We start from the raw sequence: 121,842 nt of genomic DNA, 5'->3' as shown, positions 1-121,842 counted from the left end.
CTGGTTTCTATTCAACATGAGAAGCAGCAGAGTGTACACAAGGAACCATAGTATACACATGCCTTAGCTACTCAAATCACTGCAACTGTAGTAAGAGATAGAGCTGAAAAGATCAGCTTTTACGGTGAGTTTTGTTAATATATCAGTAAGTTCAGTCTCAGTAGTAGGTGTCTTTAACATGAAGTATAGGTAAATAAATGAAGTTGCTACATGGCAGATATCCAGGGTAGAAGATAAGCCCTGATGAGGCCGACAGAAGATTATGAACTTGTGTCATGCATATGTAAACTTTAGCCTATCCTTGCAGATGATAGAAAATGGAGAGTGGTTGATACATCAGATAGTTGTGCTGTCATTCAGAGGGACCTTAATAGATGGGAGAAACAGGAGGACAGGAGACTCATAAAGGTGAACAAAGGGAAATGCAGAGCCCATGCACCAGTACATGCTGGGTGCTGACTGGCTGGGAAGCAGCTTGGCAGGAAAGGACTTGCAGGTCATAGCGAACAGCAAGTTGCACTTGAGACACTAACATGCTCTTGTAGCAAAGACCAACGCTATCCAGGCTGATTAGCAAATGCATCACCAGTAGCTGGAGGGAGGTGATTCTTTTCTATTCAGCATGGGTCAGACATCCAGAGTGTTGTGTCCAACTTGGGGCTCCCCAATACAAAGAAGGACAGGGACTTACTGGAGCAAGAAGGCCACTATGAGTCTGAAGGGATTACATTGTCTGACATATGAGGAGAGGCTGAGAGAGCTGGGACTGTTCAGCCTCAGGATGAAAAGGTCTGGGTGGCTCTTATCATTGTGTATAAATACCTGATAGGAGGGAGCGACAGAGGGAACCAGACTCTCCTCAGCGGTATCCAGTGGAAGGGGAAGCAGTGGGAACACATCAATAAACAGTAAATTCCATCTGAAGGTAGGAAAAAACTTCCTGTGAGAGTTGTTAAATACTCGAACAGGTTACCCAAGGAGGTTGTGGAGTTCTTATCCTTGGAGGTATTAAAAAACTGATGAGGTACATTCCTGAGCAACCTGCTGTGGTTGACCCCGCTCTGAGCAGGGAGGTCCCTTCCAACTTCAACTGTTAGGAGCTGCTGACTCAGCTGGCCTGACAGAGAAGAGGCTGCTCAGTCCCATGTACTCAGGTACAGCCAGTAGCAAGCCCGAGCACGTATTCCCAATAGGCACTCATGCACACAAAATATACATGTATATAATATGTGCATGTATATATATGCACACACACTGTACATGACTGGCCTGAGACAGAAAACATAGCAGTCATGCAAGCACAGCACAAGCAGCGTGATCCTATTCCTTTCTCTGGCTGATCAGAATGAACCTGTTGGCAGGAAATATAGACATATATACTATGGATCCCTCTAGTGTCTTAAGACCAGCTAACACAGACACACACACAGACACTCCAGTGATTAGCCTTAGACATTGGCTCTACTCAGCAGCTGGCCTCAGGATCCCCTGATCTCCCAGTCACTCACACACAGACGCAAACAGTTCTCTGGTAGCTGGTCCAGGCTTACCAGTAGCTAACTTCCAGACCAGAGAGTAGCTGGCTTGGACCTCCTGGGAGCTCTAGCAGCTGACTCTCAGACTGGTCTCTCCAGCATCTGGCCAGACTCACAGCCATGCCAACTCATGGCTCTCAAGTCTCTTGCCCTATTCTTTCACCAGCTACTCCGACTTCACTGTTGCTACTGATTATGCAAAATAATGGGACATGCACACCCACACACTGTGCATGCACTCAGGTTATTTCCAGTTGCTGGCACTCAGACCTCCTCATGCACTGAAGAGAGTCCCTTCATACAGGAAAAAAACCCAAAACCCAACAACCCCCCCCCCCCACTCAAAAAACAACAAAAAAAAGTTTAGTAAGATGACAGGACAGACTGCACTGACGCCACACAGGGCACGGCCAAACAAGTGAACTGTGTATGTGCAGCCAGCCCCTTCTGTGCCATTTTCCCCCTAGTCTTCCCATGCTGCTTCCTCTCCTTGATCACTCCCTTTTCCTGCCTTTGATCCTGCCCCTACACATCCCATAACAAGTGTTGTACAGTCTGCAGATGCTGTTCCACTGCACCCCATGCCCCTTGGACTAACTTCCCCTTAATCTGCAAGGTGATCCAGAGAACCCTTCCCATTGACTCCGTTGGACTGACTTCATACCCAGACACCAGGCTATAGTCCTCTGATGGCTCTGGGAGGAGCTTGGTTGGAGTGCTTCTCTCCCATCATTGTTTCTCTCCTCCATGCTCCTTGGTGTTTGTGGGCATAAGCTTTTAATCACATAATCTAGAAACAACCACTCAAAACAATGCCTACAAAACAGTAAGAACTCAGGTAAGAAAGCAAATGTACAATTTGTTCATTCTTTGCTCATCCTATAGGAAATCTCATAGCGTTTACTGGATCAATTTGCAAGGAGTCATTAAAGATTTCCCCAAAACTGGCAAAAGAACAAGAGTAGGTTTAATGTCTTTGAAGTGTAGAAGCATTGATGCTTACCACAAAGAAGAGTTTCACCTGCAGTGACCAAGGCAGTACCATGTTTAAAACCATAAACATCAAACACAAACACTTTCCGAGTAGTAATAAAGGTGAAGCAAGCAAATTGACCACTTCATTCCAGTCTGATGCAAGTGCACTATAACAACTCACATCCCAGTGACACATCAAGCAGACTGCAGTCTTGCTGTACTGAAATGCAGTCTTCCACTGCTTTAAATGACAGCTACTCTTCAGGCACAGAAAGTAGGAAACTAAATGGTTTGAAAAGGAGACCAAGAGGTGGAGAGAGAAAGGCCATTGTCAGATTCCTCATCTCTGGAGGCTAGGTGGAATAGCAACTATACATTCTCTACTGCCTAAGACAGCAGTAGTTGAACAAATACAGCAGACACACGTTAATGGAAAAAAACCCACATTTTATTGAATGCGAACAGTGGTTGGACAGTGTAGTTATTCAAAAGGTTTGCTCAGTTTGAGAGTTTCTAGTCCAGGAAATGGGGCTCAGTGCAGTAACACTTGGAGCCAGACAGTACATTGCAATTACACTGCAGCTTTCACTGACAGGAGTGAAAGAATCCCTACTGAAACGGGGAGATATTCCTCAGCCTGCTGAATCCTCATCCACGCACTGAGACGCCTCCTCACCATCCGCTGCCTGTCCTTACAATGGTCTTTATTTGTAAACATGCATTCTTTGGACTGCTTTGCTACTCTGGTGCCCAGCCTGGCTGTCCAGAAACCACACTGGGAAATGATTCATTTTGGGGAGGGAAAAAGATTTTTAAAAAAAAGTTTCCAAACTCAGGAACAGAGTAGGATTCCAAACATTGCCAGTTAAATCTGGCTAAGGAAAAAAAAGATTGACAAGACAGTTAGCCAGTAAAATCCATTAGAGACAGAAAAGCTATAGTAGGTTAGCTTTTTTCCAGCAACAATAACACAAATTCCCAGTATGTTCTGCCTCCACACTCTAACCCAGGAGCGAGGGAGGAGGCAGGGGAAGACATCCTGATAATGAGGTGGCACACAAGAAAAAACAAACTCAAAGACAGAAGTGGTGCCAAGATGGAGGCTTCCACCTTCTAAGGTCAAATCATTGTTTCCTGGCTCGGTGGAACAGAAGAATGCTCAGCCCTTCCCAGCCACCAGGTCATTCTTGCTACTTCCACCAGGCAGTGGTTGAGGTCTGGTCTTTCTCCTCCAGAGTCTTGAGGGAACGGAGATTGTGCACTCACCTTCATCATAGCCCCCAGCCTGGAATACGCTGTGGCCAGGAAGTGGTGACAGGACAAGAAGTCCTCTCTTGGTGGCTTTGCAGAGTGAAGTCTAGGAGCGGTGAATCTTACACGAGTTAAGAACTGCGCTGGCGTAGTCTCCATTGGTAGCAATCTGCCTTGTCAGGCAGAGGGACAGGACAACGGCGGGGAGGGGAAGAGTATCGAGTGCAGGGGTATCAAAGGTATGCCCACTCCAAGCTCCTCAGTGTGCTGTTTTGGCACGAACAGTGTGACATTTGATACACAGCACATGCCCATCCAGTGGGAAGCACCCATTCTCATCTGCTTCAATGGACAAGGGCTTCCCACAGTCCTAAACAGGGAAAGAAAAGAGGGAGGGAGCTCAATGACAGCCCACAGCAGGGTAAATGCATTCAAGGATATAAGAAATGCCCCATCGGATCAGTATAATGGCTCAACAGCCCACTGCTCTGTCTCTGATGGTGCTGATGGGAGACACTCTTTTGAGGGATAGGCAAACCCCTACTGTGATCACAGCATGTTCCCCCGGTATAAACAACTGCTGTGTTAGGGATGTTAGAGACTACAGCCCTGCATAGTCCTTGTTCATGGACTTGTGGATGTCTAATCTTTTTCTGAATCTGCTTCAAAAAGCTCCAGATTCATTCAAAACCACCTTAGTGTTTGGTCAGGATACACAACAAAGGTGCCCAGTTGCTGGTGATGGGCATGGGAGAGATGGGAGGAGTGCGGCCACCAGGCTTACCTCACACTTGTAACATTTCATGTGGAAATTTTTCTCCAATGCCACCACACGCACTGTCTCATCCTTTCCAGGCTCTGGCATGATAGGCTCACTACAGACAGAGCAGCGTGGAGCATACTTCCTGCAACGCACAAAAATATAGCGGAGACCATGACCACTGTAGTGACATTCAAGTTTCTCACTGTCGTACAATAGTATTAGCAGCAGAGGAATAATAAATCACAAAGAAGTTTGAGGAAAGATCTTAGTTGCTGCAAGGTACATTGCTGACTCATTTTTAACTTCACTTACAATAGACCACATGGGCAACCCAACCCCATACTGCAGCAAAATTAAACAGGTGTGAGGGAATCTGCCTTCTTTCAGACACCACATGCATGTGCTCTCTCCATACCTGTGGTAGTCATCCACACAGTGAGGCTGGTTGGCCTGGTCCACAATAAAAGAGGCCCCCTCAAGAGGGGTATGGCACATCACGCAGGTGAAGCACTGGGGATGGTATGAGTTACCAGTGGCCTTCAGCATCCGGTCTGTGATGGTCTGTTTGCAGACACTGCACTTTTCCAAGGTCCCCTGAGCCCAAAGGAAACAAGTAAGACACATTAATCCAATCCCCCACCCCTGAGAGGCTACAGCACACACAGGCAAGATGGAAGGAGAAAGGGAAGGCAAAAGAGAGCAACCACAGCAAGCTCAGCTCTCTCCAGCAGCTTTCATCCCAGTGACTCACAGCATAGCAGTCCTCGCAGAAGGGCTTCTCATCCACATTGTAGAACTGCTGCCCCTGCAGCTGCTTCTCACATTTGAAGCAGGTGAAGCATTCCACATGGAAGAGGCAGTCCAGGGCCCTCACAGCTGGCTGGGTTCGTGATAGGGGCTTCCGGCAGAAGCCACAGAGCTCTGTCAATGGAAGAAGAAAGGGATTAGCAGAGATGAAAACCACCACAGTCTTAGTCCTACGGCTGCCCATTGAGGGAACGCACCAGAAGTAGCAGCCTCTGCTGCAGGCGGATGCTCCATATCCTTCATTAGTTTCTGGGTCAACATCTCCAACTCTTCTACCTCCTTCATGGTCAGAGAGGCATTTCCCCTCGGTGGATCTGCACTGGAGCCTGTGGGTCGATGCTGCAGGAACAGGAAACATTCAATCCCAAAGGACACATATAGACAGGCTCCTTCCCACCCTGTCCCTAATAAACCTACTTCTCTCACCTTTGTTCCCTAGAGAGAGACAGTGAGGAGAAATAATCTGCCATGCACTGTGCTTGCTTCTTTCCACCTTTACATGAAGACCTATCCCTCTCCACCACTGTCTCTCATTACATCTCTCTTTCAGATGGGTAACAGCTTCCCCTAGCCTGGGACAGACCCTGCCTCCTCATCCTCCAACTTTGCTCCCAGCGACACCTGTCCCAAGGCACTGGTCCCATGGCTCTATCCCTTACCGTGTCTTTTGCAGCAGCAGGTTGTTCTGTGGGATGTGGCTTCTCCTGCACTTGGGGTCTTTCCCTCTGCTGGGCATAGGTGAAATTGGGAGGCTGTGGCCGAGAGGAGGGACCTGAAGGTGAAGGGGCTGTGAACCGAGTCTGAAGGGAGGTAGGATATCTTGTAGAGTTTGAGGGAGCCATGGGAACATTGGCACCTGATTTGGGCCCAGACTTAGGAGAGCCAGCAACAGGGGGTGGGGTGAATTTAGGGGTAGGCTGAGCAGGAGAGTGAAAGGGGGGTGGAGGCACAGGTGCTAGGGGCTCCTTGCGTTGCTGTGGAGCTGCCCATGGGGTTGGGGTGGGTGTCAAATCCACCCCAGCGGGCTTGAAAGTTAAGCTTCCACTTGGCTTTGGAGTGAACTTGGAAGGAAAGGAATGAGGAGTATCTCTGGGTGCAGATGGTATTTCCACAGGGGCTTTGGGGGCCAATGGTTTCTCCAGAGAACCTGTGGATCCTGGAGATGTCTGTAAAGGGAAGCAGCAGAGAGAAACAGGCAGTTATCAGCAAGGTGGAAGAGAAAATATGATGTCTATAGCAGTAAGTCAACAGCTATCTCAGACCCACAATGCTAAGGGTTCCCACACTGTTACATATTTAGCAGTCCTGACATGTTGCAAGATCTATGCTTTCTGATCCTTCAGGTTCAGTTTCTCACTATGGTTTATCCAGACATTTTAATCTTCAGTAGCACCCTTCTCACCACCTCTGTTCAGCAAACCAGTCATCTTTCCTTCCACCTGTGACATCCTGGAGTGCTCACCCGGGATTTGAAGGGGTCATTCTTCTCCATGTCATCCAACATTACGGACAGTGAGTCAATCTCAAGATCAATGCTGCTCATCTTGCCATGTACCTATACCACCATCCATGAGGAAAGAGGGAGCAGAGCACGTTACAGGAACAGTCAGAGAACCAGGTGTATCCCCTTACAATAGCAGATTTTGACACTTTGGACTGTGGTACAGATCTGCTCCTTGCTTCGAGTGGATAGCAAGTTGGTAAGGATGAACAGGGCACAGTCTCCAATGTCTACAAACAGTGGGAAAATGCACAGCCCGAAGAAACCCACAGATAGATTTAGGTGCGAAAAGACATCTGGAGGTCTCTAGTCCAACACCCTGCTGACAGCAGGGCTAACTCCTAAGCCAGACCAGGTTGCTCAGGGCCTTGTCCAGGTGGTTTCTGAACATCCCCAAGGACGCAGATTCCCCAGCCTCTCTGGGCACCTGTGCCAGTGTTGAGCCACCCTTGGAGGGAAACAGGTTTTTCTTCTGTCCAGCAGGAATTTCCCTTGCCGCAACTTGTGTCCATTGTCTCTTGTTCTCTTGCTGTGCCCCAGTAAGAAGAATCTGTCTTCTCTCCAGCCCTCCTTTAGGTATTGCAGACTGCAGTTAGATCCCGGCCTTGGCCTCCTCTTCTGCAGGCTGAACAAACCCAGCTCTCACATCATGTGCTCCAACCCCCAATGATCGCTATGACCCTTTGCTGGATTGCAGCTAGTTCAGTATTCCTCTGGGCTTATTATAATCAGAAGCCCAACTGGAAACAGTCCTCCAAGATGCAGCATCACTAGCACCAAAGAGAGAAATAATCACTGTCCTCATCCTGCTGACTACACTCTCACCAACGCAGTCCAGAATATGGTTGGCCTTTATTGCCACAAGGGTGCATTGCTGGCTCACATTCAACTCACTGTCCACTAAGAACCCCAGGTCCTTCATCTGCAGAGCTGTAGCCCAACCAGTTGACCCTAATCTATGCTGGTCCATGGGGTGGCAGCATTTTCTGCCTTCCCAGATCTCAGGGCTTCCTGCTGCTGAGTTCAGAGTAGTAAAAAAGCTATCCCAACTCACAGAGCATCACAAGAAGCTATACTTCCCTTGACCTTACTCACCTGTGGGACAGGTACTTTGCTCACAGGCCCTTCATCAAACATCAGTGGAGGAGGAGGAGAAGGAAAAACTTCTTCCGGGGCTGGTGGAAAAGGCTCTTCAAAGGGTGGTGGGGGTGGGGGAAAAGCACAGTTTGAGGAGAAACTTGCCTCCTCTCCAGGTGGGGGAGGAGGTGGCAGTGGCAGCTCTATGGGAAAGAATGAGAATAAAATCAAGTTTGGATCATTTCTTACTCTTAGCTAGTACAAACCCCAGGAGGGCTCTTGAAGGTACCACAGCAAGTACCCCAGTACCAAGGGGAACCCAGCACCCATCCAGGACAACTGAACTCCACAGGCTGGCTTTCACTTGTCCAAAGCTATCTGCCATCATATAAACTTTCCTCAGTAGCTACCACAATTAGTCACTGGGAATAGTTATTGTATAATTGGGAAACATCTTACTATGCCCTTTCCCCCTCATTTTTTGGTGCCTAGCATATGCATTCAGATTGCTGAATACAGAGCAGCATTAGAAGGAATGCCAGTGGACAACCCAGGACCCTGAGGAGCCTGATTACGGGAAAATAAGCTGGCACCTCACAGCTGGCTAGTAAGCACTACAAGAAATAAATGGGGGAAAATAAAAGCAAGTCAAACCAACTACCATATGACCAATCTTTGAAATGGCTTTATTTTTCTGGGAGATGAAAACAGCTTTCCTTTTGGAGACTAAAATATTCCCATACCCAATACAGATTAGGACATGAGAAATCTTCCAGAACCCTTTTAAGTAGGCTGAAAAGAAACAGAGCGCCTCAACTTCCTAGAAGAAAACCCCATTGCTTTCATCTATTCATATTTGCCGAAGACATGGAACAAGCAAAAAGAAACATTTTCTACTACAACACAGTCACATAAATGTGAATCCTCTTCCCTTCACCACGTATTGGAAAAGCTGTCCTCTTATCATCCAAGCAGCAAAGAACATTGAAGACAAGGATGCATAACTTCCACACCCCTTATTCTGGACACCCACCTCTCTTCCTAGCTAGCCCCAACCAGCAGCAGGGTGAAAGACCACATCTCTCACTCCTGCTACTCCATGTGCAACTTTTTAACAGCAGTAATCAAATTGTCTCATCTTTATATCCAGCTGTTGTTGACAGACTTTATAAGGACTTCTGATCTGTAACCTAAGAGAGACAATACTGCCCTTTCAGAAAATTAAAGCCAAAATCTTTTTAGCCAGTGGAATGCATGAACTCCACTGTATGCAGCACCTCTTCCAAGCCTTTCTGTGCCAGAGACATTCTGCTTGGGGCAGAGGGAAGTAATACAGGGCTGGTATTTTTTCTTTGAAACTACAGTTTTGGGATCAAATTTGTATAAGCATGCCCTTTGATTTATTGAAATGATAAAGAATATCTAAGCCCTGATCTGTTGTCACATTGCTTCAGATGTGTTAAAAGCCTGTTTTATGAATTATTCAAACAAAAAAGTTCCCCACAAAATTACTATACCAGATTTATAGAATGATGAATACTAAATATAATGTTCCTACAGCAATACTAACTTAGCCATCCTGTCATTTAAGACAAAGAGACCAACTGCTATGGCTTATACTACTATTTGTTTGGGGAGTGTATAAGAAAGGGAGAGAAGGATTGAAGAGATGCATCAGAGAAGGATCAAATCAGATGCATTTCTCTGATGACTGAGTTTTGGTGGTTCAACTGTACTTCAGATGTCTTGCTGGCCACCCTCACCCAATGGTAACACAGCAGCTTAAGCCAAATAGTTCTTTTGCTAATCTTTCTGTCAAGTTAGTTTCTCCATAATAAGCTTTACAAGGAAGGGAGAACTGGAGTAAACAACATCCAATCCTCCACTCACACTGTACATTGAAAAAAAAAAATTTAACATTCATCTGTCTACTTTTGTACTTCAGGTAATATATTTGTGTCAGTTTGAGACCTTCCAGCAAACACATCCCTAATCCATACAACTACAGCAGAAAATCATAAAGCCTAAGATGGGACCTTGGATTACAGACACAAGAGTCTAGCCAGCAACACTTGAGAAAAAGGTCAGAGTTGGTTGGTACAATTCTAGTAGACAAAAGCACCAACATGCTGAGGCCCTCGTGACTCAAGAATTCACAGTAGGTCAGCTGCCCACTAACTTAGTATGCTAACCTAGAAAACATTGCTGTTGCATAGTCTATGCTAGACAGTGAAAGGAAAGAAATTTAAAACAGCAGCTAGCATTATCTGAATATGCATGTCCCAACAGAGGTGCACACTGATAGAGTCTAGGGGTAATATGCAGCATCGAGCATTAGCAAGAGGCCCCTAGGGAAATTTCTGGTGGCCTCACGCTCATCAATTCCAACTGTGGAGCCACACAACCAGGAACCTTCTGCTTCTTAGAGGACACAAAACCAACCAACCAACAAGAAAAAAAAAAACAGAACAAAAAACCACCCCACCACCACAGGAAATAAAAAAAAAAAAAAGAAAGAAAAAAAGAAAAAGAAAACCACAATACAGCAAGCAGTCATTCTACACAGGAAAACACACCCAGCCCAAAGCAGTAGGAAAAAGTATGAAATTCTACAAGCCATACAAACTCTAAGTCTCACTTCCTGTTTAGGATAGCTTCCACCACTTTTCTACGCAATTATTTCTTCCTCCGCATCTCCAGTAGCAAAGATGGCAACTGCAGAGTCCACGAGAAGGATCTCTACAGTCAGAAACAACCAACCTGAGCCAGGATGAATCAACAAGAAGGAGAATAGCATGATTCAACACCATCAGGGTCAACTTTCCTGCAACATATTTGCTCTCTGGCATGGTGGCCAGAAACCAGCTGCAGTTACACAATTATACACTCAGCGAATACTATGAAAAATCCATTGCATTCCTCCAACATCAGTGCAACGCACAATTGCCTTCCTGCCTCCTTTCCTAATGGAGATACTATCTACTTTGAAATCCCTTTACAATTGTTTTAGCTCATTCTGGAACCTGCCAGCCTCTACAACAAGAGTATCCGTCACTTACAGCAGTTTTGCCCCTGGTCTCATGTTTAGCCCAGTTACAGACCTTACCCCCTGAGAATTCAGAAATGCACACTCACATCTGCCACACAAGCCCTCACCTACCTTCTGCCAGAAGGGACATGGATGCTGATGGAATCTCCCCCACCTTCCCTATCTGAGCACGCTGGGCGCCAGCTCCAGAAGGCGGGGGCAGCGATGACTCTGATGCACCTCCAGCCTTGAACGGGTTCACCTTGGGTTTAGGGGCAACCACAGGTGCAAACTTCTTCTGTGGGTTGTAAAAGGAAGGAGTAGAAATGTTGATACTGACTGTGGACGTCATGCGGGTCCCTGGGGCACCTGGGGAGGCCATCTTCTCAGCACCTGGCAGGAGAGAAGAGGAAGGAAACCTATATGAAGCCAGCCTTGGGCTAGAGAGGAAATTAATAGAGAAGAACACGGGAAACAGAGGGATACAGAAATTTAAGTCTGGCCAGAGGCTGAGGTGCCTGAGCAGAGCACAGAGCACTTCCAGGATCATCACAGGAAAAAGGAGGAACAGAAACTGCAGGCTGCTCGAATGAGCCAGCACGCTTCACCATTTCAACTCAGTATGGCATTAACTGCAAAGGGGCTCTTGCCACGGAGAAAACCAAGCTCTTTGCTGCACGAGAGCCTTGCATGCATGCACGCACGCTGGGGAGGACAGCAGCGGGCCACCAGAACGAGTGTTACCCGCCATGCACATGGAGCCCCACACACCCTGAGGGGATGCCCCCAGACTCACTCTCCCAGAACTGGAATTTGCACTTCCTCTCCCCCACTTACCCAATAACACCACCCTGTTCCTCTGGACCTCAGCCTGTGACAGCCCCAGTAATGTCCCCCTTCGCCCCCCCCAACGCTGGCGCACCCCTGCATCTTCCATTCTTTACCTCCAGACCCCTGCATGCTGGAGGAGCGCAGGCAGCTGCGGCAGAACAAGAGGGCGGGTGAGGAGCTCCCCGGTGTCACATCCTCGGGCAGAGGCCCCTGCTCTCCTAGATCTCGCCTCCGCCTTCTCTCCTTCCCGCCTTCTCTCCTTCCTGCCCCCGGCGAGGGTGACAGCGGCTCCCGCCTCCCCTCACCGCTGCGCCGGCGCCCGCTCCGCCCCCGCCAGGAAGCGCTCCTCGGACGCCGCTCCACCGCCCCCCGTCCCTTCGGGCTGCGAGGGGCGCAGCCAGCACCCGTGCAGCCGCGGCTCCCGTCCTCCAGGCAGTGAGTGCAGCCGCGGTCCTACCTGCGCAAGGCCAGCCTGCGGCGCGGAAGGGGGGCAAGCACTGCGCTAGCAGCGTGCGGGCAAACGAACCCTCTCCCCTCCCTCCTTTCTTGAGCAGCTGGGGAAGAGCCCCACCAACTCGACTGTTTCAGGAGCCGCTGGTCTCATGAGAGCCACATTTCTAGCATTCTCTCAGTCCTGCAATCCAGGCCAGAAATCTCATCCATGCTAGAAAGCTCCATGAAGTCAGACGCTTTGTTGTAAAGCCTGGCATGCCGACAGTCCTCCTAACACCCCAGTACAATAGTGCTTCCGCGAGCACAGGGGCTCTGTGCCAGCATTTCAAGTTGGCATGTTCAAAACAGTACCCCTCCACGCTGCCAGCCTCTCTCCCACGGACAATAACAGCTGCTGAGACAGACAGCCCTGGTGCCACAAACATCCGCCCACCACTAATTCACCCATGGCTGCTGGTAAGACCTGCACGCCCAGTTCTCAGCACTCCCACGATTCAGTGCAGTATGGTAAGATACAGTAACCTGTAACAGCTTCTCCAGGTCACAGGCGTGTGACAACATAGACAAAAGTTCGTGTTGCTGCACTTTTTGTTCCCTTTGTGCAGGGCTGATTTGTTGCATGCACTTTGACAGACTCTTCTGGGCTTTTCAAAAGGAGGAAGAGGCTCCAACAGTGAGCAGCAGCCAAAGAGCTGTGCTGAGCATCTCCCACATGCTCCAGCATGGGAAAGGGCCAAGGCAGAAGAGTAATCAGCAAGGTCTGCCCTCAGTCCCTCAGACTTGCACATCAGAAGGGACTGACCAACTCCCTCCAGTCTGCAGCTTCCCACCGAGCTACAGAAGCTATTAAAAAGCCCTCCAGCCTTTCTTTAGACTTCTGCCATGTGCTCCACTGTTTCACGTAATGGCATAATGAACCACTTGGTAGTAGTTCTACCAGAATCGACAGCATTATAAGCAGAACACCACAGTGACAATGTCACTTCTCATCGTGATCCATCCCAGGGTTAGTCAGAGTCAGTCTTGAGACATCGGCTGCTTCACAAAAAAGTCCTGGCTTTGCTACCAGCAGCTGCCATCTCCCTTAAACCAAAGCAGCCCATTTCCCAGTATGCTATGTCACACTTAAGGCCCTTTCTGCTCAGAGCTGTCTCCATCCAGCAGCTGCCCCTGCTCATCCTCGCTTCTGTTTATCGGTCCACCCCCACACAGATCAAACCGGCTGAGAAAGGCTCACTTTGTGGAGCATCACCGCCCCCCCCCAGCCCTGCGGCATTGCCAATGCCATCTAAGCCTTACCAGAAACACACAGCTTATGTGAGTCCTGTGGCACTGTTTGTAAAAGCTATTGGAGAGGGAGTGTCACACCAGCAGACCTAATCTCAAATCCTTCTCGTCCTCACGCTTTCCCTGAGGGGAGAGATTTTTCTGCCTGCTGTAACAGCATTTAAGATGACTCAAGTGGAGCTATGAAGAAAGATGTCCTCAAACGACAGAGGCAGGATATTTAGTTGCCTCACACACTGTTTCTCTCTAACAGAGAGCAAGGAGAAGTATGAACACAGAATCAAGTGACACCTCCCTCAGCAGCAGAGTCACCTCCCAGAAGATCCCGTGGTGGGTCTCCCACCTCTTATGCATCCAGACAGCTTTCACTTCTTTGACAAGAGGCAATGGGCACAAACTGGAACACAGGAAGTTCCATCTGAATATGAGGAAAAACTCCTTTACTCTGAGGGTGACCGAGCACTGGAATAGGCTGCCCAGAGAGGCTGTGGAGTCTCCTTCTCTGGAGAAACTCAAAACTCACCTGGATGCGATCTTGTGCTCTAGGTGATCCTGCTTTAGCAGGGGGGTTGGACTAGATGATCTCCACAAGTCCCTTCCAACCCCTACCAATCTGTGATTCTGTGACCCCAAGATACTACTTTGAAAAGCTCAGCTCCTTTCCTGGGGTACCGAAAGGAGGAGGAACCTGAGGAGGCACAGAGCTGAGCATTCTTTTTCACCTCTGTTGGTAGAAAGCAGATTGACTCCAGCCACAGAAGGAGCCCCTGTAAAAGCCAGCCCAGCACTGTGGTGTGACACACCACATCTATACTTCTCCCTACTTGCCAACTTCCTCGCAACTGAGGGGGATCAGAAGGGAACTATGGCAAAAAATACAGAATATGAAATGAACAGATTAAAGAGATTTAGGAGTTATGCTTCTTTTCATCTTCTCATACAGACTAATTCCAGAAAGTTCTCCCAGCCTAGCCCAAAGTTACAATGCTTCAAAGAGAGCAAAGTCCTATCAGCTATGCAAGCTGCAAGGTAGAGCCTTAAGACAACCGAGCTGGGGGAGGGGGACATTCAGAACTAAGAGCTACAAACGTGTCCCATATATGCTCGGCTTGCCTCCTCCCTGTGCCAGGGGATAAAAAAAAAAAAAAAAAAAAAAAAAGAGGAAAAACTCCCCAAAGCTATGCAAACATATTTAAAATGTTAGGAAGCTCTACGACTTTGCAAGACTTGTATCTTCATTTTCTCAGGGCATTCCCAGAGAGACAGACTCATAAATTAAACAAATTTCATGCACAAAGAGCCCCAGATTCCTCTCTCTCAAGCACATCTGGAAAAAGGCTCCATAGGTGTCTCACTCATCCCTACGCACACAAAAGAGAGCTTGTCCCGACTACAACCAGGCAACACCCCCTCCCTCTTCCCCTCTGCTGGAGCATTTAGCTGCCTCCATTTCACCGGGAGGGAAGAAAACTCAACCAGATTCACACACATGCGAACCTCTCTTCTGCGAAAGGGAAAAAAAAAAAAACAAACCCAGGAGCCACCACAGTAAATCGATCCCAAAGAGACCGAGAAACTTCGCAGGAGGCCAGCAACCCTCCCGGCGGGAGCGGCAGGAAACCCGCACCCCCCGACACGGGCGCACACCCCTAACTCGGTCAACACCAGCCCCAGGGCTGCAGACAAAAACCTTTCTCGCTAAACCAAGAGAAGGGACTCACCTCTGGGGACAGGGCTAGGGGGGGAGAGGGAAATGCCGCCCCCGGGGCTGGAGATCGCGGGGCTAGGGATGGGCTCCTCTGCCCCCGCACGGCCGGCTGCCTCAGCCTGCCTGCTTGCCGGGAAAGGCAGCAGAAATGAAAAGTGGGGGAGCTGCGGAGCCCAGACGCTTCTTACCAACTCGCGAAAAAAGCCTCGCCCAGGCAAAGTTGTTTGACCATAAAAGGAGAGAGGCTGCGCGAACAGCTGAGCTCACTCGCTGGGGAATGTGGCAATGAGGTAAGGGGGGAAGGCGTGCGCCGCTGGGGGACGGGGCTTGCTGAGGCAGCGGCGGCGGCGGCGGCCCCGGGCTGCTACCTTCTGCGTGCCCCCTCCGGCTTTACGGGGAGGAGGGAGTTACTTCTCTGTCTCTCGTGAAGAAGAAATGTTTGCTGGGGTTTCCTCTAGGGCCTCGTAGTGCCGTCACTCGCCCAGCGCCCCTCCTGCCCCTCCCCCCCCCCCCCCCTCGGGCGTCTATCCCGGGCCGGGCTCGCAGCCTTCCATCCTCGCAGAATTCTGCTCCTCCTGTCCTCCCTAATTCCAGAGCTGCCCCCCTGCCCGTGATTTCACTCCAGTCGCTGAGCTGGACTTTAGGGAGAAATTCAGCAGCTCTGGTGAGTCAGGGTTCCTGCTGGCCTCTTCCTTGCATGAACCAGCTGTGAGAGCATTTGACTTATGCTCCCCCAGTCTTCCAGAAATTAAAGCAAACATCAGATGACTCCACTGTGCAGAAAAGCAACTCGTTCTCCTTGTACTGGCTGCAAGGCAAACACTAAACTGTTTCATATCAAACACTAGCCACTTTAATTGCTTTGTTGGATTGCCTGTGCTGTGCATCAGTTTCATTTTTATCCCAGTGCTGGCTGGGGGTTCAGCCCTGCTCTAGACAGGGACAGCCTGACCTAGCACAACAGAGTATGTGATTTTCAACCCCAGTCTTTTCTTCTCCTTGCTTTCGAACCTCTTGAGGAGGAGGGATACCAATAAAGACACAATTCCTGTGTTTTGCGCAATCATTGTACTTTGGAATTTGGTCTTAATATTGGGGTTAATACCCCTACTGTTGCAAATTCCCTGGAAAATTACTGTATTTGGTAATGCCCAGGATGTCTGGGGCTTGTCTGCTCCTAAGACTTACCTATCAACATAGGTATCTTTCAGTACTCACAGGTGGGTAAGCCACAAACCACACCAGTTAGATTCCCAGTGTGTGCTACTGGAAAAATGTTCATATTAGTCCTGAATAGGCATTTATCTATCTGGGTACAGAGATGGATCAGCAGGTATACTCAGTTTATTGTGCCAGACCTTGTCATTTCTGGAATTAGCAGCAATCCTCTGCATAAATCACTTTGGTTATCCCATGCCATGAAAAAAGTGATCTGGTATTTTGGAGTGTATTGTGGTGTGAATGCTCTGCACCATGGGTGAAATGACAGCCCACTACAAAGCAGATGTTGGAGGGATTTAGAATATGCAGTTCTAGAAGGGCGCTTCTTTGAGATGAGTGACCGGAAGCAAGTCCCAGTACTGGCCATCAAATCAAAGCTTAGAAATTCTTAAGAGTTCAAAGAACCCATCTCAGAGAGACTGAGTTTTCATGGAGACAGATATGAAGAATCTTCACTGGTAATTCAGCCGTGCAATGCAATGAGTAAATAAAGAATAATGCAATACAGAACTGATGTGGCAAATTCATATACTGCACTGAGATGAGGAGTATGCTAGCAGTGGTTAGATGCCTACAAAATGAAAATAAAAATAGATGTAAGAGAAGGAAAAATAAGCCCTTGAATGCAAAAGGAAGGATTATTTGCAAGAATGCTAACAGGGAAGTAAACTTGTCTGGCAGAAAAATCTTACCTGTATTCAGGAGGGTTCAGGTAGCTGCGGATGGGAATCTTTGTGTTAACAATAGGTTTAAGGTCAGAGGAGAGCAATCTGGATGCTGGACAGGATGCTTTAGTTGTGTTAATGTAAAACGTCTGCATCTGTATAATTTCTGTCCATATCAACAGATCAATTAATGCCATTTTCTCTCAGTGTGAGTTAGTTAATAATTAGTGATGCCACGTAGGAGTCCATGTTTTTTCTAACCAATGAAAAGTTCTGACTCATATCCGTGTTGCATCTCTGATACTTCTTTAGTCATGTAACGTCTGTTTAGTCTAACCACATTTTATTGATTAATGCTAAGCAGCTACTCATAAGCTTTCCCTGTGCTGTATTACATGCTATGTCTGGGTCTCCTGGAAGAGTTGGGAATACGTAATGGCTCTGCTTCGGTCCCCAGGCCAAGAGGTACAGACGAGGTTAGGCCCACACCATCCAGGGTAGGGCCACCTGCAGCACATTGTCTGCATCTGTATGGAGCAGCAGATGTAATGTGCCCTGGTAAGAGCTCTGCTAGGATCTGTTCTGCTCCCACAGCACAGCCCTCTCCTAGTGTGCTCCTCCTCCCCTCCTCACTTCCTCCCTCCCTGTGTTCTCCATATGAAAGGCTACATCTGGCATAGGTTGACACTTGCCACGGCTGCTGCTTCCACTCTTCGTGGAGACCATGATGTACGCAGAGCTGTCTGTCTCCTGACCAAAGAGCAGTTTCAAGTTGGAGTGCCTCAGTCCCACTGTGGGATACATGTCGACAGCTGGATGCCAAACACAGAGAGCTGCACCGGGGGCGGCAGAGCCTCCAGTCCTTACGAGCTTGGTCATCCTCCTGCATCTGTGAAACTGGTGTGCAGTCAGGAATGCTATTTGCAAAGGTCATGAATTCTCCTGGAGAAGTCCCTGAACAACCAGCTACCCAGGACACAGAGCTAGTGTCCCTCTGCTGCTTCCCTTCAAAACTGAGTCTGCTGTGCAAAGCACACTTGGAAAGTGTCTGTCCCTCAGAAGGGGAGCTGTTTTGCAGCTACAGAGAGCCTCCCTGATCCCTGCCAAGTGTCACTGCAGGTCTTCAAATCCCACTACGCAAGTATTGCATGGTACACACACACATATGTAGATATTTTTAAAAGGCCATTCTAGCCATACACATGCAATTGGATTAGCCTGACTAAATCACTAGAATAGGCCATAAGCTGTAAACAAAAAACTGCAAAGCCCTGCTGTGCCAGCAAACACTTTTTAGTGAGGCAAATCAGCCATATACACAAGTAAGACAGAGCAAAGTATCCCTGTGGTATGACCTTGGTCGTGCCAGCACATGATGGGCCATCAGAAGCGGCCAGGGGAGCAGTGGTCTGGGCTGGTGCCTGTCGAGGAAAGAAGCTCCATTTCCAGCAAGGCTGGTAGGTCTTTCTTAAACAGAGCCATGACGGGGGCTCCTGGGCAGAAGAAACAGCTCCCAAATGAGTTACCATGGCTGTTCCCTTGTTTCCTGCCACTAAGATTTCCTGCTGAGCTGCTGCCTCTGGCCGCTTCTTGGCAGGGCGGCAGGCGTGCAGCTCCATGGCTCCTAGGGCTTGCTCGCTGTCAGGCTTCCTCCTTCCCACACGTCCTGCTCACCGCTGCTGGGCTCTGCGCCCGAGGGATGAGGAAAGCAAGCAGGCTGTCCCGCAGGTAACTCTTCCCCCAGGTGGAGTATGAGCTGTTCTGCAACTCTAGAGAACCGTGAGCAGTCACCCAAGGCCTGGAGAAGGCAGTGGGATGCAGCTGAAGCACGGATGGGTGACTGGGGCATGCCTGTGTACGCAGCTGAGTATGGATGGCTGCCAGAGCCCATTCTGCTTGGAAAGCAGCCATTTCCACATTCTAAGGTACCCTTGCCATTTCCTCAACTGTGTGCCCCACCCCTTGCCACCAGCAAGACAAGCAGTGACGTATTTGGCTGTTCTGTGGCAAATACTGCTTGTTTGACTGTCAAAGAAACAGATCTGTCAGCCTGCTAATTAAAGAGTTCCTGTGTGTGGTGCAAGCTTCTTTCTGCCCCTGTGTGCCATACCCTAGTGGTAGATGTTTCCTTTCTTCACTTAGTTATGTAGAGTAGTCTTGTAAGCATGGCACAAACAAGCCATGCTCCTTCCTGCAAATAAGCGTAATCACATACATGTATGTACTCAGCAGAGCTGGGTGCACGCTTTGTTGCACCCTGGGGGATTTTGAGAAAAAGTTCCAGGAAAAATTTCAGTGTACGTATGTGTTGGGGGGGAGGGTACAGTGTCCTTGGAAAAGGGTTCTTCCCCCTCATACTCCCTTTGACAAAGCTGAGAGGCAAAAGCAAGGTTATCAATTCCCTTGGTCTCATACAGCGCTTCCTCCTATGCTGTATAATAGAAGTTCTGTGGTGGCTTCCCAGAGAAGCATCTGGTGCAGCTGCTCAGTACTGGAGGGACAGAGATGCCGAGCTACAGTCTCAGTGACGTTAACCTGGGACAGGATCCTAGTCACTCCAGTCCCCCCTTTCTATCCCAGTGCTATTATTTTCTTGCATAAGAAGTGAGATAGCCAAATAAGCAGGGATGAGCTTTAAAGACTGCTAATTCTCTATTTTGTAGTGTGCCTACAAAGATGTGCCATGCATATGCCAGGGCATGCTGTACTTGTGAGTACATTAGGAATATATAAGAAGATTGTTCTGGTCAGGAACAATAAAGCCTGGTGTAATCCACACCTGTGTTATCTATAGGGCGTGGATCCTGAAGCAAACTACCCTCTCTTTTGAGCCTCACAAAACCAAATAATTGGTTAACTCCAGATTGGAGTCCTGGCAAAACCTACTATATACACAGTGTAGATGATCAAGGAACCAAAGCCCTGGAGCAAAGCAACAAACCAACCAATTAGGCAATATAGTCCATACATATAGTCCAACAGTCTGCTTGCAAAAAATATTAGGCCAAATGTTATCTACAAACTACACAGTAAAATACAATTTGAGTACAGCTTTAAGAGGTGCAGCCCCTCAAGCCTTTGCTTTCCAAAAGCCAGAGGTGTGGAGCTATATGAAGTTTTCTGCAGTTCCCAGGTTTAGTACATGGGGCTAGTAGTATTTTTGCTAGTTAATTTACTGCCGGTATGAATAAGAGGATGACTACAGACCAGACAAAAATCTTTGACTGTTTCATGAGGTTGTCAGGATAATTAGCAGGGCCTTGCAGTGGACCCACTGTCCTTTCAGTGGCAGCTAGGAGTCTGTGACAAGTGACAACATAGGGGAGAGAGCTGATCTTCAAGCAGAGTGTGAGTTTCAGTAGGTTGAAAATATAAGGGTGTGACACACAGGCCTTACTGAAGATTTGTGCTAAGTTCATTCTGTATCTAGCAAAGTGATCAAGCACTGTATGAAAGCCACTGACTGTGGAGGATGGGGTAGTAGCAGTTACAGGCCCCCATGGCCAGCACTTTGTAGCTAGTCTAAGTTATATTGAGAGATCAGTAGCCACGGCTATTGTTTGAAATGTGGGAGAGGTCCTCAAAAAGCATTCCATTGTGTATTACATAGCCATTGACAATTTGCATATTGGGTTCTCCAGAGGTGTGCTGGGATGACAGAGGCATAGCCTAATTTCTGGATCTGTTGACTACCACCACTTTAAACCAATGCAGAGGGCTTTTCCTCTCTTAACTGTGAACCATCCCTGCCTGTCAGTAGTAGATGTTTGGGCAAGGGCATTAAAGACATAACATTAAAGAACTCAGCTGTGGATGTATGTTTCTGGAGATGCACTTCCTTCAGCCAAGGCATTCTCCAGTTGCCTTGATGAAGGTCAATATGATGACCATGTCCCCTAGGTACTTGGCAAATCTCCTACCCTTTGCTTCCAGGGCTCTTGAAAAAAAGTTATTTGGAACCTTTAACCTTATCCAAAACACTTCAGTTTTCATGTAAACAACTTAAGAGCAGCAGGTAGTGAAAGATGCCTGGAAACTAAGCCAGCAGAATCTCATCATGCTGCTAATGAAAATAGGGTGGGTCAGGTTATGAGGAAAACCCTATCAAACTATTTTCTGCAGAGTGACTGATGGTTTCAGAGAGTGTTAGACTTGCTGCTGCCAAAAGAAATAAATTACATATTTACAAAGCTATTTCTCCAGATCAGTGTTGCTTTTCCTGGGCCTCCTACCAACAGCTTTCTTCCCAACACCTTGGTACATAGTGCTCAACGTCAGGAAAAGAATTGCTGGGTCCTACCGGCAATAATCCTTTTCCTTCCTGTTTATTTTGCTTTTATGGCAGTGGTCTCCACAGCTGTGTCCTCCCAAGGTGGTCATCAAGCCTCTGTCTTAAGAATATAAAACAAAAATGAGATTTGATTTTAAAAAAAGGATATATTTGTATTGAAAACATGTTTTTGAAGTAAAACAGAAAATATTGTGGATTTGTGCAAGGGTGTGGTAAATTTGAAACAGTGCAAGAGCCATGTATTATATCCATACAATGCATAGGCAAGCAGTGCAAGATGACATAACCACAGCAACCTCAGATGTAACACCCTGAAAGGGAAGGAGCTGCCTTAGTTCCAGTTGTCTGCTTGCTTTGGGACACACCAGACAGCCTGCATTTCTTCAATGCAGTAAAATGGCTCCAATTTTTTCCTGATCCAAGAAAAAGGAAATCTGCGTAGAGGTACAAATTTGTACATACATAATGAGATACTGTCTGTATCCATTCCCTCCTAAGTTTCAAAAGGAGGCATTCCACAGGGGCTAGTCTACACACTGCAAATGAGTCTTCTTGTGGAATGGGACAGAGAAGGGTAGAGGTTATGGTTCAGTACTGAGACGAATGCTTTGAAGAATATGGATGAAGGTCTGGTCTGGTTGATACTGTTCATTGCCTCTAATTCCTCAGACTTGATATCACTGCAGACAGCTATCAGCCCTTCACTGCCAAAAGCCTAAATTCAACTTAATAACCTTAGCATGGAGTCAAGATTAGAGGGACACTAAATTTTAGACTCTTTCTGACTCTTCCATGTTCCATACTCTCAGGCACCTGGCTTGGTTTTGAGGCTGGAATGACTCCCTCATTAGACACAGAATTCATTTTGTCTTTCAGCCTACACTGATGAGAAGCCTACAGTAAGCTGCATCCTATCTGCTTTGCTCTCTCAGATTATACCAGAGTCCTAGAGTTTCCATTTGTGTTTGCTTTTGACTCGAAAATTGTTGGTCTCCAAATCCCTGCACCTCCAAGGAAGGAATGGAATTTCAAGTTACATAGATGGTGCCTGAAGAATTCTACTCTCCTAAACATAACAATTATTTACGTGATTTGAGGCACCATGAGACCAGAACTCTTCTCATCTACAATTGTTTCAACTCTTTTTCCCAGCTGACAGTAAACTGAGGAAGTAAATATGAAAGTATGATAAATGTTCTCTTACCTACTGCAGATTAAAACCAACTTTGGGGAGACAGAAAGGAAAAGCAGCCTTCTGTGAGAACAGAGGACAGCTAAGATCCCCCGAAATGCAGAAGACCTGCTCTTGCATTAACTGCACCGTATGGTTCAGGGCCTTAATGTGTAAGAATGGGCTTACTACACATGAGAGCATGAAAAGCGGGAAACCTCTTGAAGAATTGTGATGGCTAATTATAGTATCATACTGTAAAAAACCCCCCATATATTGAATCAATGTATGCCTTGATTCCATTGAAAATTGCTTTTCTGTCAAAACATGGCCTGAAAAGGGTTGGCTGAAGATTAAAGATGCTGGGTAAGAACAAGTCACTGCCCTTCAGGTCAGACAGGGCTTTGAGCAACCTGATCTAGTGAAAGGTGTCCCTGCCCTTGGCAGGGAGGTTGGACTGGGTGATCTTTAAAGGTCCCTTCCAACACACACAATTCTATGAAAGAGTACTTGCAGGCATTTAAACCACTAGTGATTCATGGCAGGGGTACCCAACTGCAGTTGCTGGCCAGTCACAAACTCAACTAGATTTACGGAGAAGCAGCACAACTGTGCGGCAGCACAAAAGCGCTGCAGTGTTAAAGGCCCTCCTCAGCGCTGGCCAGCAGGCATTCTCACCCTGCGGCTGCTTTGTCCCAAGGCAGGAGCATTCCTTCATAGGTGTGGGAAGTGACAGCGTTACCAGTTGCTGGACGTAACGCTGCCCAGACTGGGGGCTATTGTCTTTACCATACATGGACTTCAGGGCCTTTGCCTTAGCCCAGTACTGATATATACACCTCCATATACTGTGCAGTGCAACAATAAACTTTATTATTTGAGGAGTTTCCAGTGGCCACCTCTCAAGTTGCATCAGTGCCACGAAACCCAGGGGATTTCTTTCAAGGATTAGCTATGATCACAATGGGTTTGAGGACAGCATGCTCATCTTTCCTGGCCTGCTTCAGGTAGGGGATGCCTCCTAGCCAGAAGCACCTGAGGGTAGCATCAGGATGTCAAGGGTTGCAAGACAATAAGAAGAAAAGGTAGCAAGGCAGCCTCTTCTAAGATCCTGTTCCTCAAATTTCAGCAGAGAACACAGAAAGAAGCAAGGCCCAAATGTGCTTAATTAAAGCTGTTGTCAGCAGGTGAAAACATTTGAACTCAGAAGACTTGCAAACACAGATGGGAATGGAAAGGTGACCTCTAAATAAGCAGAGAGGTGAGCAGTCTGGATCCCACCATGTTCCTTATGCAGTGCAGCACTGCACAACAGAACAGGTAGATGTATTCACATCCTCCAGAAACAGCAGCAAGCCTGACTTGATTCCAAAAATAGTTTGAGTCAATGTTGATTTGCCAGAGCCTACTCGCAACAGCTGTGTGCTCTATGTTATATGGCAGAGGGTACTTTCTGGAGATTTTATATATGAGGGCCGTTCTGTCAGTGCATGAGTGAACAGTTTAAGTTGATATTTTGCTTCTTGATACATTATACTATCATTATTCCAGATAAAAGAATTTGGCATTGAGGACAGAATCACTAGCTTTTTGAATAAGAAGTACTTTTTTTATTCAGACTTGATTTTAAGGTTTTGGGTATTTTTATATGTTTTTATTAAGATTTGTATAACTCCAAAACCACATTGCAGGAAAAAAAACAACCTTATTTTTAAAAGAGTTGGTATCTACAGTTTCTGTGAGCTTCTAGTCCCCCATCTCCAATATATCAAAGGAAGAGAGTGAGGAGATGACAACTGATATTTTGTAAGGCTAAAAATATTGTGCCTTTTTACATAACACTGGGAATTTAAAAAGCACATAAACTGCTTGCAGATTATTTTTAAAAATGCAGTTTGAGCAATACCACTAGTATAGATTCAACTGACATTTAGGAGAAGTAGCTGCTGTATGTTTCACTGTTTGGAACAGAGACATTCAGTAGAGAATGAAGTAAACATTTTTTAAAAGGCAAAATAAGACTCAGCCTGCATCAAAGATGTGTGCACCCTAATATACACCTCACATTTATGTCATCGGTGGTGGCTGTTTTTCTAGTGCATACCACATACCCTTTCTGACCCTGCAAAGCAACCTCCTCAGACCTCCCCTGATGGTGAGGAACCTCAGTGTTACTGCCAGAGATTCACCAAGTTCCCTTTCTCTTCCCAGGATTTCTTTTCTTTTCTCCTCCTCAATTGTTAGCATCTGCTGAGCCCTTCCTGGCAGGGAGGGAGTGGGAAAGAGTCCCTTATCTGTGAACTCACTCATCTTCCCATTCATGCGCCACTGGAAAAGCCCCAGGCCATGGCGGGTGAAACTGGAATTTCAGAGCATGGCCCAGCCTACCTCCAGTCTTACTCTGCGTGAGAAGGCATTTAGCTGGCTCAGGCACAAGGTAAGGACATACGAGGATGCAGACTAGATTTATGAAAGATACTCGCCAGAATGGTGTTGCTGCGTGGGTGAAGTTTGTGACAGATGAAGCAGGCTAGACACACTAATTCTTTGATACTGAGCTGCCCTTCCAAAGTGCGACGGTTCTTCATGCTCAAATGGAAGGTGATGTGTGACCACATGCAGTAGGTCAGTGTCCTACAAAGGCATTGGTGAAATGCTAACAGAACAGACCACACCACCACAATTCCAGATGGTAAATTTCTTTCCTACATCTTCTGTAAAGTCTAGAAACAGGAACTGTATGAAAGATAAGATCTTAATGTATGTAGAACAGAACATGACACTTCTGCATGACTATTGATAAAGATCAAACATGGATGAAGATGCTCAGAATATTACACTTGCTAAAAATCTGCAAAACAGCAATGTTGTTCTAAGAAACATGAAGCTACAAATCCTTAAGAAAAACTAAGATAAGGTGAGAAAAGAATGGCCAACACTGAGCATTGAACATTTATGTAAGCATGTATCAATACGCCAAAACTATATGTTATAAAGAAAAGTGATTGTATTTTAATAGAATACCACCAAATGAGCGAGGTCACACAACAGGGATCTTGCAGCACAGCAGGTATGTGAGTACTGTCTGTTGTTAGATTACAGCTTTGTATGCTTTTTCTGTGTTGGGATGACATACCTCTCCACTGAAAAAATTCTTAAAAGTTGTTTCAGAAATATGTTTTTTAAAAAACTCAACCTGTGTTGAAATGCATGTGTTTTTAAGGCATCTGGCTAACATTGAAGTACTTAATGCCTCTCAGTAAGACTGTCCTTAATTTGGGACACTCCATCAATGTTCATCTTCCAATAGATGATGCCAGGATATCCAAAGCATGTGTCTTTACTTCGGCAGCATAGGCCAATTTGAGAACTCACCATGCAGGGGAAGAGGAAAAATAATGTTTTGGTGCTCACCATTACCTCTCTTCAGCAATATGGGACAAAATACCCAGGAGAATTTTTAATAAATACACTATTGAGAGGGTGGATTGATTAGTTCTGTCTCAGCACTGAACTATTATGCTCTCATTAAGTTTTTTATGACCTCTGGGTGCAGGCAGAACAGGATCATGTTTGCTCAGATGTGAGTATGGGCAAGCATGACCTGATATCACAACATGTAATGCAAACATATCCTATGTCTATACCTGTTGTCCCTTCTAATCTTCAGCTGATTCACATAGTCTCATATATTTTCCCAGCTTGCAAGGACCCAGCCTTCCACTTCTGTCAGATAAGTTACACCGCTTTCAGGATCTCAGCTGCATTGGCACTGCTTTTTTTCATTCTTTGAACCTCATAAAAAGCCTTTCTGTTTGTCACCTGCACTGAAGGAGATCTGAACAAGAAAAAAGAACTGTACGAGTCATTTTGCTATCTCATTTCCTTTTCAGTCCACATGAAAATCCTATCAGTAGCTAATACAGCTTGATGTAGAATTAACTCTTGTGGCATCTACTCCATTACTTCTATGAAGCAATTACAGAGACCTCTGCCAGAAGCAGCATTTACTGGGGAATCCATACTGCCAGTGGCAGGAGGCCAGTAGAGAAGCATATTGGAGCAACGGTCCCTGGAGGACGGTTCCTGCCTCTATAGATCTGATACAGATACTATTTTTGTAAACATCTCCTACTCATGAACTTCATAGGCCTCTGTATATTTTCCACAGCTGAAGATACATCTTGCAAGAAGCATACAGGAAGTTTCTGCATGTCTTTCTGTGAGAGTAGTTGGTCAGGCCGCAGGATTTTAAATAAGGATCTTAAAAAGGATCAGAGAAGGAGAAGAAGGTGAACAGTCATTTTTCAGAGCCTTTTCATGGGAGGATAGACATAGTTGCCAATGAGACCTCTGGGGACAAGAACTAATGTTAGGATGAATGATAGACAGAATAAAGAGATTTTAAATTATTTGGGGGTTGGCAATGTTTACTTGAAAGTGGAACATTAGGTGGCAAGACTTATATTGGTAATGTTTTAAATTTTAACTGGTTTAAATGGCAGCTAAGGGAGATGACAGGGGCACATTACCTACTGTGATATAATCTGCATCCCTGATAATTAATGGATGAAAAGAATAAATTTACTCCGCAGGTACGACAGTGACAATAGCTCTGTATTTTATAAGCAGTGTTTCTTAGGAAGAAGCTGTTCCAGTATTTATAAGATCTTTATATTTATATAGAGCTGTAGGGAACATCTGGAAAAACAGGTTGAATAGATTCATCAATGGCTTATAGAAAAGATAGACAATGCTGAAAAGGCATCTCTTAAAAAGCAAACAGACTTTTAAATAGCATAAGTGTGTCATCAGGGTTACGATGGAGGTGCCTCAGTGTGGGTTTGGAAGAACTTGTTAAAAATCAGAGCTTGCTCTGAAACTGCTTTGCTCTGTGCTGTTACCAGCCCCTCTCCCGGGCACGAGGTCACTGTCTTTAGCTTTTCTGGAACTATGTTTTCCTCCCCTGCCATCTCTGCTTTGACCTAGAGCGACCACTCTGCCTGTGTGCAGGGGGTGGGGGGAAGAGACCACTGGAAGCATGGATCCTTGTCTGTTCCCAACTCACCTTGGCATTCAACCCCCAAACCAGGTAGTACTCACCTAGGAGCACATACTTATTGTTGTTGAGTTGATTATGGCATGTCAGTCAATCTCTCTGTTGCATTCATGGCAAAGGTGCAGGAGTGGGGGAGGAAAAAGGTCAAGGGAACTTTATGTTGCCCTTCCACCAGCAGCATCCTTGACCTCGTTGGGCAGCCCTGAAGCTGTGCTCTGGAAACACAAGTTCCTAATGGCAGTGACCTACAGCCCGTGACAGCTCGAACACAGCCACGCTTTTCCTTCTCTCTTGCCTAGTGTGCCTCTCACAACAGGGTCTGTGGAGGGGGAGGTCTACAGCTCTACGAGGGGCACGTAATTTCACCCATCATACAAATAATTCAGGAGGTTGCAAGTGGCTGTTTCCTAGTGCTCCATCCTTCTGAGATACCCAGCTATGTAAAGAATCTATCCATGTTTCTCTCTTTAGATACTTAAATGTCTCCATCTCCTAACCCTGTATGAAAAAATTTACTTAAATTTACAAAGATCTTGCAGACCAGCATTTAAATCAGCACTTACAAAACATATTTTGTACACAATTACCTACATGAAATTATAGCCTCATTGTTTAAGAAAGTACCCACAATGCTTAGAGAAAATATTCAGAACCTGTCAGAAAGTGTAATTCAAAGAAAACAAAACAATTTATGTTTTGTCATTTACCTCCTGTTCCTTGCAGCAGCAATGGGAATGCTGTTGCTCAGGAAAAGCAAGGACAGAAACTGGGGGGGACAGTTAGATTTACACTCTGTTTTAGTCCCTTGTTCAAAGATTCAGTCCTGTCACTTCCCTCCTACATGATAATTCTCATTAAATCATATTCTCATGAAATCATCTATTTCTTCAGAATGTAAAATAGCTACTGTTTTCTTATGCTACTGTAAGATAAACATATTTGAACTGAATTTAGGAAGTAAAAGTTAGGTATTAGCTTATTAAAAACTAGAAACTGTTCACTGATACATGGAACCTACTGTAGGAAGAGCAAAGCAACTGTGTCAAAACTGATAACTGAGAGTCTAACGAAGTCTTCCCAACCCCTACTGAGAATGAAAATGACTTTAAATAGGGAGATTTATGTACACAAGGTCCATAATGAATAAATGATGAGTAAGAACCAAAAGATGGTGAAGGGTCTATCCTTTGATTAAATCAACTATGTTAAAAATGGCAGACAAAGCATGGCTGTAGGTGCCAAGACAGGTAGTGCTTCCAGCAGCTAAGTGATATTGATTCCAAATAAAAAAAAAGAGAGAGCTTGTGGCATCAGGACATGTGAGACAGCCATGAGACAGGCCAATAGTTCTGTGGAGTGAATGAATGGACACTTGGGTGTAATCCTCCTTTCCAGTTCTCTCTCTACTGTGCATGCCTGACACTTGCCTTGCAGCAGCATGGGCGCTTGCCAGATCCCTGTGTAAACTACCACCTCACTAAAGTACAGAAGACAAACCCATCAAGAACTGGGAAGCTGCTTTTCAGGCAGGGTGAGTGTTAGGACTTGCTCACCTGCCTGTGGAATCACACCCTGAGGCAGAAGTCAGAGCAGGCTGATGTAGATGATACTGTAGCTTAATGAAAGGAAAGCCAAATGTGCACTTCCTAGGACCTGGGGTGTGACTTTGAGCTTGAGACAAAGTGATAGATAAGCTAAAGCATCATGGAGGGGGGAATAAAGAAAGAAGAGTCAATGTGGCTTACCTGGAATCTTCACTGACAAGGAAACCACAGCAGAGATCACTCACTGTGCAGAAAGGAGGTTCACAGAGGAACAGATTTAGACTGGGTGGGTGAGTGAGGGGGAGAAGGGGATTAAAATGAAACCAGAATCTCTCTGAAGAGAGGAAAAGAAATTGCCCACAGCTGTGCCAGTAATACATCTTCTCAGGCTAGGATGAGATGCAAATGCTGTTTGGTGGGGTTTGTGGTGAAACTCCCGAGGACAGCTGTCCTGATCAATCTGTCTACGGGAGACTGTGGATGACAACAGTTGGCTGGGCAGCCCTAACTTACAAAACATTTATCTGAGACAGGCCTTGTGTCTTAATATACCACTTTTCCCATTCCAAACTGCTTTTGCTTCCCCTTTCCTTGCATTTAGCCCTGGAAGTCAATATGGATCCGCTTTCCAGGGATGCTGAAACACCTCTGGTTAACATAAAGCTCCACCAGATCTATGGTTTCCCAGCATTTTTACAACTTAGGTTTCAAGAGTGCAGATATATTGGGGAAAAATATCTTTAGTGAGTCATTCAAAAAGACTACATGAAAACTGATAGGTTTGGAAATATATGGGGAAGGTGGAAGGAGGAGTGAAACAGGGAAGGAATTCTGGCTGTGGAAAAACTTCATCCTCAGCAGAGACCCAATGTGCTGTACCCAGTGATAAGCGTTATAGCACCAGAGCAGACTCTGACTGGCCTCAGGCACGTGGACAGGAGGAGGCTATGATCCCTTATACTTCAGCATTGTCATGTTCACCATACTTAGTAAATCTTCAATACCATGAAGAAGGGAAAAACATACAATAGCTGCACATATTTAGACACTGCTATCTTTTTTTCTGCCTACGTCCTTCCTACATAAATTTTAGTTTGTAAACTGACTTTGTGTGAGTAGACATTCTGCTTATTGTTTCAGAGGGTCAGACAAAATATGTTCAATGTGAAGTCTTTTTTTTTTTAAATTTTTTTTTTTTCCCTTCCTTACACTGACTGTAAGTTGTGACTGGGAAAACAAATGAACTTATCTATTCCCCATTACTGCTGTTAATCAGGGCTGTTCAGCTGTCTTGAGTGACTTCTCAGTAATGCAGGCAAAACCTGAATTTTCCAGGCCCAAGGATGAGAACAAAATGGCTCATTTGGGATCAGCAAAATTCAATTTGCTGTTACTACAGATTGGTGGAAGGAAGCTGGTGAGATCAGTGAAGCTTTTGGGGTGAAGGAAGTACAAAGTGACAGGGAGAGATCGTGAGCATTTCAGAGAGTAAAGGTGGAAGGAGCAGACTGGGGAGAGTCCGTGGTGCTGGGGAAGCAAGCCAGGAGGACACTGCCTGTTGCTGCTGCTGTCAGGTGAGGAAGAACTTGGGCTGTGAAGGGAGCAGACGTAACAGCATCTTCTCCACCTGCAGAGATCCCTCCTCACTGCCACGTTAGCGGGGAGGACGTCGGAAAGGCCTCAGCGATCTTCCACAGGGTTGAGCTTGCTTCTTTCACCGTTTTGCAGGACGATGGGGAGAGGGCAGCGCCGCACATCTGCGCCCCGCGCGTCCGGAGCCCTGCAGCAAGCCCCAGCTCCCCGGGGCTCCGGAAGGAGCAGAGAAGGCAGGGACCACCGTCCTCCCGCCCCAGCCCGCCGCGAGGGCCGCTCCGCGGGCCGCAGCTGCCCGCCCCTCGGCGGCACCCGCAGTCCCCGCAGGGCTGCGGCGGGGCCGTTCCCCGGGGGCCGGGCCGGGCCGCCCGCCCCGGCTCAACGGCGACGAGAGCGGGGGAGCGCGCCAGGCCCGCCCCGGGGGAGGCGGCCACTAGGGGACTGCCTGTAATTGAGTCGGGTCGGCAAGTGTAGTTACCGGGAAACCGCCCCCACCCCGCCGCCATCCCCAGCGCCCCTCACTTCTTCTTCCGGGGACGCTCCTGCTCCCCTCCCGCCTCCCCCCGTCCCCGCCTGCTACGCCCCCCGGCCTGCGGCACCGCCCGCCGCTCACCTGTGCCGGCCCCAGCCCCGCTCCGCTCCCCCGGCGGACGGGAGGGGCCCCGCGCCGCCCGCCCCGCCCCCCCCGCACCTGTCCGCCCGCCGGGCTGGCCCTCGCCTCCGCCCCGCCGCCAGCCCCGTCCCGCGCTCCCCGAGGGCGGGGGGGCGCACGGCGCGGCCCGGCCCGGCTCGGCCCGGCCCTGCCTCCCCGGGCCGCGGAGGCCGGCAGCCAATCGGAGCGGCGCTGCCGGGCCGGAGCTGTTTACCCAATCTCAGCCCGCCTCCCCGTCGGGGAGCCGCCGAGGGGGGAGCGGGCGGAGGGGGGCACGGCGGAGGCAGGGACGCGGCCGAGGCGAGGGAGCCGCAAGGGGAGCGGAACAAAGCGCGAAGGCGCGGCGGGGGCAGATGACAGCCTGGTCCGCGGGCTCCCCTCCCGCCTGCGTGGCCCCGGCGGGGGCACCCCGCGCTCGTACCTGACCATGACCCCGCGCCGGCCCCGGCTGGGCCACCCCGGCGTTTCCCGCTGAAGGGACCGGCTCCTTTCCGACTTCCCTCGCTCCCTTCCTCCTCCGCCTCCTCGCTGCTGAGGCTGCTGCCTCTCCCCGGAGCCCTGCCGGAGTGATGGGCTGCATCGGATCCCGCACTGTGGGTAAGGCGTTGGCGGGGACGGCGCTAGAGGATGCTCGGGCAGTCGCGGCCCCCGCCCGGGTATGGCACGACGGCCCCCCGGCACGGCGGGTGGCGAGTCGCCCCTCGCAGCCCCCCTTCCCGGCTGCCCAGGGCCCGTCCAGCGCCATTAGTTGAGCGCGACCGTTCCCCACCTCCCCCTGCCCTGGTCCCCCGTGGCGCGGCGCGGCACGGCACGGCACGGCGGGCAGCGCGGCGGGCGCGGGGCGCCGCGGAGCCCCGGCCGCTGGCCTAGGTGCTGGCAGCGGGGACGGGGGGAGCGGAGCTGCGGGGCATGCCCGGGGCTGGAGGGACGTCTCCCCGTGTCACCCGTGGCGGAAGGTCGCGGAACATGTGGGTCAGTGCGGTGCCTCCGGAGAAAGGGGTGGGTGCGGGGCGTGCCTCCCCAGGCGGGATCAGGCGGCCGGTGGCAGCCTCCTTTGCTCGGTAGCGGTTTATTGTTAGCCGAGTATATATAACATTGCGTGATCTGCACGTCTTCTTCTCTCCCCCTTCCCCCTACGTAGACTTCAATGGAGAACAGCGAACAAAACTGAACCTCTTCCCTCTCGCAGAGCCATTGCGAGGGGACACAGTGGGAAGAATTGTATCTTTCTGCTGGGCCATGCACATTTTACAGCAGAGGATCCCAAGCCTTTAGGCTATGTAACCTAGCTCTCCCCTCCTACACACATGTGGATACCAAAAGATCCCTTGATCCCCAAACGCAGGTCTCTACAGGTAAAAACGGCATCCTGTGGCATACTTTCCTCCTTGCAGGAAAATTTCTTTCTGTGCAAGCCACATGTGTAGATGTCAGTTACATGGGGACGTATCATTCAAGCCACCAAAACAATCTCTGAGAGAAAAATGCAGCTCATTTGGTACTTCACGTCTCTCTCTCAGGCCTTTCCATAAAGCACATGGGCATGGTGACATCTGTGGGACAAGGAAACCTCTGAAGGCAAGGGAGTTGAACCACCTCCCCAGAATAAATCTGAGGGACTATGCCAAAGCCTGGTGCTGTGACCCTTCTTGGCTCAATGGGAAAGCCCTTTGTGAGCACTTCCAGAGAACCATCTACTCCTGCAGCAGCAAACTTTACAGACTCCAGTTTCTACTTTGCGATTTAATTCCCACAGCTAGCCTATATCTCTTACTGGTCTCAAACGTCCTCATGACCTAAAGAAATCTCTTATGTCTTCTGTAATGTCCACATGGCAAAGATCACTGCAGTATCTCCCTTAAGATTCTTCAAGCTCACCTGGATCTGTGTCTCCATAGCATATCAAAACATTAATTGCCTCCCTCTCCTGCCTTTCCTATATCACACCCCACCCCAGCCAAGGATGTTATTATCCTGTTAGCTTGCAAATTGTCTATACCCCTTTTATCAATGTGTATCTGAACTAGCAGTGTTAATTCTTGGTCCCTCTCCCCACAGCACTGTTCAAATAAAGAACAAACGCGCATCTAGTAACATCCACTCTCCGCTCCAAAATGTGGTTAAGCTGTCATACTTAACCACACAGGTATTTGTTCCTATGCATGGCAGCATTTTTATGATCTGTGACCTGGAATCTGTGTTACAAAAAAAAAAAAAAAAAAAAAAAAAAGACTTGTGTAACAGAGCTCTTGCAAGTATCACTCTCACATATATATTTATATATATATTTATAAATGTCATACAGATATGTGGGCATAGATGAAAATACAACAGAGCATCTATGCATTAAAATGATGATGGGATAATTATAATTGAAAGTTCACTTTGTCTGCAAATTGCACTCAAATATAGACCTTAATGGCACATATATTGTACTTTCCATACTATAGTGACTTTTGGTTTATGCAATATATGCACTTTCTAAATGGTGAGAGCACAGTGGACATTAGGGATCTATTTATACCATTAATTGAGGAATTTTCCTTGACCTCATGTTATGGGGGTGTGTGTTAAGGGAGATTTACAACCGTGATTCTAATCTCTATGGGAGTCAGATATGAATGTAGTAACAGTGCCTGATGCCTGCTTCATGTGAAACTTTTACACTGTTTTGCTTCAGTAGGGGCTTCATCTGTTTTGAGTCCTAGATGTTGGACTAGGTGAAGGTGGGATCCTTGAGTTTTACTTGGACTTCTCCACCTAATGAGTTTTTTTCAGAACAATTCTTATGTGGCAGCCTAGATTTTTCACTCCAGCCTTCCTGGAGTTATTGGGAGTATTCTTCAGACCTATTTTGGGAAATTGGTGCTTTTAAGTGCTAGGTCTGAGCTCAAGGATGTGGTTGGAAACTAACGCCCTAGCATGAGTAGAGGCTTGTGTTCTTGCTGTATAGTGTATCTGGTTAGATTTTTGCAGAATTAGTTCAATATACAGGCTCTGTATTGCCTTTCCAAGACCAGGTAGGTTCTAGAGATAGAAGGGTGGTATGCTTGTGTTGGTTTTACCTTCGAATTTGCATGTAGCAGATTTTGAACTCAGAATTTGGGAGGTTTTAATTAGTGATAGAAAGCCTGTAATCAGTCACATTTAGTTTATTCACCACATAAGGGCCAGTGCAGGATTGTGCCCTGAGCTTGCTCCGGGCCTTTTTCCATTCCAGTTTCAAGCAAGCCACATGATTTCTCCATCTCCCGCAGGGATGTTTTACTATGATCTAGTTAGATGTCATAGTTTGCACATGTTTAGTGATGTGCAACTTTACATTTTCTTTCCTAAATATGAGTTTTCTGGTTATTTTTCCCTGGGGAAAAGTAATTGAGACAGTCATAAGAGCTCCATATGCATAAAATTGAAATGGAGTCATATAACATCTTTCAGTCTTATAGAGGACACCAGAAATCACAACAGCAATGATCAGATTATGATTTCCTAGGGTATGAAAAAAGCTGAAAAGTGATCTTGAAAGGCTAAACTGATACCCAGTCACCTTCTCCACAGATGCACCTACTCACACCTCAGTGTCATACATGTGCTTTGTGTTACATGGCATGATAGCAATTACGCAATGAGCATTGCAGCTGACTTCTGCCTCTGATAATAGCTACAAGTCAGGTCTGTATATTGGCGATAATTACCCCATCACAGTTCCCGGAGAACTGCCTAGTGACTTTCATCCTAGCTGGGACTCAATTTCAGTGAATGTAAATGAGGTTTTCACTGGGGTTGCTGGACAGTTAAGGCTGCAAAATCCAGCTGGGAACTGGAAGATATTTGAGTGCCAACTAAATGCAAAAATCACATTGATTACTGTCAGTAACTGAATTAGGCAAACTTAAGATTTCAGGCCTGCATAGATGTCTCAATGCATTGCAAGTATACCTTTGACCACAGCTTAGACATCTCCTAATATTGGCTGTTCTGACTAGTGTGACAAGATCTCTCTTAATTCCTTGAATGGACTTAAATGAATAGAAAGCTCAAGCTTATTAAGCTCAAGATTGCTCTCACTTTTTTTCCTGTGAAGTCTCTGATTTCTCTCATATCTTGGCATCTAAGCCTGCAGCAAACATGTGTTGTGAAGTGACATAAAATGGTGGAAAAACATTCCAAGAAATTAAAAACTAATAGTACTTTTGGAGTGTGGGGGAAGAGAAACCAGAGATGGTCACGCTGGATATCAGGACAAACTTTTTGCCCATGAGGAGTGTCAAGCTTTGAAAGGGGTTTCCCAGAGAGGTTGTGCAGTGTCCATTCTTTGAGGTTTTCAAGACCTGACTGGATAAAGCCCAGAGTAATCTGGTCTAACCTCATCGTTGACTTTGCTTTGAGCAGGATTTGGTGCCTTCCAACCTGAATTATCCTGTGATCCTGTGCTTAAGTTCTAAAGCCTGGAGTGGTTGCCTTTCTGAGTCAGGTTAGCTCCATTGCATTAGTTGTGTTCTGCCAGAGAACCCCAGGTCTTCTGCATGTCGTTAGTACACTCCTATACCTTCCCCCCATCACCACTTTCCTTTAACTACTGAGTTTGTCCCACAAACTCCCTCACCATAATAACCCCAGCTGCCAGCTGGAGTCCTCCCCATGTATTTTTGTCTGGCAATTTTGCAAGACACAGCTCAAGTGATAGCTGGTTTAGGCTCATGCACAGAATATCAGTCACTGGCTCTGCAGAATGGAAAAGGCAGTGCTCTTCATTTATCAATCTCTGGGTCAAATCTGATCTGCCAAAGCCAGCTAGCTGGCTTGCTGGACTCCTCTTTACAAGGAATGGTCAGAGTACTGTCAGAGGAAGGAGTACATACTTTCTATGTTGCTTTCTCACTGGATGTGCTATACTAAGTGTAAATGAATGGCTCATAGCATCCACAGCAGGAGAAATGGAGCCAAAGACCACCCGCTTCTAATCCAGTCACTTTAGATTCAGCAGAGTGGGAGCAGGATAGGAGACTGACAGGAGAGGGGGTAAGCAGCTGGAGCAAGCAGTTGAACATCCCCTTCATTTTTCTCCTTACTCATCCCCCCACAGATCTGAAGGTGTGTGGAGTGAGATCTGGTATGGCAAGTGTAGTCTATGCACTTGGAGTGTAAAAGTGTGAAACATCCGATCTGCATACATACACCATATCAAGGGGCCCAGTGTCCAGTTCCTCCCTCCTTCACCTTCAACATATGAGTCAGTGAAAAGAAATAAAGAGAGGGAAAAGTCTAGGAGAGAAAATGGTAATGCAGAGGGAAACTGAGTCATGGCATTAGGGATATATTTATTTACTTGCATGCACACAGGTGGAAGGGGAAGGAGAAGGAGCACAGAGCTCTGTGTAGAAACCTCCACTTTATAGGCAATGTGGGTGAAAGAGTGGGAATACATGAAGAAAGGCATCTGGGTATCTTGTTCCTCTCTTACCTGGGGGGGAGTCAAGCAGAAGAGAGGAACAAAGGGACACCTTCCCTTCCAGAACAGACTGCTTTGTGCTTGGTCTCACATCATTATTCCTACTTCTTCCCAGTCTGCCCTTTCTTCTTTCGAGCAGGTCTCAATCTGATCATTTTAAAAAAATCAACTGAAGAGCTCTGGGATAAGAACTTATTTCTGCTAGTAAGGATCTGAACAGAGACTGTCTCCCGGACCTAGCAGCCAGTTGTCATGAAGTGTGTACAAACTGATGATCTCTGAGACCCCTCTCTCTGTCTTGTCAGGATTAATGAAATGGCTAGTGGTTTCAAAGTTGTGGGGAGAGGGCTAACAAATAGCATGATTGCATAGCCTAGCTTTGTAAGGAAACCACACTAAAAAACACGTGCAAGATAAGTGTAGGTAAGTGTATCAACAACGGTCATTAATATATGAAAACAGGCTTTGGCATGTTGCTGATTGACCTAAGAATTTTGTTTTGGTTTGGATTGGTTTGGGGATTTTGTGTTTGTTTGGTGGGGTTTTTTGGGGGTGGGGGTTTTTTTTGGTAAAAAACACAACAGATGTGATTTTGAGGAACAGAACTGAAGAACAGCATACTGACTTTGTGAACTCTTATGGGCAGTGATATGAGAGAATTATGAGGGAAATTAGAAAGGAGCTGATGGGAAAATGGAAGTAATGAATAGTCTTTCATTGGCTTGATAGACCTGGGAGTCTGACTTCCATAGACTGACATGTATTGAAGCAGAAAAAAGTAGCGAACTAATCGATAAATATTTCAGGTCTGTTTTCTTGGGAGGAAGTAGGAGAAAAATAATTTTCAGCTCATTTAATAAGCAGATGCTGTCCAACAGCAAACACCCATGATTTTAGACTGATATGACAGCCAATTCAAGATAACTCGCACTCGAGTTTTTAAGCAGTTGGATAAAAAGTCAAAGCTTTGTTTTCAGTAAGTATTGAAATAGTGAGGAAGATCTGGAAGTGAAAAGCTGGGATTTTATCACAACTTTTAAAGTTCTACAAGGTGACCTAGGTACTTAATTTTGTCAATCTGATAAAATTCCCAGTAAAATATTAGAAGGACAATGTGCCAGTCAGAATGGGTTTATGCAAAACAGATCCTGTCAACCTAACTGCATTTCATGACTTTTATGAGACTCCCTGCAGCCAAGTACTTCTGTGACAGAAGTATCGCTACCTACAATCATGGTAATGGATCTAAAATACTAGACTGGTAAAAGATAAAATCACTAATCCAGTAACTAACTTAGTTCCATGTGATTCTTTGCCTAATAATATATGAATACAGTACATTTTAAGTGCATCAAAATTCAATAGATAGCAAAATTGTAACAAAGAAAGAATCATTGTTGAAAAGCTTGTGTTTCTTATGTGATCCCACATTTCTCAATACAGTTGTCAGTAACATGTGACTTTAACATATTGCTTAAAATCCTGAGGGAAATCTAAAATACTGATAAACTTGGTAGAATCTACAAAGACTGGAAGAACTGCTAAAAAGTGAAAATACAAATGATAAGGATAAATCACTGATATAAACAGTTTGATTTATTTGGAGAACTGAGTCTTGACAGACAGTGTATGTTTCAGTCTAACCAAATATGAGTTCATATATCTAACGACAGATTATGAAGAATATTTACAGGACCAGAGCTCTACATTAGAAAGCAGTCACACTGAAAAAGATTATAGATATCTGAACAGATAATAAGTAGATCAACAGCTACTATTGTGATGCTGTAGCTGAAGAAGCTAAGGTGGTTCTTTGATCTATTAAGAGCTGAATATTGAACAGGAGGAGAGAAGATTATATTTTCTCTGCATTTGGCACTTGTGAAAAAAATATTTTTCATCTACTTTGTCTAATTCTATTATTATCACATTGAGAAGTACTGCAAAACTGAAGAATGACCAGAAAATAAACACGGAACCATGAATAAAAACTTGCAGAAGTGACTCAATGACAATCTCTAGGTGTTTGAGTGAAGAAAAAACCCCTCAAAACCATCTGATTCTTCAACCTTGCGGAAAACAGTTAAGATGCAATGGAAGACTGGTAGATACATTCAGATTGGAAATGAGGTAAAAAATAAAATGGTAAAAATATTTAAGTATTTGACTAATTTACTAAGAGTTGTACTGAGTCCTCTGTCACTTGAACAAATAAAAATCAAGATTTTTTAAAAAAATAATGCTCTAGTTCAAACACAGCAACAGAAAGTATAATTAACAAAGGGAATACCTTTAGCCTCTCTTATTTTAAGGATGTTTCTCTGTGAGTTTAAGCTGCAAGTTCTCAAGTCCAGGAGTATACTAGACTTTTAAAGAAAACATAGTTTCTATATCCTGGGAAGATGTGGCTGTATCTACAGATGCTGATCCGACATGGCTTATGGGGAATGTTTCAATACAAAATTTCTTAACTAAATTGGAGAAAATAGTTTGGTGATCCAAATGGCTGGCATGTGGATTGACGTTCCACATGGGAAAAATAGTTTTGGGGATTATACTACTGACCATTTATGGTCACTGGCCAGGATGGTGACAGAAGCTGTGACAGCTAGAGGAAGATCAAAGAGGCTGTGAAGGCAGGAAAAACAGTAGTAACAGGGACTTCAGTTAACCCCACATGTAGGCTGGCAAATTAAATGTTTATGTAAGGAACCATTCAATGAGCCTGTAAAAGACAAGTAATTTGCCTTGTGCAATGATTAGGAGGACTTAGTGCATGATGCTGCTACTAAAGAGGCTTCAGGTGACTCAGAGAGATTAAGACCATAGCAGAACACCTCCCTCCCCCCACCCCCCCAACTTAAAAAAAGCCAAAGAACAATTTTGTATCTGTTCATTGTGGGGGAAGTTGTGGAACTTTATCCTGTGGAACCTTTCCTCATTGAGGATGCATCAGGAGATCAGCTTCACATCAAAGCCTCAGTAAATGAGGTTGTAGAGCAGGCAGACAAAAGAGTAACAAGTCATCAGATGATAGTATTCATGCAAGGCTTCTGGAGAAATTTGAAGCTGAAAGAGGTGAACTACTGATTATGATCTGTGACGCCTTCCAATTACTTTGGTACAAGAACATTGGAAGGTAGCTAATGTGATGCCAGTTTTTAAAATGATTTTGAGATCTGAGAAACTATAGACTAGTAAACAAGATACGCCTAGCAGGCAAGCTAATAAACATTACTCTAAAAAACAGAATTAGTGCGTGCATGTACAAATAAGATACACTGAGAAAGCATTAACACTACTGTTAAAGGATATTGCACCTTACAAGTCTTAGAAGGGGTCAACAAGCATATTGACTAAGGAGATCCAAAGCTATAGTCTACTTGGATTTGCAAAATACATTTGTAAAGGTCACTCACCTCGGGCTGTTAAAGACATGAATCTGCTGTTGAGTCAAAGAGAAGTTCCTGAAATTATGAAGTAGCTGGGTAAAGATAGGAAACAAGGGTTAGCATGAAATGGCCAATTTTCACAGGGGTATTTTTTCAGATTTGTGCATATTCATGAATGATATGAAAAAGGGGGGGTAAATAATGAGGTAACAAAGTATGATAATGACAGTAATCATTTGGGGGTGCAAACAAAAAGCTGTATGCAGAGATGTGTGAAAGAATTTCACAATATCAGATGACTAGGTGTTAAAGTTATGGGTGAAATTTGATGTAGATACATGTAAAACGATGCACACAGGCAAAGCAATTCTAGTGTTACTTTTGCAATGATGGAGGTTCTGAGTTTACTATTTCCATGCAAGAATGTGATCTTGGGGTTATAATGAGTAGCTTAATTCTCAGTACCAGTAAAAATGCCAATCAAATGTTAGTAATTAGGAAAAGAATAGAGAATAAAATGAGAAACAGCATTATACTATGCATAAATCCATACTATGCCTTTAGTTTGAATATAATGTGTTGTCCTTGATTGTCCATTCCCATTTCAGAAAGGACATAATCAAACTGGAAAAGATTCAGAATAGGGCAGCAAAAACAATCAAAGGTATGGTGTGGCATATATGTGAGGAGCCATTTAAATAGATAGGGATTTCCCAAGTATGGAAAAGAGATTATGATGATGGATATCTTTAAAATGTGAATTTTCTCTGTGATATGAGCAGCATGGAAAAAATGAAGAGGGAAGAATATTTCATTATCTATTTCAAAACAGAATCTGGACATCAAATCAAACTAGCAAGTGGCAAGTTTCAAACAAATGAAAGCCAGCCCTTGTTCATGGAGTGGAACTCCTTGACATGCAATGCTATGGGAACTATAAGTTTTCTTTGGTTTAAAAAGTGAACAGATGAATAGAAGAAAATTCATTTAAAGATGACTAAATACAGAGGCAACATCTCTGTCTCAGGAACTATTTGAGGCATAAATTGCAGCAGGTTAGGACAAATATTCGGGGAAAATATCACTACTCTTTCCCCTGTTCTTATACTCTTTCTTACACATCCACTCCCACTTTAGGGACAAGCTGATACCCATCACAAACAAATACTAAATGCCTACTTTCCCACTGTCCCCCCAGAGAAGAAGAGAGTGAAGAAAAGAAACTAGGGAGAAAAAAAGACAATCACTTGTCTCGGTGGGTGGAGTGGGGGGTAGAGGAGAAGAAAAAAATTAAGAAGAGATTACAGGGTAATGACTAACAAGCTAAAACCAGGAAAATAGAGAACCAGAGAGGAACAGTGAGCAGAGCACCCCTGTATTTCCATGGTATCCAGGGACTGGTAGATGCTGCCTAGTGATGCCCTGCCCAGAACAAAGGAATAGAAATAGCACTGCTAGTTGCTGGGATCTTGGGTTTTCCTCTTTCTGGAGCTGGAGACGGTCAGGTTGGTGAGAAATCGGGAAGTTGATAAAGAGGGCCCAGAATTTAGTAGGTCTTGGGATGGGAACTGGGCAAGTAAAGATGTGAGAAGTTCAGCCACAATCTCGGTAACAAGTTCTGGAGGAGTCGGAAGATAGGCATGCTTGATGTACAAAGGTGCCATCTATTGCATGAGACATGAGTCAGGGGGTCCTGTGAACAAACTTGTGCCTTCTGCTTTGTTGTGGTTTTACCCCAGCTGGCAGCTGAGCACCACGCAGCTGCTCGCTCACTCCCCCCCATCAGGATGGGGGAGAGAATTGGAAAAGTTAAAGTGAGAAAAATCATGGGTTGAGATAAAGACATTTTAATAGGTAAAGCAAAAGCCACGCGCACAAGCACAGCAAAGCAAGGAATTCATTCACCACTTCGCATCGGCAGGCAGGTGTTCAGCCATCTCCAGGAAAGCAGGGCTCTGTCACGTGTAATGGTTACTTGGGAAGACAAACGCCATCACTCCGAATGCCACTGCCCGTCCTGCCCCCCCCCCCCTCCTCTTCCCCAAGCCTCTTATAAAGTGAGCATGACATCATATGGTATGGAATATCCCTTTGGTCAGTTTGGGTCACCTGTCCTGTCCATGTCCCCTCCCAACTTCTTGTGCACCCCCAGCCATCCCACTGGCAGGGCAGTGTGAGAAGCAGAAAAGGCCTTGGCTCTGTGTAAGCACTGCTCAACAACAGGTCTATATAAGAAAAACATCATTATCAACAGTATATTATCAACACTCTTTCCAGCACAAATCCAAAACATAGCCCCATACTAGCTACTAGGAAGAAAATTAACTCTCTGTCAGCCAAAACCAGGACATGCTTGATGGAGGATTTTTCCAGCTGATGTTCTGAGTGGTCCATGGAATTAGCCCAGAGTAGAAAATGGACACAAGGGTTTCTCATCCTCTCCTGACAAAGCATGGTCCTACAACCATGTATTGTGATTGGGTGTAAGGGAGAGGAAGTTGAGGAATGGAGGCATGACTGTGTAGCGGTGTTCTCAAGGGAGGTCATCTTGTTGTTCAAAGTTGTTCAAAATTTATTGAAGTGGTGTGTGAGTTGGACAGTGAGTCACAGGTCAAGGCCTCAGAGGTATCTCCATGGAGCTACGTGTTGGAGGAGACTACCCTCCTGTGGGACTTCCCTGAGGTAGGAGATGGTGGTATAATCTGGGTGTTCTACACTGTACACCAGGCAAGCAGTATGGGGTTGACCTCAATTCACTGACCATAGACCCAGTTTTAGTGATGCTGCAGGGACAATCCTTCCATGCAGTGATGAGGTTTCTGTCTGCACTTGGAGGTGAGCTTCGTTCAGCTGAGGCTCCACAAGAAGATTCCCCCTTGCTGGTGATCACGAGGGACTTGATTGCTCCAGAGAGCTTCCAGGTTCTGAGGAGGGCCTTGTAAAACACCAGTAGTTCAAGAATTATAGAATCATAGAATGGTTTGGGTTGGAAGGGACCTCAAAGATCATCTAGTTCCAACCCCCCTGCCATGGGCAGGGACACCCTTCACTAGACCAGGTTGCCCAAAGCCCCATCCAACCTGGCCTTGAACACTGTTGGGGCTTCCACAACTTATCTGAGCAACCTGTTCCAGTGCCTCACCAACTTCACAGTAAAGAATTTCTTCCTAACTTCTAATCTAAATCTACCCTCTTTTAGTTTAAACCCATTATCCCTTGTCCTGCCACTACACTCCTTGATAAACAGTCCCTTGCCAAGAAGGTCTTGCAAGAGGCCTCTTGGGTCACTGGTGTAACATGACAGACATCTCAGAAATGGCAGGGTAAGGCACATGCCAGCACAAGCCAGGCTGGACTGTGAACCACAAAAGACAATCCAGAAGTCCAGTACTTTCTCTTGGAGGCTGGTCAGTGTTGCAGGGATAGGGCACATGGTGTTGATGCAGTATTGAAACATAGCACTCTTTGGTTGCTGACAACCAGAACCCTCTCTGAAGGAAAAGTTGCAGCATCAGTTCTGCCCACCTCTGCAGCTATTCAGACACCTTGATGTCCCTCTTATCCCAGCTCATAGCCAGAAGGTGGCTGGTAGCATGGAGGTAGGCTCTCAGAGCAAGAGGCACATGCCTTACTGGTGTGGAGTGCAGCTGGGAGGTTGCTAGCTGCCTGCTTAGCATCTGTTTCCAAGCACATGGCGAGACCTCTTGACTCAGTTGACTTGGGCAGAGGAAGATGCTATATACATGACTTGGTTCATCCATGTGTGCCAGGTCTTCTGGATACCAGAGTGTGAGGAGGCATGTCAGCAGGATTATACCCACATGACTACATACAACTTTAGTTCTGTGAGCAGCAGGCCCATCATGCCCTAACAGACTATACAGAGGAAGGATTCTACAGTGATGGAGTAGCAATGGCTGGAATAGGGCAGCCCTGACTCACTCCCCTTCTGAAGCCAAGAGGACCCTGCTGAGCTTGAACAAGCACTCTGCAGTTGTACACAGCTGCTGGAGAAACCCCATGAAGCAGGAGTTGAAACTGAATGCCTTCAGGGGCCCCTGTAAAATAGCCATTACCTGTTCTGTTAAACACTTTCTCCTGGTTGGGGGACCAGGAGGAGGAGATCTAATGACAGGCTCTCTCTTTGTGGTTTTAGATGACACAGTTTCATGCTCTGGACTGGCATCGTGTAGCTCTGGTCTAGGTGGACCACATACACTAGCACAGACTTTAGGTACATTGTAGCTTTTGCTGTAATCTGTGCTGAGGAGAAATACTGTACAGCAGCACCTCCCTTTGCAGAGGTCCCAATTTTTTTTAGCAGAAGAACTCTCATGCCTCTCTCATGAGAAACAAAGTTCTTTACTTCTGAGAGGCTCAGCCTGGCAGGCTTGGAGAGCCTGGTGTTTTGTTATTGGGCATGCGGTGGAGAGTTTTTGAGATCTCAGCCACTCCAATGAGTCCTGGTCAGCCATTGGGTACTTTTGCTCAGAACATGGCAAATGCAGAAATCAGTGTTATCCAAACAGAAGTGGGCTTGCACATGAAGTCCTTTCTCCTTCTTGCCTCTGCTCTGGACCAGCATAAGGAGCAGTACACTTTGCAAGGATGCAAGCAATGTGTTTTTGCCACGTCACTTCTGGAAGAAGTGAATGCCATGATCTATCTCCCAAAGGAACTGGGTCTACAACCAGGCAATGGTGTTCTGGACCTGAACGTCTTCCAGGACCCAGAGCTTTCCCTGCTGCATGTGGCACCCACTGAATTCCTGAGGGCAGCCTGCCTCTCCAGCCTGAGAATATCCTGTTCTGCCACAGTCGTCCACTACCTTGGTGCCATCATGTAGTTGTAAGAGAAGAACTTGGCCCACAACTTCCTACTCTACCTTCTAGAGCCTTTGGGACAAGGGAAAGGATGACTCTTCTTTCACATATTGATCCAGATGTCCTGGGAGACTGCTATAAAGCTCATATTCTGTATCAGGTTGTTAAATTATTGGTAGGCCAGCCTCATCCTACAGGAGGTGGTGGTGAGCACCATGGACAGTGATGTGAGAAGACTAAGCTTACAACATATTGTTGCGTGAAACAGATGCCATCTGGCCAGGAGTTGCTCGTGCTCTGCTACTCAGATTGAGATGGAGGAAGCATAGTCAGATGTGTGGAGTTTGCACCAAGGTGTGATCTTCAGATGGACACCTGCTGTGATCTGATATCTACCCCTGCCGGTCCAGTTCAGTGGGATATTTTAAAGACCCTGTCCAGGAATAGCACTTGGGAGGAACTAGACCAAGAAAGAAGGCAAATATAAGCTAGAAGAATTATAAATGTACTAGGCCTTCTTTTAAGGTACAGACATCAACTGGATTACTGACCCCCATTCTATACAGAATGAAAGGTGCATCAGGTGACAGGCATGTCCTCAGTGACTTCCAGCACCTTGATTTGGATTACCAAGGTCAACAGGGTTGCTGTTCCATCAGAGGTAGTGGCATGAGACTTTATCCATGAGACAGCTAAAGTAGACCATGGTTTTCTACCACTGTAGCAACTAGACTTGTCAGTTAGATTGGTGAAGTTCTGCAGGAACATGATGGAGAACCCTCCTGCCCAAAGCAAGGAGAATACCTCACCTCTGCAGAGACCTTCCCTCCATCCTATGGGTTTTAACAATGGGATTTTGAGCTGTTTCACTTGGAGGGAGAGAGAAGAGGTGTGAGAAACCTTCCGGCCAGCAGTGGTGGTGCCAGTGGTACCAGCAGTGCTGTACACCAGCAAGTTCTGTAGCCAGAACTGTGGTCCCCGTGATACAGGGAAGCACTCTGCCCCCTGGGTCCTCTTCCTTCCTTGAACAGGGCCGCCACTGATGAAGATGAGGTTGTAATCTGCCATGGCAAGGGTCAACTGCGTCTTCTTCCCAAAGCAATGAGTCTTCAGCAGGTGGCACAGCCTGTCCCTCAGCATGATGGGTCTGAGGAGCCTGCAGACTTGTGTGAGACCACAGTCCTTGCAGTGCCCAAAAGCCTGTCGACTGCGACATCTCTGTCCTGCTTCTGCTAAGGTCCTCAGCCCAGCCAGTGCACCTGGAAGAGAGCAACAACACCCCCGGATGTGAGGACAAGCAGCAGAGGGAGTGGGGTAGCCCTTTGGCGAATCAGAGGGACCTCATGAACAGCAAGTACTCCCTGAAGGTTGCTCCATGTAGATGCAGATGCCCTCAGGTGCAGCAGGGAAAATCATGGGGTGGGGTTAGGGGTGATGGTGGTTGTGATGGTGAGCTGTGGCCTCACCCCAACAGGTACAGGGGTGGGCAATCAGGCAGGGCTGGACACACCATGCCATCAGCTCTACCTGGTGAGCTCAGCCCCTGCAGTCTTAGTGCCAGCAGGTCTTTGTCATTTTCCCCAGCTGCTTAGGGAGCTGTGGTGCTGTCTGGTGAGGACACCTGAAGCGCTGCTGGTGGCTTTCTAGCATTGGGAACAGTTTCTTCCTCATTGCCCTGTACATCTGAAGGGGGCCAAGGCATTCTTGGCAGCTGCACTGGGTCACTGGCATAGAGTAGAATGGATTGGTAAGGGAGCAGTGCCCCAGGCAGGGCCCATCTCATCAAAGATAGCATCACCTCTACACCTAGCACCTGGAAGAGCTTGAGGGGAATTAAGAGCCCCTCACTGAGAGCTCTTTACCCATTCCTTCCCACAGAGTGGCTTGTGTTGCCAGGAAAAAAAGCCTACTGTGGCTTAGATGCCATTGCCATGGCCTAGGGCATCACTGCTTCTGGAGACTCCCACACTTTGGTTTTTGGGGAGGGTGGTGAGAGGGAGGCAGCAGTCTCAGTGCCTCCTGCTTGGCTCTGACCATTGCTGCTGTTCCAAAACCAGATGCTGGATTGGGACTGTGGCCAAGAGTGTGATGGCTGTGGTAGAGAAGGATGTAGCCACCTGGTTATATACTCTGGGGCTGCCAGAATGATACCCCACAGCTGAGGCAGGGACAGGTAAGGAGAGCAGAGCCTGGGATGAACAGGCTGCCACTGTCCCCATGTGCTGGTTCTTTGAGCACACTCTTGTTCTGCTGCTGCTTCTGACTGGTCCTGCTAGCTGGGGAATGGTAGCGGGCCCAAAGGTGCAGCAGTGGAGTCTCACCTCAGCCCATTGGCATCACCTTGGCAGTAGTGCTGCCCACCCCACAGAGAGGGACCAAGAGTGTCCCTGGAGTGAGAGGTGCATTGTGATCTGCCGGTTGACTCCTGAGGAGTATTTGGGATGGTTCTTCTTCCCCACTGGTAGAGATGAAACTATGGGACATAGAGGTCACAACTAATGGTATTCTTATGCTCTAGGACAGTGCCTATGTGACATGCTGGCCTCAGAGATTAAAATTTAAACACACCTGGAGAGCAACATGTGAAATTGCCTGCTGCATATTACTTCTGTAATGCTGGCTGTAGGCCAGCAAAAAAGGGCTGCTACCTTGGTTCATATTGACATTTTCATACTTACTGTGCTGAATGAGGTCCCTGGGGACACATTTTCTGCACTTCAGAGAAGCAGTGAAGAATGAGGGTAAACCCATTGCCACTGTTCATGCTGGCTGATACTTGTTCTGCAAATGAGACAGGACTTTGAGATTTTTTTTTTTTTTTTCAAATTGTGTTAATTGGATGTGTTTTGTTTTGCAGTACGTCCTTAGCTTAAATGACTGCTTCTCAGAACAGAACTGCCTGTGTCTAACATTAGGCTTTCGGTTCATCTCCTTTTAGTTGCAAGAACATGGTATGCAGTAGCCTTTAGTATTGGTATAAAAGTGTTTCCAGTCAAGATGAAAAATGTTGGTGTTGGAGCTTTGTTCATTAATGCTATTTCCTAAACAGCACTAAAATAGGACCTACCTGCAGAAACAGGCAGAATGGTCTGGAAAATAATTTAGATAACCCAAATCCAAAGCAAAGATCCTGAGAAATGCCCATCTGATTCCTAATCTTACAGACACGTCAGAGCTGTAGTTGTTGAAATTTTTGGTCAAAAATGAAAGACACATCTGTTTTGTGTACACCAAGACATTTCTCTGCCTTGATGAGTAGCAAACTGTTCAGCCCTACCTCATCCATGAAAACAGACTTTTCTCTGTCCATCTTCCACAAGTGAATCTGTTGGTAGGTACCAACAGCAGCTAACTAATTTTTATGTTTCCTTATGCAGTACAAGCTAGAATACTTACACAGGTATGTGAATAACTCAGGTTGATTGATTTCTCATCTTTACGTGGGAGAATTTGAAGGTTTCCATCTGAGGTTCACCTCAGGGACAGTTCACCTGGTAGAGGTTTATTCCTTTCCTTGATGGTGACCTTTTGGCTAACTTTGAATAGGTCTCTCTAAAGCAGGCTGGGAAGGAAAATGTTTCTATGATTATGCTATCCATCCATCAGTCCTTCCCAGTAGCTTCAACTGCTTTTATTTCAACCACATTTGACAGGACATGATGATGTTGTATTTGACAAAGATACTACACTCCCATGAGTATCATGAAAATTGATATTAGCGAAAGAACAATTTAAAGACCAATCATAATTACTGCAATTACATTTGTTGTTTTCTTAGTTGTTCGGGGAAAAGAAGGGAATGGAAAAGAATAATTGAACCATTTGCTCTAAATATTGGTCTTTACCAACATTAACATTGACTACCAATATCAAATGATAATGTTTCTACTCTCTGCTGGAAAGTAAAACTCTAGAAACAGAAGAAAGTTTGCTAACAGTGGACAATAGCAGGGCTGGAAATTCACTGTTTAATTAATATACTGCTTATGTTAATTGGCATGATACATCAGAAAGCAATTGACACAAGGACATGTTTGGAATATAGTGTACATCTTCACCATCATCATGTCAGGAAGGAAAAGACAGAATTCAAGACTCTACAACTGTATTAGTCTACTTAGTGCGGAACAAAATAGATAAGATAGATTAGAGACAATGTTTAGCATCCAGCACAGAAGTTAAAAAATAGATTATTAAAGCCTTCTGCATAGATGCAGATGCCTGATTCAAGCATGTACCTTGATAAATGAACAAAAATACAGGCACAGGTACAAAATATAGTATCAACAAATACACAGTGATATAGGAATTGAGAAAATGTCAAGAGGAAACCCAAGGAGAAGGGACTTGTTTAGATTAAGTAATAAGTAATTCAAAACAAGGCAAATTTCCTATGATCATAGAAATGCAAAGAAACTGAAAATATCTCCAACTAAGAAATTCTGTGTCTCCGTGATAAATTAAAGTATGTGGCAAAATGAGCTACTGAAATAGGAAAAACTAGTAATGTTAGATCAGCAAGGTGGGATACAGTCATCCAGCTGGCTTCTTGGATTTTTCCAGTGCATTCAAAGTGGTCATTATCTCATATTGCTTGGGAATGCTTAGTACACACATTTTCTAATTTCTGAGAGTCCAAAGTTATGATCCTAAAAAAAAAACCACCCCATAGTGAGGAAAAGGGTATTCTATTTCCTCCATTTCCCCCCCCCTTCTTTAAATGTTTGCCATCTTTATTGTTTTAGAAAGGCCTGAGTTAAAAGTAATTCTTGATTTTTACCTTAACAGAAAGAAGAATGATAATTTTTCCCCAAAGGCTTAGAGGGCTTGAGTTGGAAAATTGCTTTAGTTGTGATGGAGACATCTTTTTCTGATGAGTGTTTGTCAGAGTTTAAAATCAAATTTGTGTTGAAAATACAAAGCAACCATGATAGGCAGTGTGGCTTAATGTATTTATGTATTTCAACTGGCTTGGTTTTATCTCATTGCTTCATGTAATTAGCTTCCTCCTTGTTCTTCAATCATCTACTGAGTCTTCCAGAGCAAGGATGGAATTTATGATGTTAAAAAAAACCTCCAAACCAAATAATTTATTTTTTTCTTAAATCAAGAAATCTTTAAAAAGTTCCATGAAAATGAAAGCCATCTATATTCTTTCTATACACACCGTACAGAAACAATGACAAGGAAATCAGAGACCCAGTTTTCTCTCAACTTTCATCATTTCATTTCAGAACATTTCAATGAGAAATTCAGTAGCATGTGTTTGTAAAAATCCCACATTAAAATTAGCTTTATGGCCCACTCATTTTAAAATGTTTATCGGCTCTGTATGGAGAGGAGAAAATACTGTTCTCTAAGAGGTGATTGATAATAGAATTACAAATGGAATAGTCATGATGATTAGCAGAAGCTGGAATGGAAGATGGATAAGAGAAAAGAAATTATATTGGAGAACAAATGTACCATTACAAAAGAAAAAAACAATACAAATTGAAGTAAGAATGAGGTTGGATAAAAACAATACTATAATATACTGCTTTCAGTTTCTCTTTTCCCACTTCACTGCCCATACTAATTTCTGATTTTCCATGTTTCTTTCCATCCATCTATCAGAGCAGAACTTGATCTTTCATGTCTGTGGATTAATGGTGCTCTTGCTATTTCTAGCAGAAAAAACCCACTAACCTTTATCCAACTTTCAATAAGAGGAAGTAACATTGCCTCAGGCCCAATGACAGTTAAAACCCAGAGATTTCTTTTTCAACCACAGCATGTGATGTTGTAACTCTTCAGCAGATATTACTACACTTAAAAGCATTTAACAGATTTAAAGAGGTTTTTTCTCCCAATATATTTCTTTCTTAGTACCTGTGAAAATGTTTAAACCAAGAATCTTCAGTGATTATTGTCTTCACAACTATAGTGCATGCAAGATCACATATTAGTCATTCTCTTCCCTTATCTAGGTAGATGAGATATTTCAACTGGAGAAAAACAGTAATAAATAAACTTCATAGGCCTTTAGTTCTACTATTATGGAACAGGTGTGGACTTTGAGACAGATAATTGTTTGATGTTAATGTTCTCCAACCATTTGATGCCACCATCTGCCAGAATAATATTAATATTTTCCACAGTCTCACACTTCATGGAAACGGTCAGTGGGCAGCAGAACTGGGAGCAAAGTCTGAGTGTCATTTGCCAAACTTTGGGGCTGTCAGGTCAGATGTGCTGAGCACCAGGCACCCAGCCTCTCTCTTTGGCTTGGGGGGGTCTTTGCAGTGCGTTTGCAGAGCAGTGCTGCAGCCTGGGTTGCACTGTGTGTGCCAGGATGTCTATCTAGACTTACAGAAGGGTCACAGCACTATGCTCAGAAACAGCTGAGAGTGCAGGGAAAAGAGTAGCAGGTTTCACAGAGATAAAGCAGGCACAACACTGCTACCTGCACTGAAGGTTTCTGTACAGCTCCCTCTGGCTCTGGAGAGGTGGCATCTCTCCTGGCTCTCCAGCATCACTGTCTCAGGAATTCTGCAGCCCTCTCTGACTAGCATGAAGGGTTGCAGATGGAGGGAAGGAGCAGGGGTTGCCTCTGCAGGAAGAGGCAACTGGATCCCAGCATGCAGGGGCAAGCTCCTGCTCTGCCTGTAATTCTAGTTTTGTCCTCCCACTGACCTCTGTTGATCCTTCAGCTTACCCTGATCACAGTCAACCCCTCCACTCCTTCCCGTACCTGCCCTCTCTAGCTTTGCACTTCCCAACAGTGCCCCTTTCTTCTGCCCTTTACCAGTTCCCTGTTCAAGGGAGGCCGAATACAAATGTATTTGATTCTAGGTCACAACTAAACCTTATAGCTGATGCACCTGGGACTGACACTTGGGCTTTCACAGCTCTATCTGGTTCTTCCCTTTGCCAGAGATATTTCTAGCCCTAGGAGGTTTGCTTGCACCCCAAATCTAAGAGGTCTCCAGCCATGCTAGGAACAGGCAACCCATGAGTGGGCCCACCAAGCCCTTGCTTTAATCCAAGCACACCCCAAACCTCCCTCCCTTTGCTGAGCTCCAGATTGCCAATCCAATAGGCAGTAGTGCAGTCAGCCACAGCTTTATGAAGCAAAATAGAAAGAAAAGAAACTCCTGTCTAATACAGAGGCCAGAAGGTAATGAAAAATTGGGTAGAAGATAGCAATGATGTTCCTAGGCTTTTCTGCAGTGATAAAAGAAGTGTTCACTCAGGGTGTGCTAGTTGCAGCTGTACTCCCCAGCCAGAGGGAATGAGGGGCCCATCCCATCCATTCCTGCCATGACAGGATATAGAGAAAGCCTTGGCAGCCCAGCCCTGGGAGTGGAGGTGTCTCCAGACCAGGAAGCTTTGGTGCATACCTGCAAGTGCCCTTATGTGCTAGCAGGGGTGAATTTGGCAGCGCAACAGAGGTGAGGCTGCTGCAGCTCCCTGCCCCCAGCTGCAGCCAGCATTCCCAGTATGCATGCACATAAACACACATACACACCACATATATATACACATATATGCACATACATGCCAGCCACACAGATCAGTACAGACACACTCAGCGCTCACACAAACAGTGCCAACAGCCTCATCCTGCTCCCATCTCTGGTTGAGCACTATGGAGATCCACTATGTGCAGCATGGATCCCTCCCGTAGCAGGGCTACTCAGCCCAGTAGCTGCCCCTGGATCCCAGTCTCCACAGTCACTGGCAGCTGGGCATAGCAGTTCCCAAAGCCACAGCCACACTACAGTTGTTGGTACAGACCCCTCACACACACATCTGGCACCCAGATCACTTCACCTCCATTTTGGCTAGTCATCACTCATTCACATGCCCTCACTCACTCCAGTTGATTTCACTCACTTTGGTCTCTCCAATTCCCAGCATTTAGACCTCCATCAGGAAACACATGCACCCAGAATAGAGTGTCCTTCATGCCAGAAAATAGTTCGAAATGGAATTAACAAGAAGACAAGACAGGCTGCACAAAGTAAGTGCAGGGCATGGCCAGACAACCATACTGATCAGCAACTTGTTTACATGCTACTGGTCCCTTTTATCCCTTTATTTTCTCACATTTCCCCCACACCCCCCAAAACCACCTAGATCCCCCCCTTTTCCTGCTGTTGGTTCTTCCCCTAAACATCACATAAATTTAGTGCAATCCCTAAGTACTCTTCTCCTGCATCTCATAATGGGTCCCACACCCCTGGGTAGCAACTGCCCCTCTTGGTTACAAGACTGCTTCTGAACACCTCTCCCCTGCCTGATCTTGATGGGCTTTCCCTGGGGCTGAGGCTCCCCTGAGGGGCCTGGACAGGGTGTCCCTTCCTCTGAGTCCATAATTTGGGTTCCCACCTGCCATTGTGCCCCTGTGCTCCTTCAGATGGGCCTTTGGTGGTCTGATGGCTCCTGGGATGGGCCTGGGGGCAGCCCAGCAGGATGCTGTTTGGGCTGCCCCTCCTGCTGTCATCTCCTTGTGCTCCTCTTTGGGTGTGCAGATGAGCTTTTGTCACATAGCCTAACATTATGCCCTGCAAAGGGGGATACCTACAGATAGAAGCCAAATGATCTGATCAGAACATAACACAAATTCAGCTCTGCACTCAAAGCTCATTAATTGATCATGTTTAGTAGCAATCACAATTAGAAATAGATAACTGAGCTCAGTAAGGCCAAATACATGCACATGCTTGTAAAAAAAAAAAAAAAAATCAGTCAAGAACATTACAACCTGGAACGGTGGTCTTTGTCATGCTCATCATAGCCATGTCCTGCCTCCTCCTGAAGTCTGGCTGTGTCTGACCTCTGTGCTCACCTTTGTAGCATACAGTAGAGGAAACTTCTTTTAAGATCCCTGAGTCACAGTTCCTTGCAAGTCAGGGAACAGCAACTTTACTCAGCTTAGTCAGAAGCATATGGGGGATGCTATTAAAGCACTTGGCTCTAATTATCCTGATGAACAGAAACATACTTCAGGTGTGAAGGGGAAAACATGCCTTGGTTCTTTCAGGAAGAGACATCTTCTTACACAGCAGAAAATGATGAGATATTGACGTGGTTCAGGCCCAGCCGGCAGCTGAGCACCACGCACAGCTCGCTCACCCCTCCCCCAGCTGGATGGGGAGGAGAACGGAAAAATAACGGCAAAGCCTCGAGGGTTGGGATAAGGGCAGTTTACTGGGACAGCAAGGGAGAGGGAAAACAATCAACAACAGTACTGATAACAGATATTCGCAATGGGTGATAACAGAGAACAATTTACCATCCAACGACCAGACACTCAGCCCATCCTGAAACCATGCCACGGCCAGCTTGGGTCACCTGTCCTGGCTCCTTGTGAAATTAACTCTGTCCTTGCCAGAACCAGGACAGATGTGAAGGTGTGGTGGACACCAACTGAAATAGTTTCTGCTGGTTTTCATCTCACCGTGTTTAGCCTTTTTAAGGGAACAAATTATTTTTTTGCATTTTGAATTCTAGCTGATGAGTGCCTCTGGCTTCCCACCTGTAGATGCCCACATGCCTCCTGTAGTTCTGTGTAGGGTGGAGCACAGCATCTCTTGCGTCTCAGAAGATTTCTACCTGGGAAGTGCAGTGATGAGCCAGTGTAAACATGCCAGAGCTGCTAGAATGAGCAAAGGGGTTTGCGCATGTCCATGGAGGAGAAACTTGCTATAAAGAGTAAATAAAAAGCTAAAAGTTAATGAAAAGAGAACCATTCACATTCAATGGCATGTATTCCAAATAGATTAGGTATTGCTGAATTGATCCCAGGAATAGATGATCATTTTGGGAGCTATATTTTTTGCCAAGTTCCAAAAGGCTCAGGTTTAAACACAGTGCAACCTGTCCTCCACGACATGGGAGCAAGTAACTTTTAACAGAGTTTGAGGATGGCACAAAGGCTGGAGGAACAGTAAATGGCTAACTGGACAGAGCAGTCACACAGAGCAGTGCTGGTTACTTGGCTGACTATTTAAAGTGGGCTACTTCACATTTAGTTTCACTTTTATTACAATTTAATCTTATTTAATAATCTTTTTTATATTTATTAACTCGATTTTATAATTTCTATTTTATTAATATTTAATTTTACTTGATCCTTGAAGTTGTATTAAAATGCATCTAAAATCAAGTGGCACAGACTCTGCTTTTGAGTGGGTAACAATCGCAGAAAGCTGTGCAAAGTGCATAGGGATCTGCGTGAACAAACAGCTGAATGTGAGAATCTAGTGTGAGGTTATGGCACAATGGGTTAACGTGAAGAGGAGCAGCAAGTAACTATTTTTAGTTTTACATATATTACTGTCTATGTGTTTGTATCCACATTTCGAAGAACTGAAAAATTTGAGATGTCTTTTCTAAAGCAACACAGATTTATTAAGGAGACTGGACAACTGCTCTACAGTAAGGAACCGAAAAGATCTCAGTCTGTTTAGTTTGTCAAGAAGAAAAGCAAGTGTATGAATAACTTTCCTGAAATGTAATGGCAGGTATTAAAAAGGTCTTTAATCTTGCTGAGAACAGTAAAGCAAGGGTACCAGCAGCTCTAAGTTCATTTCAGACCAAATTATAAGGGAGAAATGCCTTTTTAAGTGATGATGGTTTAATATTGGAACAGGATATCAAAAGAATTGGTTCTTTCTCAGTCACACATCATGAGTAGGTGCATTTTTTCTGGAGAGCTGTGCTTTAGCCAAGCATACATTATGCTTGAGAAAAACACAAATGACTGGTCTTCATATAGAGATAACTGTGTGAAATATAATAGTTGCTGATGTACAGGTGGTCTCATTAAAATCAGAAGGACTGATTTAAGGCTATTGTGGCATTAAACTCTGTGATTCTCCTGTATGCTGAGCTGAGTTGGCTTAAGACTGCTCAAACAAATTGTAGTGGTACTCAGAAGCCTGACTAGATGTGTTCCCACAGGAAACGAGGTGATTGCAGTAGACTGGAAGGGACTGAAAGATGTGGACCAAATCAATATGGACAGCACCAGTTCACTGCATGGCAGCAGCTTCCATCGACCTTCCACTGAGGTGAGTGCCTGTCCCAGACCCACTTACCCAGGGGGAATCAGAAAGTTTCAGTTCTCTCTGAGTTCAGGAATAGGTGCTGTGCGTCAACTGAGGCATCACTGGGAGAGGACCAGAATGCCAGTGTGCACCCAAGGATCAGACTTTCATATCCGTGCAGTTTGGCTTGCATTGAATAGAGTTGAGTCACTCCCTTCACAATATCCACAGTGAGTAAGAATTTGCAAATCAAAGTGCTTTTAACCACTCATGACTGGAGTGGAACAGAACATGGAAAAAACTGTGGCAGTTCTGACAAGCCTGTAGGTCTGCATTCCTTGAATAATGGATTCATTTAAATGTCCAGCACTATGTCTGTCCCAGCTTCTGCAGCACAGCCGTAAAATCTTTTGAAGAAACACATTTGTCTTCATTTTGATTTTTAGGGATGCATTCACTAGTAACTCTCTGCCAATTGATTTAGCATGCTGTATCTCAAGGACTGGTTCATTTGCTGTTCTGAATTATTGCAGCTTCTGCAATCTTAGATACCTGAATTTTCAGTTCTGTAAGGTTCAGGGTACGCAGTCATGATTAATAAAAAGATCAAAGCTATTTTAAACACATAACATTTGAGGAATCAGAAATAGTGTTCACAAATAACATTAACAACATACAATTTACAAAACCTTACAAAATGCTAATGTATAGGTATTTTTATTATCTTATTACACCTTGCTGGCTTGGAATGTAACTTCAAGAAACTTGGAGTTTCATGGAATCCTGGCAGAAATTGTGGGGCCAAGCTTGTAGGGAAAATTCAGTTAAATCAAATGCAGATCTGAAAGTCAATGAGTATAACCTATATCTCAGTGAACATTTTGATTTATGTGAAGGGATACCATAGGTGTAATTGATTCATCTACATTTTCCTGAGTGTCCACATCCCCAAAACAAGATGTTGAGTTGTGAGTCCTCCCAGCAGGAGGAAATGCACTATGGATTGGTTCTGTAATGGCTGATATGGGAAATGGATCTAGTTTTCAAGGAGAAAGTGGGTCAGAATGGACAAAGTGAAAAACTACAAGAGAAAATAATTTCAGCAGAAAATAATTCTGTAACTTGCTGTATTATACTCAAAATACATAGGTAGTGTAGCTCCTCCTTGTGTTAGCCTCAAAGCGATGCAACTCCCACGCAGGGGTGCCAGCATTGCAACATTTAGCAAAGAGCTGTTGGAAGGGGAGCCTTAGGAAAAGCTTTTTGTTTTTCTCTCTCTTACTCTCTATATCTTCCTATTCACCATTGTACTTTCAAACACCGTGAAACCTATAGACACCATAATCAACAGCAGGGAATAAAACCTGCTTGAAAAACACAATTTTTTTTAATATATCAGATAAAGTAGTGGTATTGATTATGGCAAACTGCTAGAGAGATGCATGGCTGTTTGTAACTTGTTTGTTACACTAACATGATGTCCTCCTTTGCTTTCTCTAGCAAACACGGACAGATTTCTCCTGGGATGGTATCAATGTAAGTATGTGCCACATTGCTCTTCAAATTTCTAGTCATAGGAACACCAGGATTTGTCTGTCATTGGACACAGTGGAGACCAGAATGGAAACCTGACTGAAAGTCTTTAGTGCCACTGAAATTCTGGGAATTGTCTATGATTCAGAGGATGGTGATGAATTTTTGTTTGCCTCTGTCTTTTTCTGTCTGGCAGGTATTTAGATCTGCAGGTGGCTGTTAAATTGCCTTTGTCCTCTTTGGGACAAATGCATGTCATTTCATATGTTCTATTTTTGAGATTTCTGGGCACTGCTAGGTCAAAAAGGTGTCTGTCCAGCATGCTTAAAAAATCAGTAGTCTTTGATTAGACCCTCATTTGATCTTCTCTGGGAGTTTGGGAGAAATGTATCCCTCATTTTCAGCTGTATACAGAAGTAAAAGAACTCTTAATGTGCACTGGGGGAGATGGTCAGCACCAGTTAACTTCAGTTAACAAGTGAAAGAAAAACCGAGCAAACATTTTAATAACACATGTTCCTTGTTGCTCTTAATACCTATGCCATGAAAAAATATGGATTTATTTTTTTCTTTTTCACTAAAGTAAAAACAGCATCCTAAAAATCAAGTAATGCATATTAGTGCTACCAAACTATTTTTTCTGCTTGGGAGGCTTAAAACACATGTTCACATAAATTAGCTTGATAGTTTTGTACACTTCGAAAGGCAGGATTAAAAGCTCCATTTTTGGTAGCATAAGCATTTTCAAATTGCAGATACTTTCAAAACCTTTAAATGGCTGTCATTTTCTGTTTCTCTGTGGTTTGAAAGCATGGGACGCTGAACATCAAGGGGACTTATATTTTTAACTAACCCTTGCCCTACTGACATCTGTTTCATTGTGGCACTTATGGCTTGGGATCTTTTGCCTAGGCTCAGTTAGAGAAACAAATTGTGCAGGAAAATAATGGTGCATGCAGCAATTATCTAGAAGAAATTTGTCAGTTTTTTTTCCTCATTGCACTTCTGTTTAGCTGAAAGCAAGGTACACAAAATCATGTTTCCTTGAAGACAGTAGAAGACAGTTTCCTTACTTGCAGTTTCCCATTTCCTAACCCATTCTGAATCCATGGAGCTCTTTCATAATGCGGCTCTTTCTCTTTCTCAGTGTAATTCCATAGATCTTCTTTGGGATCAAAGCTGGTTCATGAATTTCCTTTCCTTCCCATTCATTCCTGCCTTCATGTCATAGCTCTCCAACCTTGTAGTGGTAGAGACCTTCTGCAGTTTACTCTCTTTTCTGGGCGGTTTCCATGAGGTGGCTCACTGCGCAGCCCCCAAGCTGTCTTGAAACAAATGGGTGGATACTGAACAGCAGCACGCAGGCAGGAATGACCAGTGGGGGCATAGATGGACATTCTTCAACCAGCTTCATCACCGAGGGAAATGCATCATGGAACAAGGGCTGTGTTCTCACTTTTTACGGTTCTTCCCTTGCTTTCTGATTTCTTGAGCTCACATGTTACACACAGACATTCCTGGCTTCAGAGTTACAGGATGCCTTAGCTGCTCCATTTACAGTCAGTTTCCAGAGAAACTCACCTCTCATGTTTTGGCAATTGACTGGGATTATATGCAGTTCAACATCTTTACAATGCCTTCTTTTGCTGCTGAGTATTTGACTGCCCAGTTATTGCTCCACTCACCTTTCATGAGGTTTGTGCCTATGACCAAATGCTTTCTTCATGTCAGGATTTAAAATTTCCAGTGTCATGGTCTCTGCTTTTGAGTATCTTTGTGTTTGAAACATGCTGGACTTGATTTTCAGAGAGATTGAAATGAAGAGCAGAAGCAATGCTTGTTTGGCCCTTGAGAAAATTAAGCCTCCTATGCAATGCCTGGCATCTCTGAAGAAGCCTGATGAATTCATCTTGAGGGATTGTGTTTGGTGATGTTTGTGACTGCTGACTGTCCCAGTAGTGTCCTGTCCTTGTTATTCAGGGGCTGAGGATGAACATAGAGTAAAGGGAATTAAGCAGATCTATAGACCTCATTTCTTTACAAGTAGTTGTAGGTGCTTGAAACAGGACGCATCACTGATACAGTCACGTTCATTTTATTAAGACCGTATGAAAAGAAATGAACCCCAAAAGTAAGATATAAAAATTCATATCTGTAGTATGATGCATATATGATGCATTATTGTGTTTTACCTATCAGATTGTCAGCTCCCCATTGTAAGCTCCCTGAATTGTCCATCAGCCATGTCTTGCATCTCTAACAAAGAGCTGGGAACAGTGCAGCATGCCTATGGGGGACTGGCAGCAGCCAAAGGGAGGCTTCTTACAGCCTGCTTCTGCCTCTCCTGGTGACCTTGCCTCACTCAGTCCCAACCCTATGCAATGTCCAGTCACAGTTAAATAGCTTCTAATTTTTCCTTCCCTTCTTTTGTACTTTTTCTTGTTGCTTGCTTCTGCTCCTCATCTTCCCCCCACCTTCTGGAATCCTTATACTGATTTCTCACTTCAATTCACTTCCTTTTCTCCTTCCTGTATATCATTTCTTCATATTCTCTCTCTTTTCAGCTCTCCATGGAAGATACGACCTCCATCCTCCCCAAGCTGAAACGCAACTCCAATGCTTATGGGATTGGGGCTTTGGCTAAATCATCTTTCTCTGGTGAGGTCCTCAAAATTTGGGTTTATCCTTGGCAACTGCTCTCCACAGGCCTTCGTGCCTCTTCCCATATCTCTCTGTTGCTCTCCCAACTGCTCCTTTCTGACTCTTGCCTTTTCAAGGCCTTAGAGGAGTCTCCACCACCATGATTCTAGATACAGAAATCTCTTAGTTGTTGCCCTTTCAAAGAACAGATTCATCTTACGCCTGTTGGCTTCTCACCATGCACCCCACCTCAGACATCTTCAGTTGCTTCCCCTCAAACAGTCTTGGGTTTAACCCCATTTTCTATTTCTTAGTCCGTTCACTTCCAGACTTCATCCTTCATGCCCAACTCTGTCCTAAATGGATTCGAGGCAAGGAAGGAAATGTCTTATATTTGGGGTTTCCCTTTTTCCCCCTTCTGAAAGCCAGTCCAAGGAAAGATGGAGAAACTCTCCTGGAGAGTGATACAGTGAAAGGTGGGAGACACCCAACCCCAGGAAAGGAAAGGAAAGGAAAGGAGGGGAGGGGAGAAGCTCCACTTCCAAGAGAGGTAAACATCATGGCAGACAACCCTGGAGCTGTGTAATAGCCCCTCCTTGTTTTCTAATGTCTGGCCCCTTAGGGATATCTCGCAGCATGAAGGACCATGTCACAAAGCCAACGGCTATGGGCCAAGGCCGTGTGGCTCACATGATTGAATGGCAAGGCTGGGGCAAAGGTAACAGCCAGCAGCAGCAGCACACTCATGAGACAGCACGCAAAGACGCTGATGCCTACTCAGACCTGAGTGATGGTGAAAAGGAGGCCCGGTTCCTTGCAGGTAGCGCTAACTTTTTGGCATGTGGATCAGATTGGTTGGGATGTCCCAGGGCAGAATCCCTAAGAGACCAAAGTGCAGGAACCTGAAAAACACACTCAGGAGAGCTTGTGGGTGGTTCAGATGGCTGAAGGGGAGAGAGAGACTGTGGTTGGAATATTGCCAGTGGAATGCAAAGTGGAGAGGGTGAGGGCCAATTGTGGGTGATGGGTGTTGCTGAGATAGGACAAGAGTGGGACAGTTTGACCAAGAGATGAGGTTCAAGAGGGTGGTGAGAAGTGGAGACTTTCACACATCCCTGCTTCCCCTCCCTGTCTCCTTTGGCACAGGAGTGATGGAACAATTTGCTATTTCTGAGGCAACTCTCATGGCCTGGTCCTCCATGGATGGTGAGGATGTGAGTGTAAACTCAAATCAGGAGAACCCAGCAGGCAACTACTCTGAGAACTATCAGGAGCTAATGGAGAGCCAAGGTGAGCTCCAGTGCCTCTTGCTAATCTTGAAACACCCCTTTCCTGCTCTTGTTGTCATGTTGCTTTCTTTCCCTCTACTCTGTTTTATTCTGTAGTCTCAGTTTTTGGGATTGGGATCTAGCAGAGGCATCACCCATTTGTGGAGCTGTCCAAGGAATCTGATCTTAACAGGGAGGCTTCAAATCCCAGTTCCTTTGCCTGTTTTGGGCACAACTGTGGAAAGCTACCAGCTCTTACAGTCAATTGTTGGTATAATCAAGTTCATCTGCTTACTGCCTAGAACTGCCTTTTCTCTTCACCCTCCTCCCCTCTAAAGGATTTATCTACCCTGTACAGTACAGCTGCCATGCACAGGCACACAAGCTATCTGAATGAGCCAGCTTGGCCTAGAGAGAGTGTCTAACTGTGTGTTGTTTCCCTCCTTTACTTGCAGAGCATATGGCCCAGACGCAGTATGATAGCTGGCCTCATTCCTACGTCTCGCAGGGCATGTATTGTTTAGGTTCATCTGATGCCTGGGAGACCAGTGACCAGTCCCTCATCGCTTCCCCAGCAACTGGCTCCTACTTAGGCCAGAATTTTGATGAGTCCCAGACAAACCTTCAGGAAAGCATTTTAATTCAGAGCAGCCTTCTCCAGCAGCAACAGCTGCAGCAACAGCGGCAGGAGCAGAACTTCATCCAGAGCACGGGGCTGGTCCACGTGTGGCCCCTGCAGACTGCTCAGGGTGGGGGTGGGGCTGAGTCCAGCACATACATGGAGGACCACATTGAGGATGAAGGGAACCCACGGCTGGAGAAGGCTCCTCTCCTAAACAAGAAGCCCTCTCCAGAGGAGGATGATGCAGTGTGCCGGGACCTGGAATCACTGTCTCCTCGAGAGGAGATGGAACATGCTGCACTGAGCCGCAAAGTCTCAGATGTCACCTCCTCTGGGGTGCAGTCCTTTGATGAGGAAGAGGGAGAAACAAACAACTGATGCTTTCTGTGAAGTTCTCGTCACTGCTGAATAAAGAGAGGGGTGGCAAGGAATGAAATTACAGGGATTCTTCTCTCCAGCTCCCCATACTTCCGAGCAGACACACCTTCCATTCCTGACGTTTAATTATTTTTTTAAATGAGAGGAAAATCTCAAAGTGATTGACACACGAAGACCTCTTCTTCCCCTCCGCCGTGGACTAGTATTTTTGATTTTCATTGCTCTGGGCAACACATGTGAGGTGCTTGGAGAGATCTGGATTGGTAAATCATTTCTAAATCTTTTTAATACAGTCTTGGCTGTGGATACAAACTCTTCTGGTACTGGGGATGTGGTTGATGAGACAGGCTTGGTATAGGGAGTGGTTATGTGGCTAGAATCCATCCTGACAGAATGGATGTTGCTCTGTGGACATGGTCCCCTTTGATAGAATATATAAATATAAACTGGTTTAAAATGAAGATATATATGAAATATAGATTGCACTAGTATTGTGATTGTGGCTTATACAGAGGATAAGGCTGTATTTCATACAGATGGTACTGAGATGAAAGATTTGCTGTGTAACCAGATCCTCAATAGCACCTTGATATGAAATTGTAGGCTCGATGGATACAAACTGCACTCCATGGGCACGGGCTGTGCTGCAGTACAGATGGTGTGGCTCTGTGGGCATGGCTCTGCTGTGGCATGGAAGAATGGATGCAGATACAAATCTAACCCTGCTCTCAGATATTCATGCTTTGGTCTCTTTCTAATTTTTCATTTATTTGTTTCTCTCTTTGACATTTCTACCTTCCCAGGAGCTGGCAGGAGTGGTGTGTCCTTTTGGCATTGGGCACTGGATGCCAGTGGAAAGGACATTTTCAGCTACAGAGACAGTCATAAAAAGCTGACTTTTGCAGGGGGCTTGAGAACATGTCCATCTTGGTGCTGCTGCTGTATCCTTCTGTCTTTTCCCTTGCTGGCAGTCTGGGAAGACCCAGAGAGTAGGCAGCAGATCCAGGAACAGTGTGTACAGCTATGAGATCACAGATATCCAGTTTACATTGGAGTTTTCAGTTTTTGCTTTTTTTTAACCGTGTTATATTGCTGGGTAAGTGTTCCTAACAAAGCAGTTAATAGTGGGAAAAGCCTGTACTCCAGTCATCACTTAACAGAAATAACTGCACCTTTCCCTTTTCTGCCACTCCTTCTGCAATTCCAAATGTAGCTGGAGGAAAAGGGGTGAGAGGAAGTTTTCTCCTCCTATTTATTTTCTTCTCTTATTTTCCTACCCTAAGCAATGTAAATAATGCTCAGTACTTGGTCTGTTTGTTTTTCCCTCCCATCTCTTTTTTAGGAGTGGAGAAAGCTGATTTCAGGAGTTTTCCCTATTTGTACGGGTTCTATATTTTTTTGTGAAAAAAATATGGTTCATTGACTACGGGGAATTTGGTCTCTTGCAATTCCTCGCCATGTTTCTACAGACCACCTTTTGGGGGGAGAGGTTTTGGAAGGAAATTAAACAAACTGTCTCCTTTCCAGCTCTCACCAGAGAATAAACAGGGGCAAAAGCAAAATTTGTACAAGGCTATCGATTTTCCTGGAGAACTGAACAGAACCAGCAGAGATTACCCAAGTGCTGAGTTTTAATTGCAATACCTCTTGCAAGGAAGCATCAGCAAAGCGTTGATTTAGACCAGATTCTAGATCTGATGAGCTAGAGAAAGGATTTTGCCTGGACACTGCCATACTGTCCCGGGGGCAACTCTTTCTCGCTTACTCTGACTCGTATCTACTCTGTTTAATTCATGGTACATTTGTCTCTTCTTTGCCTCCTCTTCAGGCTTGGTGTATTTTTTGGATGACAGGAGAGTGATACATGTTCCTTTCCTGATTCAGGCTTAGTCCCAGCGTATTTGCAGGGAAGAATGTCTGAGGAGAATAGAATGTGACTGAAGTAATATCATCAAGTGTCAGAGTTCAGACAGCTCCTGGCAAGCAAAGCAGATGATGTCCAGGAATTATGAAACGTATGAATGGGACTCTCAGGTAGAACTTTACCCCACACAGCTTTCTCCCACTTACACAGGCAGCTGCATGAAGAGGGCCTCCTCTATGAATGCCCAAGTCTTTCCAGCCAAGTCCACTTCAAGCGGATCTGTCTTCCCTATCCATTGCGCCTGTAAAGGAAAGACCTTTGGGATATTTAAGTAAGACTGGTATTTTGGTGTAGGTAAGAGATAAAAGTTTTTGTGACCACTTTTTTTTACCCATCTGCTTGGGCTTGCTTACATCTCTCTAAGGAGGTAGCTCTTCTCCTGAATGATGACCTTTCAGTATCTCTTTAAAGATGTTTACACATTCAGGTGCTAACCTCCCCTGGGCAGGAGGTCTTGATGAAGATGATCTCCTACAGTTCTTGCAGGGCCAGTGCTAGCTCATTGTCCTGAATTGGTTTGGGTCTAGCCATGAAGGAGGGCCTAGGAAATCACACTAGCCAGAACAGGGAGATGGGGCAAGTGCTAAGAGCACCTCAGCAGATGACGAATGACTAAGTGTTAACCTTTTCTTATTTCTTTTTTAAAAAGCCTTCAGGGAAACAAAAATGGTCGGGTATGTTCCTTTGTGAGAGAAGATTTGGGTGGCTTGTTGCTTTTTTCTCCAAACCATTTTGTTCCCACGTGCCTCTCCAGGACCAATCTGGATGTTTACGGTAACTTTCAGAGTAGCTTCTAATGATCCCTCTGTGTTGTTTACAGGATTGGGGCAAGTGGGTCAACTTGTCCAGGGCTTCTTTTTCTTTTAATGTGGACATGTGGTACGTTTACTAAGATGTCTGATTGATGTCTAAAAGATGTACATTATCACCATGCAAGGCAGTAACAGGGAATTATCTACATTGGAAAAAATGTGAAAAAAAAAATAATTGACCTTATAGAAAAATTCTATGGAGTTCGATAGGAAGAGAAACCTATCTATAGAGTTTTCTAACCTCTGTAGAATGGGACAGAGAATAATACCCTGCTGTGTAATTCCATAACCTGATCTCTAGAAACCTGTAGATAGACTCTCATTCTCTGTGAATTCAGGCTGGTTTGAACACTACACTCTATAAAAACTTTGAAGCTTACTGAATTCTATGAAATTTTTTCATAAAGGTCTTGGCTTTCTGTGAATAATAAAATTTCAGCCTTTTTCTGGAAAAAAAAAAAAAAGAAAGAAAACGAAAAAGGCTATTTTCCATGACCTCTCCACAATCCAAAAGAGAAAAGTATCTACCTTTGCCAGGAGTTTGACTGGAGAGAGCAGGTCTGCCCATCCACACTTGATACCTGAGTGAGCTTCCTGAGCTGAACTGGAAAGGCAGTTTGAATCTCTTTGAAAATGGAAAACGGTTTGTATAACCTGGCCTTTTCTTATGTAACAGGCCTACTGCTTCTGCGTATCCAATATCAGAGAGAGGGACATGGAACCTACTGTACATTTCCCAGCAAAGTGGTTATATAGGTACACCTATTCAAGCATATGGAAGGCACAGGTGCTCTGTGAGCAAAATTTGGCCTGCAGATCCTTTATCCTGGTGAGGAAGGATGAGTTGGAGAGAGTCCAGCCAAATACTCAGAGCCCAAATTGAATTTCTGAGGCTGAAAATAAGAAGGAAAGGTAAGCTCAGTATCCATGATCTACAGTTACTAAGAAACTGAGCCCTGCTGTTCACTTACACAAACCTTTTGTAAAGCAGAACTGCACTACATAAAAAATTTGGATTTGCTTAAAGCAGCAAAGGTAGAAGATTCCCATCTTTCCCCCCAAGCCTTTGTCTTGAACAGGCACTTGTTGAAAATATTGTGCTGAATATGAAGGAAGGCTTAAACACAACTAATTGAAAAAGATCTCAGATTCCACTGCAAGAAAATTCTTTCTTGTTCCTTTTCCTATGATTGCTCATATCTGATCAGTTACACTATTTCATAAGTTTTTCCTTTATATAAATCTTAAGCTTTCTTTATAAGCCTTGTGAGTTCTCTTCAACTCCATTACCTCAGGCTCTGGGATGGAGAAGTCAATCTGCTTCTTTCAGTTTCTGTGCCTCTAAATCTTCTTCTTCTGGGAAGCTGCTGAGAAGTCACCCACTTGTTCTTCTCCCTTAGAAACTTTAACATCACCTTTCGTGATAGGCTTGCAGCAGAGAACAGAGTTTAACCGTACCTCTAAGCCAATCAAATGGTGAGCTGCTGTGAAGGAGGCAGCCCTCTGCCCTGGCTGTGCTCACCTCCCACAGTTCTTGTGCAGATGCTGATGCGCAGCTGACCCCACAGCAAGCCAGTGCACTTTCACCCTATTGTAGAAGTGAAGAGGGAGCAGCTGTGACCAGAGGGAGAGAGAGCACTGTTCTCAGCAGCTGGCCTTTATATCAGGTTAGGGAAACTGGGAAAGTGCACTTTGAAATGTCATCTTCATTATGAGTTTAAGCTGCTAAAAGGAGCTGTCATGCCTTCTCCCTTCTGAAGCTGTATACTTGTACTGCCTAGGAAGCACCAGTGCTAACACTCCTTTGGCTGCTCAGGAACTGGCCCCATTGAAAACTAACCCAGTCCCCTATCAAAATAAGGGTTTCAGTGGGATCAGCCCCTTGTATTTTTTCACTTGGTGAGGCAAGCATCACTGAGGGCTGGTGAAACATGCAGATGGTCATGCTGAAGAATATTTATTTGGTTGCAGATGCAACCTAAGTTGTCTTAAGCTGGCTGTGAAATATCTGTCTGAGAATAAACCCAGCTGGGGTACCAGGGAGGACATATTCCCCCTTCCTTCCCTAGTGTTTTCCTTTAGAATTTCTAGTATGCTTTTACCTGACTTGGTCTTTGTTGTTATTTAATGCCCTGTTATTTCCCTCACTATTTCCTCCACTTCCACAGGCTCCTTTGAGATAAACCCTTGCAATCAGGCAGGAGGAGATGAGTAACTTGATATACTCATGGAATTAATAAATTTAACATGCACAAATCTCATGCACTCAGCGATTGCACTCCATGGCAGCTAAGATACTGGTAAGTCTTCTCCTGTAATTGCAAGAGGCAGAGCCTTGCGCAGGAGTGAAGCACAGCTGTTGGAGGTGAGGTTTATCCCTGTCTTTAAGCCAGTTGCAATCTACTGTGAAATCCAGAATGGCTCTTCACACAACACAGATAGGAAGCTTCGTGGCAGACTCCAGGCAGAATGGGCTCAGGTACAGAATTGCTACACAAGCTGTAGCTCCAGGATTGGTGCAGCTTATGGTAGTCCTTAGTCCAAGCCATACTTCTTTCTGTAAGACAGAGGGATAGGAAAGAGACCTCCCTGAATTTAGGCACCCACTGGCTTCTTTTTCATCATCTTTGAAAAACTGCACAATATGCTTAATTCTTTGGGGTAATCATATAAGAAATGCACCAAATAAGAACTTAGTTATTGTCCAGATGAAATTAATGTGAGTTCTGTTCTCACTGGAAACCCAAAATATCTAAATTTAGCTCAGTTTGCCTTAACCGTTGTATTGGTAATTGCCTAGAAGGAGAAACAAACTAAAATAATTCCATCTCTAAATGCTGTAGAGAGCAGATCAATGCTGGCCTAGTCTAAGCTCTTCTTTCAAATTTCTCCCAGATGGAATTTCCCACGTTCCTTGTTCAGAGAACTCTAATGTGTCATTTCCCTTAAACAAACTGTTTAATTTTTTCCAAAAGAAAAAGGAAAAGAAAGGAAAGAAAAAACCAAAACCTTCCACTCCAATATAGAGATTATCTGTAAGGGCTGGTGTCCTTACATCTAGAAAAATATAAATGAGTAACAATTTCATCTTTGATTCTCCTCCCCTGTAGCAATCTGACAGGGAAAGATTTCTATGCCATGGCTCAGGGAAAGGAAAAATAAACAGGGAAAACGTGAGTAAAGTAGTGCCTATTAGAACTCAATGTGCGTGTAGGACAGCCTACAATCATTAAAGCACAGTCTCAAATACAAATGCAAGCTGTAAAGTCAACATCAGGTGCCTCTTTTGTGTCATAGGCTTTTCCCAGGCTAAATAGTGGTGAACCTGCACAGGAGCAGAAGAGAACAGCTGGACCAGATCAATGTCTCACTTTGTCTCAGAACATGCTGTGGAGCCTGGGCAAGGCTGTTGGGGACACTATGCTCTCTCAGCATCACAGCCAGCTTCATGAATTGATTGGGGTTGGGATGAAGACACATGGTTATTATGTTAACAAATGGACATGGAAGACCTGTGCTTAGAACATTAGGGTCTATTTACATCCTTGCACTGACATTTTTCCCCAGCATAGGCAGAACAAAGTGTTATCTTTTCCCTGGAAATCAAGAGAAGCTCTATGATTGTCAGTGTTGGTCCGCACAAAAGAAAATAAATATGTGATATATTTTTCCAGTGAAGATACGCATTGTTGGAGGAGGAAAAATTTAGTCAGGCTGTGACTCTCTGAGAAAGAGTATGTTTACTAAAACTGTAAAGACTTGTTCAAGAATGTTCTCAGTGCAGATACTGTAGAATCATAGAATGGTTTGGGTTGGAAGGGACCTTAAAGATCATCTAGTTCCAACACCTCTGCCATGGGCAGGACTTACCTACTGATGAGTAGTAGCTGCTGTCTTCTAGGAAGAGAGGGGCTGCAGTGTTCTGTGGAAAGACTGCTACTGAGGATCTTCCTCATCTCCTTTGACTGGGGACATTTTAAATGCCCTCTGAAACCTAGTCTTGTTTTTGCTTTCCCATAAGGGATCAAATGTCCATGCAAGACAAAATCATCTAAAAAGACTTTTCTCCATTATGGAGACAAGATCGTGCACCAAGATTTGCTTCTAATAAGATAAAGGCATCTAGTCCACATTCACTGGCCTTCTGGATTCATTTTCATTGGGCATGGAAATCCAGTCATGAGTTGGAGGTCAAAAGGTTAAGAACCCTCTTCCAGTGTTCTGCCACGTTCCCATGAGGCAAGTACAGGTGGACTTCCCTTCTTTTCAGATAATGCATGTGTGAGCAATGTAGCAAGCCAAAAGCTCTTTTGCAGGTATATATTCTTGTTTGGCTTCAATTTTTCTTGTCTGATTTGTGGATGTTTTGCATGATTGGAGGTCTCTGGGAATCCCTACACTATAAAATTGGGACTCAAAAGTAATTTTACAGGGAGCAGGATCTCTTTTCAGCTCTTTTCAGATATGGGAGCGTACAGACTGAGGATTTGGGAGGTACAAGGGTGGTGGATGGGAGTCTCAGGGGTGGCATGTGGAATGGATTCCTGAAGCATGTTTAAAAGTAACCAAAGGCTTGGGTCTTCAAATGTTGTATTCTCAGTATCTGAAACTGCTTTAGCATAAACATATGGGACAACGGAGGTTGCTGCAAAGCAATTTTAAAGAGCTTCCCCCAAGCCTGTACACATTTGCTGTAGGGGGGAGGCTGCATGGTGATTATATGTATTCTTTCAAGCTAGTGTTTACAGAGGTGCATTGATGTTTGAGGGGAAGGTACTGAATAGAAGTAAAACACAAAGGGAAAGGACCCACTATTGAAAGCTTTCATCCTTACCTTGTCCCACACTAGCCCTTAATAAGTAAAATGAGTCTGATTTGCCTTTGGTCTTCCAGCTCCAAAACATGTTTGCCTGAAAATTTTTGTTGGATATACTTCGCATGTTTTGATAATGTGACTTATGAGATAACACTTCTACAAAGATATATATAAAGACATACATGTACAACCACATACATACATGTACACACACTACATATAGACTTAGGAAACTATATGGCGCTATACACCCCCATGCCTGTGTGTGGCAGCAACCACAGTAAAGGAGGGGAGGTAGCTCAAAATAGCATGTACAGTCCTTTATGGAGTTGTTATTAAACAGAATGTGGTCTTGCCATCCTCGCTGGTGGAAGTGTTTTATTTCTGTGGGACTGGTTCCAGGGGAGCTGCGTCTGAGAAATGAGGATCCTAGGAAGACGGGGTGGGTCTCAATGAGATAGTCTGATGGAGGACATTGAAAAGGATCCATGGTGGCTTGGAGAAGCATTTGAGACTAGGAAATATATGATACACTATTTCTCATTAAGAAGATAAGAACATCACATATTTGACTATACAGGGCTAAAAATCTCATGTGTGCCTATAGCTACCATGACACAAATCCCAGGCCATTGTGGCAGATTTGATGATAGACAGCATCACATCAATGGGATCCTTTAGTTTAGCCTAGAGTGAGTTTTCCTGTTACACTGAAACAGCATTTTCCAGATGATACATGTAAGTTTTGTCCCAATATTGGTGACATGCAGACACATCTGGTACAGAGTTGGACAGAAGTTTCACAACAGGACACAAGGACAGGACACAAAGCAGAGTCTGATACTGGGTTGTAAAAGGCACTGACACTGGGTAGCAAGACTCTGGGTTCACATTTCAGTTTTAAATTGGTGCTTCTCAGCCTGCTGTCCTCATAGCAGGTTGGGGAATTGGATGGCCCAGAGGGAAAGGAGCATCTCCGCACTTCCAACATTGCTGTGTCATCTCCTTCTGATTTAGGCCAGATCCAGTAGCGCTTGAGAATATCTACCATATGAGGATTTAAAATTCTAGCCATAAAAGATACCTATTTCCTTGTGAAGATAGTTGCACTTCTTCACTGGTTCTTGGAGGGGCTAAGCAGTGTCACTTGCCCTGCTTAAGGCATACTATATTTCACAATCAGGGCTGTTTAACTGATCTTTGCTTTCTGTATTCTATTTGAAGTTAATTTGCTTCCTTCCAGTTTACCTGCCTTTGCTACTGAATAGATTCCCCCCTACCCCTTGGTATGTATGTCTGCATAATTATGTTCATATAATTAATTGTGACTTACTAAGACACAAATACTTAACTCCTTTAGGCTTTTGTTTTTGGGTTTTTTTGGTCAATCCTGTAAGTCCCCTAGTACTTGCTCCTGATTTTTTTTTTTCCAAATGGCCTCTAAATTGTCCCCCCCCTTTTTTTTTTTTTTGAAACATAGTGTGTCAAATGAAATCAGTTATTCCACATATGTTTAAGACTTGAGTCCATGGGAAAATAACATATCTCTGGGCCTGGAAGTCGTACCTCTGCATAGGAAAAATGTCTTTTTTTCTTGATTTCACATTATGGTACAAAGATGGTGTCCAGCTACTGAGTGCTTCACCTAGCAGCACTCTTTTACCATCATACTAGTCTAGATTTATCCCTCAGTTAAGTATATCTCCTCTGGATTTAGCTGCTTAGCCCCAGCATGAACCTCATTCTGTGCTATCTGCCCAGCCTCTGATCTCCACTTTCTGCTTATTTCTCTGTTTAGACTAGATGGCAAATCTACCATATGTTTCTCTCATGTTACTGTCTTACAAGGTCTCATATGTTACTTCCAGGTCATTAATGAAAACAGTAAATAAAAGGGCGTAAGACCATTCTTGCTGCACACCTCACTGGCTCTGCACTTTGCCAGCTGCAAGGGTATTTTCTATACACTCCCTCAGACAGTTCATATCTTGTGCCAGAGAAACAACAAATTTGATTTAAGTATAAGATTCTGTGACATGTTTGGTCATAATCCAACCATCTCACAGCTCTCATTTCTCTTCACAGCCCATTTGCTTAAGTGCACTATAGAAGTTCGAAGGGGGGAAAAAAGCAGATTAATTTTATTTTTTTGGCAAATGTATTCCTCATAAACCTTCCATTACTGTCTTTTGCACTTGTTTTTGTGTGGAAAAGCTGAAAAGCTTCTAACTTGAGTTTGTGTGACTTTAATTCTGAACATATTTTTGTAGGTCTTGTATTTTTACCTTCAGTTTTTCAAACTAAGTAGCTATTCAGTAAATAGCCAGGTATTAGCAGCTTTTAGACTGTTGTTCATATAAAGCAGGCAATTCACATTTTCATTTCTCTACATTCTGTTTCCTTTATAAATTTTCCACTGGACTTTTCCTCAACAAACTTTGTCCTCCATATCAAGTGCACTCCTTCAAGTTGGCTAGATACATTTCAGTAACTGGTTTTACTATGGAGCGCAAGATGTTTGCACAAGCAGCACACCAAAACTGCTGGGATGTGAGCAAATGCTTATTTGAAAGGCCAGTGCTTGAACTAGTAATAGGTTTGGCTGAGACTGGCTTCATTTAGCCAGCACGCTAATCCCAGCAGCGTCCAAAGTAGCGTCTGGAGTCTGTGAGGCTGTGTCAGGACTTACGGACTTCCAGCAAGCTGAGGGAGGGGGGAGATGTGGCTCAAAGCACAGGCCACCCAATTGCTGAGCTATCTACTATTGCACACCAGTGATCTGAAAAAGGTGATGTTTGTGTGTGTGAGTATATGTGCACAGGGTTGTCTGTCCAGTATTGGGGGGGGGGGGGCCCACACTGAGAGTCTGCGTTTTACGGTCAGGAGCAGTTTAAGCTTGCCTCCCACAAATAAAGCCTTAAAAAGTTTTGCATCACATGGCTTAAGATAAAAAATGTTCTTCTCTATTTGAGAATACTAATGCTCAGGCATGACTTTTGTGCGGAAATATTAATTATTGGTCTGCAGTGTTGATTAAATTGTTATGAGAGCTATGCCCAGATCCTTGCTTATGTGGCCATCAACAACTTAGTGCTTGCTGTGACAGTATTTTTAATAGCGTGTTTTTAATTATACCCTTCCTGGGGCTGGACTACTTTGGCAAAGAGGGATCTTTACTTGCTCAACTAGTTATTGCCCTGTCTTGTATTCTTTGGCCACAAAACACACACTTCTATACAGTGTTTGCATAACTGGGGAGAGGGGGGAGTTATTTTTTATGAACTCTTGATTCTGTCTGTGTCTCTATTTCTGCTTGTACTAACTAGTTTTGACCATAGGGTTAGCAAACTAGATTTTTTTAGTCTGAAATAGTTTGCTAACAAAAAAAGTTACATTTTCCGGCAATTTTTTCTCGTTGTCCAGTAGTCCATCTCCATGTGTTTTCTACTTCATCCAAATCATGACTAAGTATCTTAGCCATGTCATAACTACCCAAAGCCCTATCTGTTGTCCTGTCAACCTTAAGTCCTCCTTATTTTTTCAATTCTTTACATTGGTGAGTTTAAAAACAAGACTTCTGCTTTCACATTTGAATGCCATATAAATACAGAGTTCATCTTTTTGCTAGATTAAAATTTAATAGATAACTTCTTGCCTTCATTAACTGAATATCAATAAACTGGCAATTAGTTGACATTAAGACTACATTTATCTTGAAGATACAAGGTCAAAGGAGTTTTTTTAGGGTGGGTTTTTTTGGTGGTGGTGGTGTTTTCCCAAAATTTTCTGCTCTGATGGAGATTTTTCACTGTCGTGTTGTTCTCAGACTATTATATCTTGGGTACAAAATGTAGTTCAGCAGGTGCTTGGAGTTGAAAATGCTGAACAAGATCAGCTCTATATTAGTGCTTTGAGTGGTAGTGTCAAGCTTGGTGTCATATGAATCTCTGCCCAAAACAATGATTATAAGCAACTGCACATGCTATTTAGGAGAAAAGCAAGCTTCTGTGGTTCAAAACGGCCTCAGAGCTTTTTGGTTTTCAAGGCTTGTGCTTAGATTTTTGGGGGGAGATTTGACTTTCTAGCTGAATGGGAAGGTCTCAGTGCTGATACAACTTCTGGGGATATTTTGGATTGGGGGAAAAATGGGATTTCTGTGTAGGTAGCCAAGTCTGTGCTACTTGGATAACATAGGAGATGCAAGTTTTTCAGTGACAGATCAGTGTGACTTTGTTTGCCAGACAAAGGTTTCAAGTTTAAACTTTGAGGGGGCATACTGGGATTGACTGAGAGGGTGCAAGCTTAGAGTTCCCTTGACAAAGGTTCAGTGCAGTTTACTGCACATTTTGCACCTGTTAAAGTACTTGGCATCAGCTCAGTGAAGATTTTATTGTTAAAATGGAAATGGAAACATCTTCAGCCATTGAAAACCATCTTTGCAGTACGTTTTTTGTCCCCTCCTGGTTCCCTATACAAATTCATGTATGCATACTTTTTCCCAGGTGAGAAAATGGTGCGGATGAATGCTCCTTCTGCTCCAAGGGTGGGGGCATGCCTGGAAAGGATCTTGAGTAATGCCTCCAAAGAGCAGCAGTAACACCCACCTTTCAACTTCCCCATAGAGAGCCATCCAGCTCCTCCTGGTAATTCTGGGACAGCTAAAGGCAATAGAAATGGAGAGGTGTGTGTGCATGTGTGGGCCCACACGTGTGTGCTCCTGTACTTTCAGGTGACAAACCTCAAGAAGCTTTCCAGGTTAGCTTGTGTCTACTTGGAGCTCCCCAAGCCTCTCCATGTGCATCATTTTTGTTCCAGCTTCATCTCCCCCAGCTCACAATCTGTCTGTCATGACTCACACACTCTCTGGCTTTGATTTAGACTCCATCTGCTTTCTCAGCCAGTCAGATCCCAGTTCTTCTGTAACACACTGTAGGAGAAGTGTGGGACTGGAGCAGAACATATATCTGTATTCAGGAGAGAGGAGGAGGAGATGTATTGACTCCAGCCTCAAAGGTTCTCCTTCTCTCATCTGTCTCAGTGCAAGCGATTGGCTAAGCTGCAAAATGTAAGTCTGTACTTGCTAGTAATAAGACTGAGGCTGACTTGGAGAAACTTGTCCTTCCTGAGGGTGTGTGGACCCTCAGATCAGATTTGGTCTCAGAGTTGCCACTCACCACACATTTATGGGTTTTTAAAAGAAATGTCCTTTCCCCCCTGCTTGTTTAAAGGACTAGCACTGTTCCCTGAGAAAAAAAAAGCCTCTTCTCTGCAGGCAGGGGAAGGTGACGCAAAGGTAGCAGGGAGGCTGTGTGCTGATGCCTGGCAGCCAGAAATGTGCCACAACCCTGTGGTAGAAGCAAGCAGCTGGTGTGCATAAGAGACTTGCCTGCAGATCACCGCTGTCTTCTCACAAGGAGACAGGGTGACCCTCAGAGGAGTGAAGATGACTTAGGCAGGGAAAGGCTGTCCCCAGTTAGTTTAAAGAAGCGGAATCATGTGTCAGAGACAATGCACAGCTGGTGGGTTCTGAATTCCAGACAGCAAAAATAAATCTCTCCCTCTTCAAGAGACTAGCTGGGGAGATTTCCCTCTACTAAAAGCTTGTCATAGACTCTCCCACCCATGAGCGTCATCAGAGAGGAATTGGTGCAAGGTCAATCCTTGGAATTAAAGCCAGGAGGGAATTTTCCTAGGGAGACTGGGTTAGAGGTAATGATATTTTTGACTTGTTCCTGAGACAAGCTTATGAAAAACCACCTGTTAAGGTGAAACTGGCCACTCTGAGTTAGACAATGCTTTACTAATACCAGGAAAATGGATGTGGCCCAACATCTGGGAGAATACCCCCAAGAACATATTCTCAGAACCTGGATTTCTTCTCTGTTGCTGATAACTAGAAACACATCCAATAGGCTTCTTGGGACTGCATCTAAGGGCCATGACACACCAAAAATATGATGGAAAGATATGGAAAATGTTAGAGGAAAGCTGCAGAATACACAGAATTTGATTTTGCCTATTTACTGAGAAAACCTCACAAGGACAGTGAGTTAAACAAAGCAGCATCTTATCTTTGGATGCTAACATTTTGCATGCATGACATGAACTGACAAGACATCTTTTTGCAAGATACAGATCAAGATCTGCTCCAGATTTAGAACTGGAATAGAGAGGGATGCTGCAGACAAGGGTTGAGGTCTCTGCTGTTAGTCACAACAGACAAGCCGGCAAAAGTGAGAGCTGGAATTCTCAGATCTGAGGTATGCAGAAATATGTGGAAAGTAGGCGGGGTAGAATTACCAGGAAAGAAAGCAGGAGTTTTCAGAAAGAAACCTGTTTTCCAAGTGTAGAAAACGTGGCTTCCCTCTGCTATATTTCTTGGCAGCCTGCTAACACTCCATAATTATTTTTTTCAGTTCTTATATTTTAAGACTATAACTTTGCAAAAATTGTGAACAGTGATTCAGAGAGACAAACACAGGTATTTGAAATACAGGGGTGCATACATGCTGTTCTACTCCTCTTCCTCCAACACTGAGGATGCCCCCATTTAAGATTTTCCCATTCTATTTAAAAACTCCAGAGATGATGGGAAAACAAAGAGGCTTTCCTCTCTTCCAGTGCTTTTCTTAGAGCCCTGGCTGAATTCAAGACATGAGACATAGACCAGATATTTTCCTCCCATCTCATTTTCGGGTACGGCTCAGCTAAAGGGCAGAGGAGAAGCTCCTAACTGCACCCCCATCCAGGAAAATCCCAGAGTAAAAATTGAGAAAGAGGACAAATGTTCTACACGGGAATGTTTGGGGGCTGTGCAAGATAAGAGCTAGTGAAAAGGAGCTGCAGCAACATGGACAGGATTGCAGTCAGAAGCAGCAATATGCTTCTAGGCTGGATCCAGCAGTGTTTACACTGGTGCATGCAGGCCAGGTGTGACTGGAAGGATGACATGAACGGAGAATGAGAAGAGCTGCTTCTCTTCCACTTTCCACATGGCAGATTGACCTAGAGCATCCTGACTGTGTCCAGCAGTATCCATGTCCTATTACAATCCCTTCTGCCATGTAGACAGAAGCCTAAGCATTTATGAGCCAGCCCTTAGCCACCTTGCAGTCCACATCTGACTCCTGCATGCACCTGTATAGTCCAACAGCCTAACAGTCTTTGCACAGAAAGAAAGCAGCAGAAGAAAGGGTCAGTCTGATGCCCCTTCTCCCAGCTGAATCAAACCTCTGTGGGGATTGCAAAGAACATCCAAAAGCTTCTTTTTGAGGAGCAAACACAAGACGACTGGCTCAACTGAAGATTGTGATGGACTACTCCCCTCACACCAGCTATAAGGGGACATCCTCATCCTCATCTTCATCCTCATCCAGGTCAGTGGAGTGTAGGCTTATGTCCTTGAGGATGTCTGAGATGTTTTCAGCAACTGGCCCTGTCAGCTCCATCTCTTCCAACTCGGTATCAGTGGCATAAGTGGAGCACAGGACTTCCCCCTCTTCATGCAACTGTGAAGGCTGGGGGGAGTGTGAGCAGGGAGGCAGTGGGCTCTCTGTGCCCAAGTCTGCTGCTTGCTGTGCTGCTGCCGTGTGGTGGTCCTCCCGGCTGCACACCTGAGTGGCCTGACTGACCTTCTCACTGCTGATAGAAGTCCGGTTGGTATCGCGGAAACTGGCAAGGGGTGGGCGGAGGCGAACCCCAGAGCGTGTGGAGCCCTCTATTGCCTTCTGGAGCTATGAGAAGAGAAGAAGTTCAGAAAAAAATGGATGAAAGGGAGGCTGACCCAGCCTTACCCAGCAGAAGTTCATTTACTCTCCATGGTAAAGGGATCACAAATGGAGAGAGTCACAGCTCTACCTCTGGGACCTATGGAGATCATCTGTTACACTGGTGGTGTAATTTTTCATTCCATGGTGTATAACAAATTCTACATCACGTTCAGAGACAGTAATAGCCACTCATTTAAGAGCCCTATGTTCATGAAAAGGATGAACCATCTAACATCCCTGTAAACAACACCTGCTGCTTCCTCTGAGATAGAGTCATACATTCTTCTACATGGTTTCCAAAGGGTTGACTCAGAATTCAACACTGGATTGAAAATGTAGCAATCACAGTTATATATATTCCCAGCTGAAATCCTCCAGCACCTGTAAGTTATTGCAATGATCCACAGGACATTTGTAGTTGATGAGGAGGAGATAAAAGGATCTGTACTTACCTCTTCCAAAGCCAACACTCCCCTCAGCTTCCCCATACTGGTTACATAGGCATGGCTGAGGCCCAGTAATGAGAACAATGTATGCGTCTATGAGCAAAAACACAAAAGACCATTTCAGGGACTTTGGAAACGTGATACTTGGTGCTAGATGTGGGACTTGGGTTTTAGAAATGGTAATCACAAAGGCACACAAGCCTGCAGTTATTGCAGTGAGAAACTACCTCTTCCCTTCCCCTTTTGTAGCTAGCAAATGCTACCCTTTGGTCCTTCTGCTGTGCAGCCATAGTTGGGAGTGTGTTGATGATGGAGAGCACATTCTCAAGGTCACCCTGAATGCAACACCCTGTGTGTTTGGGGACTTATGCAGATCCTATTTCATTTTGATGCTGGAAATTAAACTGTCAGACAGTGATATGCAAAGTCAGAACCTGCTTAGGTTATTTATTCCAATGCTTTCCTTAATACTAGATGATTTCTTTTTTCCTGTTCCAGAATATTTCCTGTCAAAATTTAAGCTTGTTGCTGCTTATCTGGTGCAGTGGGAACACTGAGAACAAGTTATTCCCTTTCTCTTACAAATCTTTCTTAAAAGGACAGATATCACACTGCTATCAGTCGTCTTTTCTTCAGCCTTAATATACCCCATTATTTTACTGTTCTTCACTGATCAGGCTTTCTGAAACTTTCAGCATTCTCATTGCTCATCTGTGGCATATTTCCAACCTCCAAATTTTTTAAGCTGAGCTCTAGCTGGACTTTACCTGTGGCCTTATATGAAGTCATTCTTTGACAGCTAGTGTTTGCCTTTTTTTAACATCACATGGGATAATGAATGTCATGTTCAAGTGTAAACTAGGGAAAATCTCATTTCTCAGGAACAAGACATTCTACCCTACTGTAAAAGAAAATCAGGCTGGTTAAATATAATTTGATCACGATAAGCTGTTATATTCTTGCCATTGTCAATAGTCTCACAATTAGCTCCAACTATGCATACCTCAAAGAGTTTGATTATTTATTCCTGCATTTTTTGTGCATCCAAGTTAAGTTGGCTTGTCTGTCAAATTTCACAGTTTCTCATTTGCTCTTTTTTACAAGAGGTATGAAACTTTGCCCATTTGCAGTCTTCAGGTACAATTTCTTGTAAGCCCTATATTCTCAAAGATAAATGCTAGTGGGTTTCAGATTACTTCAGCCAGCCCTTTAGAAAACATCAAACTGATCTTAAGCATATGCTAACCTGTTCTAATTTTGCTCAAGGCTGAGATCTTACCCCTTTTATAACAGTAATTAATTAATTTTGTGCAAGGCATACGCTGACCATTCATGTTAAATGAATATTGATTTTAAAAAAAAGCACTGTGCACTTTTGCTTGAGTAGACTGCTTTCCCTTTCCATTGAGTGAAAGCCCAGTCCTCTCTTACTCCTGATATACAATGATGGCTTTTATTCCCGGTCATCCTGTGCTAAGTCTAGAAGTTGTATGATCCAGCTTCCTCTTTCCTTCTGCTTCAGTTCAATGAAGATCCTATGATATAGGGTGGTTTCAAGCAACTCTTCTTATGCACTGAGGCAGATTCTACATCCTGACAGAAACACCCTGAGAAATCCAGTACTAATTCCAGTGCTGCACACTGACAAACCAGAGTGTAAATCTCAGTCTAATGCCCCCCGAGCAGCAAGGCATACAATGCTTCTGTTAATCTAGTGGCTGGAAAATCCTATGTGGTGTCCAAAAGCTCTTTTAATAAATGCACTCAGATTTCTTATCATGTAGTCTTTCAGTTTGCAGGAGATTGGAGGTACCTGCAGAAGGTTTAGGAACAAACTGACTTCTCTAGTGGGATGTGGAAGTAGCTGGTGATAGTAGTTGCAGGTGAAGACAAGGAGAAGAAATAAGTCATAGACTAGACTTGCAATGATAGATAGGGAGGAGAAGAACAGTGCATGCCTCAGAGAGAGACATCTGCACCCACCTTGTGCAGGGAAGTTCTCTCCACCAGTTGGAAAGGGGAAGGGTCTATGCGACAGCTGCCAAAGCACACATTCTTGTTCAGCTCCTCCTGTTCCCAAGCATCTATCTGACACAGGAAAGAAGAGGAATCACTCTTACAGTAGTCAGCAGTGTTTCTGTCTTGTGTACCCAAACTAGTCCCATTCTCATGTTAATGCTTCTTCCTTCCTATGTAGATCATTCATCTTGCCCATTATATCACACCTTTCAGGTTTCCCATACCTTCCTTGCCAGATATGAAGTCCCTGTGGAAACAGAGCAATTCCAATACCTCAGAGGTTTTCTGAGAAGGTGAGGTTTTGCTCCGTCTTGCTTAAAGAGGGAGTGAACATCTTAGCTTTCCTTTCTGAGTGCATCTTCCCCTTGTCATTGCAGGATAACAGTTCCTTTGTGTAAAAAATGAAGGAACAGCAGAGACCCACAGAAAGATTTAGGTGAGGGGAGACCTGTGGAGGTGTCTAGTCCAAAACCCTGCTCACAGCAGGGCTGACTTCAAAGCTCGATCAGATTAGTCAGAGCGTTACTCAGCACATGAAGCAGAACAATCTCTTCTTTTACTGGGTGAGACTGGCCCACTGAGCAACTCTAAGAAGAAAATGGCTTTAGCTATAGCTTTATGTGGCAATCACTGAGATTGTCAGAGTTTGGGAATTATTGCAAGTGATAAGAAATGGGCAAAAGAAGCACTCAATTAACCTCACTCTGTTTCTGTACCCAGTCTTACCTCTTCTGGCCTCATTGTGTCAACGACTTCCACCGGCTCCTGTAGGAAAAAACACTGTTCAGGACAGACAAAGAACCCACAGTTTCACTGAGTACAGAAAGGAAAAAAAATGCACAACCTCCTCACCCCATGTGGTCCCTTTTTTTGTTGCAAATAGTGTATTACTGAGTGTTTAGCTTTTCTTTATACTTATACATTATAAGGTGTAATCTGTACTTGCTGTGCTTCTCATGCCAATGAAGATTAACTATGGAATACTGGTGGTGCAATTCAGATGCCTAAACATGGTCATCCAGTAGTGCTTTAGATGCTCTCAGGTATCCCACATGGGGTTCAACCACTGCCCTAGAGTGGTTGGGTCTCCCATAGGCTCTGTATGATGTCCACCAACCCTATACAGATATGTCAGATACCAAAGGGCATCTAACGTAGCACAAGGCAAAAACATTTTTTCATTTTTATCTGGGCAAAACTGTTTGCCAAATGGAATTGAACTGCAGGTTAGCCAAAATAGCATTAAGTTATTCACTGAGAAAAAGATGCCCACACTCAGCCTTGACACCTGAGCACAGATGGCTCTTTAGAAAGTTGCACACTCCTTTACAGTAATCACACCCTTTCTCCTTGGAGAGAGTTCTCCACTGATGCTGTCAGAGTTCAGGACTGTAAGTATGTCCACGCTTTGGCCAAATGCTGAATGGCTCTGAGTAGTAGGTTCTATTTCCATTGCATTCCCTTCCCTCTTCAGGGTACTACTAGGCTCTCCCGCATCCCTAACCTGGACGGCACTCTCTGTTTCAAGTGGACGGTTGTAATGGCACAAGAGCTGCTGGATCAGTTGCCTCAAACTCCTGAAAGTGCCTGAAGAATGAAAACAAACACATGGATAAGAGAATAACAAGTGAGAGACAAAAACACAAAGCCCCATGCCCATCTCCTTGCCCAAGGCAGGCTGGGAAATAAAATGAAGGACATAGTAGATGGCATATTACAGCGCTGAGCCAGTCACAATCTAGCATTCAATTTGTAAGAAGGTGTGTGGGACATGCCTGAATAAATATTCCCATGCAATATCTTTTCCTCAAGGAGAGGAAACAAACCATTACAAAGCAGCCCTTGCAGATAATATTCATAGATCAGTGTCCCTGAAGAAAAAAAAACCCAAAACCAGAAGCAAGACTATTAACACAGCAAACAATCTGATACAAGGGGTAAACTGCTGTGACGAGAGGTTTCTGTGGTCCACAAAGAGAATGTGGTTTGGAGGATGAGTATGAAAAGGGGAGGTGAGAATCTGAAAATTACTTCAAAGACAAAACATAGCAGCAGCCTGAATGTGACAGGTACAAAGGGGTGAAGAGTCCATGGCTTGTGCCAGCAGTGCAGTGAAAAAGACCACAGAATTATGCTCTCAGGCAGCACAGTCAGAAAAGAGGAGGAGATGGGGTTTGGTGCTGTTGAGAAGTGAACAAGGCTGTGGAGGAAGGTTGGTCAGAAACAATGACAGCTGTGAGCCAAACTAAAAATTATGGCAGGGAAAGCCTCGTGAAGTCACCCCTGCTCCACTTCCGCTTGTCACTCCTGGATCACTCGGTACTAGCTTCATGTAAAATATCTCACACACTGTCCTTGTTTTGATGTGATTCTCCTTCTGCTTTGGTAAGGAAGGTGGATGGCTGTCCCACCACTCTACTGCTCTGGAAGCATAAAGTGGATTTTCCTATCCCTTAGAGGTTTATCCATACATGAGTGGTGTTAAGGAACCAGAATGTGCTATATGCTGTGTTACATGCTAACCTTTGGGTGTGTAAAAGCACGAGCCAGAGCCGTATCCTTTGTATTCATCCTCAAGATTGGGCTACACGTCTGTGCTTACTCATCCTCTGCATATTTCAAAACACATAAAGGAAAAAAAAAACCCACCATCCTGCATCAAATATACATGATACATGAATCAGTAATGAGCTAGGAGTACAGTCTTGGAAGCAAAGCTAATATAGGCTGGGGTGACACAAAAAGAACGCAACACATCCTTATTTGTCCACCATATTAATGTAGCTGAATCAAAGAGATATGTGTCCAAGGGAAGAGCTGTTCAGTTTTGGAGATGGCTGAGCAACAGCCTAAGGTACTCAAAAAACAAGTACAGATGTTCAGCGCTCAGCCTGCTTTTCCCAGGGAAATTCATTCACAGGGTGAAGGAGGCAAGAGATGGGACTCTTCCATGCAGACTCTCCAGACAATGTCCGAGGAGATGTTATTGCAACGGATGGAGTGGGGAGTATGGACAGAGAGAGAGCAACCTGAGTGGGCCTACTTTTGCCATGCTCTCTAAGGGATCACACACAGAAGATATTTCCAGGTACGTTACGCTGATGTTGAGGTTCATCAACAAAGCACCTTTAATACAGCAACAGCAGAGAAAGCTCCTTCTCTCAGTCTCTGGGAAATCAGCACCTTGCACAGGCAGGTACACACCATTAGCATGAAAGCTTCCACAAGCTGGCTAGGATATGGCTGAGGCATGCCAGAAGTTACTGTACCTGGGAGTTGCTGTGGCTCCAAAGTTTCAGGCATTTGTTTAAGAGGACTTGTCGGGCCATTGGGCTCCTCTAGGTAACTGGGAGTGGGACTTGGGGGTCGAGGCAGCTGTTATGGAAAGGAGAGAAAATAAAGTCCACCCTGTGTCATTTCTTTCTCAGCCTCTCCAAATGCCTTACTGCTTCTTAAGCAGTCTCTGTGTTGCAGTCTCTCCACTTCTCTCCCTCACCTCTCTCTTCTCATCTGTATCCTCATCCTCATCAACATAAGCAAAAGATTCATGCTTCAGCTTTGGCAGGGTTGCCCACGGTCCCTTGCTGTGCCCATCGTAGGGTGCCTCAGACAGCTTCTGTTGCATTTCTCTGTTGAGGAGCCGTCGCCGTTCTGGGCTTATATGTCTCTGGAGGAGAGCCTGCAGTTCAGATCGCTCTACAGACCCCAGAAGGATCATGGTCTCTGCACAACACAGAACAGAGAAGCCATTAAGCCACTTCAAGGTTTTGAATCTCCCCTGCCACACACTGCCCCTGCCACCCTCCAACCTCTTCAAAGTACTCGGACTATCTAGAGCTATACAAGAGTCACTGAGCAGCCCTGCTACTTGCTGCTAATACACTGTGGGGCTGTGGGAAGCTCACCACCCCTGAGTTGTGCTGCTCCTCAGCACCACATCAGAAGCAGGCTCTTTACTTACGCAAGATCCCTCCCTGTTGTCACAGTTCAGTCCACAAACTTCCCACACACCTCCCCTACCTGCTGTATCTGCTTCACTGCCCACACTCCAGCTTACCTGTCTGACCAGCTGAAACAGCCTTCTGTCATACATCATCCATAGCGGAAGATTTTTAGGCTGGTTTTTTTATATAGTGGGTCACACTGTCTCCCTCACAGCATGTAATTAGAAAGCTAGTTTCTTTGGCTCTTTAAGCTGAGAGTCTCCAGGAAGGACCAGTTTCTCCACATTGCTTACCTGGTGAGTCGACCAAAGGCAAAGTCTTAACAGTGGTGCTTTGTAGTAAAGTTTGCAAGTCTCGGTATTTACAGTTGGAGGAGACGAATTTCACATCTTGGACCATAATATCCTCAACAAAGATATTGTATTTGCTGTGAATTTAAGAACAATAAGGGGAAGAGTTAGTCTATTAAATATGTCTAGCAGATAAATTCTTTCAAGAAATGTATAAATGACCACTTCTTTAAAAAGTGTTCTCAATACAGTTGCTAAATAATATTCTGTGAGAGTAACCAAAGAGGACTTTCCAACAGGATCAGCATAGATTAACTGTATTTTCATTACAGTTGTATTCCACTCCATTAGCCCTCACCATAAAAATACACACACATGTATGTATAGATGTTTTACATATACATACCCATGTATATTATATATACTAGAGAGAGGAAGGCATGTATATGAATAACTGAATTTTGTTTTAAGCAAAATATCCAAATAAAATGATATTTCAAACATTTGCTGGAGAAAAACATCCAAACCCCACTGAATTCAGAAAAAAATGGGAGAGAGATACTTGTGTTTTAAATTTTTAAACTGAAGCAATTTGGCAGTATTAATACAAATTCAGTAACATTGCAGATTATTCACACTTGTGCTTTCAGTGAAAAAAAGAAGAGGACTTTTCTCCATTTCTGTGTATGAACCCTAATTCTACTCCACCACTTGTTTTTTCTTGCTGCAGGCCTATTCTGCCTTTTTATTTTCTTTGTAGAACTATCCCCTTTTCATGACCTTTTATTCTCCCATGGTCTCATCCTCTTCTGCTTTATTTCTTTGCCACTCCCCACCTCCACCTCTGTTTTACTACTATACCTTATGTGATTCCAGCCCAGGTCTGGCAGGTAGGGCAACTTCTTCACCTGGATGATGCTATCATAGAGGCTGGGCTGCAGACTCTGGGCCACCATGTTGGCAAGAATGACAGCCACCATCATGGGGAGGATGTGAGAGATCTGACCTGTCAGCTCGAAGCAGATCACAGCAGTGGAGACAGTGTGGCTCACTGCTCCTGTCAGAGCTGCTGCACCTTTCACAGGTAGGGTGGAAAAGGAATAGGGAGAGAAGAAGATTGTCATATAGAAACAGCATGTCATGTCAAACAGGAAAGTCATGGGGATGGGACCAGGTGAAGAAAAAGAAAGACATGGAGACTCACCAATGACAGCATATCCTCCAGGTAAGATTTGATAAACAATACCATCAAAGAGGATCCCATTGGGAAAAAGTGATGCCATGATTTCTCCAATAAGACGCCCAAATGCAGCACCTGGAAAATATTGCTGACAATTATGAAATTAACATCTAAGGAACACACAGTGTATGCTGCGCAACTATGCTGGGCAATCACTTGAGTATTTTCTAACAGAAACAAAATCAAAACTTACATTAAAATGACACTAGGGACTAAAGAGTAGTTCTCAGTTACAAAATATAGAAGTTAGACTCCAAGAGGAGAAAAAGATACTAAGATAGGTAAATATAGTTGACCCCTCATTATTCCACTTAGGCACACCAGGCACAGCGGTTATTTGTGATTCCCAGGCAGGAGGAAATATTTCCAGAACACGTACAATGCCAGTCCAGACCACAGTTGAGGCCCTTTACACACTCATTCTGTTAATGTCCAAACACTAGAATTATAGCTTACAGAGGAGTTTACGTGGGAAAGAACTTTTGGAGGTCTTGTTCTGACCCCTGCTCACAACATGGCTAATTTCAAAGTGAAATCAAGTCACTCAGGGCCTTGTCCAGACAAGCTTTAAAAGCCTGCAAGGATGGAGATTCTTGAGATTCTATGAGATTCTCAGCCTTTCTGAGCCTTAACCAAGGAAACAATTTTTTTTTTTTTATGTCCCATCAGCATTTCCCCTGTTGCAACTTGTGCCTTTACCTCCTATTTACTGTGTATCTCTAAGAGGAGTCTTTCTATCCTCTGCTGCATTAGGCGTTGAAGGCCACAGTTAGATCCCCTCTTGGCCTTCTCTTCTGCAGGCTGAACAAGCCCAAGCTCTCCTTGTTTGTTTTGTGCTCCAGCGCCCCAACAATCTCAGTGGACTCCACTGGATGCATTGCACTTTATTAAAATCTCTTGTATTGGTGGACACAAAATGGCACAATATTCCAGAACTGTGTCCAAAATGCTGAATGCAGGGAAATAACCAATTTCTTTGCCTTGCTGGCTAAGCTTTTGCTAATACAGCCTTGTCTGTGGTTAGCCTTCATCACTGCAAGGGCATGCTACTGACTCATGTTCAGTTGCTGCCTGCCAGAACCCAGAGGTCCTTAGCAGACACCATTTTGTTTCAGAGCTGTGGGTACTTAACGCTGAACTTCATGAGCTTGTGTACTTCAGTCTAACATAGCCTCTCTTTTTTAACACTAGCATCATATTCTTTTTATTTTTGCGTTTTGGAATTAAAACCAGTTAAAACCCAATAAACTCCCCTATGTTACCATATTTCAGTCAGAAGAAACGAATAAGTGGTAGATTACATTGCAGACACTAGTTTTGAACTTACCTTTTCCAGTTGGCCTTCAGGGGTGAAAGGAGCAACTACTAATAATTGTAGGATGAAAGTTTCTCTGTAGGTGAAGTGGCAGAGAAATTAGAAGGCCATGGCTCAGCGTGCCTCCCCAGTGTGGCTTTCCTTTTGTAAAAGGATGGGGATTTCCTCCTCAGCATTTGGATTTGGGGGGTGGGTATTGACAAGAGCAGAGACTCAGAGGCTGGTATATGGACTGTTAACTGAGCTTGTCATAGACATCAATTGATGACTCCTCGTCCACTAGAAGAAACCTACCGGGTATGTAACGCAATGTCTCTCTTATCCTCTCCACCTGTCAGACCCATATGCTGCAACACAAAATTGAAACTCACCTAGAACAAAAACAGGCATGAAGCCTCCACAGGGGATTGGCATCGTAGTAGCAATGACAGACATCCAGAACTAGAACAGAGGCAGAGGGTACGGTTGTTACTGAGCAGCAATAGCATTTGCTGCAGCCCTACTCTTCTGGCCAGCCTGTGAATCCATGAGGAGACATGTTGTGAGGGATCTGGCGGTTCAGACAGAAAGTGAAGGGTAAAGGGGCTATGGGGTGTGAAGGGGAGCTGGAGAAACTCTGGCAGCACACTAACACTGACACAGAGACCTCTGGATGACTGCTGTGGTAGCAGGGAAGCTGAATCACCAAGGGGATGGATAAACATGTGAACCCCTTCACCCTGGACCTCAGAAGTTGAGATTTTCTACTGCTCCAAACAGATTAGCTTTTCATAGAAGAAGATTATCAAACTTTCACAGACTTAAAAAGATTTCATTGTGAAGGGAACTCAGGAAGTCTCTCCCCCAACGCCCTGCTCCCAGAAGCGCTAATTCCCAAGTTAAATCAGGTTGTTCAGGGCCTTATCCAGGTGAGTTCTGAACATCTTGAAGGGTGGAGATTCCCCAGCTTTCTGGGCATTTATGCCACTGCTGACCCACACTCAGGGGAGAATTTTTTTCTTGAAGTCCAACTGTCATGAGTTTCCTTTATTCTAGCTTGTGTCTGTTGCCTCTTACCCTATTACTATGTTGGGCAAAATGTTGAAATCTATCCTGGTACTGCTAAGACCAATTTAAATGCTGACTTAGCCCAGCACATATAGACTTCTTCTGGAGACAACAGCCTAATCTTACAAACATCTCAAAGGGCAACATGCTCAGACTTTCTCAGGCAATATGACAAGAGATTTCCACACGTGAGAGAAACACAGAGAATGCTGCTGTTTCAAAAGCTTGTACAAAGAAGTGTACTGGCAAGATGTCCCTTGCTGCAGCAGTATCGTCCATAGGAGAGAGACAACCATGGTCCAGCATATCAAGAGCAATGCTTTCAGGTATTTCAGGACCATATTCTCCTCAGAATGGGCAAGTCCTTCCTGCTCAAAGTCCACCCATGAGGAGCTGATGCCTCTGCAGACATTGCTGTAGCTGTAGACAGATGAGATGCTAATCTGTAGACAGTCAGTCTGGTGAGAGGAAATCCACGCCAGACAGCTTTTTGTCTGTAACTCTTATAGGATGTTTGGCATAAAAGGGAAAATGTAGCCTGCCATTTAGGAAAGCCCTCTACAAAGGTAACAAAGAGCCAGCAGAACAGCATTTCTCAGCCCATGGTAGAGGAACACACTGTGAGGATGGGTTGGACCATCAATTTGATATTGGCTGTTGCTCTTCCTTCTCTAAGCCATCTGAATACTCCAGAGGAGAAGTTCCTGGCTGGCTACAGAGGCCAGCAAGCTGCAGAAGTGGAGTACTGCTAACTAAGCTCTGTCTTTGCAGTACCAAACCCAGGCCAAACACAGCTGAGAATTGCGGCTATAGTGCAGCGGAGAATCAGGCCAAGTCTTTGCCCAGAGTCGAAACAGCAGTTTATTTTTAATGTGATCTACCCTGGCTTTTCTCAGTTGAGAAGGCCTTTAGTTAATGGGGGAAGGCCAATGAGTCTAGTGTCTGAGGATACATCTCTTCCAAAGGAGAATTGGACTCAGGATAGATACACCATGTAGTCCATCCCTCTTTTATTCAAGTAAATGAGACCTTATCTGCTTGATAGACTATAATCAGAATTATCACAGAAGCAGAACCTGCCTGTCAGAAATTCAATACAGTGTTTTACTTTAGGTGGAATCAGCTGTGTCAATCAATCATTGATGTCTATTCCTGATCTACTGAAACGTTCAACTGATATTGCAAGGTGACCTCAGCTCTTTTGCTCCTTTGCAACAACAACAACAAAAAATAATCACCATTTCTATGATCTTTTTACCCTTTTATCTCCCCCCCTCCCCCCTTAGGAAAACCTCTTTTTTGCTACTTGTATTTTGAAAACTGGAATATAATGTTTTCTTCTTTCAAATCTCTTCTCTTGCTCTGTCATGTATCAGCTACACACCTGATCCTTTCAGAGGCTGAACTCTGTGAAGCTGTAACTTCCACAGACCATGTCAGTTCAGAACATTTAGTCTGCTGTTGCTTTCTGAGAAGTAAGCAAAAGTGTTTTCAACTGTATTTCTCCATCAAGTTACAGCACTGCCAACAAATCCTTGAGCCTCATACAACTATAGATTGTGCTTGCATATTCTTATTTGTCACCTGTCTGTAGTCAGGAATATCAAGTATAGAATCATAGGATCGGAATGGTTTGGGTTGGAAAGGACCTTAAAGATCATCTAGTTCCAACCCCCCTGCCATGGGCAGGGACACCCTCCACTAGACCAGGTTGCCCAAGTAGACTGTATCAGACATTTTTAGACCAAATATAAATTATCTGAGAGCTTTTTACTCAGTTATTTATTTTTGTGGAACTTGAGAAATCTTTCCTGATGTAGTCCTCCCTACTAACTACTACACAGTGAGGGTAATGCTACACAGTTCAGCAGGATGCATGAAGATGACCTAGGGAGCAGTGAAGGAGGTCACTATATTAAGGCCAGGAAACTATTCCCTAATAATTTTGATAATCTTGCATTCAAGGTGGACAAACATCACATCAAAAGATGTAAGAACCCATTGCAGTTGCAGTGCTTCATTCAATACCTAGCAACTCCTCATTGGCAGTTCACAAACTATTTTACAAAGGATCAAGAACATTCACTCTGAGTGGATAAGGCTTATTGTGAGGTGAGTTTCCTACCTTCATGAGGAAAAAGAGCAGGATGATGATGAAGACACTGACTTTAGGATGTATCCAGGCAGCAGATTTCCCTAGGATCTGAGGGTCCCCTGTGTATTTTGCCCAGGTATAGTTATCAAAGAGAGAGCTGATGGCTTCCCTTGGCATCAACTAAACAGCAAAAAACCAGTCATGAGACATGAGATTAGACAGAGTAAATATTCTACCCCTATTCCAAGAAAGTGGAGGAGATTTTTACTGCGGTAATTCATGATTATGAGACTTAATTCACATTTTTAATCTTCAGACAGAGACGAAATTTTACCTGAACTGGCGAAAGGACAACTACTTTTACTCACGGGGTAGCACCTCGTTACTTGCTTAGGAGAGTGGGCCTTTTTCAAGTTTTATATAAAGGAGATAGCAGAGATCATGAGTCTCAGAATATAGTCGCTCCTCAGTCCAAACTCCTATATCTTTCTTCCCCTTTCCGTGATGTAAGGATATTGGGGCACAGGATAAGGGGACACTATTCTGCAGAATTGCACAGAATTGCAAATACACATCCCACTCTCACCTCTCCTGCCATGAACTGCCCAAATCCAGGAGGAAAGGTCACAGTTGCTATAAGGAAGGTTATAACCCCAGGGTATATCAGGCGGCTGAAAAGAAAGAACAGTTCATTAAAATATAACCTGACATTCTTTTCTTGTAGCACCATTACTCTGGGACTATGAATGCTATTTCTGTGAAAGCTCTCTGTCGCATTTGTATCCATTGCTTTGGAGTTCTGTTATTGGCAATTTAATGCCCTGCTCCACTGATCATCATCATTCACAGAGAGTTCAACTGTCAGCCAAGCCATTTTTTCCATCAGAATTAATGTAATGGGAGGGATGGAGGGACAGAGGGGTGTACAAAATGCACACATTTGAATATGCAGAGGGGGGGTGTGTATTTACAATGATATGTTGACCTATTGTCAAAAGCCAGCACCTCCTCCACTTGTCCTGATTATGCCACTCCTCCTTCTTTGTCCCCCATGCAATGTATCCTGTCCTAGTGTACTTAAATGTAGGGGGTTTTATACATTTCTGCATGCATCCCTCATTGCATTAAGTCTTATGAGAAAAGCTTCTCTTCTTTCCATCGAATTGCTGACTGTCACAATTTTTGGGAAGGTGTCCTTGGTGGCCAGTGGGTCTAGCTGTGCTGCGCCAGTGGGGCATAGCTGGACAGCAGGCTGAAGCCATCTGTGTTTTCCTACTGATGTGTCCAGTCCCAGGATGGATGTTTGGGCACATCGTGACACTTCATGGGCACTAAGACAACATGAGTCTAAGCTGCCTCCACATGCTGGACTAATCCTGTCAGGTCTCCTCTGACAAATTACTGTGTTCCCTATGGGAAGTTCTAGCTGAGATGCCGTGGTATTCAGGAAGGCAAAATATAACCTTTAATTTCTTTCAGTCTAAGGACCTACAAAATTCCAAGAAATTAGTCAAAAGTTTAAAGTAAATTCCCACTTTTCAGGCTTTGCTCCACTTCTCTAACAACTTTGTTTGATGACTCTGCTGGTGCTTGAAGGGTAATGCTACACAATGAAGAAAGACAATTTTTCTTCACATAATAAATTAAGTTAGTGCGAACTTCAGATCTGCTCAGATCTGCAACTTGCTAAGAAATGTAGGTCCTCCACATCTCTCAAAAAATTCTCATAGCAATTCTTCTGTAAAGAGACTGAGGACATTTACAGTAAGCCACCTTTTCTTCTTCACGTTATAACTTTGGAGGTTATAACTTTATTAGAAAGGGGAAAAAAGTATAATTGAGTGCCTTGTAAAACCTTTATTGCTTAGATTTTTATTTTGTTTTGCATTTCTCTTCCATGCTGCAATTCACACCATTTGTTTACTATCAGTTTCAGCTTTTGGTTCATAAGTATGCAGTAATTGCAATACTGCAGTACATTCTTAACATTTTTGCCAATGTTTTGATTTAAAAAATTAGATTTTAAAGACATAGTTAGATTTCAGTTGTATTTAATTTTCTTAAAATATAAATGATGTTAAATTTATTTTTTACAGATTCTAAAAAAAGTAAACAGAAGCAGGATGATCTTAAGATGCATGATCATTGATTTTCTAATTAAAAACATTTTCTGCCCAAGCAATAGTTTCCCTTGTCCTCTTAATGAATATTACAGAGTCTCCCTTCTAAATCAAGAAGCTATTTGAAACTATTGGGGCTGATCGAAAAGAAAATCCAGCACAGAACAAACTCGCTTGATGTTTGCAGATATCTTACTCTCATATAATTTCAGTTTCTCATATTTTTACTATCTTGCACTTGAAATAGTTCTACTAGCTTCCAGAAAGCATTTGTTACTACCCAATACCAGTAGGGCATAAAAATCTGGTCCCTAAAGAGAGTATCTTCAAAGGTACTCACTACTTGGTGAGAAACTGGCTCAGAGCTGTATGACGCCGGATGCATAGAACCACTTGGCGATTGAGATAAACGAAAAATGCTCCAAGGAATCCAGAACATATCCTAAAGTAGAAGAAGAGAAGTAAAATCATACCAAACAACACACAATACACAAACCATCAACCAAGAAAATTAGTTTAAGTGTTTTACATGTTCAGCTGTTTATGAAGTCTGTTATACAGGCTTTTACCAAATCTCATTCAAAGGTTAATTTAGCTTACTTAAAAAGTTGTACATTGAAAAATTCCTGCTTGATCATTTAAAAATTGCATAGAAACAAGTCTAAACTAACTATAAAGCTCTTCACAGACAAACATGTTCAATGAGCTTCTCTTAAATATTTTAAGCCAGCACTGTTTAGCACTACTGTTAAAATAGACCAGTCCCTTAGACAATATAAGCCTAAGGGCTGCACAGTGAAGTGAATTTCTTTATAATACTTTATATTAAAAAATAGATCACTCCATTCCTGCCTATCAATTTGTCAATAAAATAGAAGTGCTCCTCCTGTATATATTTTGCAAATTAACAACATTTGCTGACACAGAAGAACAAGATCTACCTGTTAATAGTGCTTGGGCTGGCTCAGTTTTTTTGTCCTACCTGAAAGTGAAGAAATATGTTGCATAGAAAGAGAGTTCAACTTTGAGACTAATGTTAAGAGAATTTGGAGCATTACAAGTTGGCATCAGGACTTTATGCAAGACTATACAAGTCTTTAGCTTTTTTTTTTTTTTTTTTTAAATATACCACATTGGAGAGTCCAGCATTTGAAAGCAGTTCCCAGTTGTCATATACTCCTTTCCTAGCCTATGTGCAGTACTGCAAAAAACCCCAGCTGTGCCAACTCTGTTCAAAACACAATGACAAGAAGTTTTGCATTCTATCAGCTGTAAATCATAAGGATTACCTTTTTCTTTGCCAATCTAAACAAATAGATTCCCCTAAGTTCAGCATGCAAATCTAGGGAGAAGAACAAAGTGGATATGTATTACTAGCAAAAGCTCCTATATATTCATATATTTTCAGCGTATTGGACACTTTTTTTCACATTGGACACTTTTAACATTCAGGTGGAACGGGTGCTGAGCCATCTTGTCCAGACGATGCTTTTGTCTAGACAGAGCTTTTGCCAAGAATGGTTGGACCAGATGATCCTTGAGGTCCCTTCCAACCTGGTATTCTATGATTCATACCTGATGTCTTCAAAAAATCCTACCTGGGTTCATATTCAAGTAAATGAATATAGGGCAGCCTACTAAAAGGAGCTGGAAAACATCAAATATATTTCTGGGTCTTGGATCTAGGTCTTGCAACAGAATAAGTTCACAATGTCAACACAGGTATTTGTTCCTACAGTGTATTCCCTTCACTGCTGCTCTCCAGTGATTTTCCTGGAGCCTCTCTCAATCTCTAACCCACGACTTTTCCTCACAGCAATTCCAAACTCAGTTTTTCTCTAGTATTTCCCAATTCTCTTCTCATTTTTCTTAAGTTCATTCTTTCATTTCCCAAAATTTCCTCCACAAATGAAACCAATTCAGATATCTCCATAAATAAAATAAAACTGACACTCATCTTAATAAATTAACTGTTGTTCTCACTGAATCCAATTACAGGTCAGTAACCCTTGACACCAGGTCAAGTGTACCAACCTCTCTTGAAAAAGATAACCATTCTGACCTTGCAAAAGGGAAACTTCCTGGTTAAATCTTTTGACCCATTTTTGTCAAGTGAAAAGGCTGTACTTGTTGGGTCAGTTCATTTGGGGGTGCCATCAAAACAGTTAAAGGGCCATTCAGTAAATCTATACCCAGAACCTAGACCAAGTTAGACTTTTTTTTTTTTTTCCTTGAACTTAATTTCTGAAAAAGATATATGGAAAGGAAATAACAAACAGCTTGATAATACCCGCATTTCCTTCCTTACCCATTGTGCTAGATGGGCACCATTTCTGAAGGAGGAATCCCAACAAACAGAGGCCTTATTTGTGACAATCACAATGTCTAAAAGAGATGTATGTAAGTGTTTTGCAAAAGAATTCCTAACATGATAACCTTTGTAGAGCAAGGAGCCAGGTTCCCGGGAACTTACCCTATTACAGCAAATGCTGGCAGCTCTTGGAGATCAAAGGGGAAATCCATGCGAAAATTTGTTCTGAACAGGGCTGTGATGGTAACTGTGAGAGCAGAAAGAGAGAGAGGAGGAAAGGGAATAATGAGGTGAGAAGTTAAATGCCGAAAAAGCTAGGGGTAGGGACAGGGGAACTAGTTTATACATGCCCCTGTGTGCTTTCATGACATTATATACAATATTACAGATTTTAGTAGTGCCTATTTTTAGCACTTGCAACCCTAGCACTCTAGATGGTATATGTTTGTTTTCAAAGTATGGTTGTTTTTTTTTTAACTACAGTCCCAGATTTTTAAAGGGGTTTCTTTTCTTTCTTTTCTTCTACCATCCATTCTCTAGAAAATAAAAACTCTTCCTACTATACTCACTGACTCTGAAAACTCTCTTTGCTGAGACAAGCAGTGCTTACATATCTGGAGAAGCTGTGTCACACACGCTTATGACTGCCTTCTAGAAACAAAACTCAGATCCTCTCTGAAGTTATATCTGCAACTTTTTTGGCTGGTACCAAAAGAATGAAAGTCTTAGAAATCAGAGGTGGAAAAGATGAGTTAAGCCCCATCTTCTCCAGCTCACCTCTCCTAGTAGTGTTGCACTGCTAAAATGACTCAGATGTTGAAACCTGTCCTGCTTTTACCTGGAGGTAGCTAATCGTGTAGAAACAGTAAATATCTGTATGCGAACAGATGAAACACAAATTAGCAACCTAGTGCAGAGCAGAAATGCAGCTGAATGAGGATGGATATACATCCCAACTGGCCCTGGATTAAGGAATTATTTGCACAATGAGGAAAGAAGCAGTGAAAATATAGCATTATATGATAATTACAGGAGGCATTAATTACTTGTTAATTGGTCAGACAGGACTAGGTTTAGGGCAATGATTTAATCAGATCTCTGTGGATTATATTACCTAAGATAACTAATCCTGTGTAAGTGCATGCTACTATCCAAAATGATGGAAGATCTTACTCCTTGGCTCTTCAGCCCTTGCCTTCCCTCCCAGCTGCAATGTTCTCCCCTCCTGTCCGGCCCACTCTGACACATGTCAAAGCCTTCACTGAGTTCTTTCGCCTCATTAAAAGCTACCAGAAAGCCTATCTGCTCTTTTCCTGGATTAGTCCTCTGCCAGGGAAGTGAGTTGAATGGAGGCGTCCAACGAAAACAGAGGTGGTACAAGGGAGGGGTAGAAGAACAGTCAGGGATGGAAGATGGTGAAAGGCAGGATGTCCTCTTTTTTGTTAGATCATCTCAGTTTAGTTTTAGGAAACAGATAGTCCAAGCCACTTAATGACAGTACATTAAAAAGTTTAGTAGGGCTCACTTTCAAGGAGTTTTGCTACAGGGCAGCAAAGATGACCAGAGCAAAGGGAAGCAGTCACAGCACTTAGTCTGAGTCTTTCTAAGGTCCCTCTCTACTCCCACAAGACAGAAAGAGATTTCTACAGAAAAGTTCATCCCACCTATCTTCTTCCTCTTTCCTGAGTGACTCAGCCATCCTGAAACTGAATGGCTAAGCCCTTTTCTCGCCATCCGCTACAAAATCTACTAGTTTAGAGTAGCTGTCCAGCTCTTACAAGGTGAAAGTTAAAAGTTGTAAAAAGAAATGAGAAATTCTAGTTAATGGGAAAGTCTACTTAAAAAAACTTTGAACTTTAAAATAACACTGAAACGTGTAGAAGTAATCAGAAGGAGCAGGAGGAAGGCAAAGTGTAAAACACTATGGCAAATAAGATGAAGGCTCAGGACATAATGGTTGGACTTGATGATCGTAAAGGTCTTTTCCAACTCAACTGATTCTATGATTCTATGACATAGTAAAACAGAAATCCTGCAAATTTCAGAATGCCAGTCTTCCATGATTAGCAAACAGGGGCCTAAGTTGCAGCAGCCAACCAGAGTGGGCCAGATGTTATTTGGAAAGTACAGATGATGGTGTAAAGCCATCCAACAAAGCCATCAGTATCCAGAAGCCAGCAAAGATTTTGTGGGTCTAAGAAGGAAAAGAATTTTGGTAAGACGCCACACAACTTATTTGCATCTGTCTACTCTGATGTGATTACTTCCTGATAGCAATGATGCAGCTTGGAGGTAAAGAATGACAATAAAAGAGGTGTTAAAAAAGTTGTGGACTTAAAAGGCATTAAGATCTGAGACAGATTAGGAACAAGGTGGATGAGCTATCTAAAAAAATAATTTACCTTCTCTAATGAGCATCAGGGCTTCCAGGGACTGGAGGGAGACCGATGGGTAGCATATGTGTTTAAGAAGGTTGTAGAGCAATGTGGTGAAGTGCAAAAAGAGAGCTGTGCATTAGCACCTGGCAAATTGGTAAAATACATATAGATTTTAAAAGTAAGCAAAACCCTGGAAATACCTATTTTGACCCTCAAAGCCAAGGAAAAAAGCCAGAAAGATAATTCAAATGAATAAAAACTTTGTGATGTAGAGGGTGTTTCTTTTTAACAAAACAGTAAAACCAGATTAAGGGGAATGGCATTTATTTAGATTATTATTAATTATAAAGATTATTAATGTGGAACCTCATGTAGCAGTCCACTGATCAAACAGCAAAAGAGATAATAGTATCATTGATCAGAAGCTAGCCCAGAGAGAGAAAAAAAGTGAGTTTATCATGTCAGACATGCAATGATACATGACACAGTACACATAGCAGGAGTTGCTAATTGTTGTCTTGGGGCCCTGTGGCATTGAATGGATTTCTTCAGAGGTCAATGTTGGAGCTGATTCTGTTTAACATCTTCATCAAGGTCCTAGATGGCAGGATGGAACTCACTCATCAGTGACCATATTGAACTTGGGAGGGAAAGAAGGGAGTGGTTTGTCACCTGGAGGTCTTCACTCAGAGGGGCCTCCACAAACTGGAAGAGTTGACCAATAAGAACATCATAAATTCAACATATTTAGTCCTGCACCTGGAATGGCAGGTGTGTCAGTACAGCCTGGGGATCCAGCGAAGAGGAAAAGCTTTGCTCTCATGCCAGCGTGTCCTGGTGGATATGGTGCTTAATATCTGCCCTTGTGGCAATGAAAGCTAACCACATACTGGGCCACATCAGCAAAAGCACAACCAGATGGTTGAGGGTAGCGATTATTTCCTTCTATGTGGCACTTATGAAGCCACATCTAAAATACCTAGTGCAAACAAAATGTTACAAAACAGGAGAGCCCAGTGGTGAGCCCCAAGATGGTCCAGGACATGGGCACAGGGAGAGGCTGCAGGAACTAGGTCTACTCAGCCTGGAACTGAGAAGGCCCAAGGGGCGCGGGGTGTGGGGGTGCTATCAGCAGTCTTCTCTGCCTCATGGGGGAGTTGTAAAGACCCAGTGAAAGAAAAAGAGGTAATGGGTGTAACTTCCAACAAGGGAATGTTGTCTACATATAATGAGCAAATACTTCTTTTTGGGGCAGTGGTTCAGCACTGGAACAGGTGCCCAGAGAGGCAGTGGAAAGTTGTCCCTGCTGTAAGCAGGAGTTTGGAGTAGAGAGCTCCAGGTGTCTCTTCCAAACTAATTCTTTTATTCTACCATTCAGCATTTTCTGTGGAAGATAGCAAAATCTGCACATGATACTGAATCAGTTACCCTGGTTGGAAGCAGAGAGGACTGCATAGGAAAGGCAATGTTCTGTGTTGACGAATGCAAAGTCATACAATGGGGGAAGATTATTCATAAATTAGAAAGGAATCTAATTTAACAATAGTATTTCAAGAAAGAGAGCTCAAAGAAAACAGTCTTTTTTACCTTTTTCCTAACTGCAGCTGCTAGAAATGTGCAAAAGCTGCATAAAAATGATATCACAATGCACAGTATTGCATTGCAATATTGTAATACCCTCCAATAGATCCATGCAATGGCCACACCTGCTTGGAACTCTGATCATTTTATCTCAAAAATATCCTGGAAGAAGTTGGCAAACTTGCCTGAGCAGAAAAGTTAGTTCACATATTATGTATGAATTTGCAATAGTTTACGTATTCCACATGAACATTACAGGTAGATGCACATAGTGCACGTTAAGGGAAGCAGTTTCTTCCACTTTCAAGTACATTAACCTACCTCATACAAAGGCCTTCTCACTGGGCGACAACAGTAGCCATACAGGAAACTAGCACACAGACATCCGTTTATCTACTGAGTGCGTAACTTCTGTGAGTAGACAAGACTTTAGAGATTGTGAAGACATTAGAGAAAGGGCCTAAGAAAATACCCTTGCGTGAACAAAGGGACTGAAAAGACTGAGCTTGTAACTTTCAGAAGGAAATGAGCAAGAAAAGACATGAAAGATAAGTTAGAGCAGGCATGATAAAAGACAATAAAACAATGAATGACTTAGACAAAAGTTTCTAGTTCCTGATACAAGGACAAGGAGACTGGCAACACAAAGAAAATTCAGAACTATGAAAAGGAACTATTTTTCACAGACAATTGGATCATGGAACTTTTTAACCCAGACAGTTGATGAAGCAGAGCATAAGGACCCATTAATGTGGGCATTAAAGCTTGTTTGGATGATTTTGAAGATGTTTCAAGACTAAGCTATTTTCTAGTGATTTGGGAGATCAGCAAGGGAGCTAGAGTAGATAAAGTGAAGGATAGGAGATTATGTCCTGTCATCTGTCTTCAAATTTCTTGTATTTTTCTCTGGAAAGAACAGAAAGATGTGGTTTTTTGTGACAGATCTGATGATTGAATACCCCTCAATATGAGGCAGTGTTTCAGAAATAAAGATGTAGTCACTTTCTACATTCAAGTAGTAGTCACTACTACTACATTCAAGTAGCAGTAGTCACTTTCTACATTCAAGTGTAGTCACTTTCTATATTCAAGAGAATATTCAAGCCAATTAATGTTTTAGCACAAAAAATTCCAACCCTGTGAATTCAAGAGAGACATAAGTTATAGCAGTTTTAAGTAAGGGAACTGCCCACATGGAGCTCAGATCCATAAAATAGACATACCTGTAAGAATAAAAGTTAAAGACATTATAAGCAAGAAGTTTACAGTGAAATGGCAGCCTTCTGCATCAGCTGGAACTCCATTCCGACAGTATCTGAAATGCTCTCCTGAACAAGCTTGTCCTGTGCTATTTCTGTCTGCACAAATGTTGCACTCATGTTTTTCAGTTACTTGAAACAGCTATTTTTTCAGGTCCTTCAGTCAGGCCCTACCAATCCTGTAGCCTCCTAATCATTTTATCATCTCAATTTTCTAGACTATTTGTTTTTCATGCTTCTAGTCAAGAGACGACCAAAGCAGACCATGGCATTTCCAGCAGATCGCAGCAGCATATGCTGTAGTATGTGTTATATCCTCTGTGATGGGATACCTCTACATTTGCGGCCTTGACATAATGCTGAGTAAAGGCAAAAATCCCACCTCAGGGGCCCTCTTACTTGCCAAGGACTCGTATTCAGTCATTTTTCAGTCATATCCCCAGCACACCAAGGAATAGGCTGGGTTATACAATTGATGACATAAGATATTTCCCTTTCTCTTTCCTTCTGTACTGCTGGAAGTCACATGTCATGGCAGAAGATTGTGGTTTTGAGGAAGATGGAAAATAATAAAATAGGCAACTTCTGTACAAAGAGAGTAGGAATGGCTCTTAGCTTACCTGCATCCTTGTTCCAAACAGCAAGGACTCGGAAAATGAAGGCACTAAAGGTAGCTGCAAAGAAACCTCTCCAATAATTGCGCACAGCAAAGTAAGTGGAAGTGACTTCAATGCTGAAAAGGACCCCTAGGAAGAGTTCGAAAAGGAGCAAAGTTAAAATCAGAAGTGTAAAGTCAGAAGCATGAGAGAGGCTTCCAAATAGTCTTCTAGAGCAGTGGTCTCCACCCTTCTTTGATCGCACACCCCTACCAATAAAAGATTTTTGAGCATGTACCCTCCCAATATATGTGTATTTAAAAATTATATACATGTACTGCTGTACTACTATATACAATATAAAACATACACAAAAGGATGAGATAAGATGAAATAAGCAAATTTTTAAAAGATTTTGTTTTATTTATTAATGGAACACAAAAAATAAAAATATTTATATTCTTTATTTTTTTAAAATCTTGGTTTAACACTTTGTGATACAGTGATTCAAATGTCTGGTTCTATGATCACTTTATTTTGATAGCTGTCATAGCTGAAAAAGCTATCTCACAAAGATACATAGATCCAAATGCAAAAAATGCCTCATTTGCTGTGATGACTAAATCGTGATACTAATTTTTCAATCCCATCCACCACTTACTTATGCAAAGTTTTTTACTGAAATTTGGATAGTAAATTTCCATCTTGCAAACTAATCAGAAGGTGTTGAATTTTATATGTTTTACAAATGGGTTCAAACCCCATTTTTAAACAGGTTAGAAAGTTCTGTTTCCAAGCTTTTTAAGTGTACCTGTATAAGATTTTTTCGTAGGTAATACACTTACATTGTATTTGGCAACAAATTCACAAAATCTCCACAAGTTTCTTTTGAAAAGCAGTTACATACTCATCTACTGTTAGAACATCAATTTTACCTTGAAGGGATACATCAAGTACGTTTATTTTTACAAAAATAACTGCTAGCTAGCATGCTATTGACAGATGCTTGTCATTACAGATAAGATCTGCAAATTCAGAACACTTGTATTTTTGGAAAAGAAAAAAATTTAACTGGTCTTTAAATTCAACAACTCTTTTAAAAGCCCATTGCCACGAGATAACCAGCAAATGTCTGTATGCTACAAAGGATTTTCACGGTCTCTCCCCATCTCACTATGAAGTATTGTAAAGATTCTACTGTTTCTAGGTCTTGTTTTTATGAAATTAGCCACATCGATGTGCACGTCTGGCTCCCATTTCTTTGCTGCAATAGCTTGCCTACAAACAACGCAGTGAATGAATTTCAGGTATGGTGCTATCTATGTAACCTTACCACACAATCCTTTTCTTACTCAAAACAGCTGCTCCACTGGTCGTTACACTTGCACAGCTTTTCCATAAAACATTTTTATTAAAGAAGTAATTTATTGTTGAGAATATAGCTTATCTGGTAGATCTTTCCTTTAGTGGCTCACAGAAAGTAGTTCTTCATGTATTTCACTATCGAAACAGAATCTAGCAAATACCATAAGCTGAGAAAGTTAGAAACATCTGAACTTTCATCCAGCTGCACAGCAAGCCTCTCACACTAATTTGTACTGATATTTGTTTCTTTGAATCTTCAACAATGTTTTCTATGCATCTTCCAACAATGTTTGCTGACAAAGGAATGCATTTTAGTTTGCCACCATATTGCTTTCTGTGTATTATTGCAGCTATTTTTACCATGGCAGGAAAAAAGTGTTTCCCCAGTGGTATGTGGCTTTTTGTCTTTTGATATGAAGTAAAAAACCTCAAAGGAGGCTTCTAAACATTTATCATTAAGTTCAGTGAAATTTTGTAAAGGACTGGATTGGATATCACATAGCTTGAAACACTGCTGAAAAAAATGTCTAGGTTTGTCTTCATGCTTAGCTTTTAAATGTCTTACTAATTCTGATGGCTTCATACCATCATTAGCTAACTTCTCCAAGTACAATATACACTTAGGGTGAGGTTCATCATTAATGATAGCGGATATAAATCCCTATTTAAAATAGCCTTTGATAATTTTGAATTTCTTTTGGCCAACTTCTTATTCAGATCTGATTAGCTAGTCATTGTTTGTACCTCATAATGTGGCTGATTAAGAGCCTGTACTAGGAGTAGGAAGAAGTGTCAGCTCTGCTACTTGCTTGTCATTCGTCTGTGCTCGCATTATTAGTATTATCTCCAATCCGCAGTCTCTCTGCAGGAATCGTTTTAAGCCACTTGTCCATTTTGTGAGGGTTAGTTTTGTTAACACGAGGCAATATAATCCATAAATCCACTTAAATGGGCACACACTGATTGCAATACATTGCAATATGCTGAAAGCGAGCAAATGAGTGAAGGCACCGCTGTCAACCCTCCGTGTTGTGAACAGCTCCACACCCAGGACAGCTCATGCACTGTATGTGACATGTGGCCGTCTGACATACAGACCAAGTGAGGGCACCACTGCTAATATGTATACTAAATATTAGTAAAGCTTAATTTATTTCTCTCTCTCTTTTTTTTTTTTTTTTAGATTAAAAAAAATAGACATTCCAATATTTCCTTCCCACACCCCAGTGGATCATCTTGTGCACCCTCAGGGGTATGCACACCCCAATTTGGAGACCACTGTTCTAGACAGCCTTCCCTTCTTTCTCTCCAGAAGGCTGACAACATGTGGAAAAAAGTCTGTGTCAGAGATGCTGGGGAGGTTGGTAACGCTAAAGGTAAGCTTCTTTTTTCAAAGTAGATGACCGACCAAAAATATGGTGCAGGGAAGGGGGAGAGAAGAGGACTAGGCAGGAGAGGATTTAGGTACCTGAGAAAAAGGAAACAGAACAGCCACTTGCCTCCAAGTGGTGTCCCAAAGCAGCAGCCGACCCCCACAGCACAACCCACAGTCAGGACATCCGTGTAATAATATGGCTGCTACTGGTGAAAGAGACAAAGAGAGACAGACAAACAGGAGAAAGGAGAGAAAGCAGAGAGTGAGTAACAGAATTGGCAGGTACAGCCACACATGCTGTCACCCAGCTCTGTCACTAGTCTCAGAGTTATAGCTACATTTATCTTACTTCTCCCTTCTGGATGACTTCAAAATATTCAAAAGATAAGACCTGGCACAAGACAGGCATATACCTGGAATCACATCTTCAAGACATGTGGAGAAGGCAGCATCTCATCTTTCATTGAAACATGCACATTTCTGTCACTGTAGAAGAAATGTCTCATGGAAACTCCTCCGGAGGGTGGAAGGTACATAAGTACATTTTACTCCATCTCTTTTACTTTGGCAGGGAATCTCAGGATGTACATTTGCCAGAGAGTGCCTCAAAAAATGCACCCTGTGAGTCTGTGTGCACAAGACACATGCATGTCCAGAACTGAGTGTGGACAGATGCTGAAGGTCCTGTCACCCCGTGTAGGTGAGGGAGTAGCAGATCACCCAGTAAAGCATTGTGCTCTCCTGGTGAAACCAATCATGGTACTAAAGAGAGATGGAAGGTATAAAAGGTAGAGTCTCTCCTGAGACGGTTTTGGAACACATAGAGCTGTTGAAAGGCAGAAAATGCTCTTCCATTCTTTCTCCAAGATTTGGCCCTGAAGTGCCTGAGAATGGTGAAAGGTGAGCAGATAGGCTTTATTTTGTTTTATTTTGTCTAAATCCTAGGTGGTGTATAATACACCAGTGTTAAAAGCCTGTGTATTTGGTACTTTCCACTGTCACGCGTTCCCAACGTAGCCTGTTAGATCTCCTGTGAGAGTTTTGAGAAAGGGTGGTCCTGTGTTATGGTGGGAATCTGAGTGGCCAGGCTGAATTCTAAGGCCAGAAAGCCATGAATTCCTGTTTACCTGAGCAGGTGTTTGATAGAACCTCAACCAAAAGGTGTCTTAAGGCTATCTCTGCACAACTCAACAAAAAGGGCCATGTTTCATTCCCTGACCCAGAACAATGTGTCCTTACCAACAGTTTTGTCTTAGGTAGCTTCTGGACCCTATTAGTGCCCCTGTGGCCTTAAGTCATAATCATGTCCAGAACAGGGATGGGGTTCAGTTCAAAGTGTCTGGAATAGTGGGAAGGTTGTGTTATAGCCCACCAGCATGGTGAGTAACAGCTTGAAACTGCGGGTACATGCAACATGGCCTGTAGTATGGCAAGATTTAGAGTTGCCTGAAGGTGCAAAGTCTGATGGGAGAGTGTTGAAGAACAGTATAAGATAGAGAGACCTATAGCAACCACTGAGAACAGCCAGTGGCATATGGCATCTCCCAGGACCCAGCACTGTGTCAGAGTGCTGATGCTGTGTAGCAGCATGGGAGTAGCCAGATAGACCAAAACAAACAGACAAAGAGTACCAGACTGCACTCAGAAATAGTAGGCTAGGCACCTTTTGCTTGTCAAGGGTTAAATTGGCTTTTCAAATCCATTTTGAGGGCTCCTAATTAATACACATGATGTTGTTCACCAGCAACACCACCAATAAGTTATACACCATGGGCAATATGATGTGAAGTTGCGAACTATATCCTGGACTAAGGTCAGCTAAAGATTACATGACTCCCAGGTAATGGAAATCACATTTGGCAATTTGGTGTGAATCCATAAAAGGAACCCAATTAGGGCTACAAAACCTATGATAACTTTCAGTTTGCTCCGGTACTACAATGTTATCACAGACACACAGCAAGTTTTAGTCTGGAAGGTACTTCTGAATACTTCTCCAACTCTCTGCTCAGAGCCAGACTAACTTCAAGGCTAGATCAGGGTGCTCAGGATCAGGGTGCTAGGTGAGAGCACCTCCAAGGGCTGAGATTCCCCAGCCCAGTCTCTCTTGACACCTGTGCCACCCTGAACCACCTTTGGGACAAGGGGAGAATTCTTTTTAATGCATAGATAGAATTTCCCTTGTTGCAAATTGTGCCTATTGTCTCCTGTCCTTTCACTGTTCTCTGAGAAGAGTTTGGCTATTTTGTCTCTCTAACATCTCCTTTAGCTACAGAAGACAACAATTAGACCACTCCTCCTTTAGCCTTCTCTCTTTTCTTCTCTAGGCTCCCTTAGTGAACTATGCATAATGTGTCCTGCAGTCTCTGAGACTATATTAATTCCAGGTACAGAGAAAGAAACAAGAACTGTAGACTGTGTTATGGGAAGTTTTTGTTGTGGTTTTTTTTTTCATTTTTTTTTTACCATTAAGAGAGATACCATTGTCCTGTGTACTACCAATGGTTCCACCTGACTGCAGAATACTTGGTTCTGAACCTGCTTTCTCTCAAGGTATTTGGCAGACTTTTAAGTTTTGCCTTGAAGCCTCAGGCTTCAGCTCAGGCTGTCTCCAACTTGCTCTATTGCCCACATATACACAGCTCTCAGCCTCTCTCTTGCTGAACCTGATTTTCTTCCTTGCACATCTTTTCTCAAGTTTTCAACTGAAGAACCTCTAATTTGTAGCTGACAAACTATATTCCTTCTTTTTTTTTAATAGCAAACCAGAGTAAAGATCATTATTATTGTTGATGCAAGACCATATTGCATTTGTCAGCTAAACTCATCTGTTTGAAGACTAACAGGAAAGTAGTGCATGGAAGAAATAAAGCCAACTTAGAAAAAGCATCGCATTTTAGAAACTCTTTAAACCTCTGGGCACAATAACCATGGAGACAGGTTCAGGGTAGTGCATGGGGAGAAAGTGAAATGAAGGCACAACAAAGAATGTTATTAAAAAATAATTTTAAGACAAATTATTTATGAATATATTTCCAGTGTTTTAGGAAGAAGTTACCATATGCCTCTGGCACAGGTGCTGTTTAAGAAAATTCTGTGAATCAGAATACTAGTAAAAATGCAAGGGGACGGAGATATATTTCCACATTTCTCCTCATAGTGGGATCATAGAAAGGTGGGAAGCGACCACTGGAGGTGTCTCCTCCAACTCCCTGGTCAGAGTTGTGCTAATTCCAAGGCTAGATCAGGTTCTTGGTGAGGTGAGTCCTGAACATCTCCAAGGGTGGAGATTCTCTGGACCCTCTGAGCACCTGTGCCAGTGCTGAACCACCCTTGGGGAAGGGGAACATATTTTCCTTATACACAGAATTTCCCTTGTTGCAAGCTGTGCCCATTGCCTCTTGCACTGTGCTGCTCTGAAAAGATCCCAGATCAACCTTTGTTAAATTCCCCCTTTAGGTGGTTGATGACATCCGTTAGACCACCTCCCTTTAGTCAAGCCAGCTTCCTCAGCTTCTCGTCATATACCATTACTCCAACCTCCCATCCGTCTTCACATCTCTCTTATATGGGGATCCCAAAACTTTACACGCTGATATTTCTGTTCTCCAGTCCACTAATGAAGTATTCATATGGTAGTTTCCTGTTCACATTATCATTTCCTGTCATACTTGCCATCATCTTCTGCCCTTAGATGTTGCTACTCCTTACATGAACGGGTTTTTTAACTTCTGTTCTCTACTCAATCCTTATTGATTTTCTGGACAGCCCTTAGCGCTCTCCAGGTTGAACAATGTCTGTGGCAGGCAAGGACTGAACAAGCTGCATCATTAGAAATCAGCACATTAATAGATGTCACTTTTCCTATAACCTTCCCTTTCTTTCACTGCCACCAGTTACATGCGAAAAGAAAGAACTTTTGTTGCTAGAATGGAGAGGTATCTGTAGAGAACCTTTCCTGAGAGCAGGAAATCTCACAGCAAGAGGCTAAATGAGTAGTACATTAAATGTCACATATAGGAAGACACTTGCCTCCAAGAGGGGCCCTGAAGCAATATCCAACTCCAACTGCGCAAGCCGCTGCCAGGAGGTCGAACTGCCTATGCACATTCTGGAACAGAGAGTGCAGCCAGAGAAGGGCATGCTGGGGTTAGAGGGAGCAAAGCCAGGGGGTTAGGATCCAGAACAATGAAACAAAGCAACAGCCAGCAGCAGATTCAGCCATTGCTATTACAAATAGCAGGCTCTACACACTTTAGTGCAGTCTTTAGTACTGTCAGCTGGTCTTCAGCAGTGACATCTGGTCCTTATGCACAGACAGGATCTACTCAAGTAGAACAGCACCTCCCACTGTTGTATTACATAGCCAGTTTCTGCTAAGAGCCTGTATGTAAAGCAGTTCCTACATTTAGATATATATGCAGTTAATAGATTTTTTATACAACTAGTCAATACAGTGATCAGCCTGCAGAGGCTGTTCTGCAACAGCAAAAGCCTAGAGAGAGTCAGTGTCTATAATTAGCAATGCTGTATAAATTTGGCTTAAAGACAAATTGATCTTTGTCTGCAGCTACTTTTTTATACAGACAATGGTCACAGTACAAAAGTATCAGCATCATGAGAGAGAAAACTTATCAAATGCATATTCCTAACCAGCCTCTGTGTAATGGCTAGGTAACATCCGTGGTCCTGCACAGTTATTTGACTGTACATCTGGCCTCCAACTACCATTTTCTTTGGCTTGTATTTTACTGCTCTATAGCAGTACAGTGAACTTCAATCCATATGTTTCCTCTGTGTTTTGTGTCCTACCAATACTATCCTATGTGTCTCAGGAGTTCAACCTGTGGAAGAGCTGTATGCAGAGACATGTGCCTTACCTCATACACACCACAGAAGATTGACATGAACTTGCTGAGGACTGCAGCACAGATACTGGCAATATGCACAAAAGGACCCTGCAAGAGAATAGGAGGAGGAAATCAGAGAGGGTTACCCTCTGGTTACTGAAAACCATTTAGCCATTGCAGATCTCATAATTTCTCTTTGGCCATCTCAGACAGTCCTCCAATCTTTTTTTTTTTTTTTCCCCCCTCTCAAAGACTTGAGTTCTATGATGTTTTCTATACCAAGCCTTTCAAAGTGGAAGGAAAATGACCAATAGAAGATAAGCGTTGCTGGAAAGAGCAGAGCTTTGAGAAGAGGAACAGTGACAAAAGAAAGAAAACATTTATAGACTCTTCCTCCACAGCCAACTCCTCCCACCTCCCAGACCCTGGCCACTACTGCACAGGAAAACAGCAATATTTACCTCTTTCCCCACAGGCATGCCACTTCCAAGCCCAGCTGTGAGGCCCACAACTTTGGCCACAAAAGCTTTGAGAGTGAGATATTCCTTGAGGACCACTCCCCTCATAATGGTCTTGAGCTCTGGGATCCCAGACCCTGAAAACAACAGCAGAGCAACGGATGAACAAAACCCACAGGCAAATGGAATAAGAAAAACAAGACAGACAGAAACAGATCTTGCCATGCCTTCTGCCCTCACCAACAGCCTGTGGAGAGACGAGGTGGCAGAAAATGGCCGCAAACAGAATAAGAACAAGTGGGTATGAGACCCATGCCAGATACTGCATAGGAACATTCGGGTGCAGCTCTCTGTACATCCACTTGTAGGCTGTAGACAGACAAAGAAAGAAGTTGTCAGTAACCACAGCTGCTCTAGATAGGTTGGTAAACATGAAAGAATCACATACTTGCTAAACCTGCCCATATCAAATCTCTCTGAGAAATGCTGTCCTAAAGTCCTCATTTTCTAAGACAAGCCTTGTTACATTTTGAGTACGAGTTCCCAAACAAAACAGGAATTCTGCAGGAATGGATAGAAGTGTCTCTCTGTTCTTAGACACTATTAATACCTGTGCCCAAATCCGGCTCCCCACACAGCAGGAGGCTGAGATTTGATGGAGGGAAAGAAAATAAACCCAAAAGGACTCAGCTGTAGGGAGTATAAAGGACAGGGGCTCTCTGAGACTGGTACGGTAAGCCAGACGCCTGGAGATGGGGAAGGTCTAGAGGGAGGAACACTGGGATGAAGAAAGAGTGGTAGCTTTGAGGAACTGCAGTGTCTGGTGGACATCAGCAGCCAAGAGTGCTGAGAGAAAAGGTTTCGGGGATGTGTGCACCAGTCAGGACTGGGTCACTGAGGGTAAGGACAAAGGAACAGCGCAGTTAACGGAATATGGGCAATGTTGTGTGTGCACTGAGATGGGGGACAGTGAGACTGAAAGATCTTGTAATTGTTATAGCTGGCAAAGGGGAGAGGGAACACAGGAAAAATGTGAGGAAGGCATATAAGACAGTGATTAAGAGATACTTGTGAAAAGAGCCGAAGGAGAGAGCACTATGTGGCTAGGTAGCAGAAAACTGCAGGGCACCGTATAAATAAAAATTGGAAAGAACAATAATGAGGAAAAAAGCAGAAACAGTGTCAGGAGGGCATCTAAGGGCCCCTTCCCCTCCCCATCTCCCATATGCTCTATATTCTTGGGGAGGATGGGAACCAGTATAATAGGAAGGACCACAGTACTGCTTCCCTGTGCCCCTACATATTCAAGGGAGCAGGAGGGAAAGGGAGTCAAAACAATGGTTTGTCTCTGACTCATCATACATGTTTCTGCCTGCTCGCTTCCAAAACTTTCCCTGCCATCCCTTTAAAGAACCTCTCCCTAGTTCACCTTTTCTCTACTATGTTGCAAGTACTTCAAACTTCCCAGGCAGTGAGGGGTGAGGATGGGACACTGACGTTAAAGGAGGAGGAAGACCAGTCACTGGACTTTGTATAACATTCGTATTATTTATGGCGTGCTTTTGCAGCACCTGAATGGGACCCACCCTGTAGGCTCTTCGCACTGGCATAATCCATTCCCCAGCTCACCAACGCCATGACCAGACCCAGCAGAACCAAGAAAATCCAGTCCTCTCCAAGCTTCTTGGTAACATATTTCTGGATGCGTCTAGCACAGTCTGTGAAGGGAAAAGTGAACCAGAAAAACTGAGGGAACATAGATGAAACCTGTGTCTGTCTCTCCTCTCCTATGCTGAGAACTGACTACAATAAGGATTTATTTGGAAGCGTCATGGGCTTCCTGTTGAAGGACTGGTACCCATCCCTCTCTTACACAGTCCTGCAAAATCTTATGCAGTTTCAAAAAAAAAAGGGGGGGGGAGGACAGGGATGTGACAGGGCAGAATTTAACATCTTGTGCACTAGCAGCAAAAATCTGACACAAGAAAGTCCTTTTCCTCATGTTACAGAGATTTGTTGTGGAAAAAATTATTAACTTGGAACTAGTCTTTTTTCCAAACATATCTTGACTCTTCCTAGGATGAAAGCTTGCGTGAAAAAGTCTTTTTGATCCTCTGTGATTCCTTTTTGTTCCTTCTCTGTTACTCCTCAGTCACAATTTTCTTGTCTTTTTGCCTTGCTTGCATTCCATCTCTCTGGCTGGCCTACCAAATATGTGGTCATAGGGTAATGAAAGATGAATTGTCCCTACCTTGACATTTGGAATAGTGCTCTTCTTTGATCTCTACTTGACTTTCACGTTTCAGGGGTCTTTCATTGTTCTTTTGGGCCTGCTTCTTATTCAGTAATTTTGCTGCTTCCTTCTCTTCAAAGTTGGTTATCTGGTCTGTGTATTGGCCATAAAGCTAGAGAAGCAGAAAGCAAGAGAAATCAAAAGGAAAAGGTAAGGCAAATGCTCCTTCACAAAGAGCATTAAAGATGAAAAGGCAGATCTACTAACATTCCGAAGTGCAGACGCAAAAGTACCCAAGCAGGGAGACAGCGACACAGAAACTCTCAGACAGATGCAGCTCATCTTTTTTTCCCTTTTTCCTTTCTGGTTCCCTCTTCCCAAACTCACCAAAACCTTTTCATCTCCTTTTTGGGGGTACAAGATATGATCACAGAATATTAATTGTTTTCTAACATCCTGAGAAAGAGCTGGCTGTGGTCTGAAGAGATTAAGCAAAGGTACAAAAGAAGGTCAAAATAGTTCGCATGAGGTTGCCACCCTCAGGCCTGTCTCATAGATTTCAGCAGCACTGTAAAACATCTCTGAAGATTTCAAGAGGTATTACACTGTCAAACAGGCTGCAGGAATGTCCTGCATCTGTTCCTCCTGCTGCCAAGGAATGCTTAACAGGGCACACAGCCACTGATGGTGCCTGCAGAGGAAAAGAAGCAGCATCAGTTCAGAAATGTCACAGGGTACTACCACAGCTCCTCCCATTATTTACCCAAATCATCATACTAAGTTCTCACATATCTCCAATTCCTCTGAATTTCCTAACTACCTAATCTAGTCTTTGTCTTCAGATACTAATCTTGAAATGCAATTGGTTATATGCAATTCACAACTGGTGACATGCATTTACCAATGACATTTCATACAAGGATCTCTAGTAAACTTGGCAGTTGTGCTGTCTTGTCAACAATGAGATCTCAAGGGAGCTTGAAGGATCCTGACTGCACCCCCGTGTTGGTTTATCAGATTCCCTGAAGAACAGCTATCTTACCTCACTCTTTCAGAGTATAGGTGGGGAAGGTGTGCATTTGAGCAGCAGAGAATAATCCTCTCCCCCTCACATGTCCTTCAGTGAACAAGCTTTGGCTTAGATCAGCTATAAAGAAAAAATTCTTCACTGTGAGGGCGGTGAGACACTGGAACAGGCTGCCCAGAGAAGTTGTGGCTGCCCCCTCCCTGGAAGTGTTCAAGGCCAGGTTGGATGGGGCTTTGGGCAACCTGGTCTAGTGGAGGGTATCCCTGCCCATGGCAGTGGGCTTGGAACTAGATGGTCTTTGAGGTCCTTTCCAACCCAAACCATTCCATGATTCTATGATTCTACTTGAAGTCAGGTTACTACCTGAGACATGGCCTGTGATCTTGGTACTTTCCACCTGCGAGAAGGTGACCCTTTGCTTCCTCCCTAGAACAACATCTGCTTCTGTAAGATTTTCTGAGTGGCAGGAGGAGAGTGAGCAATGCTTTCATCAGCAAAATGAGACACTTCAGCTGGAGAATGACAAGAAATGCAAGAAATATAAAGCACTACCCCACGCTTAGGAGACATTTCTATTTGACAGCTTCATGCCTCCTCCTTTCGAAGTGACACAGGAGATGTTGCTCCTGTTCCCTCAAGACCAAATAGATTCAGAGACTCACAGAAAGATTTACACTGGAAGGCACCTCTGGAGGTTTCTAGTACAAGCCTCTGCTCACAGCATGAGAACTCCAGAGCCAGATCAGTCTGCTCAAGACCTTGCCCAGGCAACTCCTAAACATCTCCAAGAGTGGAAATTCCCCAGCTTCTCTGAGCACCTGTTTCAGTGCTCTACCAATTCATATTTCCTCATAACAAATATGACTGAAGGTCCTAACTAGTTTATTTATTTGCATATATTCCTCAAGAGACACTTGAACCATGTGTGATAGCACCCTTTGAAAACTCTGTGGTTTTTTCACAGAACACACACCTAGGCTTTTTAAAATCATCCTATTCTTAAGGTGGTTTACCTGCCATCTCTTAAACAAATTGATCTTATCTGAACATCTGAAAGTATTTTTCCATTCATCACTGTATTGGAAGCTGACAAATTTAATGTAATTATTAACCACATGGTTATCAACACACTCTAGGCAAATTAAGCAAAGCAGACTCTGCAGTAAGGAATGGCCATGCTCTGTCCTTCATAACAGAGAAAGGACAATGAAACGTAAGGCTGAAGAACTTCACATACAAGGTAAGCTGTCACATACAGAATCCAGCCCTAAATAGCAGACTGCTCCTTTTTTCTCTCACTGTGTCTATTTCAGCCAGAAATGCCAAGTACTAGCAGATTTTAGATGAATGCATCTTCACATCACCTCAACTAATGTTTCATTGCCTTTACATAGTCATGAGGGATGGGTTTATATTGAATATGGCTTAATCCAAACTACGAACTCAAACCCATGCCACGTATGATGATTTTCAAATTAGTCTTCCATCTGCTCAGATGGAACAGCATGACAGTATAATAGTATGAATGCTAAAAGTTCTCCTATGGTATCCTAGGTCACTGCTTCTATCTGACTGGAAAATGGTGCACTCAGGATGTGCGGAAAAAAGGAGTTAGTCTCCAGATGCAAAAATGAAGGTTCTGTCCTGGAGAATGAGTTAGTCTCAACTCACTTAAAGAATGCTTCATACACATGCTTTGCTTCTCCAGGACTCTGGCATTATTTAAAATTGTAGGAGATTGTGGGACAGAGACAGAATCCAGAAATCAGAGGATGACCTTAAAGCAAAATTAGGTTAGGCAGAAATATCCACTCCATTAGAAGACACGTAGAACTAAAAATATAACACAGTAGGACTTAGACTGTGCCTTCTTCTGATGCTCCCTCTCTAACACAAGGAACACAGGGTTTCTGAGCACCAGAAAAACTGAAGAGAATTTTAAAAGATATCAATTACCACTTAAAGGGTTGAGCCAGAAAACGAACTATCATGCCTAGCTTGGGTAAATGCTGAGTGAGAGCATGATAATGGTGCAAAATCAGCTGAAGGTATAAATATCACTTAAAAGGGGGGAAAAAAACCCCAAACAAAAAGCATCCAGGGAGAAAGCACAACCAGGGTAAAGTTTATTTTCAGGGAGGAAGCATTTATTAACGTTTAACTGTAAACTGAACTGTCTTTCCAAAAAAGATGGGGAAATTTCATTGCTTGAGTAAGGGAGGAAAGGCTGCACAGAATCTCAGGGGAAAAATATGTACAGCACCACAATCTCAAGACTTTTCTGGGACGTATTTTCTGAGAGCTCAGCACCTGCATAAAACTGTCCCCCTCTCACAGTCCAAAGCCTAAGCTATATCCCAAGCCATTCAGACTGAACTATATGCTCTCCACAGCATACGTCAGTCCTGAAATCCCTTGCCCCAGCACTGCCAGTGCATACTGCTTTTAATGTGCTGCTTCTGACCCTTGAGGCAACCTTGGGCTCTACAACTCATCCCTCTCACTCCTGCCTTGTAGCCACCCTGCTATTCCTAAAATGATCTTCCTTAGGGTTTTTTTTTCTGATGGATCACAAAAGAATAGCCATATTTGGTCTCAAAGGTGAAACCTCCCAAAACTCCCTTCATAAGTAAATTTAAATGTCAGTAAAAAGTCTGTGCTCAACTGCTTAGACATAGAGTCAATCAGGGACCTGTGAGGGGTGGGGGGCAGCAACAAAATAATCGTTCTTCTTGAAGAGCAGAAGGCAAAGGGGAGATCTAACACCTGAAGGGAGAGAGGGGTTGGGGAGAAACATCAGAGCAAGACTTCTGAGGGGCACAGTGAAGGACAAAAGGAGAAAGGTATAACTTGCAAGAAAGGAAAGTCCATGCAAAAGGAAAACATATCCCCATCCACCCTCTCTTGAGGGTGGTTTAACACAGGAACAGATGCTCAGAGGGGCTGGGGAACCTTCAGTCTTGGAGATGTTCAGGACATGCTTGGACAAGGCCCTGGACAACCTGACCTAGCTTTGGAGTCAGCCTTGCTGTGAGCAGGGTCTTGGGCTGGAGACCTCCAGAGGCCTCTCCCACCTACATCTTTCTGTGAGTCTGTTATTCCATATTACTGCATTGCCTAATTACTTATTACACATCCGTCCCACTACACCCATCTGTGTATTGCCGAGTGAGCTCTCTGCCACGAACACCCTTTCTATAGTCACGAACAACACAGCTTCTAAACACCTCACCAGCTGTAGCTGCTTTCTCATGCAGAAAGAAAACAATGCAAACCCCTACAGTGTATGAAAATGTATGTTTTTATCAATGTTTATCATCTGTCATATGTCTACTATCTGTTATCTTAATTGTCCAGATTTATGTATATATTACTATTATTATCCTACTACTATTATTATTTTATTATCTATGAACCACTCTATGTTTTTTTGACCACCAATTATCTGAAGGTCCCAGACTAAAGACCAAGATTTCACTGTTCTGGGGCCTGTGTAAACCCAGTCAAGTCACAGAGCTAATATGAAATAGCTTCCACCCTACATATAAACCAGAAGGCAACAGCTAGCAAAAGAAAAGGGCATGACAAATTCAAAATCTCTCTCTGCCAACTATTTTCTCACATGACAGTGGGGAAAGAAATCTTAATGGTTACTCTGCAGGGAAATGGATTAAAACATCTGCAGCAGGTTGTTTTTCATGCTAATAACATAAGTGTGCATATTTGTGCAAGGTGTACTTTAGCATGTATATTTATACTTTATCTGCATGTGCATGAATGGCTAGCAAAATACACATACAGCAAGCCTGGTTTTGTCAGAATATGTCTGCATACAAAGTTTTATACATAAATGTACATGCACATATGTATGTGATTGTTTATATAAAAGTGTTTCTAGGGCATATCTTTCAGTAAATCTATAAATACATCTTCATATCTTTCAGTAAATCTATAAATACATCTGTCTGGTTTTTAGATTGCAAATTGTGGTCACAAATGCAGGCTTGCTTGAGGACATTCCTGCCTGAAGATATGCATGGGAATGCATTTAATGGCCTGCTTGTTTGTGGGTGAGGTTATCTATCTATTGACCAGCATTCCTCTGGACTGGAGAACAAAGGCACTCCAGTGCCAGGTAGCAAGAGCACGGAGGTGGGTTGTACTGATGCACTGTGTCACCTGCACCTACTTATGGGAGTGGTTTTAGATGCGTGGAACTAGCATACTGGGCAGATACATGTGAACTGGGATGTTTTTGTGCATGGATGTGCTTTCCTGGAGAAACAGCTTGCATCCAGCAGCTCCCTCCCACCCCCAACTCACTAACAGTTCCTGTAGCATAGGGTGCATTTCCTTAACCCACCTCAGCCCTCCACCTCTCCATCCTGTCCCACCCTGTGCTCACCCTGTTAGCCTGACTGTTACAGCCAAACCATTGCCTTGCATTAGTGTAGATAAATCATAAACTGCTCCAGTCAGGCCTCTGTCCAGACACCTTCCGGTTTGGGCTGCTGCTTCCAAATCAGATAGGGAGTGGTTTTGGAAGAGTTTAATGTAGGAGACGTTTGCAAACTCTCAGATGTTTTAGTTTCAGAAGAGAAATTCCTGAATATGGCCATGGAACTGATTCTCTAATCTTTTGCAGTGTGGCACATATAATCCTCATTGGGATGCTTATCTACTGGAAGAGATTTTCTTGGTGGCAAATGTGGCTTTTTTACTATCACTAAATCACAAAAGTCTTCAGGAGATGAATCATGCATCCCCTCTGTCAATCCCAAATCATTCCCCTAAGTATTCATGTAAGGGGATTTGTATTTATGTAAGGAGAAACATCCACTCTGTATGTATTTCACATTCACATGCTCTCTTCCTCATTATTTGACTGGATCCTTCATTGCTCTAAAGCCCTCTTACGTCAGTTTAGTCTGAGCAGAGTGGTAGGAAATAAGACACCAGGACTCTGCTGTAAAACCTCCCCTTTGCAGGAGGCTGTCCCAAAAGGAGAGGTAGAGGAGATAAAGAGGATTATGGAATAAGAAGCTATAACCAGCGTACACCTATGTCCCAGATATTTTTCTGAACCCCTGCTTGTATGAACCAAAGCAAGAGTCAGGTCAAGTTTAAGCTTAGCTCCCCTAACAGTTACAAAACTATCACTATACATGTATGGGTTTATGACCATGAAGTGCTTTTTGGTCAGAGAAAAGTCAGAACAGAGCTCTGCATGACTTCATCTACACAGCTGTGCAGGTAGATACCCATCTATATACATCACTGTTCTCTGGTTTTATTCACTCTTCTGCTCTTAATATCACTATGCAGCTGAAGGCAGCTGCAGTTTCTCTTTGCTGTTACAAATACGTTGATGGCCTGGTTGATTTTCCCCATCCCAGCTTGTCCATTCTAATTCTCTTTGTGTCCATGGCAGGTGAAAATGATCCCTGACTCAAAATGCAGTTAGCACTCCTGGATGTAAGTACAACCACAAAAGTTCAATGCCTGACCTGGGAGTAAGCAAGCAAAGGGGAGAGTTGGTAGGATTGGGAATGGACAGAGGTCTGTGCTCTACCAGCACTATTCTGGGAGCGCCAAGAGCCTATGTGATCCCAGGGAGACCTGTGCTGCCACAAACGCCCCAGTTCTCCAGCCCTACCTGTGGGTAGCTGAGGGAGTTCTCCAGGTAGTGCAGGTCGTCCCCTGTCCCCCCGGCCTCGCGTCCTGCCTCCAAAGGTATCCCGTAATGGGTGCGTTTCTCAAAGCAGACATAGTCGTATTGCGGTGTGCCCCCCCACAAAGCTGACTTCGATCTGGGTTCGGGCGTCATGGTGGCTGAGGTCTCCATGCCTCTACTCTTCCTCACGCTCAGTTGTAATGGAGCAGCCACTCTGGGCCTTACCTAGAACCACCTCATGTTCTGGCCCAGAGCATGGCCTCTGCACTTTCTTCTGCTCCCTCCTTCCTTTCTTTCTCTCCTCAGACCACTCTGAGCTGTCCTGTTCCTGCACTCACTTTCTCTCTGCCCCTCCTCCTCCTTGTGCCTCTCTCACTTTCTCCCCTTCCTGCCCAAAGGCAGCGATTGCAGGGTTTAACTATATTTATAGCAACCTTCCTCTGCCACATGATTCCCCAGCACCATGTCTGATCTCAGCAAAAGGCACTAACTCTGCCGGGATTGAATATCAGGTGTGGGCAAGAGGGGAACTCCTGAAGGAGAGGAAAGGAGGGGTGTGGGGGGGAGGAAAGAAGGCGGTAAGATAGCCAGAGTTAGAAGCACAGAGGCAGAATGCAGACAGGAGGGAGCAGAAATGATTATGCAGGAGATCTCTTCTTTCACATCTCCCCATCCTGAGCAGGCCATGTTTGCAATGAGAACAAAATTCAGTGGGCATCCTTGTTCTCTCCCCAGATACCAGGTGTCGAAAAGACAATCATAAAGATGCCAGCAACTATGGTGAGATAGAACAAGATGGGTGCACACTCAGTGTCCCAAGACAGTTTTTCTAAGTCCGTGGTCCACAAGAGAAACAGTGAGTCCTAATGGAGAAGTCAGGCATCCCTGTAAACTGCTGAGTATTACAGCCTTCCCTTGTGTCCCTATGGGGAACACTTTACACTTTTGGAGAATGTCACCAAACTGTGGGTATTAAATTAGGGTATATGCCGAAATCTATTCTTCTTGATGCTCACTTTTCCACAGGCTAGAGCATTCAACAGCTTCTCCTCTCCACTTTGCTGCTTGTTCCTCAGCCAGGCAAAAAAGCAATGAGCTCAGCCAACACCAGTGAGTGCACAGCCAGTGACAGGAATGAGAAGCATGTTCCAGGAACAAGGTCTAGAGACACCTCCCAGCACTGTCAGTGTGCTATATGTCTTTTGATAGCTATTAATCAACAAAGAGCAGTGAGTTCAAGATCCCAGAAACTGTGTACAAGAAGACCCCACATGCCTCAAACACAGTCACTAAAGAGCTGCTGTTAACTCCTTCTTCCTCCTCTTGTACACTATGACCTCTCCAGAATAATGGTTTCCAAGCTTCTCACACTGCAGGATAAGAGATTTACAGGGAGGATGGGGAAGACAGAGAGGCAAAACACCCTTCTTTTGGATCCAGAACAGTACTCATTATTTCATTTTGCGGACCCCTGTAAAACATTTCTCCCGGAGGCTCGTTTTGCTTTTTCTCAGTCTGCATGATCCTCAAGAGTGGGGTACAAAGAAAGTCTCCAAGAGGAAGACACGCTTGATTTCCTCCATAAACCAACTCCCCACTTCCTCCAATGTTTCTGCTAACAATATCCATATGGATATCCAGTAGCAATAATATCTATATGGATATTGTTAGTCTGTACAAGCCACACCTGGTGGCAGGCCAGGCAAGCTCTAAATATTTACAGAAGCAATATCAGTGCTGCCTCAAAACATATAGGCTCATCCGTTTCATTCTTACTTTACTGTTGATAAGCAATGTTTCCAGCAGGAAGACTGTGGCCCACCAGTAGGACAAAACTTGTTATGAACTACCCTAAAGAAGAGTTTCTAAGTGACTGTGTCTAGGAAATCAGAGAACATTTGGATACCCTCATAGATTTCCATCATGAAGGCATTAACTGCTCCCAACCTATTGAGATGCTTTTGGAAAACCAATGTCAGTATGGCTTACATAAAAAATTATGCATAGCATATACTATATAGTGTATAAAATATAAAAAACCTGTATAGAATACAAGTGTACATCATATATAGAAAACCTAAAGACCAACCACAGTAAGCCCCAGCAAACATCAAAGCTGTAATACAGCACCAGATCTTCAGCTATTATTACACTTACTGGAGGAGAGCACTCATCACAGCCACTGGAGAAAACTAATGGGAAGCTTTACCCAAAGGTGCACTCTTTTAGCTCTTGTTTTTCAAAAGGCACAGGAATATCACTCCAGAAATTACTTCGGTGTATATATATATATATATATATGTATATATAACCCCTACTGCCAGCTAATCAAACTCTACTGTCTGTCTTGTATGATACTGTTATGGAATTTCCATGGAAAATAATTATATAATTATAGTCTAAAATAAGATGATCCTACCCTCAAAGGTTTTTTCCAAGAACTATCCCTCTCAGCATCCAAACTGGCCCCAGCCTCAGTTACTTCATCAATAAAGCATGAAGGACCCCAAGGCCAACATTCATCAAATGGCTCTAGATGCTACTCAAACAAGAAACCTTTACTATCTTCATGAGGATGACAGCCCACAAAACCCCTGCACCCTCACTTGTACTTTCCACAATGTAATACACCTCATCCAGTGCACCAAATGACCGACTGATAAGTATACAGGTGAAACTGAACAATCATTATGCACACAGTGGTGCACGTATACGTTCTAGCTCTAAGGACATCTGCAGCTAAGAACCTAGCATTTACCTAATTCCCAGTGGGAGAGCACTTCTCACCAAACAATCTCTCTACCTCTGATCTCTGTATCTAGATAATATCTACCAAGGAAAAGACTGAAAACTGAAATTCACCATTCCAGTGCATGACAAAATACATACCATCTGTAGAAGATACTGGATTTATGTCACATTATTTCCTGTGTCCTTAATACTAATCTTATCATGCTCCACAGCTTATAAATCACCCCTCTCACTCTTTCCCCTAGGAGGAAAGCACTTTGTCAGCTCTCTAGGCACTATTAACATTCTCTCTATTCCATAAGGTACCAATACTCTTTTGTCACAGCCTCACTGACACTAGTCTAGTTAAATTCAGAGCAGCTACTCTCAACTTGTATTTGCTTGGAGATCTGCTGCTTCTATTTCAGACTCAAAGAAGAACTTGTAAACCCAGTAGCTCGTCCACTTTTTCCAGCTGGCACAGCTGACCTAATGAAAGGTATTGTTCCAGCTCTACTCGTTGTCTTGTCCATGTTTTCAGATCAACAGCGTCCCAAAAGTATAGAATACTGAGCATACTCTGAAAAGATCTGTCTTTCTGCACTGCTGCTGCCCAGCAACTGCTGTCAAATCTCCCCATCACATTTCCTGACACAGTTATATATTATATATATAATATATTATATATTTTATATATATATGTGTTGGGTTTGCGTGGCAAGGTTTTGGTAGTGGGGGGGCTACAGGGGTGGCTTCTGTGAGAAGCTGCTAGAAGCTCCCCCTGTGTCTGATAGAGCCGATGCCAGCCGGCTCCAAGATGGACCCACCCCTGGCCAAGGCCAAGCCCATCAGCACCTCTGTGATAACATATTTAAGAAGGAAAACAAAACAGTTGGGGGGAGGCTTTAGCAGCCGGAGAGAGGAGTGAGAAGATGTAAGAAACTCTGCAGACACCAAGGTCAGTGAAGATGGAGGGGGAGGAGGTGCTCCAGGCGCCGGAGCAGAGATCCCCCTGCAGCCCATGGTGAAGACCATGGTGAAGCAGGCTGTCCCCCTGCAGCCCATGGAGGAAGGATGAGGGTGTGTAGAGATTCCACCTGCAGCCCGTGGAGGACCCCACGCCGGAGCAGGTGGAGGCACCTGAAGGAGGCTGTGGCCCTGTGGGAAGCCCAGGCTAGAGCAAGTTCCTGGCTGGACCGGTGGACCCATGGAGAGAGGAGCCCACACCAGGGCAGGTTTGCTGGCAGGACTTGTGACCCTGTGGGAGAGACCCCACGCTGGAGCAGTCTGCTCCTGAAGGTCTGCACCCTGTGGGAGAGACTACGCTGGAGCAGTTCGTGAAGGACTGTAGCCTGTGGGAGAGACTCCATGCTGGAGCAGGGGAACGATGAGAGGAGTCCTCCCCCTGAGGATGAAGAAGCGGCAGAAACACCGTGAGATGAACTGACCGCAACCCCCATTCCCTGTCCCCCTGTGCCGCTGAGGGGGGCATGGAGGTTGAAATCAGGAGTGAAGTTGAGCCCGGGAAGATGGGAGGGGTGGGGAGAGGTGTTCTAAGACTTGATTTTATTTCTCATTACTCTGTTTTGCTTAGTAATAAATTAGATGAATC

At 44.0% G+C, this 121,842-nt stretch overlaps 3 protein-coding genes across 7 annotated transcripts; 1 reads left to right on the top strand and 2 right to left on the bottom strand.

The window, feature by feature from the left end:
- Positions 1 to 2,936: 2,936 nt before the first annotated feature.
- Positions 2,937 to 21,471, bottom strand: ZYX (zyxin). Of its 2 annotated transcripts, none has more exons than XM_054822066.1 (10): positions 21,403 to 21,471; positions 11,070 to 11,330; positions 7,928 to 8,112; positions 6,794 to 6,886; positions 5,991 to 6,497; positions 5,529 to 5,670; positions 5,276 to 5,445; positions 4,940 to 5,118; positions 4,546 to 4,666; positions 2,937 to 4,131 (listed from the first exon to the last, which is right to left on the bottom strand). In XM_054822066.1, the coding sequence occupies exons 2-10, from the start codon at positions 11,317 to 11,319 to the stop codon at positions 4,021 to 4,023; spliced, it is 1,758 nt and encodes a 585-aa protein (XP_054678041.1). In that variant the 5' UTR covers positions 11,320 to 11,330; positions 21,403 to 21,471; the 3' UTR covers positions 2,937 to 4,020. The 2 variants fall into 2 exon arrangements, with proteins under 2 accessions (XP_054678041.1, XP_054678030.1); XM_054822055.1 differs by lacking the exon at positions 21,403 to 21,471 and adding an exon at positions 11,882 to 12,443.
- Positions 21,472 to 31,313: 9,842 nt separating this feature from the next.
- On the top strand, positions 31,314 to 74,458 carry FAM131B (family with sequence similarity 131 member B). 4 transcript variants are annotated; one of them, XR_008576589.1, is made up of 8 exons: positions 31,314 to 32,009; positions 56,030 to 56,139; positions 57,616 to 57,651; positions 60,213 to 60,307; positions 60,903 to 61,108; positions 61,435 to 61,578; positions 62,012 to 62,819; positions 63,360 to 74,458. XR_008576589.1 is itself a non-coding variant. In XM_054822079.1 (7 exons), exons 1-7 carry the CDS (start codon positions 31,982 to 31,984, stop codon positions 62,554 to 62,556), a joined length of 1,164 nt encoding a protein of 387 aa, XP_054678054.1. In that variant the 5' UTR covers positions 31,314 to 31,981; the 3' UTR covers positions 62,557 to 74,457. The 4 variants fall into 4 exon arrangements, 3 of the variants coding, with proteins under 3 accessions (XP_054678054.1, XP_054678066.1, XP_054678077.1); XM_054822079.1 differs by having other exon boundaries at positions 62,012 to 74,457; XM_054822091.1 differs by having other exon boundaries at positions 31,318 to 32,009; positions 60,213 to 60,306; positions 60,911 to 61,108; positions 62,012 to 74,457.
- A 4-nt stretch (positions 74,459 to 74,462) lies between these two features.
- CLCN1 (chloride voltage-gated channel 1) lies at positions 74,463 to 117,671 on the bottom strand. The gene is made up of 23 exons (XM_054822049.1): positions 117,483 to 117,671; positions 110,818 to 110,971; positions 110,153 to 110,284; positions 108,807 to 108,935; positions 108,570 to 108,703; positions 108,139 to 108,216; positions 103,383 to 103,461; positions 100,543 to 100,668; positions 94,867 to 94,951; positions 92,734 to 92,835; positions 90,860 to 90,944; positions 90,304 to 90,453; positions 87,503 to 87,572; positions 85,781 to 85,891; positions 85,438 to 85,693; positions 84,580 to 84,713; positions 83,839 to 84,065; positions 83,612 to 83,717; positions 81,847 to 81,929; positions 81,069 to 81,107; positions 80,307 to 80,411; positions 78,330 to 78,416; positions 74,463 to 77,841 (listed from the first exon to the last, which is right to left on the bottom strand). Exons 1-23 carry the CDS (start codon positions 117,669 to 117,671, stop codon positions 77,443 to 77,445), a joined length of 3,060 nt encoding a protein of 1,019 aa, XP_054678024.1. The 3' UTR covers positions 74,463 to 77,442.
- Positions 117,672 to 121,842: the final 4,171 nt, after the last annotated feature.

Source organism: Grus americana, chromosome 1 (assembly GCF_028858705.1).
Source record: "Grus americana isolate bGruAme1 chromosome 1, bGruAme1.mat, whole genome shotgun sequence".
Lineage (NCBI taxonomy): Eukaryota > Metazoa > Chordata > Aves > Gruiformes > Gruidae > Grus > Grus americana.
Note: the sequence above shows the minus strand (reverse complement) of the source record. Positions and strands in the feature narration are given on the sequence as shown.

Excerpts from the sequence above, each read along its gene's own strand:
- ZYX (XM_054822055.1), bottom strand. Across the intron at positions 5,119-5,275 it reads TCTGCGAGGACTGCTATGCT|GGGACCTTGGAAAAGTGCAG; the intron begins GTGAGTCACTGG and ends CTTTGGGCTCAG. Across the intron at positions 4,132-4,545 it reads TGAAATGTTACAAGTGTGAG|GACTGTGGGAAGCCCTTGTC; the intron begins GTAAGCCTGGTG and ends TTCCCTGTTTAG.
- FAM131B (XM_054822079.1), top strand. The coding sequence starts at position 31,982 with ATGGGCTGCATCGGATCCCGCACTGTGG. Across the intron at positions 56,140-57,615 it reads TCCATCGACCTTCCACTGAG|CAAACACGGACAGATTTCTC; the intron begins GTGAGTGCCTGT and ends TGCTTTCTCTAG. Across the intron at positions 57,652-60,212 it reads TCTCCTGGGATGGTATCAAT|CTCTCCATGGAAGATACGAC; the intron begins GTAAGTATGTGC and ends CTCTCTTTTCAG.
- CLCN1 (XM_054822049.1), bottom strand. The coding sequence starts at position 117,671 with ATGGAGACCTCAGCCACCATGACGCCCGAACCCAGATCGAAGTCAGCT. Across the intron at positions 87,573-90,303 it reads TGCTCTTTTTCCTCATGAAG|TTCTGGATGTCTGTCATTGC; the intron begins GTAGGAAACTCA and ends CCTCTGTTCTAG. Across the intron at positions 78,417-80,306 it reads AGAGAACTTCCCTGCACAAG|ACGCATACATTGTTCTCATT; the intron begins GTGGGTGCAGAT and ends TTTTGCTCATAG.